The sequence below is a fragment of the Sarcophilus harrisii genome, chromosome 1 (assembly GCF_902635505.1).
Source record: "Sarcophilus harrisii chromosome 1, mSarHar1.11, whole genome shotgun sequence".
Taxonomy (NCBI): Eukaryota; Metazoa; Chordata; class Mammalia; order Dasyuromorphia; family Dasyuridae; genus Sarcophilus; species Sarcophilus harrisii.
Genome location: NC_045426.1, coordinates 55,960,608 through 56,069,220, shown reverse-complemented (window position 1 = coordinate 56,069,220; position 108,613 = coordinate 55,960,608). Strand labels below are relative to the sequence as shown.

At 40.7% G+C, this 108,613-nt stretch overlaps 2 protein-coding genes across 5 annotated transcripts; one reads left to right on the top strand and one right to left on the bottom strand.

Moving 5' to 3' along the window:
- Window positions 1-36,130: 36,130 nt before the first annotated feature.
- Window positions 36,131-77,292, top strand: CFAP100 (cilia and flagella associated protein 100). Of its 4 annotated transcripts, none has more exons than XM_031955903.1 (16): window positions 36,131-36,691; window positions 39,499-39,642; window positions 40,240-40,329; window positions 40,429-40,511; window positions 41,584-41,776; window positions 50,664-50,731; window positions 53,282-53,445; window positions 55,494-55,574; window positions 58,729-58,907; window positions 59,359-59,524; window positions 63,321-63,372; window positions 64,637-64,785; window positions 69,476-69,611; window positions 73,719-73,921; window positions 75,960-76,053; window positions 76,723-77,292. In XM_031955903.1, the coding sequence occupies exons 2-16, from the start codon at window positions 39,597-39,599 to the stop codon at window positions 76,834-76,836; spliced, it is 1,818 nt and encodes a 605-aa protein (XP_031811763.1). In that variant the 5' UTR covers window positions 36,131-36,691; window positions 39,499-39,596; the 3' UTR covers window positions 76,837-77,292. The 4 variants fall into 4 exon arrangements, with proteins under 4 accessions (XP_031811763.1, XP_031811744.1, XP_031811752.1 ...); XM_031955884.1 differs by having other exon boundaries at window positions 36,131-36,695; XM_031955892.1 differs by having other exon boundaries at window positions 36,131-36,721.
- A 438-nt stretch (window positions 77,293-77,730) lies between these two features.
- ZXDC (ZXD family zinc finger C) lies at window positions 77,731-107,923 on the bottom strand. The gene is given in 15 exon segments (XM_031955876.1): window positions 77,731-79,329; window positions 80,269-80,370; window positions 88,287-88,456; window positions 93,514-93,598; window positions 95,886-96,577; window positions 98,927-99,097; window positions 100,528-100,658; window positions 101,182-101,260; window positions 101,370-101,522; window positions 106,009-106,433; window positions 106,435-106,621; window positions 106,624-106,883; window positions 106,885-107,060; window positions 107,063-107,123; window positions 107,125-107,923. Coding segments are annotated over 15 exon segments (3,231 nt in total). The 5' UTR covers window positions 107,577-107,923; the 3' UTR covers window positions 77,731-79,242.
- Window positions 107,924-108,613: the final 690 nt, after the last annotated feature.

The following is a 108,613-nucleotide window of genomic DNA, read 5'->3' as shown; positions in this document are numbered from 1 at the left end:
GTAGATCATGGAATGTCAGAGTTAGCAAGAACCTTACGCATAAAACATTGCATGTTAGAAAGGACCTTAGAATGGAAAATTCGTGGTAAAGGGAACCTTAGAACAAAAAAGATTAGAAGTGGGAAAGAATTAAGAATATGAAATGTTAGCATTGTACCTTAAATTTTTAAAAAATTGTATTCAAATATTAAATCAAATTATATTATTCAATTATGTTAAATTAACATAAAAATGTCAATATGTCAAAGTTTAAAGAAGTCTGTAAAAACTGAAAGGGACCCAGGAATATTGAATGCTAGAACTAAAAGAAACCTTAGAATAAAGAATGTTAGAAAACAGAAAGTTAACAAGTTAACACTATCTTATATGATCATCTAAGTCATACTCCTATGCTATACAGACACTTTCCCTAAAACATTATTAGCAAGGCAGCAATCCATTTTCATTTTGAACACTTCCAGTATAAAAGTGCCCTTCAGGAGGCAGCCAGTCTCATAGATGGCCACCTCTGATTGCTTACAAGTATTTCTTTAAAAATCACAGAGTGCCAAATGAGACTAATTCCCTCGTGTCCATGGAGCTTTTAAAAATTAATGGCTAGGTAAAATGAGATGAGTAGGTCTCAATAGATAATTGAGTTTCATCTTGAATCTTGTTTGATTAATTGGAGGGAGATGTTGTTTCCTCTGAAGCCAAGAGAAAACCTGATCCAGCCCAGCTTTTCTGAAGGACAGAATCAAAGATATAAGGAACTCCTCTCCTGGAAGTGTGTAGGTTCATAGAATCAAAAAACCTGAACTGGAAAAGATGTAATAGGCCATCTAATCCAAATTGTTTTAAACTGTGGGTTGCAATCCCATGGGGGAGTGTCATGTAACTGAATGTAGGGTCATGAAATTTCGATTTATTATCAGCAAGTTTGATTTTGTGTATCTGTTTTGTATACCTATAAACCCAGAGTTGTGTAAAAATTTCATGGGTTGTGAGGAGAAAAAATTTAAGAAGCCCTGGTCTAATCCAATCCTTTTATTTTTATAGATGAGGAAATTGAGGAGAGAAGGGACTTCTTTCACAATTCTCTTATTAATATGTTACCTAGATCTTCTGGATCGTCATTTCACCAACAGTTCCATGAGATTAATGAGGTTTTTCTGTTAGGTATTTATAAAGCCCTTTTAAGTTTTATTGAATCATCTCACAATTCCATCATTTCTCAATTATTCACAAAACTGAAAGAAATCTGAAGGATGGATCATTGGAATTCAGATATATCCAACTTTCAAATGCATTGTCATAAAATCCAGTTAATTAAAAGTCTTTTGAAAGTCAGTAGAAATCAATGTCAATGCTAACACCAGGATTCAAAAAAATCAATTTCACAAGATGAGATAGGTTGAAATAATAGTCCATCTGAAGAAGGAAAAAAATCTTGGTGGTTTTGTAGAATTAAAGTTCAATAGGTCATGATATATCAACATAAAAAAACGTAATGAGAGGTGTGGAGGGAAGAGGAGGCAAATATTGACATAGAAAACCATAAATTAACATGATCTATATTGTACTATATTTTTATTCATTTTGTTAAACATTTTCCCATTATATTTTAATCTGACTTTGGTACATGTTTAATATCTGTGACTACTCATCAGTGAAATCTGGGGGGGGGGGTGCTGATAATAAACACTCCTAGAAAGAATATACAGTCACACCCATGCACACTAAAAAAAATGGGTGCTCTATTGATACATTAACTTTTTTCACTTGAATCTTGTTCTTTTTTTGTCCTTTTAAAAAATCTATCAATCCCCTTGGAAAGGAGAGTTCATGGAATGCATCATATCTTGTGAGGAAGAGTTTATGCAATCATGTTCATGGAATTCTATGCTTATAGGACCTTTGAACAAAAAGAAATCTTAGAGATCAGTTATCCTAATATCTCCAAATGTTCGGGGCCCTCTTCGCTTCTATCTCTGTGGTCTCCATCTCCCTTGGTGAGCTCATCAACCAGGTCCCTCGTATCTGTAGTACCTATAATTGGGACCTTGGTGGTCATTCCAAAACCTAGATAATGACAGCTGCCTGCCTTTCCCCTCCCATATCAGTCCCTGGCTATTGTGACTTTCTCCTGATTGCCCCACTCCAAGGGCACCTGTCTACCTACAGTGTTCATTCTCTATCTGATCAGTCACATTGCACTCTTGTATGAGTCTCAAAAATAAATAAAATACAACCCCTTCCCTCAAGGAGTCTATACTCTAGTTAGAGAAATTGGAGAAATACATAAAGAGAAGTAATATCTATTTATTCACATATATATATATATATGTGCATACATATATACACTTATACACTTACATATATACATATACATGAATATGTGAATTTGTATTTCATTGAATTTCAGAATTAGAAGCAACCTGAAAGGTCATTTAGCTCAATGTCCCACCACATTCCAGCTTTGACACTCCCGAGCTCTGTGTATATGGGATAACCTTGTTTTTTTGATCTATAAAATGGGACAAATAAGACTGGTCTCCCTTGAGTCCAGGTCGTTGTGAGGGAAACACTTTGTAAATCTTATAGCACTATGGCAATATGAGTTATTATTCGCTATTGTATCAAATTGAAAGAGAAGGTATTTTGAAGGGAAGGGATGAGAAAAAGTAAAGGGAAGGGGAGAAGAGAAAGGAAAAAGTGAATAAAGAAAAAGGAATGGGAGAGAAATGTGGAAGAGAAAGAAGGAAAGGAAAGGGAACAGGGAAAAAGAAAAGAGAAAGGAGAGTCAAGAAAATAGAGGGGGGAAAGGAATGGGAAAGAAAAAGAAGGAAAAGGAAGGAGAAAAAAGGAAAGGACAGAGCTAAGAGGTAAAATGATTAGGAAAAAGTAAAGGGGAAAAATGAAAGAAAGGAGAAAGAAAGAAAGAGGGGGACCCCAAAGAGAAGTTTCAGATCCTACTAGATTTTGTTATTGGCAGAACTCTTTCAGTAAGTTAGGAGATGGATCAAATTCTGCCTGCTTGTGGCAGGGAGGGCCATAGACCCCGGTGAGCAGAATCAGATGGACAGTTGGCAGGGTGTACCTCTGCAGTTGCTATAAACAAAACTACACAACATCAGCCTCTTTTTACAAGAAAGGGAACACTGCCTGGACAGACATACAGTGAGATTGCTTGTGGGAGTGGAGTTTGCTTTCCAAATGGGAAGGATCTAATTTCCTCAAGCCAGTGAGACCCCTAAGCTCTCTCCTTAGTTACTGAATCCTTGGGGCCTTAGAGAGCCAAGCATGGCAGCTGTGGGACTTGGGAAAACTGTTCTCCCTCTCATGCAAGACAGAATGATAATAACTGGCTAGCCCATTTACATGGAAGGATTGAAAGCCTACTATGTACCAGTCCTGGGCAGTGCTCTAGTGTTTCCAAAGATCTGTAGTTTCTTCCAAAAAGACTCTCCTTTCACCAGAGCAGATCTTCTCTCTGGTTGCTGTAACAGAAAGACCCTGCAAGGTGGGGCGTAGAACTTGGCTCTAGTCTTCGTTGGACATTAACATTTACTTGCTATGTGACTTTGGGGCAAATTCCTTCAACTTTCTGGGATTCAGTTGAGCCATTAGTGACTGGGATCTAGTCCACCTCTACCCATTAGATGCAGTTCTGGGGATTTTGCATTTTCAGGATGATCTTTACAATGTTTATATTGATATACTATGATAAGGAATCCCAGATTTAGAGCTGACAGGGACCTTAAAAGTCATCTAGTGCCTTCTCCTCATTTTACAGATGGGGAAACAGGTCTAGAAAGTAAGTTATCCTTGGTCACCAATGTCTCCTGATTCCCAGCCTAGCCTTCTCTCCAGTACACTATGAATAAATGGACTTGAGTCTGTATCTAGACTGACATTTATATGGTACTTTGAGGTTTGCAAAGTCCTTAGAGTACCCAGCTGAGTCTCAACATGGACTTAATGTCCAAAGGGATCTCCCAGATCATGTAATCTAGCCACTTGATCTTACATTTGAGGAAATTGGAATCCAGAGAAGTTAGGGGGTGGGGATCAGGAGTGTCTGACTCCAGAGCCAGTGATCCATATAAATATTTAACAGTTTTTTGAATGCATTGACAGGGTAGCTAGGTGGTATAGTAGTTAGAGCATTGACCCTGGAATCAGGAAGACCTGAATTCAAAGCTTGACACTCACTAGCTGTGTGTCCCTAGACAAGTCACTTAACCCTGATTGCCTCATTCTCTCCCCCCAAAAAATATATGTGTGAGTGTGTGTGTGTATTTATATATACACACCATACTTAAATTTAAATTAAGTCATTGGCATTTTCTCCATCACTTTCTTAAGTCTAAACAATCAACAAAGCAATAAATCAAGCTTTGACTTGTAGCCTTTGCTTATTTTTAAGTTGCAAATGCTCACATTGAGAATCTAACAGTAGGTTCTCCCAAGGTTCAAATTGGCTCCAACACATCCTTGAACCTAAGGCTCAGGATGGTGGTTCGCAGTCTGTCCTGTGATCACACGAGTGTGTTTCGGGGAAGATATGAATCCAATTCTTCCTCACTCCAGGCCCAGGGCTCTATCTGTTAGGCCCTGCTCGTGGGAGACTAACAAGGCCACAGATGACAGTTCTCTTGCCCTAATGAAATGCAGCTTTCCCGTTCAAAGGCCCATTCTTCATCTCAGGCTGTCCAGGAGGATGACACTTCGGAAGGAATTCCATCTGCTTACATTTAGGATGTTGAAAAATTTCCAGGTTGAGAATATTCTCAGTGGCAATGAATGGGAGGAGGAGTCCTCCACTTTGAGCTCTTGCAGGACCATATGGGGCTTCTGCTCATGCTCCCCCCTCCTTTCCTCCTTTGCTGTGTTGCCAGTAAGTTCTCTCTCATCCGAGAATCATCCATGAACTTACCTGTCCACATACATGTGGTGTCTCTCCAGTAATAGCAACAATAATTAGCATTTATAGAGTACTTTGCAGAGATAATCTCATTTGACAACTACCTTGAAAAGTAGATGCTATTTTTATCCTCATTTTACTGATGAGAAAACGAAGGCAAAGAAATTAAGTTATCTTGCTTGGGCAAAAGTTTTTCCATAGAGTTTCTCCATCACCAAGAAGCTGTAACCTCGGTAAGTCTTCATTTTCGGGTCCTCAGTTTTTTTATCTGTGAAAGGAGAAGCTTGGACAAGTTGACTTCTAAGGCGTGACCCTTCCAGGTGAAATTATGTGATCTGACTTTACCTGTATGGACATTTATGTTCTACAGGCTTATGACTTTGGGAGTGTTCAGTACCACTCCTGCCTCCAGAGAAAATCTGTTTGACTTTCCAAGTCCAGCCCCAACAAGCAACATCTGCCTTCCCCCAAGGTCAGGTGCTGAGCTCAAATAGAAATGTATATCTTAGGGCACTAGGGCTGTTCCTTTGAAAACCCTTGTATGCCTTTTAATGTCTACAAAGTGTTCTTTGGTTAGCTTCTTTCCAAGAGCCAGTGGTACCCCGAACCCTCTGGAGGTCTCCCAAGTCTTTGACATGGCCCCTAGTCAACATGGAGTCTTTCAAACCAGGCAGGGACTTCCTGTGATCTGGTACAAGGAGAGGGCCTACCTAAAGCATCTTGCCATTGCAGCCTGAGAGTTTCCTATCTGAGGCAAACTGAATCCAAGCCCCTTATCCTGGCTTTCATGGCATTCAAGGTTTCCAAGACTTTGAGGGCACAAACTCCCAGATTATTAGATTCTAATCAGAAGAGATTGTAGGAACATAGATTAAAAGCAGGTTATATTTTTTACCATAATACGAACCGTCATAGAAAGTCAGATGAGCCGGGTTTGAATCTCAACCCATTACTTCCTACCTGTGAGATATGTTCAAGTCAACTCACCCTCTTTCTACCTAGTTTTTCCATATATAAAATCAAGAAGTTAGTCTATACTACCTACAAGTTTGGACAAGGTACTTCTCTATCTCTACCAGTTTCAGCTTCACATATCTTTTAATACCCGTGATATCCTTTAATACTAGTATCTTTTCTCCTTTGACAATCTCACATTTATCTTGTCTCTATCTTGTGTGTTCATAGAAATTTATGTTTTCTCCCTTTGTGAACTGAGCTCTTTGAAAGCATGAACTCTCTTTTCAACTTTTTTGTATCCAGGTTGCTTAATCAAATGCTCAGTGTAGAGTAGGTGCTTAATAAATGTTTGATGTCTCTATGTCTTTCAAGATCCTGGAGATTCCTATTTGAATCACAGAAACCCTTTGGAGGGCAATGGACCTAAACCTGCAGTCGGCCTAGGTCTGGTGGTTTGGTACTGGGTGACTGCTGTTCATTGAGGCTATTCATTGAGTTGGCCCAGGATTTCAGGATGAATGCATTACCCGCTTTCACCATATCTCCTAGAAATTATAGCACAGCAAATTCCTAAGCATCTGATTCTGGAGACAAGGGGACCTTTTATCAGGCTTTTAGAATATAAATATGATAGAAATATACTATATAAATATAATATAAATGTAACATATAATTTCTATTTCTAATATTTATTTTATACTATGTATCATATGTATATATAATATAAAATAATAAATACAATAAAAAATGTCAGAAAACTTATCTATTTGGCTTTGGGCAAATCGTTCAGGGGATCAAGAAGTTTAGAGCTGGAAGGAACCTCAGAGACAATCTGCCCCAACACTTTCCTTTTTACAAAAGAGGAGACAGTTAACTGGCTCAAAGTTATGTAGCTTCTAAGAATATAGCTAGAATCTAAATCCAAACTATTTGACTTCTATTCAAGGGTTCTTTCCATTGTCCCAAATTTCCTCTCTTAGCAGCCTACTATAAAATAAGGAGGTTGATTGAAATGATTCCTAAGTTCCTTCCAGTTCTAAAAGTGTAGGTTCTGTGGTTCTTCCTTAGCTTTAAGCATTCTAGATAGCATGTGGAGATCAGAGGAAGATAATTACTTGAGATATAGGGACTCTGAAAGAAGGTAATATAAAGTAAAAGTGGAAAGAGAGAGATTGGAGCCAGATTATGGAGAGTCTTAAATTCTGGGATGAAGGAAACTGTATTCCATTTTGAAGGAAATCAAAAGGGTTTTGAGAAGTCTCTTCCAATCCTCACATTCTGAGTTTTAAAAACCCATTCAGCTCTGTCAGCTTGTGATTCTGTGATTTAAGGAAAAAATAGAGAACTGTATAAAACAAGAGGAATTTAGGGCAACTGGCCTAAAAATTTAGGGCAACTGGCCAGTATTAGACTGGCCTAGACAGGTAACTCCCACCACTATTTCAAAATATTTTACTTCCACTCCCCATAACTATCTGAATTATTCACTTTACTTTTTAATATAACCTGAAATTCTACTATGAGAAATTAATTTGTGTTAACAAGTATCCTCTTGAACTGGAAATTGAGTGGGTGCCCATCAGTTGGGGAATGGCTGAATGAGTTATGGTATATAAATGAAATGGAATATTATTGTTCTATAACAAATAATGAGCAGGCTGATTTTAGAAAAGCCTCAAAGGACTTACATGAACTGATGTTGAGTGAAGTGAGCAGAACCAAGAGAACATTATATACAGCAACCACATTATGTGATAATCAACTGAGATGGAAAGTGCCATCCACATCCAGAGAGAGGGCTATGTGGACTAAAAGTGGATCAAAATATTGTATTTGAGCATTAAGCCCCCATCTCCATGTTTTTGCACTTTCTCTTCCCATGTCTAGAATGCTCTGCCTCCTCATTTTTATCTCTTAGTTTCTCTGACTTGCTTCAAAACCCAGCTCAAATCCTTTTGCAGAAGACCTTTTCCAGTGCCTTCTACTCTTCCCGCAGCTTCTAGGGCCTTTTGCTGTGAGATTATGATTCCTTTATATCACTTATATGTATTTAGTTATTTACTCTTCCCCACTAGACTGTGAACTCATTGAAGGCAAACACTGTTTTTGCGTTTCTTTGCATCCTTAGCACTTTGCACAGTTTCTGGCCCATGTTCAGTCATTTTTCAGCTACATCTGACTCTTTGTGACCCCATTTGGGACAGAGACACTGAATTGGTTTGCCATTTCCTTCTCTAGCTCATTTTACACATGAGGAAACTGAGGCACATAGGGTCAAATGACTTGCCTATAGCCACACAGCTGGTAAGTGCCTGAGGAAGAGTTTGAACTCAAGTCTTTCTGACTCTCAGTCTAGTTCTCTCTTCACTATACTACCAGGCTATCTCAACTACATAAGTTTCTTTCATCAGGTTATGTACAGGTGACCAGTACTGTTTGAGAACAAGCCAAATTTGGGGTTGTATAAATTGAGAAACAAATAATTCACTATTTATTACAAAAGTCTGACCAGCCAAAATTGCAGTGTTGTTCTTGACCCTCTGAAGTAAGCAGTAGGTAGTATTACCACTGTCATTTTACAGTGAGGAAACTGAGGTTCAAAGAGGATTCAGTGAGTTTTTAAAATTCAAGACCTCATCTTCCAACTCCAGGAAACTTTGCTGAGGATTTTTAACAGGACAGTCACTTATAGGGAATTCTTGTTGGGATTGGACTAGGTGACCTCTGAGGTTCCTTTCAATTGTGAAATTCTGTGATTTTGAAAAAAAACTTTCACTGATTGTTTTTTGTTGTTGTTTTGCTCTTTTAAATTGGTACTTCCCATTCTCATTCCCTTTCTCTTCATTCCCCAGAGCTTCCAGCCTAACCCAGTCCTTGTTACTTGTCATCTAGATCATGACAATTCAATAAGATGAAGTCTTTTCCTATAGGCCTTCCCTCCCTAAGGATAGTACCACCAGACAGAGGAAGGGAAGGCATAATCCCTCCCCTTCAGGAGATAAAAGCCCAGTTAGAGAGAAGATCCAGATGCATCTAGGGGGAAAAGCCTACAGGCTTAGTCTCTCTAGTGGAGGACATTAGGGATCCATCCTTGGCCCTGTCTTAGAGTTCAGCTATTTGTTTTCTATAATCGGTGAAAACTTGGTGAAAACCTCCTTCTTCAATACTTTTTTAGAACTGGTCAAAGAGATCATAAATTGAGAGTTGGAAGAGACCCAGCTGATCCCAACTCCTTATTTTACAGATGGGGAAAATGAGGCACAAGAAAATAAATGGCTTACCAGTGATCACAGAGAGAAGTAGGAGGAGAAATTTAAGCTCATGCCCTCTGACTCCAATTAGTCCTCTCCATTCAGCATGATTACTCCTTCACTCACTATATATCCCAATCCCAAGTTCTAGAACTTGGTGCCTTGGCCAAAAAACTCATCTGCCAGGCATCCATCCACACTGGGAATAAGTCTTTCTGAGATTAACTAGGCTACTCCTTCCACAAAAAAACTAACACCAATAATAATAATGACAAAAAATAACAGTAGTCATAATAAGGACAGAAAGGTCATATGACAGCAGATAACTGTTGCCAGAATCAAGAATTCCTGAATTCAAGTCTGTTTTTGACACATATTGGCTGTGTGATTCTGGACAAGTCTTTTAACTCTTTAAGACTACAAACTGTAGATGATATATACCGGTAGAAAGAGTTTTTCACTGAAAATTTCCTTAACTAATGAAATCATCAATCCAAGCAATAATTTCCCTATTGCTCAGTCATTCTTCAGTCATATCTGACTCTTCATAACCCCCATTTGGAATTTTCTTAGCATTTCCAATCAATAATAATAATCATATTTCACATTTATATGAAACTTTGAGGCTTAGAGCATTTTAAATATTTTCCTAGAATGAAAGTAAATAAGCATATGCATATGTATACACACACATATTATAAAATATATATATATAATATGGCTGTGTGTGTATGTTTACACATGTCCAGGTACTGTGCTATTGTTTTGTTCGGTCTTTTTTTTTTTAATTTTCCTGGAAGGGAAGTGAATAAGCATATGCATATGCACACACACATATATATTTAATATGTGTATATAATATATATGTATGTATATATGAATATATATAAATAACATAGGTGTGTGTGTATATATATATATATATATATACATATACATATATACAAATTACTATGTGCCATGCATTGTGCTGTTTTGTCCCAGTCTTTGTGACCTCATTTGGGGTTTTCTTGACAGAGATACTGGAGGGTTTGAAATTTCTTTCTCCAGCTCATTTTACAGAGGAGGAAACTGAGGCAAACAGGATTAAGTGACTTGCCCAGGATCACTCAGCTAATCAGTGTCTGAGACCAGAAGGGGAAAATGAGTCTTCCTGACTTCAGGCTTAACACTCAGTTGTACTTAGTTGCCCAAAGTGCTAATCACTTTGCAAACAGCCTCATTTGATCCTCCCAACAACCCTTTGGGGGAAGGGCTGCGACTATACTCCTATAGTTGGGCAAACTATAACTGACATTGACTTGCTCACAGTCACACACACAGTAAGTATCCAAGGTCAAATCTGAACTTGGGTCTCAAATCCTGGGCTCTATGCACAGCATCACTAGCTGCGTTTGATCCATTTAAAAAAATCTCTCTTTTGGAACACAAGGTTTTGCAAGGATGAATGATGTGGACTATTTTTGTATGTATTTTGAAAATAAAAAATTATTATTGACAAAAATAGCCTTTCTTATAATTGCTCCTCAGAAGTATTCCATCTGGATAGAGGCTGGTAAAGTTCATGTTCTGCTGATTTAGCCTCTGGAAACTAGGGCTGCCTCACACCACGCTCAGGCAGCAGAGCAAGGCTTTAGTGAGCATGGACAATACTCAGACGTCGGAATCACGGGGAGCACAGACCCAGAAGAGGTAACTGATATAATCCTAGATGGCTTGTGTCTTGGCTCTGGGCATTCTCTCTGGTTATTCCCTGCCTGGAGCATTCTCCTTCTTCTCTCCAAATCCTGACTACTCTGGCTTCCATCAAATTCTAACCGAAAGCTTAGCATCCTCAGGAAGCCCTCCCCAGTCCCTCCTAATTGGGTCTTCCCTCTGCTAATTATTCCCTATTTATCCTGTATGTAGATTGCTTTGTATATACCTATTTGAATGTTGTATCCCCTGTTAGATTGTAAGTCCTTTGAGGGCCGGGATGGTCTTTTACCTCTTCTGTATTCCTAGCACTTAACATGTTGCCTAACATATAGTAGATGTTTCATAAATAATTCAGATACTATAAGATCTTAACCGACCAATTTGTGGACCTGAAACCAGATGAATTACATAGGTGCAAATGAAAGACCTTACAGTTAGATACTTTTTAAAATGTATTAAGTGTAAGATGGGGGAGGAATAGCTGGATAGCAGCTAAATGTGAAAAAAAGACCAAGGGAGAATTTTTAGAGTCAATATAAGTATGAGTGACAGCCAAAAAAAAAAAACAAAACAAAAAACAGCTAATGTCTCTGGCTCAGTTAAGCTAAAACTAACTATTCCAAACAAGGAAAATGAGAATTATTTTAATAATAATATAATAATTATTATAATAATCCTAATAATATAGGATAATAAGATAATTATAGACCATACCTGAAGCAGTGTCTTGGGCCTAGAACTAGAACCTAAAACCTTCATTTTAAGAGGGATCCTAACAAACAGGAGTACCCCACATAAGGTCCATGGAGATGAAGGAATGTGCAACTGAATGAGGGATTTTTAATCTGGAAAAATAAAAGGTCTATGGGACCCACATTGTCTGTCCTGTAAAATCTAATGGATTGCCCCATGAGAAGGAGATTTAACTTATTTCATGTCATATTAGAGACTAGAATAAGTATGAATATGAGTTGAATTAATAAGATAGGGAGGAATCTGAGATAAGGAAGAATATCAAGGAGGAAAGGGGATTTCAGTTGGGCTTTGAAGGCTACATTGGATTTGGATACCTGGAACATTCCTTTAATGGGAGGGAGGAAAAAAATCATAGATAAAATGTTTAGAGAAAGAAATTGGTTCAGGTGACCTGGGTGTGTGCACCTGCTGGAATGTAGGGGAAAGGGAGGAAGTAAGGAAACATACCGACCTGGAGGATAGAGTATACCCTGGTGTATACCCATGTCTCCTAGGGGGCAGGGAGGGCTAGAGGGAATCTCAGAATCTTAGAGCTGGAGGATGTCACAGGCCATATAGTCCAACTGAACCCGAACAAGAATTATTACACACACACACACACACACACACACAAATACAAACACAAAATCCCACTCACATGTTGTCTTGGTCAGAATATAAGCAATTCCATGGCAATAGGTCCTGATATTGTAGAGCTGGGAAAAGCCTTAGACCAACCTCTTCCTGGAGAGGAGGGTCTCATCTCAAGGGCCAACTTGGTCTTAGTGGCAGGGAGAGCAGAAGGAGACAAACCAGGGCTCAGTCTGGCAACAGGCACAGGATGAGAAGCTGATGTCAGACATACCTGGAGGGGTCTCAGGGTCAGGTGCAGGACCTCTCGGTTCACTGACTCTCACTTCCTCCTTGAGATAAGGGTAGTTTTTACTTCAGCATTTTTACCTGGGAATACTTAACTCTTTAGCCACAGTCCCTGCAAAGGGCAGATCAGTCCAATGGAAAGATAATCAATCAATCAGCATTTATTAAGTGCCAACTATGTGCCAGGCAATGTATTAAGCACTAAGCTAAGATGGAGCAAGTCCCAGTGAGATGAATAAGAACCACCCCGAGACTCTCTCTTCCTTCTTAGAGAAAGGCTTATTTCTTTTTAAAGAAGACTTATGACCTCTCCTTTTACCAATACAAATCAGCCTCTGCTCTGACTGAGAAACTTAGACCCTGAATCTCAGAGTTTCAGTGCAGAGTCTTTGAGACTTACTTAGAGTCACACAGCTAGTGGGTGCCAGAGGCATTCCCAATAGGAGTCAGAAGTGGGATTCGAACTCAGGTTTTCCTGTTCAAGAGGCCGGCTCTCTACTCCCTACGGCCTGCTGCTCAGAATTTCAGTTCAGAATCATTGAGACTTATCCGGGGTCACACAGCCAGTAGACGCCAGAAGCCACTTTCCCAAAGTGTCCAAAGTGGATCTTTATTTTCTCTGGCAGTAATGATAATAATATTCACTCATTATTAATCAGGCAGTGAATAGTCAATAAGGGGGAAGGGCCCCCAATCAGATAATTGGTCAGTAAAAGGTAGGGTGGCGTGGTGCTGTCTGGTAATTTTTGGCCCAAAGAACCACTGGTCAAACAGATTTTCATCTTCTCAACTTTCAGGTGAGCTTATGGTCCAGCAGACAGTTCATGAATATAGGCAATCTGTAATGGTCAATGCGGGGGAAGGGGTGGCCAGTCAGCAAGTGGTTAATCAGATGATAGGGTACTCAGCCCTATCATTTGATCCTTACAACAACTCTGAAGGGTAGATATTATTCTTATAATTCCCCACTTAACAGATGAGAAAACAGGTTAAAATGAAGGATGAGTAATTTGCCAAGGTCATGCAGCTAGTATGTTTGAGTCTGGGTCGGAACTCAGATTTCCCTGACTCCAGATCAGTGCTCTATCCACTGTGCCACCTAGCTCTCCCAAAGAAGAAATCACTGTCTGCATGGTGCCATCCATCATGTTCTGGCCAGGAACTGCTTAGTTTTTGTCAGAAAAATTAAGAAATCAATGCATTTCCTTTCATCAGGATCCTAGGTTGAATGTAGAGCTGGAGGAAGAAGGAGATAATGATACAGAATCACTGAAGAATCAGGCTGGACCAGGTTGCCCTAGCAACGGCATTCAGAGCAATGACTAGGATAATTCCAGCCTAGGATCCCATGGCCTCTGGCAAGCTCACTTTGGGAGTGACCAGGGTGAGAAGTGGCTTCTGAATCCTGTTGACTCTCCTCACTAACTCATTAGGGAGGCATCTTGTAAGAAATTATTAAAAATTATCCTGAACCTTGCTGATAACTCTCCCTTGGGCCATCTCTCATGGGGATGGGGGAGAGAGTGGAGGGAGGAGAAGGGGCTGGAGAGAGGGTCCAGCTCAAGACCCCATGAGTCTCCACCCCACCAACCCCAGGTCCAGATGACTTCATGGTGGCAGTTAGAGCATTGCACAAATGCTCATTCAAGTGGAAAGACCACTAAAATAGAAATCAGTCTCACTGAGTTCTAGACCCAGCCCTATCACAAGTTGTAACTACAGACCAATTACTTTATTAATCTGTAAAATGCAAGTATTGTATTAGGTGACTTTTTCAGATCCTTCTCTTCTAGAGGATCCTGATGATCCTCTAGATCCAAAGTGCTTTCCACCTCTGTCTTCCATGTTCCCATATTCTTACATCCTCCATGTTCTAAGGTTCTAACATCCCCTGTGCTCTAAGATACCCTCCCTCCTGAAGGAGATTAAAAGTGAAATACTTGAAGTGTGGGTAGGGTTACTAATGGTGAAAATCATGAAGTCTGGGGATGGGACTGGGACTGATAGTTAAATCAGTGAGTTTATTTTTAATTATAGAAATAATCAATGAAATGGAGGATGAGGTAAAAGATACCCAGAGGAATTTCTTAAGGAGGGAGAGGGTGAAGAATACTGGAAGCTATTATCCAAATTCTGTGAGATCAGGCTTTGAGATTGACTAATTAACTAGTCTAAGCCAGATGTTAGAAAAGAGGCAGGAAGAAGGGTTTTCATAAAAAATGGAAGGGCAATCTAGGTGAACTCCATTAACTCCACAATTCCATAATGAGGCAAAGGAGAATTTGAGTGGTGAATTCCCACCTGGGATTTTCCAGTGGATCATTAGCACTGCTTTTTTGTTGTTGCTATTCAGGTGTATTTGATTCTTGGTGAACCTATTTGTTGTTTCCTTGTCAAAGATGCTGGAATTGTTTGCCATTTCCTTCTCCCGCTCATTTTTAAGGAAATTGAGGCAAGCAAGGTTAAGTGACTTATTAAAGGTCACCATCTAAGTAGCGTCTGAGGTCTGAACTCAGGTTTCCCTGACTTTAGGCCTGGCGCTCTATCCACTGTGTCATTTAGCTGTTCAGAAAAACCTAATACAGCCTCCAGAGTACTAGTCCTTCTAAGGATCCAGTGAGAAAGGGAACAAAGCAGGCTATATGGAGGGAGGGGAAGGAAGAACAGCTAAATGATGATGTCTCTCTTTAATGATGATGTCTCTCTTTCATCAAGTGCTTTATTTATTCAGCCGCCTCTTATTCTATATTCCTTTCCACTCAATCAGGTAAGGGATGTAAATTTTTATAGGAGGCCTCTGGAGATAATGGCTCACTTCTGTGATGACATCTAAAAGTTTCTCATAATGGGACTTTTAATACAAGGGAAAGAGAAGGTGTTGTTATGTGGGTCCTTAGGGGACGTCTTGTGGGTGTAAGAAATCTTGATGTGCCCCAACTAGAACTGAAATCCAGGTCACTCCTGACTTCATGATCCAGCAATCTTTCCACCACACTAAATAGGAAATTTGGTTTTAGAGATAAGACTAGCTGGATTTCCACTTGTGAAGATCAGAGTTAAGAATCTGGATTCATGTTGAGGTTGAGTTTGGCATTCTAGACTTGGAAGTTAGTTTTAAGATGAGGGGATTGGTGGGACACTAATGCATTATTAGTGGTGTTGTTAATTGATCCAACCATTTTTAAGAGCAATCTGTAATTATGGCCAAAGGGTTCTAAAACTGCATACTCTTTGATCCAGCAGTGCCATTAGTGGATTTTTATCCCAAGGAAATCATGAAGGAGGAACAAGGACTCACATGTGCAAAAATGTTTGTAGCAACTCTTTTTGTGGTGGTAAAGAATTGGAAAAGGAGTGGATGAACATCAGTTGGGGAATGGCTGAACAAGTTGTGGTACATACAGGTAATAGAATATTGTTGTTCTATAAAAAATGATGAACAAGAAAGGTCTGGAAAGATTTACATGAACTGATGCTGAGCAAAACAAGCAGAACTAGGAATACCTTGTTTACAATAATTGCAAGAAGGTGTGATGATCAACTATGAAAGACTTCGTTCTTCTCAGCGGTTCAGTGATCCGAAGCAATTCCAATAAACTTTGGACAGAAAATGCCATCTGCATCTAGAAAAAGAATTAAGGAGGCTGAATGTAAATGAATGCATTGATTTTCACTTCTTTTGTCTTTTTTTTTAATCTTTCCCATTATTTCTCCCTTTTGATCTCATTTTTCTTTCCCAACATGATTCATAAAGCAATGTGTATAAAAAAATAAATAAACTTAATACAATAAAAAAAGATTAGGGGATTGATACTTGATGGAAGTTAACTAATCAAGTTACATTATGGATGGAATTCAGTGTTCTGGAAAGTTAAAATTAGGACTGGGACTGGAATTGGGAGATAAAGTTAGGGTTCCAGTTTAGAGTTAGCTTTGGGACTAGGGTTAGGCAGAGCATACCTAACTAAGGGAGAAAATCCTTGAGACAAGGATGTTGCTGCAGCCAGCTCAAACTGGTTCCTAAGGACAATTATGATCTCAGTGTGAATACTCACCCCTCGGAGTACTACAAATCAGGGCTTGATTTGTTTTGTTGATTTCTAGGTTTAAGAAAGCATGGAGAAAATGTTAATAATGTTGTTTAAATTTAAAGGTATGCGAGACATTTTGAAGAACCAGTTATTAAATACTTACCCGAACATTTCTAGCTAAGAGTCACAGAAAGATATATAAAAGAAATGCCACCTATACCAAGGAAATCATAAGGAAGGGAAAGGGTAGAGATGCAATTTTATATCCTTAGGTGGGGAGCAAAATAAGCTACTACAATTGCTGAAGGGGATTTAGTATGGGAATTAGTAACACAGATTTAGAGCCTGAAGGGAAATTTAGTGGTACATTTGTCCTGCACCCTTCATTTCAAACTTGGCAAAGTGAATTGCCAAGGTCATTCAGAAGGTGCAGGAAGGAGCTGAATTTGGTAAATATGGAACTTGGGTTCAAATCCTGACTTGGTGTATGTGACTTTGATCAAATATTCTAACCCACAGGGCCTCAGTTTCCTCTTTTGTGTAACGAGTCTGTAAAGTCCAGTTTTAACCATCAGAGATGGGTTTCAAAGCCTGGCCCTATAATTTCTTTTTTTATTTTTTTATTTTATTTTATTCAATAGCCTTTTATTTACAGGTTATATGTATGGGTAACTTTACAGCATTAACAATTGCCAAACCTCTTGTTCCAATTTTTCCCCTCTTTCCCCCCACACTCTCCCCCAGATGGCAGGATGACCAGTAGATGTTAAATACATTAAAATATAAATTAGATACACAATAAGTATACATGACCAAACCGTTATTTTGCTGCACAAAAAGAATCAGACTCTGAAATATTGTACAATTAGCTTGTGAAGGAAATCAAAAATGCAGGTGGGCATAAATAGAGGGATTGCTGGCCCTATAATTTCAAAGCCATTCCCTCACACTTAGTTTACACCGAGTTGCTAGGAAATGACTTGTGCACAAGGTCACAGAGGTAGAAGAGAGAGATTGGCGGCCCTCTCTTGAGAAGCCCACCCAGTGAGTGCCTCCGAACCGGCTTTGTTCTCCGGGGCCTCCTGGCCCCGTCCAGTCCTCCCCACGTCTGCTTGTCTGACCCTGCCCGCTTTGGAAGTGGTCTCTGTCGGTGATTCGTCGGGTCCGAGCTGGTGCTCTGAAAAACAACCACGAACCACCTTGACGCCGAGGGCAGCGCGGCCAGGGCCAAGGTCGGCGAGATTAGCGGCGTGTTTGCGCCTCCAGACCTTGACCTTGACGCGCGTCTCCTCTGCAGCATCCTTTCCACATGTTTGCGCGTCTGCGTCAGCGGCAGCTTTCCCCTCCCCTTTCTCTCTCTCCGAGTCTCCCCCACCTCCAGCGCAAGGGACAAAAGGTTTCCGAGACGCTGCGCCCAATTTCGGAACCAGAGGACGCTCTCCGGGCGCGCACGGGCTGCGCACAGGCAGCAAGCGAAAGTAAGTGCCCCAGGACTGTGGGCCTGGCCAGCTGCTGCCCAGCCTCTTGATGCGGGGCGACACCCGGTGGTGCGTCTCGGTAGCGCTGCTCCCGGGTGTCTGACCACCTCTGGGCGCGACGTGGCCGTTCCTGGGCGCCTGGGCGCCCAGGTCCTCCTGCACAAAATGTTCTATTCCGTGCACGAGGAGGGATGGGGACGACGTGTGGCCCAACCTTTCCCCCTCTGCTACTAATAAACAACAATCCGTCACAGCTGCCCAGGGCAAAGCCAGGAATCGTTTTCACCACCATCATTCTTCTTGGAGCCCTCATTTCATCGGTCTAAGTAGCCCTTCTGCCGGTACACAGGGCTCAAGCGCTCTCAATGACTGATGCGTTTCCAAGTTCGGCTGCCTCCCGCACCTTTGGGGTAACCTTGCACAAGTCACTTAGCTTGGCGTGAAGGGGGCTGGACTGGATGACCTCTAAATTCTCTTTCAGACTCTCTCCGTGTTACCGATTCCCCCATCAAAATTCCCTCTAGCAAGGCGTTAGATAATTTCGCTCCCCAGCTAGGAAATCACATCCCTACCCCTGTAGTTATTGGGGCAGAAAAAGGATTGATCACCCTCTGATGTAATGAACTTCTCCCATCTAAGCTGGCCTAGTGGACCAAGACAGGCCAGACTTTTGCTGACTTAGCCATATGGGAACTGGGACCACAAGCTTTCCTCTAAGGTTCAGTCAAACTGCCTTTCGGATTATTTCTCACCCAGGATGCTCCTATCTCCCATCTCCATGCTTCTCCCCTGCCCTGGATTCATGTAAGTGCCCTCCCACCTCAACCCTGCCTAGGAATCCCTAGCTTCCTCCAAATCTCTGCTCAGGGGCTACCTTGTGTAGGAAAATTATCCTGATCTCTCAGCTGCTCAGGTGTTTTCTAACACAGAGACAAAAAATACCACCGTGTGCCTATTTGGTATAGGGAGCTCTGAGTGAGAAATTTCTTCTATCAAATTTAGGTGTCCATCTTTAGTTGAGTCATCTCAGAGGCGGTTTGGTATAATGGGAGTTGGAAAGACCAGGATTCCCATCCCATTAATGGGCACAGCAGTTGTCTGACCCTGAATCCAACCTTCTTGTGCCTCTGTTTTCTAATTTATAAAAATGAGGGAACTGCATTGCCTTTAAGGACCTTTCCAGTTTTAAGTCAGTGATCCTGTAAAGTCCCACAGACAGTATAAATAAAGCAGTCTTGACCCTCAAATTTAGGTCCACCAAACTGCCTCCTTATTTTTTAGCTAAGGAAACAGCCCAGTTTTTGGTCCACAGTCACCCAACAAGTTAATGGCAAGGCTAGCAGTAGAACTCAGACTTAGTGAGAGAATCATAATTTCCCACAAATGTTCTACTCTGATTCATGTTGGGCAATGGAGGAATTGTGGTAAATCAAGGTTCCAAAAGCTGACAAATTGCTATCCCTTGACCAATCAAGCCCATTACCCAAAATCTGAACACTACTTGATGAATTCTTTGGCCATAGTCATTATGAAATAAACTCCTCAGTTATCATAATGTATGAATATAGTATAAAAGTAATGGGAGAGAGAGAGAATATTATATAAAATTTAACCATAGAATTGTGGCTCATTCACTTCATTCGAATCAATTACTTAAAATTATATTTTAAAATTGTGAAAAAAAATTTCACAATCAGACCATACCATTTCCTGAGTTCAGTGACAAATTTGAATTTGAAAACATTTCAGAAAAAAAAATGCAAAGTAATTGTTTTCAAGTAGGTGTAGTCATTTGAACTTTTGGCTGATAAGGCGTAGGAAGACTAAAAGTCCTACTTTAATGAATCCCTAGCTCTTGTTTGCATTTAACATTCATTTGTATGACAACAAACGCGCTGGGCTCGTAGGTCAAACATGCCCTAAACAATCTTGTTTGTATTATTAATTTGTTCAATCAACTCTTTCCTCATAGAGAGTTCAAATGGAGAACTTAGCTCAGGCCAGCCCAGGTCAAATCACAATTTCCGTTTTGGAGAAAAGTTATTCAGCGACATAAATGGGGAGAAAACTTTAGGCCTTTGGAGGGTAGTTCAGACTTACAGGGGAGCTTGTAGGAAAGTCTGAAAGGATGAGCTCAGTGGTCAAAACCAAAATAAGAGACATAGGTCTAAGTTGAAAGAAGTAAGATATTATATCATATATTATAGTGAGGTGTGTAGATCCCACAGTGGATAGTTCTGTAGATCCCTCTAGTGGATAGCACTCGAGGACTTTGGGGTCCTTTCTGAGACTGCCTGGTATAGTGCTAGTTCTGGAGTTTGGAAAACCTGATTTCATATCTGGCCTTAGATACTTACCAGCTGTATGAACTTGGCCATATCACTTAACCTGTTTGCCTCAGTTTCCTCATCTGTATTATGGGAATAATAACAGAGACTACCTCCCAGGTTGTTATGATGTCCAGATGAGATAGTGATTGATTGTATGGCATTTAGCACAGTACCTGAAACAAAGTAGCTACTATATCCATATTAGTTATTTTGTTGTTAATGGGAAAAGCATTGCAAAAGATCAAGAAACCTAGAATACTTCACAGCCTTAAATAAGTCACTTTCTTCCCTTCCTCAGTCTTAGTTTTTTGTTTTTTTTTTTAATTTGTCAAATGGGAGGAACAGGGATTAAACTAGATCAGATGCCTGTGAAATTGGGGTCTGAGAACTTTTTTCATTGTTTGATAACTTTTCCAATATACAAATCTCCTTTGTAATCCTGTGTTTGGGGTTTTATGCAATTGCAAATGTAATTCTGAGAAGTGGTCCATAGGCTACCTAAAGGATCCCATAACACAAAGGGTAAGCACTCGAGGACTTTGGGGTCCTTTCTGGGACTGCCTGGTATAGGATAAAGAGAGCCAGTCCCATTGCCAAAAATCAATCAGTGAACAAACATTATTAAGCACCTACAGTGTGTCAGACATTGTGCTAAGTGCTGGACATACAAAGCAATTGGCTTCTGGGGACCCTCATTTCCTAAACTGTCTTGGGTGCTTACTAGCTGGGTGAACTTGGACAAGTCAAGAGGTAGAGAAAGATCAGGCAAGCTGGATTACCTAACCACCTCAGACATCGAGGTCATTTCGGGATGCATTTGTCTCTATCACTCCATTTGTAACTTCTCTTTTCCCAGCTTATCTACTTCCTACTTTCTGACTAGCTTTTCAAATCTGGCTGTTCTGGAACTCCTGGTTCTTCCGTCTAGCTGCCCCAAAGGGATTACATTCTAAAGATCTATTTGAAGCTTTGTTTTAAGTCTGGACACTTGACTCATTTTCCCTATCGGAGCTCTAGCTAGCTCTCAGCCCATGAATTGCAGAGAAGTTGCTAACCTCTATTAATACAGGGAGTTTCCTCAGTGAGTGAAGGAAGTCACAGCTTCAGGTCCTATTCTATTTGCCAGGAGCGCAGTCAGGATGAGCCATCGGTCTAATTCTAGATGAATGAACCAGGGGTCAGAAAGGCAACCAGATTTGAAAGGATAGTCAGAAGCTAGGAAATAGATAAGATGTGAGTAGAGAAGGTACAAATGGAGTGGTGGAGACAATGCATCCCGAAATGACCTTAATGACTGAGGCAGTTAGCTAATCCAGTTCTCCTGACCTTTTGCTACCTCTTGACTTGTCCAAGGTCACTCAGCTAGTAAACATCCGAGGCACGTTAGGAACCTAGGGTCCTCTGAAGCCAACTGCAGCTCTCTTCACTACACTATGGTGCCTTTCAATCAATTGACTGATCAAATGATTCCCTTTGAAACACATAGATGATTATTATTGAACAATTAATAATTATTCAGACTGGTTCATTGTATTATTAGAATCCCAGAATGTCAGAGGTGGAAGGCACTCTATATGCTGCACCTCCTCACTCCCCAGAAAGGTGTCTTAAAAATCATGAAGTCCAGTTGCCTCAATTGATCAAGGAGGAAACCAAGAAACATCCAAGAAACATCTTGGCCATATATCCTGCCAAGAGAGACCTTCAAACACAGGAAAATGAAAGGCATTAAATCATGGAATTCTATGGTCTCTTATCTAACATAGAATATTAGAACATAAAAACTGTCACAGATCTGTAAAACACCCTAATTTTATAGGTGGAGAAACTGAGTCACACAGCGAGGAAGTTATCAGTCGTAGAGGGTAGAAGAGAAGTCAGACTCCAGGTTTTCAGTTCTGTGCTCTCTTTCTGGACTTATAGAGATGAATGGAATCTTAGGGAGTGTCTCATGTACTCTCTAAGACCCCAGTAAAATCAATAACTTTGTAGATTAAGAAATTGAATTCAACCAAACATTCAAGTGACTGTTATTAAGTGTCAGCTATGTACCCAGTACTGTGCTAGGTGTTGGAAAGACTTAAAAAAAAAAAAGGAAAAAATAGTTTCTGTCCTCGGGATGCTTACATTCTATCTGGCAGAGACAACATATATATTAAAAAGAAAATAAATACATGGTCATTTTGTAGAGAATTAGCAAGTATGGTCAAAAAAGTCTAACACTTTGCTGCACATACTCAAAGTGGACAACTTTTTTTTTTTCAAGAGCTATGTTTATATATCAGAGACATTATATGACTTGCTTCTGGTTAACATTTGTCAGAGGCAGAATGTACAAAATGCAAATAAGATAGATAAGGGAGAGGAAATGAAATGTCTTAGCAGTGTCACACAGTTAACTGGTAATTACTTGCTTGTGCTATTATGTTCTACCCCCACCTCTTGGCCTTTGTCCACTGCTATTCCCACTGTCTGAAATGCTCTCTCCTCTCTTCTCCACTTAGCTAAATCCTACCCAGGATGACCTACCCAGGTCATATCCCAATTCCATCTTCTCCATGAAGCCTTCCATGACCATCCTGACTTTGGTTCCTTGCCTGCTTAGAAAAGCAATCCTCTGACAGCAAATATATTAAACTTACTGTGGACAGGTGGAAAGTGGAAAAGTCTTGAGTATAGCCTGGACCAAATTAAAGTGTAAGTGGGAAATTTTTAGCAAAACAAACAAAAAAAATACAAAATAATGTTCATTTGTGATTTTTGAAAGTCAACATGTAGCCTTCAGGGATCCATTTCTCTTTGAGTGTGACATCTCTATAATTTAATTGCAGCATATAATGTATACTTTTGTGTATCTGTCCTTTCTCACATCTTTAATGTTGGTCATTTTCTACCCTTAATTTAATCATTAGAATTACATAGGGCCATCTATATATCTTTGAGCTCCCCCTACATATCTGCACAGAGAATCAAAAATTCTCAGGATTGGAAGGGGGCTCCATCCACTCTCTGCCTGAGTAAGGAGTAACATATCTTCGAAGTAGTCACCCAACTCTCTATTTAAAGACATCCAGGAAGGGAGAAAGCCACTCTTTCCCGTGGCTGAATATGTCTAATTGTCTGGAAATTCTTTACATCACGCCTCAATTTCCCTCAGCAACTTCTACTCTGGCTCCTAGTTTTGTTGTTGAGTTTAATTAAAACGCAATCCCTCTTCCACATGACAAAGCTTTTGGATATCTGATGACAGTTCTCATGTTCTGAGACTCCCCTTGTTCAAGATTAACATTCCCTCTTTCTGAGCAGGAAGAGGAGAATATTGTAGACAGTAACAGCAAGATTATGTGATGATCAACTGTGACAGACTTGGCTCTTCTCAGCAACATGGTGATTCAAGGCAATTCCAATAGACATGGGATGGAAAATACATCCAGAGAGAGAACTATGGAGATTGAATCTGAAGTGAAACAGTATTTTCATCCTTTTTATTTGTTTGTTAACTTTTTCTTTCTCCTGGTTTTCCCCCTTTTAGTCTGATTTTTGTTATGCAACATAACAAATATAGAAATATGTTTTAAAAGGTCGCATATGTTTACTTATATCAGATTGCTTGCTGTCTTGGGGAGGAGGGAGATTAAGGGAGAAAGACAGAAAAAAATTGGGAACACAAATTCTTTTTTTAATAATAGTTTTTAATTTTCAAAATTTATGCAAAGATAGTTCCAGATTTTTCTGCCTCCCTTCCTTCCACTCCCTCGCTTCAACATCAAGTAATCCAATATATGTGTAATACAATAAAAATATGTGATTTTTCTATACATATTTCCACATTTATCATACAGCACAAGGAAAAATCAGATCAAAAAGAAAAAAATGAGAAAGAAAACAAAAGGCAAGCAAACAACAACAAAGAGGTGAAAATATGTGGTGATCCACATTCAGTTCCCACAGTCCTCTCTGTGAGTGCAGATGGCTCTTTCCATCACAAGTCCATTGGAATTGGCCTAGATCACCTCATGATTGAAAAAAGCCACAGCCATCAGAATTGATCATCACATAATCCTGTTGTTTTTGTGTACTATGTCCTTTTGGTTCTATTCATTTCACTCAGCATCAGTTCATGTAAGTCTCCCCAGGCCTTTCTGAAACCATCCTGTTGATTGTTTCTTAGAGAACAATAATATTCCATAGCATTCATATACCATATTTCCCCAATCATTCCACTCTGTTGGAACACAAATTCTTATAAAAATGACTGTTGAAAATAATCTTTACGTGTTTTTGGAAAAATACACTTCTGAGAAAATTTTTTTTAAATTTCCACTTTCTTGTACCCTCATAGGGCATATTTTCAATGTTTGCAAGCTTCTCTAGGTCCTTTCTGAAATATGGTTCCCAGATTCAAACCTAGCAGTACAGATGCTCTGATCAGGACAGGATGTAATGGAACTGTCATCTTCAATATTCTAGACTCTATGTTTCTGACTATGACTTAGAATCACACTGCCTTTTAAAATAAAGTGCTTTGCACAGTGCCTGGCACATAATAGGGGTTATAGCTTATTCCCTTGCCCCAATGGATAATTTTAATTACTAGCATTTATGTAGAGCTTTAATGTTTGCAAAATGCTTTCCAAATATTATTTCAATTGATCCTCAAAAAAATTCTAGGAGGTAGGTGCTATGATTATCCCCATTTTACAAATGAGGAAACTGAGGCAGGCAGCAGTTAAGTGACTTGTGCAGAGTCACATAGTTAGGAAATATCTGAAGTTGAATTTGAATTCAGGTATTCCTAACTCTAGGTCTAGCATTCCATCCAATGTTACACCTACCTGACAAGCTTTTTTTTTTTTTTTACTTTGGGGGGAAGGGGAGGGGGGGGGGGGTTCAAGTCACACTGTTAATTCATATTGATCTTGCAATCCACAAGCAATTATTAACCACATGTCATGTGCTGTATACTATTTTAGGTCTTAGGGATACAAAGAAAAATATTTCCTGCCTTCAAGAAGCTTACATTCAATAGGGAGTGGGAACAACATATTCATTTGTAAATAGATGAAAAATATAGAGGATGACTCAAAAATTTTAGTGCAGTTGTAAGTTGTTGTAAAGCTTTGAAGCAGCCTGCATCAAAAATAAATAGAAGGTAACTGAGGAAGAGAGATATGTCACTGGAAGGGTAGGGAGGATGGTCTCATGTAGAATGTGGCACTTGAGCTAAGTTTTAAACATATAATGCTTCCTTCCCTCTCTTCCTCCTAGTCTCCTCCAAAGGCATGTGACTTTGTCCATAAATATGATTTCTCTAATGTCTCAAGAAGGAAATACTCTCTACTTATTCAAGTTAGCTATTGCTCTAAATTTGGGAGATTTTCCTGGAACACACAGAGACTGAGACTTAGCCATTATGTATCAAAGGCAGCACCTGACCAGCTCTTTTCCATCTTTAGGCCATCTCTCTAACCACTGCTCCACATTGCCAATAACTGTCCAATAACTTTCTAGTGTCTCCTAAAAGGCTTTCTTTGGGGAAGAGTTTCAAGGAAATGTAAAATTATCAGGGCTGTAATTAATATTTTATATGCTAATAGCAGAAAACATCCTTAAAAGCTGCTGGAAGACAAGAGAGGGACTCCCTTGGAAAAGCACCTAATTGGTCTTAATCACTAGATGCTAAACTCAGCAAAGGATTTCAAACACTTTCAATAGACCTCTATATTTTTGGCTCCCTAAAGCAAAGTCCTAATTACCCCAGCCTAGTTATATCTCTGCCAGTAGGGAACAAAAGTAGGTGATCAACAGTCCCTTCTGAGGTGGTCAAAGAGTCTGAGAATCTTTGGCTTAACACCTACCTTTCAACACCAGCCTGAAATCAGGAAGACCCGAATTCAAGTCTGATGTCAGACACTTAACACTTCCTAGCTATGTGACCCTGGGCAAGTCACTTAACCCCAATTGCTTAAGCAAAAAAACAAAAACAAAGCAAAAAAACCAAAAAATCTACCTTTCTTCTCAAGGACATGGAGAAATAGTCATGTTATCACAGAGTGGTAAAACTAGACTCTGCTGCAGTTTTCCTTCCACTCCAAAGATTCTGCCTTTGATTAGACAAATGGAAAGTGTCAGGAAGATCTGAGTAGTTTGGTGACAGACGTCAAGATCCGCAGATAAAGGATGACCTTCAAATGTCACCAGCTTCCAGGCCCAGTCTTATGGAATAGGCAATTGCTTACAAGCCTTGATTCCAGATGAAAATCCTTCCTCAAATTCCATATCCACCCACTCAGCGATGACTAACCTTCTTTTCACTGAGTACAAAATTCTTCAACCCATCCTTAGAATTCCATAGAGGGAAAAGGCTACTTGATTCTAAGTGGTCAGAGTTCTTCAAACATGGTAGGTGCTTAATAAATGCTTGTTCCCTACTTTTTCCCACCCTCCTCCCCACCTCAGCTGCTGTCCTTTCCAGTTCATGAATGCCTTTCCTAAAACATGGCAGCCAGCCCCTTCTTAATGCAGGTTAAGAACCATTAGCTTTTTGTGTCTATCACACTATTGGCTCATATTGAGCTTGCAGACCTATAAAACCCCAAGGTCAAACCTTTCCCATCATATACATGTGAGGATAGTTTTTGAACCGAAGTGAAAGACATATTTATTCGATTTAAATTTCATTTTAATCAATCAGATCCAGTATTCTAGTTTGTCAAGATCTTTTTAAATCTTGACTATAATTACATTCATTATGGATAACATTTACATATGGTACTTTAAAAGTTTGCAAAGCTTTTTACTTGTGTTTTTTCATTGAGTCCTCACAACAATCTTGGAAGTAGATGTTATAGTTTTCATTTTACAAATGAAAAAACTCAGACCGGGGCCATTTAAGTGACTGGCACAGGGTCACAACATGAACAAGATACCCAAGGCAGGATCTGAACTCAGATCTCCAGAAGCCTCTATCCCATGGTGTTTTAGTGTCTCTCCTAGGTCTGTGTTCACTGCAGTTTGGGTGAGTATTCCATTTGTGGCCAAATACAGATCCCTGATCCCCTCTACTAGAGATCTCCCACCGAGATGATATCAAACCATCAACGATTGTTCAACCCATTAGCCTTATCCAGTTGTACTATTACCCACCCCTGAATGGGTTAATAAAACATGCCCTTTTCTCAGCCTTGGCCCCCCCTCCCATTCCCAGAGGAGAGAAGAGGTCCAAGAATAGCAGAATGGAGGAGTCAGCACTGGGGACAACAAATGAAATTAGGAAGCAAAACATTTTCCCTGATGGCAGAGTCAACAGAATTCTAAGAACATGTAACCAAATGTGTGACTCAAGAGCCAGCCAGGAAATCACAACCTTCAATCTGTTCTCTTTGTTATTGACAAAGGCAAGCCAGCCTTGGAAACCGGATTAATGGGAATATGGGAGAGGGGACCATGGGACAAAAGATGGAGGACTGACAGGAAAAAATGAAGTATGAGATCCTGAGACCAGCTCTTTTCTCTGTCCTCTAGGAAAGAGTGGGGTCCAAGGCAATAGCAAAAGACTCCTCCCCTGCTGTTTGGCTTGGGAGTCAGGGTGCCCTTTGCAACAGGTAGGGGATCAATCAGAGAATCTGTTTCTGTCCTTTTCCCTAGAACATTGTGTTATGCTCTGGGAATTTCCACAGAAGCGAAGGCCTGGGGAGGCTGAATATTAGAATCTGGGCCCAAGTCCAGCTGGTGAAAGAGACTTATGTCAGACTCCCCTATCCTGTGACTGTCCAATGTGAAAGCTGGCTCTGCTTTTCCAAGGAAATCATGGTCCTTTAAGGTGAGTAGCCAAGAGAAGTCTTCCCAATGTTTTATCCATGGATCTTCAGGTAGATTTTGAAAGCCAGTCCTTTCTTTTAATGAACCAGATAATGCCTTCCTGTCCCCAAAGCAATCATCCTAATAGTTATAATCCCTCCCATCTCCACTTCAACTACCAGAGTCAATAGGACAAATATTTATTATTGTGGACTCACAGAGGAGGAACAGGTCTCAGAGACCATCTAAGTCAAAGGCTAACCTTTGGTGTCAGAGACACCATTTGCTGTCTAGTGAAACCTATGGACCTCTTCTCCAAATAGTTTCTAAATGCATCAAGTAAAAATTTACAAAATTTACAAAATTAAAAAACAAAACAAACAAAACAAGTTCATGCACCCCAGGTTAAGTACACCCAAGATAATGCATGCTCCACTGTGCCCAGCCAACAAGAGTTTATTAAGCTCCTACTATGTGTGTAGGCACAGAGAAGGCAAAGACAAAAATTAAAAAGTTCATGCCCACAAGGAGTTAATTTTCTATTTGGGGAAACGTGTTCACATAAGTAAATACAAAACATTCAGGAGGCATGCAGAGTAATTAAGACTGGGAAAAGACTACTAGAAACTAAGGAAATCAAGATGGGCTTCCTGTAAGAGGTTATATTTGTGCTGAATTTTGAAGAAAGTTAGAGGTTCTATGGGGCAGAGGAGAGAAGGAACATAATCTGGATGAGGGGATAGCCTGGGAAAAACCAAAAGATAGAATGTCATATAAGATGACCATAGTTTAGATGAATCATAAAGCAAATGGAGTTTAACATGCTGTAAGTCCGCAAAGGTAGTTTTGAGATAAATTTAGAAGGACTTTAGAAGTCAAGCAATAGTTTTTATTTTATCCTAGAGATCAGAAAGGGCCATTGGAGCTTTCTGAACAGGGGATTGGATAGTCACACCCATGCTTTGGGAATCTCAGTTGTGTGGAGGAAAACTTGGAAAGGAGAGAGATTGTAGAAAGGAGGGCAAATTAGAGGTTATTGAAATAGTTCAGGCAAGAAGTGGTGAGAGCCTTAACTTTTGTGCAATCATTTTCCTAAAAATTTCGGAAAGGTGAGCTATAGACAGGTAGCTATTGATGTCTTTTCATTCACCTTTGGAAGAAATAGTGATACTAAATACTAATTATTCTAATCATTCAAATTAGTGATACTAATACTGTCTGCAATTTTTTCCCTTAATCATTCAAATATCTTAGAAATCAGTTCTTCAATAGTCTTAAAACTGGATGTCTTCCAGGATAGATTCCTTTTGTAAACACTTGACCCAGGCCAGTTGCTCTTTCCATCTTTGTCTTCATAAGATCATTAGGGTTGGGAACCAAGAGGGTAGAGTATGGGCCTTCCCAACATTCCAAACAACTTTAAAATAACACCTCAAATCAAATTTTGGAATAATAGAAGCAACAAAAGGTCAGAGAGAGAGAGAGAGAGAGAGAGAGAGAGAGAGAGAGAGATTTATCCAATCTAAAATAATTTAGGAGGTCCACCAAAGAGGTCTGTAAAACCAGGATGGCGAAAGGCTTGGAGCAGAGCAGGAACACCAGCAGTGAGCCTTGGAAGTAGTCATGACAGCAGCAGCAGCTTCAGAAGCTCTCAGCCCAAAGACTGTAAGAGAGTTGGACAAGTGGACAGAAAGGGATTATAGGGAACCCTTTGCTGACATTGAGTGATGGATAATTCTATTGTTCATAGACAGTTCTGGATTAGAGTTCCAGGGTGGAGAGGAGCTTCTGAGTGCTACAATTTCAGGGCCAAGGGGAGTGTTAGCACTTGTGGCTACAGGGGAGCCAGAGCCCTTTGTGTGTGAAGACCAAAGAACAAATCAAGAGAGCAATGACCATACTTTTCCTAAGCTAACACTGCCTTAGAAGCACTGAAAATTTCAGACCACCTCCCCACCCCCAGGTGAACAAAGCTGAACTTTAGCATAATGTTCAAAGTGAAGAAATAGGCTGGAAAAATAAGCAAACAACAAAAGAAGAACTTGCAGAAAGACCAGGACATAAGTTTAGAAGACAGCAATATAAAAACAACTACAAGCAAAGCCTCAAAAAAAAATGCAAGCTGGATACAAGCTCAGCAAGAATCCCTTGAAGAGTTAAAGAGATGAGTGGTAGAAGAAAAAAATGGAAAAACAAATGAAAGTTATGTAAGAAAATTATGAAAAGAGAACAACTTGATTAAAGAGGCACAAAAAATACAAATTAAAAATAATACCTTAAAAAACATAATTGACCTAATAGTAAAAGAGACACAAAAATTCACTGAACAATAAAACCTCCTTTAAAAACAGACTAGACCACATAGAAAAAGATATACAAAATTCTGAAGAAAATAACTTTCTAAAAAGCAGCTTTGGCCAAATTAAAGGAGAAAAAATGGTGCAAAAGTTCACCAAAGAAAAAATTCTTTAAAAATTAGAATTGATAAGAAAGAACTAGCAGGATGATTTCAGAGAGGCCTGGAGAGAGTTACATGAACTGATGCTGAGTGAAATGAGCAGAACCAGGAGATCATTATACACGGCAGCAACAAGACTATATACAATGATCAATTCTGATGGAAGTGGCTCTCTTCAACAATGAGATGATTCAGACCAGTTTCAGACCAGAGAGAAGGCAGTGATGAAGAGAGCCATCTGCACTGAGAAAGAGGCCTGTGGGAACAGAGCGTGGAACACAGCATAACATTCTCACTCTTTCTGTTGTTTGTTTGCATTTTGTTTTCTTTCTCAGTTTTTTCCTTCCTTCTTGATCTGATTTTTTTGTGTGCAGCAAAATAACTGCATAAATATGTATACATGTATTGGAATTAACATATATTTTAACATATGTAACATGTATTAGACTACCTGTTATCTAGGGGAGGGAGTGGGAGGAAGAAGGGGATAATTTGGAACAAAGCTTTGCAAGGGTCAATGTTAAAAAAATTACCCATGCATATGTTTTGTAAATAAAAAGCTTTAATAAAATTAAAAAATGAAAAAAACTGAAAATGTCCAATTTTTAAAAAATCAAAATCTGCCTCTCTGCAAAACAAAAAATAAAAATTAGAATTGGGTAACTATAAGCTAGAGAATTCAAGAAACAGAAACAATAAGCAGAGTCAAAAGAATGAAAAAAATAGAAAGAAATGTGAAACATCTCAATGGAACTACAAGTAATCTGGATAATAGATCAAGGGGAGAGAATTTAAAATTATTAGGCTACCTGAAAGTCATGATCAATAGAACTACCTAGACATCTTTTTTTTTTTTTTTTTTTTATTTAATAGCCTTTTATTTACAGGATATATACATGGGTAACTTTACAGCATTAACAATTGCCAAACCTCTTGTTCCAATTTTTCACCTCTTACCCCCCACCCCCTCCCCTAGATGGCAGGATGACCAGTAGATGTTAAATACATTAAAATATAAATTAGATACACAATAAGTATACATGACCAAAACGTTATTTTGCTGTAGAAAAAGAATCAGACTCTGAAATATTACAATTAGCTTGTGAAGGAAATCAAAAATGCAGGTGTGCATAAATATAGGGATTAGGAATTCAATGTAATGGTTTTTAGTCATCTCCCAGAGTTCTTTTTCTGGGCATAGACATCTTTTTTCAAGAAATTGTAAAGAAAAAATGTATTAATAATTTAGATCCAGATCCAAGGGCAGAATAGAAATTGAATGAATCCATCGGTAACCTCTTGAAAGAGATCTCCATATGAAAACTCCCAGAAATATTATACCCACATTCCAGAGCTCCCAAGTCAAGGAAAAATCTTGCAATCAACCAGAAAAAAACTATTCAAATATCATGGAGCCACAGTCAGGATTCACACAAGATTTAGCAGTTCCTTCATTAAAAGAATGAATATTCTTGGAATATGATATTTCAGAAAGGAGCTAAGATTACAACCAAGAATAATCTACTCAGAAAAACTGAGTATAATACTTTAGGGAGGAAATTGTTATTTCATGAAATAGATATGTACAAACATTCCTGATGAAAAGACCGGAACTATATAGAAAATTTGACATTCAAACAAGCACAAGACGAAAGAGAATCCTAAAAAAGAACACATGAAAGAGTAACCACAAGGGTCTCAAAAAAGTTAAATTTTTTTTACATTTTTACATGGGAAGATGCTATGTAATTTCTAAGAATTTTTATCACTGTTAGGGTTATTAGGAGTCCACATAGAAATAAAGCATGGATGTGAGCCAATTAATATTGAGATGATCTCCAAAAATATTTTAAGGATAGAAAGAGGGGTGCACCAGGAGAAGGGAAAGAAAAGAGAATGGGGAAAATTTTCATATAAAAGTTACCCAAGGAAGCGTTTTTATATAGGATCTTATAATGGCTTGGAAAAAGGAGTGGTAGCAGACAATGCTTGAACCTCATTCTCACTGGAATTGGTTTAAAGAGAGAAAGATATAAATACAAACTCAGTTGGGTATGGAAATCTATCTTACTTAGTATGGAAATAGGGAAAGAAGATATTACTATATGGGACAACGGGGAGTGATAAAAGGGAAGATAGATAAGGAAGGCAGTGGTCAGAAGCAAAACAGATTTTTGAGGAAGGACAGGAGAGAGAGGAAGGGGGAGAGAAGAGGAAGAGAGAGAGAGAGAGAGAGAGAGAGAGAGAGAGAGAGAGAGAGAGAAGATTAAACAAAATAAAATAGTAGGGAGGGAAATAAGCAATAATTGTAATTATGCATATGAATGGAGTGAGCTCACCTATGAAATAGAAGCAGATAGAATGGATTCAATTGAAACAGAAAGATATACACAAAGAGTTAAAATAAGCAACTACTGCAGAATCCATTATGTTTCAGCTGAATTAAAAAGCAGAAGTAGCAATTGTGATTTCAGGCAAAGCAAAACCAAAAATAGATCTAATTAAAAGAGACAATCAGGGAAATTACATTTTGCCAAAAGGTATCAGACAATAAAGTGATATCAAAAATTTTACAGCAAGTTTCTCTCATAAAAACTTTATTTCTCAAATATGAAGAAAACTAAGTCAAGTGTATTTTTTTTAAAAGAGCCATTTCCCAATTGATAAATTGGTTAACAATTTTCAACAAGCTGTTTTCAGAAGAAAAAAAATCAAAGTATCTATGGTCATATGAAAAAATGCTCTAAATCACTATTGATTAGAGAAAGACAAATTAGAATAATTCTTAGGTGCCCCACCTCATACTTACCAAAAAGCTAAAGGAAATGAAAGTAGGTACATAATAAACTATTGGTCCAATTTGGAACTGTGTCCAAAAGGATCAAAAACTATGTATATTCTTTGATCCATTAATACCTCTAAGAAGTCTGTACTCTAAAGACAGCAAAGGAAAAGTAAACTATATGTACAAAAAAATATGTCTTCTCATAGTGGCAAAGAATTGAAATTGAGGGGATGCCTATCAACTGGGGAATGGCTGAAAAAGTTTTGGTATATGATTGTGGCAGAATACTACTGTGCTGTAAGAAAAGAAGAGAGATGATTTCAGAAAACCATGGCAAGACAATATCTGAATTGATGCAAAGTGAAGTATGAAGAACTGGGAGATCATTGTGCATGCTAATAAAAATGTTGTAATGATAATGATCATGATAATTGTGAAAAACTTGATTACTCTAGTAATCAAGAGTGTACAATAATCCAAGACTATTCCAAAGGATACCTGATGAAAAATGCCATACACCTTTAGATAGAGAACTGAGGAACTCAGTGCAAACCGAAGTATAATTTTCCTGCTTTATTTTTTTCTTTGTTTTGTGATGTAACTAATATGGAAACATACTTTCAACGATTTCACATATATAATTGATACGTTGTAATAGAGGAGGAGTGGAAGGGAAGGAGAGAATTTTTAAAAAAGAATAAAACAAAGAAATATTTTTTTAAAAAAGGAGCACTAGAGTTCAAGGAAACCTTGGGGATCATTTGATGCAAAATCCTTGTTTTATGGTTGAGGAAGCTGAGGCAAAAAGAAGTGAGGTGATTTGCCCATTGATATGCATCAGAGCTGGGATTTGAATCCAAATCTTCTGACATCAATCACAATGCTCCTTCCACTGCATCAAGATTCTTTTCATGTTTCTGTAAACTATATGAGGAAGTAGACTGTGTAAATATAGTAATGGCTAGGCTTGTGTATGGAATAAATAAATATCATGATCATGGATATGGCCCACTCATCTCCAAAAGAGATTGACCTCTACCCTTTGTGGGGAGCAAGAGGAAGATCATGGCTAAGGGACTTCATCCTGATCTATTTTCCTTCATCCTGATCTATAGCCTGTCATGGGATCCAGATGGCTCTGGAGGAGAAAGTGAGGTAGGTGACTTTGCACAGCCCTCCCTCCCTGAAATCCAGCTCATTTGCATGTCACAGCACCATCTCTCTGATTGTCACCGTCCTCTTCGAGAACAAAGGACAAAAAACAACAGTTTTCTGATTTACACACAGGTAAAAATGGCTGCCTCTGTGTGATCCTCCAAAGTTTCCTCCTGGGTTTGAACACCAGGGAGTTCCCACTTTAGACCTGGGACCTACTTTCCTTTCATCTGGTTTTTCCTCTAGATAATTAATTCTATTTAAGCTGATACCAGTATGTGCCCTAATCCCAGGGGAATCTTCAAGAGGATTCTCTTGTAGAAACAAAGGCTTAATTATACATATAAAAGAGCAGTCTTTTAGCGAGATTTTAAGTTTTAATAACCTCAGAAGGGTCAATGCTACAAATTTAGCAAAAACGACAGTGAAAAGATTATCTAAAACTTTAAATATTCATAGATTTCTCATTAAAATTCAGCATGGCCATTGCCTTGTGCTAGGCATTGCATTAGGTGATTTCTGATTACTGAGTTCAGTAATCAGAGCTCAGAAAAAAACTTACATCAACTGCTGCTCAGTGACTCAAAGAATTACATTTGTAATCCTAGCCTTAAGGTCATTTTAAAAATGATGAATACATGACCATTTTGATGTGAGCCCACAGGAAAAAGTCTAATGGAGATAGGTCAGATGATCAAGGTGGACCATCTTTTCTTCCAATCCACCCATCTGAGAAAATGTTATGTAAATAGCAATTCTTTCTGTTCTGGCTATTATACATACTATGTATAATGACAGAGGTCCCTTCTGTCAAAATTAAAATGAAAAATACATTATTAAAAATTGACAAAAATATAGAAATTGATATAAATGGAACTTTTGAATGATGCTTTTTGTAGGTTCTGAAGTTAAATGTTTAAAATGGCATTAACATTTTGGGACATCTTGTATAAGGAATGAAATTCTAAGGGTGGAATTTTGAACATAATAACAGGAAGTAGGCGAGATATCTGAGGTGAGGTGCTATCTATTGTGAAGACCAAATGAAATGATGAATATGACAGATATGAAGCGAAGTATCACATAAACCATAAAAAACATCTTTAGAGTTCTTCTCCCCGGAAAGTTGTCCACGAGATAATTAATTTTTCAAGACAAAAAAAGCAGCAAGACTGTGGGAAAAGGAGGAGAATAAGCATTTATTAAGTGTCTATTATAGGCTGAGTTCTGTGCTAAATATTTGACAAATACCTCATTTGATACGAGGTACATCCAACTCTGGGAGATAGGTGCTATTTTTATCCTTATATACAGTTGAGGAAACTGAGGCAGGCAGAGGTTAAGTGACTGTCCAGGAACATACACACCTCGTGTATGAGGCTGGATTTGACTGAGAGAAAGAGAAGGAAAAAGAGGAGAAATAAAATTTACATAATGTCTAATATGTGCCCGACACTGTGCTAAGCAATTCACAATTATTACCTTATTTGATCCCCACGATGCTGAGAGGTAGGTGCTATTATTGTCCCCATACAGGGACCGCCAGGTGGTGCAGTAGATGAGAACACCAGCCTTCAAGTGAGGAGGACCTGAGTTCAAGTTTGACCTCAGACACTTCCTAGCTTGTGTGACTCTAGGTAAATCACTTAACCCCAATTGCCTCAGCAGAAAAATAAAAAATATGTATTTGTATTCATTGTCCCCATTTTCCAAGCAAACAGACGTTAAGGAGGAAGCCGAAATTTGACTTCGGGTCTTCCTGCCTCCAGCTTGAGAAGGTTGTGATCTGTACAGTTGGAGAGACACCTAAAGGGATGAAATTTGGGATCCTCCGGGATCGCTGTAAACTGCCTCGAGACCCAAAGGGCCTGGATTCTCACGCTGGTCCTGAACAAGGAAAACGAACCTTTATCCACTTTCTTCTCGGCTTCCCTGGCCCCAGGGGCAACCCGGACGCTGCTTAAGAAAGAACCAGGAAAATCGAGGCGGCCTCTAACCCGAGCCCAAGAGTTTCCCAGAGCTTTGTGACCGCCTGTCTCCGGGGAGAGACGCCTGAATGGTCGCCCTAGCAACGCAAACAGAGTCAAAGAATACTGCCTCCGATTAAGTTCAACTCGTTTTAAAGGGTTCAGAGCGCGCGCTCTCTTTGCCTTTCTTGTAGCAGCTGTTTGTGCAACCCCCAAAGGGCTGAAGCTGTGTTTTTGAGGAGTCACTGTATCCCGGAGCTGGTGGGTGAGTCGGGCATGGGAAACAGCCAGGTATCCTCTATTTCCTTCAGCACTAATAATTTGGGATAATAATAATCATCCCAAAGCCAAGAGAGAAACAGTGCTATATTTGGAAAGAGCGCTGGGCGGAATTTTGAGATTAAAAAAGGGAACGGGACTTCTAGATCGGTTTTGGCTCAGTCTAGGGCTGTGTGACTTCTGATAGACGATGTGTGTCTTTCTTAAATATTGCCTTCCTAGGGCAGCTGGATGGTGCAGTGGATAGGGCACTAGCCCTGAAGTCAGGTGGACCTGAATTCAAATGTGGACTCAGACACTTCATATTTCCTAGCTGTGTGATCCTGAGCAAGTGGCTTAACCCCAATTGTCTCAGGAAACAACAACAAATACTGGCTTCTTACTCTATTACACTTTCCATCTCCAAAACCACCTAGGTTTTCTGTTGAAAAGACAACTAAAGGTCCTTTTCACTTCCAGAAATATAGATATTCCCTATAGGTATTTCTGGAAGAAGAACGAAAATGATTTCACACTCAAAAGCTGGGGGGCTTAGATGCAATGCAAGCCTTTGGGGACTGAGGTCTCGGTTTGGATTTTGCAGGAGAGGCCCAAAGAGGGCACGGAGACTGGATAATTAAACTACACACTTTCCAACCGCAGGACGATGGCAAATTTTGAGAAATAAATATTATTAAATATTATAATCATTATTATAACATTTGTTAAATACTTATTAATTAAATGTCAGGCACTGTATACCTACTTCATAGAATTGTTTTAAGGATCAAATGAGATAATCTATCAAGGACTTTGCAAACTTTAAAATGCTCCATGAATGTCAGGAATTATTATTATGGGTTCACAGAAGTTAGATGTAGAAAGGACTCATTAGAAGTTATCTCCTCTATCCTCCCATTTTACAAATGGAGAAACAGAGGTGACAGTTTCACCCTTTTCTTTCCTGGGCAACTCACAGGACTGTAGCCCTTCTCCATCTCCCATGGTACTGCTCCCCAATCTTTTGGCACATAGCAGAGAGTGTCCTGTATGATCCCTACAGATTTCAAGTATCTCCAAGCCAGATTCTCATTCAATTCAGCCTATCTTGACCTATTCTGACTTAAAGAAAAAGTTGGGAAGGACTTCAGATAATAACAACCTAGTCCAAGCTTTTTATTTTACAGATGAAGAAACTGAGACCAGGTAAAGTTAAGTAAATGGCCAGAGACAGAATAGATTGTGGCAGAGACTGGAACCTTATTCTTTGTCTCCAGCTCAAGCACAATTACCATGGAAGTATTCTACTTCTTCCTTCTACTAAGTGCTAGTTATGCTCCAAATGGAAGCATGGGGTCTTCCAAAGGATCATAGATTTAGAGCTGAAAGAGACCTTGAGGAGCCACAGAATCCAACTCTGACATTTGACAGAGAAAAGGGGTGAGAGATTAAGTGACTTGACTAGGATCATCCAGCTTAGTAAGTACCTGAAGCAGGATTTAAACACATTTCTTCCTGACTCCAAGTTTAGAAATCCATGTTCTATATCACAGTCGCCTATATTCCACTACTGCTCCCAATTCAGTTATAAAAATAGTGTGATAAGGATTGACTTTGGTCATAAAAGGAACACTAAACTGGAGAAGGGTTCCAGCCAGTCACACCCCTTGAGACTTTTCAATTTCCCTTCCTGCAAGGAAGACTAGATTAGATCATCTTTTAGTGTCTTCTAGATCTGCCAACCATGAGGTTTTCCTTGATCTCCTAACTGGAAATGATCCTTTTAGCTTCTAATCTTGAAAAGTATTATGCTATCATGTACTTACATTCTATTTTGTATCATGATTCTTAACATCCATGTCTCGTTTCCCCAATAGACTGTAAATTCCCTGATGGTAAGGACCACATCATTTCCCCCTTGTAAATCTGAAAGTGATCGTAGAAATGTGATTTGTTTTAATTATTCCAGTTCTTCTGTGAAGTACTCAAAAGATCTTAAGCATATCTCTTGTGTTTTATGGACCTCTGTTTCCCCACTTGTAAAATGGGAGGATAGAGGAGATACTTCTAATGAGTCCTTTCACATCTAATTCTATGAACCGATAATAATAATTCCTGACATTCATGGAGCATTTTAAAGTTTGCAAAGTCCTTGATAGATTATCTCATTTGATCCTTAAAACAATTCTATGAAGTAGGTATACAGTGCCTGACATTTAATTAATAAGTATTTAACAAATGTTATAATAATGATTATAATATTTAATAATAATATAATGGATGGTTATTAATTATAAATAAACTTATTTAATATCAATAGATATTCTATGAGTTATAACTTAATAATAATGAGTATGATAGTGTAATATAATTAATAATTAAATAAATTATGAGTAAATACAATTATTTCATATAAGTATTTAGTAAATGCTGATTGATGAAAGAATGCATTCTTTCCTTATAAGCATCATGCCATCTAACATGGCTACACTTCTAAGCTCTCTTAATGTTTTGCCAAATTTTGATGCGATGTGAGGATTTTAAACTAGAAACTATCTTAGACACCACTTGGTCCAACTCTGTGATTTTATAGAGGAGAATGTAGCATCCTCCTCTATAGGAACAGGAACAGGAAGATAGGAAGTGACTTTCTTGAGGTCACAAAGAAAATAAATGGCTCATCTGGGATGTGAGCCCAGAGCTTCTGAGTCCTAGTTCAATGCTTTTCTATTTCATCATGACACTTGGAGGTAAGGAATATATTCACTTCCACCAAGGGCTTCTTTCTGGGTTATCTTTTCTTTCTCCAGGTTCTTCGGCAGCTGGAATCTATATTGGATAATACAGAAGAACCTATACATCTTTAGGTGATCTCTTGAGGAGAAGCATTGTTAGCAATTACTTCAAAATGTCCGGGTTACAATCTACATCCCAGAAGACACTGGATAAAGTTGGTAGGACTTCAAGCACTTCTTTAAACATTCAATTTCCTACCAATACCTTTAATAATATTTTTTACTTAGAATTTATAGTAGCATCATATGGTGGGCTGATCATTCTAGAGATGGATGTGAGACGGGCTGGCAAAGAAATTGTTCTAAAAGCTAGAAACATAGTGCTCCAGACCGTGATCAAAAAGTTAACTAGATAAGAAAAGAAAAGATACTCAAGGACCATAGAAGTCAGTCTTTGAACTTCAGTTTTCCCATAGATAAAGGAAACTTAATAATTCTCATTCTACTTGAGTCTATGGGATTGCTATGAGGAAAGGGACTGGCCAGTTACCTCAGAGACCAGTTGCTAAAGATTGAGGAAAAGAATGGGTTTAAATAAATTTAAAACACTTCAGAAATAGTGATGCTATGTATAAACAATATCAAATTGCTTATTGTCTCAGGGAACAGGCAGGAAAAAGGAAGGAAAGAATTTGGAACTCAAAACTTTTTTTAAATATTAATAAATTGCTTTAATATGTATTTGAGGAAAACTAAAAGACTACATAAAAATAGTGATGCTAGATGCATCATGATGTTACATCTTTGTCTCTGCAGAAAAACCCCAAAATGAACTTCTCGACACCAATTCGTTCCTCATGGCTATCGAATTTCCAGTTAAGTCCGTAGTCCGAAAGGATAGCTCAGGTAATAATACTTGCTTAATGGTGGTCTTTGAGGTAAGAGCTCTAAAATTTGCAGGCAGCACAGGATTGTTCTTCCTCCTGCTTTTCTTTTTTAACACAGATGAGGGGGGAAATCCTTTCCACCTTTCCTCAGACACCGACTTCTTCTTGCTTCGAGAAAAAGAGAGGCAAAAGCATCAGTTGGTAAGTGATGGGCCTGAGCTGAGGAGATTACCTGTCTTTACACAAGACAAACAAAAACACCTTGTGATTAATCTTACCTCACTCTAAACCCTCCTGTTTCCACATTCCACCAGAATATATGGATCAAGCCTCTGTTGTCCTACTTCCCTTTGTTTCCCCACTGTGTGATGATTGTAATCATGGATAGCTTTAATTATCTTGTACATATATTGCTGAATACCTGTATAACTGAAATAGCCTCCTAGCTCAATTCCCTGGCTCCAGTTAATTCTATTCCATCTTTGACATACTACCAGAGTAATCTTCCCACAGCATAGCTTTTATATGCCATCCCCCTTCTTAAGAACTTTGGATGGTAACCCAGTGCCTATGAAACCAAATCAAAAATCCCATGCTGGGTCCTCCATAACCTGCTTCTATCCAATCTATTCAATTTTCTCTCCTGTAATCCCACTCAACAAAGTATGTCTCCTGGGAGTGACTTTCCATCCCCTAAATATACCATGCTCATCCCTGTCTCCCTACATTTGCATATGCTTTGATCCATTTTTAAGATGACCTCCCCTCCCTTTGGCAAATCCCAATCCATTCTTCCAGGCCCAACTCCAAGGTCACTTGCTACAAGAAACCCACCCATATTGCCCCAATGTGGTTGTAGCCAACCCTTTCTGCCTGAACTCAAGAATTTCATTTCTCCATAGCTAAAAGTCAGGAGGGTGAAAGTCTAGTCTAGCAGCAGATACTAGAATTCCAGCCAACCTGAATTTTTTTAAAAAATAAATATGTGTTCCCAAAGTCTTGGTATAGCTTACTTACAACATTAAATATGGGATTTATTGCTTTCCCATGAGTTCCCCAATGAACTCTACATTCTCCAATGCCAACGCCCAGTAGTCACAAACTCACCAACAATTAAGAATACCCAGATCTGACCAGATGGTCTAGGTTGAGGGCGGGTACCCTGTAGCCTATGGCATTGCCATGTTGAGTTAAATTTTGGATAACTGGAGGTGAGGGGGGAAGGGTAAGAGGGCAAATTGAGTTTCTAATCTAACCAACCTATTTACCCCAGGAAAGGGAGGCAAAGAAAACCTTGAAAGTCTTTGAGAAGATGACCTATTCCTCGAAGATATCTGCCAAGGGCACTAACCTCCGGAGACAGCTACAAAAGGAAGATAACTTGGACGAACAAGCTCTGCAGGCTGAGGCCCAGCATTTCCGAGAACTTCGAGACAGTGCCACTTGGAAAATTGCTGTCACCAAAGGTAGAGTGACCACTAAACCCAGGCACCCCAAGCCAGCACTCAGGGCTTGGGGGGAGTAGGGGTCTATAAAACACCTCATTTTTCTAATCTTCCAAATGAAGGCAACTTTTAGCATTCTTCAGAAAGTACAGAATTTAAACAGCAGAAAATCTGACTTCTGCCATATCATTTCTCTGAGCCTCCGTTTCGTCATTTATAAAATGGGACAACAATATGTGCCCTTATTTATCCATTCCCAGTCAGTTTATGGGACTTAGATTCACAAAAGAATCAGGCAGACAAGTGATATGTAAAGCAACAAACCTTAATTATGACACATTTTAGACCACATAAAGAAGCCTAAAAAACCAAAATGAAATGCCCGGGAATGGAGAAAATAATAGAAGGCTGTGGCAAGATGTGGCTGAATACAGTCAAGGGCGTATTAGTGAGGGTTTAACAATCTGTGCTCAGAAAGGAAAAAAAATTACCAATCTGTAAGCAGGATATACTTTTAAGTTAATCTCTGCATCATCAGTCCTTTCTTAAGTTGATATAATCAAAAAGCGATAAAGACGTTTTATGGTATTTGCCCATTTCCAAGATATACAAACATTAAAATTTAACCATCAGCTATGAGCCAGTTCAAGCTGCTCCAGCATACCACTAAATGCAGTGATCTTTGGGACACAATGGTAGAAAAAGGAGAGGTCAATGGTGGTCTCGTCAGAACAGAGTGCCCTTGGACTTGGAACATCCAAGCTCTCCATCAACCCTGGTAGTCAAAGGGGAGGAGCATTATAGACTTGAAAGAGACAGGAGCAGGTCCAGATACAGGCACATTCAATTAGTTTCCCATTTCTAATGTCACAGGCAGGGAGAACTTTTGGCTAGGGGACAACCTAGCTGAATCAAATAGCAAAGGAATCATGTGGATTAGAAATTTCTGGGAAAGGACAAAATAAAAGGATCTCAGGTCTGAGAAGGGGGCATGAACAGAGCAGAGACAAGTGATAAATTTGCAGGCTACAAAATAAACTCGTGAAAATCAGCATTTATCTGTAATAACAAGGAGAAGAGGAAAGGCATATAAACATGTGTTAAGTACCACCTATAGGGCCAGGCACTGTGCTAAGCGATTTATAAATTCTCATTGATCTTCAGAACAGTTCTGTTAGGGTAGTGCTATTACCACAACAGCAAATTTAAGAGAAAATAATAAAACAGAGAAATTCCATTCAAAATAACTAGGAAATTCATAAAATGCTTAAGGCTGAATCTGTAAAAACATAAGATATTAAATATATTCACTTTTTAAAAGATCCTTAAAGAAAAAAAAAAAACAGCCAGAATAGTCGGAAGAATATTCAATGCTCATGATTAGGTTGTGCCAAATTAATAAAAACAGCAATGTTACCAAAGTAATTTGCAATTTAATGATGTGCCAATAAAATTCTCACAAAGATTTATGAGGCACATATAAGCTATACTGGATTCTCAGGGAAAGGTGGAAGAAAGAAAGGACAGAAGGATAGAAAATATATTTTTAAATGTTTTAACATGTAATTGGGAGAAAAATAAAATATTATATTAAAAAAGATATGCAGAGGTGTCAAACATGTGGCCCTCAGCTATGCAGCCTACAACATTCCTGAGTTTGGACCAGATTAAAATGTAATTGAAAATATCTAACAAATTCAACTAAAAATAACAAAAAAATGCAGATAGCGTTTTAAAACTAAGTCAATATATGGCTTGCAGGAATTCTTATATATATATTAGTAGACCTATTTCTACTTGAATTTGACACCAGTGTTTTATTGAACACTATAAAATAATAATAAAATTCATTTGCAGAAGCAACAGATCTAAAATGTCATTGAAAATAATGAAAAGGAGAGGTGAAAGAATAATAGCATTTCCAAATCTCAAACTATTATCATAAAGCAGCAGTCATCAAAACCATTTAGCATTGATTTTTTTAATTGAGTAAATCAAAAAAAACTAGAGAAAATCCAAAGCAATGGAATGCAATAATCTAATGTTGGATAAACATAAAACACTTGAGAGGAAATTTTCCTATGGGATAAAAAAATTGCTGGGAAAACTGGAGAGTAATCTGGTCAAACTCCAATTTTTACCTTATGTCATATTCTACATAAATTCTAAATAGCTACATGACCTTAAAATGAAAGATCATATCATTAAAAATTATAAGACAAAATATATTATACATACTTTAATTATGGATAGAAATTGTATTATATACAAGACAAGAGATAGCCAATTATAAAAGATAATATAATGGATTACATGAAAAACTACCTCACAGGCAAAATCAATTAGCCTAGGAAACAAGAAGCCATCTTTGCATTAATTTTCTCAGATAAAAATTTGGTTGGTTTCCTAGACAGACAGATAGATATTCATTGACATATATACAAATGCTACACATATAAATATATATAAATGTATATATAAACATACATTCACATATATGTGTGTATGTGCATGTGTATATAAAATACCCCAAAACATTCCTCTAATAAGAAATCAAGGGAAATGAACAAACAGCTCTCAAAAGAACAGCAATCTATTAGCCATATGAAAGAATGCTCCAAATCATTAATAAGAAAAATGCAGATCAAAACAATTCGAGCCTTCATCTCATAGTAAATTGGCAAAGATGACAAAAATTGAGAATAGTCACTATTAGAATGATTCTGTGAAGATAGACACATTAGTGCATTATTGGAGGAGTTTTAAATTAATCTAGTCATTGTGGAAAAAACATCTGCAGGATGTTCCAAAAGTCAGTAAACTATTCACTTTGATACAGAAATGCAACTATTAGGTCTATAATCCAAAGAGATCAAAGGAAGTATAAAAGACCTACATGTTAAAAAATATTTATAACAGCTCTTTTTGGTGGTAATTAAGGAGGTACCAGTCAATTGGCGAGTGACTGGAGATTATGGTATATGAATGTAATGCAATATGATTGAGCCATAAGAAATGACAATATGGACAGCTACAGAAGAAACTAGAAAGACATATATATATATATATATATATATATATATATATATATATAAAGTCAAGTGAGAACTAGAAACACAATTTATGCAATTATAACAGTATTATAAAGAAAAACAACTTTGAAAGACTAAAGAACTTTGATCAACATTACAAATCAAAATTCTAGAGGACTGAAAATGAAGCATGATACTCACCTCTTGAAGAGAAGAGTGATTTTTGTCAAAGGATGAAGAATGGAACATGCATTTTTGGACATAGCCAAGGAGAGATTTTCTTCTCTTGACTATGCGGATTTATCATGAAGATTTTCTCTGTCTTCTTTTTTTTTTTTTTTTGTTCAAATGGAGGGAGTAGTGGAATTGAAAGAAAATAAAGACTTGCTAATTGCAAAAATTAATAAAATTAAAAAGAAAAGTAATGCATCAACTATTTCTGACTTTTTCTATATATGGAAGTGTTAACATTTATTTTTTAAACAAATTAAACAGATGTGGATAAGACATAGAAGTAGATATAGATGTAAAGAGAGAGAGGGGTGGAGTTGGAGATGGAAATAATCTCATTTGATATTTATTATCCCTGTGCAAAAAATGCTGAAAGTTGGTAAATGACTTATCCAGGACTACACAGTAAGTGTCTGAGGCAGGCTTTGAGTGTGGGTTTCCCTGGCTCTAAGTCTGGCACTTTAATAAGTCAAGCTACCTCTCCTAAACTTATTGTTCTTGATATGTGCTTTCTAGTGTGAGGCAATTAACATTTGCCAGAAGTTCCTTTATTAAGGTTATAGACACACTCCTATAGTCCCTCTGGATAATTGGGATTCTTAGATATGACTGGATACATTAAGTAATATGTGTTTTAAATAATCCATATCCCAGACACACTATTGAGTGGTAGAGTTTGTTTGCTTTGCCATTATTAAGTTCCATTTCTGTGTTGAATTGTGTGTTTAGTTTACATTCTGACTTCATCAAAGCAGACGTTATAAATATAACATTAAGAAGAAACAGTTCAAACAATCCCCAGAGGGCTACTTTCTAAATAAATCATGATAGAATGTAAAGTCTCTGAGGACAAGGACCAGTTAGTGGTTTAACCCCTAGCCTTAACCTATAGATGCTTAATAAATGCTAGTCTATTTTTTAAATGATTTAAGAATGGAGTTCACAGGAAATCTCAGTTAAGCAAAGTATTCTATTCAAAAGATATTAAGACCTACAAATATCCAGGGAACCACACTAGAGTTTCTATTGTCAAATACCCCATGCCTTTAATAAGCCCCAACTCTTAGGTCCTCCAGTCTCATTTCCTGGAGAGTGCTAAAATGTTGTACAAGATACAAGTAACACTCTTTGGAGAGCAGAAAGCAAACTTGAATCCTTGAGGAAGGAAAAGTATTCCCCAAGTGGGAATATTAAGGATTGCAGCTTTAGAGAGGTAGTGACAGACAGATCATCAATGGAATTCCTCAAGTGGGCACCATATATCAGCTAGCCTTCCCCTAGACTTCTCTCTCCCTACGAGAGAAGGGTGGGAGATGGAGCCAACATGTCAGAGTGGAATAAGCATTTTTGCTGAGCTATCCCCACATGTCCCAATACCACAATTTGAAAAGTGTGTCAAGGTGAATTTTGAGCTGAGAAAACCAACAAAAAATCACAGTCCTCCTGGGATGGGAGCTGGCCAGGAGCATGATATGGTGGTAGTGGTCAAAGTGACATCAGCTATGGTCTGTTGGGTGGCAGCAGGGGAGCAACAAAAGCCAGAAACAGGAGACAGAATACTTCATCAGAAAGAGACCTCAGATGGCCCCTACACTAGGAATATAGGTGCAGAATCAGGTAATACTGGGCAGCTCTATTGACATGAACGATGTCTAAGTCACAGTTCCGGAGTGGAGAAGAGTAGTCACAGTCACAAGAGAACAGGGGCCATACTTAAGTAGAGAGCAGAGCACAAAACAGAAGGGTCTCTCAAACATCTCTCCAGTTAACATCACTTTGGAAGCACCAAAAAACTTGTAGATAATCACTGAATTATAATAGCAGAAGCACATAAGAAAGTTCAGGTTAGACATCCCCCCATCTACCAGAGAGCAAATATAAAGTCTAAAGTCAAGAAATATGCTGGGAAAATGAGTGTACAAGAGCAACAACAAAAGAACCCAACCATAAAAAGATAATATAGTGACAGAAAAGCTCAAGACACAAACTCAAAAGAAGATAATAACTTGAAAATATTTACAAAGAAAGCTTCATAACAAAATACAGACTGGACATAAGCCTAGCAAGAATTTCTAGAAGATCTTTTCTTTAATTAAAAAAAAAAGTATTTTGGAAAATAAGAAAAATTTGAAAAAGAAATGAGAATAATGCAAGATCATAAAAAGGAAATTAACTGGTAAAAGAGATAGAAAAAATACTGAATATAACTCCTTAAAAACTCCTTGAAGTGACTGAATAGAAATCAGTGACCAGAGACATCAAGAAACAATAAAAAACACTCAAAAGACTGAAAAATAGATAATATGAAATATCTCATTGGAAGATTAAAGTGGGAATTTCTTGGCCAATATCAAGTATCTGGTCAATGTCAAAGTCTGGATAGAAGAAAAGGGACTTATCCTGGTCCCCTTCTGGAGAGATTCCTTTTCTGGAGACAAGAGAAACCAAGAGGAGACCCAGGAACTGGATGATCAGCAAGGGACTAAGCTACAGTGTAAAATATCCAACCTGGACTTTGCTCAAGTGCTAGCATGAGTCATGTGGACTCTGCTGGCCAATGAGAAGAGGGATGGGGGTTTGCTTTCAGTCCCAAGTATAAAATTCTCTTTCAGAAAACTCCCAAACTCTATGGTAATGCTCTAAGTCCAGTATATCACTTGGGTCCCTATTGGAACCTGGAATTCAATAGAGAAAGGAGGGTGGGAATATCTCTCTAATGACATGAATGTGATTCCCTTCTGGGGAAATCTCAATGACATAATGGTACTATGAGTCTGAAGAACTGTATTTATACCCAAGGAACAAAGTGAAATGGGCACTGTCTAGACTTCATTGCATTTTTGTGAATTTTGGGGTCTTTTCCCCATTATTTCTATGTTTGAAATAAAGGCTCTTCTGTATTTTCTATGTATGTAGCTAACTTGAGTGATTGTACATGAATTGAGAGGGGTCTTTTAACCGATACTATGATATAATTATAACTAGATACATTATTTTTTGAATACATTTTATTAATTTTTGGGGGTTTTTTTGTTTAATTTTCCCCACTTTCTACCCGATCCCACTCCAGCTATTCCATATAACAAATATTTTAAAAGAAAAATAAAAAAAAGCAGAAAAACTGTTCAATACATTAAAAAACATAAAACTATATATAAAGATTCCCATCTGTTAAATTTCCACTTTGAAGGCAAATTTCCTTTTTATATCTTTTCTTAGGGCCTGTGCTTGACACCTGCCATACTGTTATGTTACCTTAAGACATCCTAACTTTGGGCATCAGTCAAAGAATGGTTTATGAGAAGTTCCAGGACTGACTCTGGTTCCTGGAAACTTGGACTGCAAAATTCAAGGACACAGCACTTGTATACATTTTACAGATAAGAAAAAAACAAATTTAGCATCTTTGAAAGAACAATCCAATTCAGAGGCATCCACAATATCCAATAAACACTAAAATATTAATAGAACATAAAATATCAAAGAACTTGAAACCAAATAGAGATGTCCATTGATTGGGGAATGGCTAAAGTTGTAGTAGACGAATGTAACAATGAAAACACTTCACTGTAGGGAAAGGGCCCTGTATGTGCCAAAATGTTTGTGGCAGCCCTCTTTGTAGTGGCCAGAAACCGGAAACTGAATGGATGCCCATCAACTGGAGAATGGCTGAATAAATTGTGGTATATGAATATTATGGAATATTATTGTTCAGTAAGAAATGACCAGCAGGATGATTTCAGAGAGGCCTGGAGAGACTTACAGGAACTGATGCTGAGTGAAATGAGCAGGACCAGGAGATTATTATACACTTCAACAACGATACTGTATGAGGATGTATTCTGATGGAAGTCGATTTCTTCAACAAAGAGAAGATCTAACTCAGTTCCAATTGATCAATTGATGGGCAGAATCAGCTATACCCAGAGAAGGAACAGTGGGAAACGAATGTGAACTACTTGCATTTTTGTTTTTCTTCCCAGGTTATTTTTACTTTCTGAATCCAATTTTTCTTGTGCAACAAGAGAACTTCAGTTCTGCACACATATATTGTATCTAGGATATACTATAACATATTTAACATGTATGAGACTGCCTGACATCTAAGGGAGGGGGTGGAGGGAGGGAAAGGAAAAGTTAGAACAGAAGTGAGTGCAAGGGACAATGTTGAAAAATGACCCATGCGTATGTTCTGTCAATAAAAAGCTATAATTAAAAAAAGAAAATACTTCATTGTAAAAAATGAAGATGAAAAACATGAGAAGATTTACATGGACTAGGATCTAGAGACATAATCTATGCAATGAAGAACCACAAAACATAACTATATGCTATGAAATTACAATGACCAACATTGGCCCTAGAGGCAAAAGAATGCTCATCTCCCTCCTTTCAGAAGTGACTACCAGTGTGGAATATTACTTATAACACTAAACTCATTAAATATGTTGGTTAGAGTAGCTCAATTGTTTTTTTCTTCTCAATTATTTGTTATAATGAATGACTCTCTGAGAAGGGAAGAGAGATATATCAGAAAAGGCAAGATTATGTAAAAGTCAAAGAGTAGATAGAGATTATAGTACATAATATAACCAATGGCTACATTATTATACTCAACCTTTACTATTAATAAAAGATTTGAAAATACCTAGAGGATGGTCATTACACTGGATGAGAGATCATCAGTCCCACTCTACACCTGTACTTGGGAACGCCTCCAAAGATAAGAGATTACATTCACACACACACACACACACACACACACACACACACACAGAAGTAAAAATAAGACTCACATTTTACTAGATTTTTAAAGTTTAAAAATATAAAATAGCATTTACATAATGTTTTTTATATTCTCAGCACCATATTGAGCAATTTACAAATATTTTCTCATTTGATCCTCATAACAATAAGAAGATAAGATATCTTTACAACAGTGCATGTAAATAAGTGCTATTGTCATCCTCATTTTAGTTTGAGAAAACTGAGGTAAGTTTATGATTTGCCTTGGGTAACTGGTAGGTAACTGGTCCGAAGTCACATTTAATTAAAGTCAAGTCTTCCCAAATCCAGGTGAACCACTCTCTGCACTATAGCACCACTTAGCTGCTTCTATTTTATAAAATATTTTTACAATAAACCTGGAAGGTAGATATTTTAAAGATTATTGCCCCCATTTTCCAGATGGGGAAAATGAAGTTCGGAAAGATAAAATATTCTTGTCTTTGGTTCCATAGCTAGTGTTAAAATCAGAATTAAACCCAGATTTCTTGATTTCAAGTTTAATACTCCCTCCCACTTTTTTTTTTTCCTGCTGTACTTTTCAATGCCAAAAAAAGGACAGCACCAGAATGGGGGTGTCTTTGAACATAATGTTAAGGAGTTTGAATGTTACTTCACCAGTACTAGGGAGCTACTGAAGATCTCTGAGTAAAGAGTCACAGCCAAATGTATGCATGAGAAAAGCTCATCTCGCTGGGGTATGAAAAATGGACTAGAGGTTCAAGAAAGTAGGAACCAAAAGATCTGTAATGAGGTTTGGGGGATAATCTCAGGAGGGCCTATGAATGTGAAGGTTGCTGGACCAGATGACCTCTTAAGTCCTTTGGGGTTCTAAACCTAAGATCCTTCTGTCATTGCAGATAAAAGAATTGAGAGAGAGAGCTTGGCCACTTACATCGAAAAGAATCGAAAAATGTTTCTGATCCAGGTACCTGCCCTATGGACAGAGTTCTCAGAATGGACAGTCCAGCCATTTTCCATTTTCCAATCTGGCCTTGCTAAATATTCTACTGTAAAAGTGTCCCAAATGCTCTCAAAGGGACTGGTGGAATGGGTCAAAGCAGTCTGGGCCCCAGGAATATTATCAAAGCTTAGGGCTGGCTTGCTTTATCCTCGCCTCCAGAATATTGAGACTCACTTGCCTCCATGTACTGGAATCTGAGGTGGGAGGTATCTAGCATAGTGAAGGGGGCTGTCTGGATGGGACAGGAGAGTCCTAGGGAATGACTTTTTCCTTGAATAGAACAAATTTGTTATTGAGTTTTGGTGGTTTGGTAGTATCTTCAATGGGTAACAGGGCTTATGGGGAAGGACGATTCAAATGCAAAGAGGACAAATGAGGGAAATGGGAAGGGAAGGGAGTGAACTTGACCTGGCTCCTTCAAAGTCTTTTGACAGCTTTAATTCTTACCCTCAATTTAGGCAAAACTCGTTCTTTCCTCTTTTCCTCATTTTATTTTCTTGAACTTCATCTTCTTTCCTTGTCTCCTCCCTCCTTTTCCCATTTCTCCTTGCTTTCTCCTTCCCTCTCTCCTTATTTAGTTGTGTCAGGATCCCAAAACTCGTTCTTTCCTCTTTTCCTCATTTTGTTTTCCTGAACTTCATCTCTTCCCCTTCTTTCTTTGCCTCCTCCCTCCTTTTCCCTCTTCTCCTCTTCCTTGCTTTCTCCTTCACTCTCCCCTTTAGTTGTGTTGGGATCCCAAATCCTCCAAAATGCCTGTGCTCTAGGTCCCTGAATACATTGTAGAGAAACAGCTCCCTCTGGTACCTCCTGACAGTTAGAGCTTCTCAATCCTTTGGTGTTCTAGAGTCTTGGGACTTAGGTCACTCAGGGCCACAGACCAACACTCAAACCTCCCAGGAAGCACCAAGAGCTGAGGGATTAGCAGAGCCCAACGGTCAAGAGTTTGAGCTATCTTTTCTTGTGTGTGATCTGAACGATTCCCACTTTGACTCCTACAAGTATTAAGCCAAGTATCGATCCCCTCTATATTGCCGTGAGTTGCCAGGATGAAGAACAGAGAGGAACATTATCCTTTGCATAATGCTGACACTCCACTCTGAGTCCTGCCACCTCTGACACAGACACGCCTCAGAGAACCGGGAAGGGTTCTGAAGGCATGACAAGGCAAGTTCATTTAATCTCTCTCAGACTCAGTTACATCTGTAAAATGGGAATAATAGTAGCACCTACCTCCCATGTTGTTATGAGGTATCAAAACATAAAATAAGGTACTCTATGTAAAAATGCTTTGCAAACCATAACGTGAGACATAAATGCCAGCTATTAGCTGGCATATTAGTTCTCCCTTTCTCTAGAACAAGGGGGTGCACAAATGCCATCTTACAGACTGACCTCAAAGCACCCACAGGGAATCCTTTCTTTCCCCTGCTTTTATTTTCTAGCTTCTGGCAGGCCTTGAGTGTGAGAGAGCTGGGAGAGTCACAGGAATGGGATTTCAGAGATCTTCTAGAGGCCTCAGGGCTAGTCAATCAGTCAATAAGCATCTGTCAGGCACTGTTAGACATCAAGAATACAAACTCATAAATCCACGTGTTTGCCCTCAAGGAACTTACTTTCCCCAGAAAAGAATATATAAGATCAATACAGGGTAATGGGGGTGGAGCAGACAGAGGCCCTAGAAGCTGGAAGAATCAGTAAATGGGCTCCTGTAGAAAGTGAGGCTATAGTGGAGCTCTGAAGACAAGTGGAGGATTCCAAGAAATGAGAATAAGGAGAGAGTGCATTCCAGGCAGAGGTGTCAGCCTTTGCAATAGCATAGAAATGGCAAGGAGAATTTGGTGGGTGAAGAAAGGCATGTTTCTCATTGACCCTTCCCTTCTTCCTTCCTTCCCTCCTTCTCTCATTCCTTCCTTCCTTTGTTCTTTCCTTCCTTCTTCCCTTTCTCTTTTTTCTTCCTATCTTCCTTCTTTTCTTCCTCCCCTTCTCCTTTTCCCCTTCTTTTCCTTCCTTCCTTCCTTCCATCTTTCTTTCCTCCCTTCCATATTTTCTTTCTTCTTTCCTCTTTCTTTTCCTCCCTCCTTTCCTTCCTTCCTCCCTTCCTCCTCCTTTCCCTCCCTTATTCTTTCCTTTTTTTTTTCTTCTTTCCTCCTTCTTAGCTCCCTTCCTTCTCCCTTCCCACCTCCCTCCTTTCCTTCCTTCGTCCTTTCCTACTTTCTTTTTCCCTCCCTCCTTCCCTTCCTTTCTTTACTTCTTTCTTCCTTCCTCCCTTCCTTCATCCTTCCTTTCTTCTCCCTCCCCACTTTCTTCCTCCCTCCCTTCCTTCTTTCCTAAACTCAATTTCCCCCCATCTCCTTTTCTTTCTACTTTTATACCCTCTCACTCATCTTCCATCACACTGCCTTTCCCATAGTATCTAGGGTGGACCATGGGTATGTTGCTGAGGTCAAGTCTGGGGAGAAGGGATGGAGATCCCTTCGAACTCTTTCCCCAAGGTGTGGGTTCTTTGGCCCTCAGTATGCCCTGGAAATGAAGAAAGAGGAGATCCTGAGACTGGAAATGTTGGCCACCAAGGAAGAGATGAAGCTGAAGAAGGCAGAAAAATTCCTAGAGAAAGACGCGACTCTGTTTGATGAGTTCCTGAAGGAGAACGATAAGAACTCCGTGCAGGCCATGAGAACGTAAACCAAGGGGGGAAGGTGCAGCCATGGGGGCAAGGCCCATAAGGACAGTGGAGGGGAGGGGGGCAAGATGTCAACCTTCTCTTTAGACCTAGTGTTAATGCCCAGTAACTGAGGATCAGAACTACACTCTGGCCTAGAGGCCCAGTTCTCCATCTCTCACTGTGGAGAGGGGAACATGGGGAGAATCTGGCCTTCCATTTCACCCTAATGGTAACAGTCCAAGAAAAATATTATATTCACAGGGCAGATTTGCTATGCACCTCTACAGTGGTATCCTTAAACCCAGATATAATGCCCCAATGAAATGGGGCCAGATTTTTGGGTCTTGGATCTTTCCATAAGCACCTAACTGAGCCTTAAACTGGGGTCTGTATCTAAATCTAACTCTAATTTAGCCCTAAACTCAAATACTAGCAAGTACCGTATTAAAAACTGTCTACGATCCTAAAGCCACAATTCCCTCTGTTCCCATTGCTAACAATCCTAATCCCATCTTTAAACCTTAATACTAACTTGAGTTTTAGTCTCATGCTGCACAACAAATATATGCTAAGGGTCATTATTTATCATGAGTACTCATAGCCATTATCCTAAAGGAAGTTTCCTCAGAACCTAGTCACATGGATTGGAGCTCTGACTTATAAGGCAAAGGAAACTTGAAAGGTCATTTAGTCCATCCTCCTACCCTCAAGCACTAAGTCTTCAAACTGGCTCTAGAAAGAACAGCCTCTCTTTGGTCCTTTTATATCAAACCCTACTCAGCCAAATGTGAAGAGACAACATTAACTAAAGATAATTCTCCATTCCCTGCCTCTGATGTATCATGTCTGATCTTAGGCTACCATTTTACAGAGGTTAAGCCTATGTTCTTTTCATTCTCCAAACTATGGTCTCATCCTATTCCCACCAAGGTTTGATCTGTTCAGAATTTGTTTCTTGCCTGTGTTCTCTTAAGGAACATCATGGTCCTTTTAGACCTACTATGGACCGCCTAGCTAAAATTCCTGCCCTTCCTATCAACAGGCAGATTTTTCTAGTATTTGGTGGATCAGTCAACCTTGGGTTGATCATAAGTTTAGAATATTTTCCATATCCAGCTTTGTGTCATATCCTATTATGGGATTTAGGACCTGGCTAATGGAGGATCTGGATAGCTGATATGGGTTCAAGACCTTGCCTTTTCTTGTCATTTCTAGTTCTAGTCTTGCCTTTTCCAGGAACCTTTCCTTAAGAGTCCTAATTGGGTTGGGTAAGAGTCCTAATTGAAGCTAGATCCCAGAGATCTTTAAAAACCAGGAAGAAAACTTTTGGTTTAGTGTGGCAGCCAATTTCCACTGTTTTTACATTTTGATGGTATAAATGGAGAACACAGACTGAGCATCAATTATCTCTTCAATCATACCATGTGACCAGTCCATCTCCTTTTCTGAACATGTTTCCTCCCCGATATCCATACGCGTAAGATGACTTCAAATACCTTATCACTGGAAATAATGTCATTCCCTTGCATCCATCATGCATTTTTCCATTGAAAATTGGTTATTTAAAACTTTTAATTCCTCTGATCTCACATCCTTTAAAGGTGTATATTTGAGTACTCTCGAAATGTAAACAGACCTAGAGAAAGGAAGACTAATGCTTCACGGATAGATCTTGTTTATAGCATCCATGGAAGAAGATGGATGAGAAAGTGATAAAGGGAATATTCACATAGGATCCATTGATAAAGCATGGAAAGGGTAGCAGGGGTCATGGGTTCATATAACTAAAGCTAGAAGGGACCTTAGATGCTTTATTTAACAGATAAGGAAACTGAGGGAGGACCAGAGAATGTATGTGACTTCCAATCACAGGATCATTATTCATGGAATGATGTGTCATGTAGTCCAACTCACTCATTTTACTGATGCCCAAAGAGAATGAGGGGCCTGCCCAGGTCTGGTGATTAACTTATGTCTTTCTTCTAGCTCGTGAACTGAGCTGTTGCTCAAACTGACTAGCTGGAGGTCTGACTACATCTCTAACAAGTCTTCCTTCTGTTGTAGGGCGGAAAGGGAAGCCAAAGCAAAGATAGAGAAGCTCGCTGAAATCCGAGAGATCACAGGACAAATCTTAATGATTAAAAGGTGACATTTACCCCGCCCCTCTCCAGGAAGAGTTGGAAAAGGCAAATATTTTAGGGGAAAAGCTTCTTTGTTAATCTTAGGAACATAGACTTAAGATGTAGAGTCGAAGTATATCATGGAGATCATCTTTGAGATACAGTGGAAAGAGACCTGGATTGAGAATTTTCCATTCATCCCGATATACTCTCTCTTTTCTATGTCATAATTATTGTCTACTCCATTCTGCTTTTTACCCTTTGCATTATTTAATGAAGGTCTTTCCAGATTTCTTTGTATTCCTCATACTTTTCATTCTTAATGACAGTACAGTATTCATTAGCACTAATGTACCCCATGTATGTGTAACTATGTATTTTTGAGCAAGTTACTTAAGCTCTCATTATCCTTTTCTTCCTTTATAAAATGAGGGAGTTGGTTTAGATGATCTCTACAATCCCTTAGACTTATGCTGCATTTTATAAAGGAGGAAAGGATGATCTCTACAGTACTTTTTAGCAATAGATTTATGCGCCATTTTTCAAAGGAAGAAAGTAAGACACTCTTCCCACTTCAAGCCAACTTTCTCCTGTTTTAGTGCCTTTAAGCAATCACAACTCAAGACATTTATCCCCATTTGACAGATGAAAAAATCGAGGCCTGTATGTTGGAATGATTTATCACAGTAACACATTGAGGTAGTAGGTGAAGCTAAGACTAGACCATCTATCAATGGATGAAAAGCTCTTTGCAAACCTCAAAGTATTTTATAAATGCTAGCTACAATTGTTACTGTTGTTATTAATCATCCTGGGACTTGTCAATTCAGTCAAAAAAGGACTTTTTCCCCCCCTCCCCAGGAGGTAATTAATTTACACGTGAGGAAACTGAAGCAAACACAGCGAAGTGACTTGTCTAAGGCCACACAAGTAGTGTCTGGGGCCAGATTCGAACTCAGGTTTTTGTGACTCCAAGGCTGGCACTAGATACGCTGTACCATCCAGCTGACCCTTCCCCTATCTCTTTAGAAGACATTTCCCAAAATATAATCCTGTTTAAATTAAGTAGAAAATAGTGATCCAGCTGACCCTGTAAGGAACCCTCAATTTCCATTTTAGGCAGATGGATGGTAAGGTAGATAGAGCACCGGACCTGGAGTCAGGAAGATCTGAGTTTGAATGTAGCCTCAGAAACTTACAAGCTGTGTGATCTGGGCAAGTCACTTAACTTTGTTTGCCTCAGTTTTCTCATCTGTAAAATGGGAATAATAGTGGCACCAACCTTCCCTGTTTGTTAAGACAATCCAAAGAGATGGTAATTATAAAACACTTAACAGTGCTTAGCATACATCAATATTGCCATTTTTATTATTATAACTAGTCCAGTATTCTTTCTACTACCTCTCTAATTTTCTTTTGAAGAAAGGGAATGGAAAAGTGGGGGGAAAGCATGGAATGAGAGGAAGGAAAAGAGAATTTGTGAGAAGTATATACTTAATTCACAGAACCCCACCCACAACATCAGGTCACTAACATTTCTGACATAGCCTTCTCACAGGTGACCATCCACGCATCTATCTGTTTATGCATATCTATCCATCTATCTGTCTGTCTGTCCATCTAAATATCTATTTATCTGTCTAGATATCTATCTACCTGTCTGTCTAGATATCTATCTTATGTTTATCTTTGTATGTCTAGATATGTGTCTGTCTATATCTATCTGCTTATTTATCTGTCTGTATGTCTATCTAAATGTCTGTCTGTCTGTCTAGATATCTGTTTATCTGTTTAGATATCTGTCTGTATGTTTATCTCTCTATATGTCTATCTAAATAGCTATCTGTCTATCTGTCTCTCTAGATATCTATCTACCTGTCTGTCTGTTTAGATCTTTATCTGTATTTATCTATCTATATCTGTCTAAATATCTGTCTCTATCTTTGTCTGTTCATATAGTTACTTATCTGACTATCTGTCTAGATATCTATCCTGTCTGTCTGTCTAGATATCTATCTGTCTCTGTCTGTCTGTCTATATGATATGACATAAGCATATCTAGAAAGACTATCTTATTTTCAAATGTCCTTTTAACATTTCAATGCCTGAAAACTCACCATTAGAATTATAGAATTAAAATGATTTGGGATCCCATCATAAAATAGAATATTGAATAGTTCAATCAATTAATCAAATTTCTGTTAAATAGCCTACTGTGTACTAAGCTCTGTAATAAGCACAGAGATGCAAGACAAAGATGAAACATTCCCTACTTTCAAAGAGCTTATACTCTATTTACCTTGTCTTACTGGAACATGGGTCTTGGAGTTAAAACATTTGTGTTTTGATCCCAGATATATGACTTTTGAACCATGGGGCCTTGTCCCTCAAATTGCTGTGAAAATGAGGCTATTATTACTTGGGTTATCTAATTCACTGGATTGTTCTAAGGAAAATGTAACATTAACGTAACATGGAAATATGTATTGACAATCTTCTCAAGAGTTTTCGCACAGTCCCCTTTAAATATATAGTTGTCCCTGGGAGGATCCCATTGGGATAAGAAAGAGAGAGAAAAAGGAGATTCCAGAGAGGGCAAAACTCTCCATGTCTACAAACCAGACCTGGATGAGGGTCCCACAGTTTGAGTGTCCCTGAAAGTGGGCAGGAGGGTTGAGTGTCAACTTTAATAGTCATTGAAAGAAAAAAGCTAAGCTGGCCCAGAACTTATGAGACTCACCTAGGATCACCAGTTCATTGAACAAGAATATAAAGTCCTTTAGTTATGGTCTCTTCCAACTCCACCATTTTATAAATGAAAAGGCTGAATAGATATTCAGAGCAATTTGCCAGAGGTCACACAAATAAAAAGCAGAAAAAATAGGATTCGAACTCAGATTCTATGATTCTGGAAATTGGCATTTTTTTCCATTACAGTAACTTCTGGCTCTGCCCGATTATATTATTGTTTGACCTTGGGGGAGAGTCTTCTCCACTCCTTGGTCAATTGAGGGGATCTGGGCTAGTTGGTCTCTGAGATCTTTAACACTGATATTCTGGAAGGACTGGAAATAGGAATATGAGGAATACAAGGGTTCTATTCTGATGGGCTGGGGAACCTGTTGTCATGTACCATTGACTTAACCTTTACAATATCTCTACCTTGATTTCCAACCCAGTGAAATCTCCAAGTTTGAAGACAACGTCCAGATTTACAAACTCTATAAGGAGTTCCTCTATAAGCTGTCCCCCAGGGAGTGGCTGATGACCCATGCCAAGAAGTTTTTGGCCCATGCTGCTGCCGCGATGATCTCAAGCCCACACAAAGATAGTATTCCATTTTTGTCCTTGGATAGAGGTAACAGGAAGAAGGAATGAGAGACGAAGGGGTCCATCCTTATGACTTGCAAACACATTCTCTAAGCAAAGATGAGGACAGCCAAAAGCTCAGCAATCCAAGACAGACACATTGGAGCATCCATCCACACATAAGCAGTCTCATATTCAGATCTGTGGACTGGGGGGTTGGAAGGAACCTAAGAGAGCATCTGGTCTAATCCCCTTAGGAGGCCTGGGGTCACACAGTTTGTTAGTGGGAGACATGTCACCTTACTCCCATAATGCTTTCTGCAATACCAGTCTGCCTGATATTGAGAAGGCTCTGGAACAGGCAGGAAATTCTAAATACTGCCTCTTGTAGAATTTGAGCAGCCACAGGTCAGAGCTAGGAAGTGACTTAAGGGGCCTTCAGAGAAAGGGTCTAAAATTGAGGATAGAAATCTCCACAGGGATGTCTCAATTCCTTCCAGATTGGGCCAAGAACATCCGAAAACACAGCTCAACCATCTCCACCTCAAACTTCCCCCCATCCTCCCTGAGTGAGATGGTGATTAACAAGGAGGACAAATCCTCCTCAGCACCATCATCATCCCAGGATTTACAGCCTCTGTTCAAAATCAACCCCATGAAGAAAGGGTAAGTCAACCATGGATAGAGAGGATGGAGTGGGAGAGGGGTGGAAGGGAGAACCAGGTCGGTGTGACTTGGAAGAGATTGAGGAAAAAATGGTACAAGAGACTAGGTGGGACTGACCTGCACACCTTCTCTGTTTGCAGGAGGAAAGGGTCAGCTCTGTGCTTTTCAAAATAACACAAAACCATGGAGCTTTAGATCTGGGGATAGTCTTAGATCCTGACTAGAATGGAAAACATTTTGGTCAAAAAGCACCTCAGAACATTTAAAAATGGGAAGGGATGGAAAGAGACCTTAGGACCAAGATGTCTGAGCTGGAAAAGGGGTCCTTAGAGCAGAGAATATCAGAGCTGAAAAGGAACTTAGAACACAGAATGTCACAGCTGGAAGGGATCTTAGAACATAAAGTGTCAGAGAGGGAGGTAGCCTTAGAATATAGTGTCAGAACTGGAAGGGGTCTTAGAACATAGAATGTCAGAATTGGAAGGACCCTTAAAAAACAGAAGGTCAGAGCAGGAAAAACCCTTAGGACACAGAAGATAGAGGTGGACAGATCCTTAGAACCCCATGTCAGAGTTAGTAGGGGTGGTGGATGCTTGCATCTTGTAAAGGTAGAAAGAAATACAGCCAGAGAGATTGTGAGCAGAGGACAGGGTAGTGTCCTGTGACATCAGAGAAACCCTCGCTGTGCTCATGACTGTGCCAGTTTTCCTGCTAGCATGCAAAGAGGGAAAGAGTTGGCAGTGCTTGGACCCAGAAAGCCATCATCCACCATTCATGGAATCAGAATGTTAGAAAAGGAAAAGGAAGTTGGAGAAACCAAAGAATAGTTAGCATTTATAAAGTACTTCAAGGCTGGAAGGGTGCTTTACAAATATTATCTCATTGATCCTCACAACCACACTGGGAGGTAAAATCTGGTATTATCCTCAATTTACAACCAGGCAACTGAAACAGAGAGAAGTCAAGGAATTTGTCTGGGGTCACACAGTTAGGAAGTGTCATGAAACGTCAGACCTGGAAATGGCCTTTGAAATTATCTAATCCAATCCCATCATTTTATAGATCATAAATTTATAGATTGAAAGGTTATAAGTGACTCTATCCAAGGATGTCCATGGGGGAACTAGGATTAGAACTCTGGTCTCCTGACTCCTAGTATAGTATTCTTCCACTACATCATGCTACATAGGGAATTAAAAAAAAATTTTTAATTTAAAAAATGACCCCAGATAAGGGGTCATTTGGGGGAAATTGACAATATATGGGGCAGATCCCAGTCCTCTGAGAAGAATGATGTGGATGGCAGCTATAGTTTTCTTGATGCCCCTGAAGAGACAGAATCCTTTCTATTACTATGATCAATGAAAAACAGAAAACAAGAGAATTCAGGGAGAAGTGCCAGGCATATAACAGCTTTCCCTAGCAAGTCCAACCCACACTGATTTCTCTGGGGAGTTTCTAAATCAGCACACAAAGAGTGTTCATCAACAGATTACCTGAGCACCCTGAATCCACTGCCGATATATTCCCACTTGCCTCTAGACTACAGAAATAAATTAGAAATAAATTTAAAAGGAGAACGATTTTTGAAGTTTTGAAAGAGGGTGGAGGAGTTAAGTCTTTAAAATCAATTTAGGTTAAATACTACTTGCATGCTTTTCAGTCTCCTTACAATTATATAAAATGTATAGATACAATTATAGAATATGAAAGTTAGAAGGGATTTTCAAAATCATCAATCCATACCTGAGAAAGAAGGACTCTATAGCATTCTGAATACTGTAATGAAATTCTAAACTTCTTAGCTCAATTAATCAAACTTTAATGAAGCATGTAGTATGTGCACATGCAATGAAGTCACCATCCATGGGAATAATGAATGCTACTTTAAAAGTGGTTGATTGCATTTGAATCCTACTTTTCAAAATTACAATTATGTAAAATATTGCAAATAGTGGCAAATAGTTTGGTCAAAAAGCACTTCACTACATAGAACATTAAAGGCATGGACCTTAGGACAAAGATGTCTGAGCAGGAAGAGGTCCTTAGATCAGAGAGTATCAGAGCTGAAAAGGAACTTAGGACACGAATGTCACAGCTGGAAGGGAACCTTAGAACACAAAGTGTCAAAGCTGGAGATAGCCTTAGAATATAGTGTCAGAACTACTGGCACAAATATAAATATAGCAACCATGTTAGTAATTAGATCCTAGCTGTGGAGTCATCATGGCAGAATGAAGAATTGACCTGCAAAACACGGTTTAGTCCTGCTCATACTGCTTGTGATGAGGAGTAAGTCATATAATTCCTCAGAGTTCTAAGAAATACTCAAAGAGTGCAAGTGAAAGCAAAGTTCAGACTCTAGACAAGCATTTATGAAGTACTTCCTAGGTTCCAATGCAATGCCTTCAAGAAGCATCCATCTAATACAAGAAGCAGCATATAAATAACTAGATCCAGAGTAGGTAAAGTTCGAGAAGTCATTAGTAGTTGCAGGGACTGGAGGAAAGGGAAAATTGAGGAAAGGCTTCCTGCAGAAGACAGTATTTCAACTGAGTCTTGAAGGAAGCTATAGAACCTATAAGATGAGGGACAACATCTCAGGTATGGGAGAGACCTAATGCAAAAGCTGGGGAATGGAGTGAAGGACTTTAAGAGCTGCAAATGGACCAGGGTGACTGGATTATAGGCCTTGGAGGGGCTGAAAAGGGAGCAAAAAGTCAGGTTAGAAAGAACTGTAGGTTTATGGGGAGAGATTAGTGGATTACTTAGGAGTCCCTGTATCAATAAAATCACACGCCCTGTCACCGTTCCTAGCTACTGGGGATAAAGAGATTTAAAAAAATACAGTCTGTTCTCAAAAAGCTTCCAGTCTAATTAAAAGGTACAACATGAATGCAAATAAATATAATGTAAGATATTATAAAGGTCTAAATAAAGTACTCTAGAATAATCTAAAACAAAGAATTATTTTAGTAAGGCCAGAAGAGGAGGATTGAATGTAAGGCAGAAGAGAAGGTGGGAACTGAGCTAAACCTTGAAAGGAAAATTATGGATTCTGAGAAATAATTAGGAGGAGAGAATGCATTCTAAGCCAGGAGGAGGGGGTGTTGTAGAAATTTACAGGGGCTAGAAATGACATGTCAAGCTCAAGGAATAACTAGAAATATAGGCTGGCTGAAATACAGAATAGATGGAGTAATATGAAATAAATCTAGAAAGGTGGATTGGAACCTCAAGAGCAGGGGGGAAGAATATATGGTTTTATCCTAGAGGCAATAGAGAAATCACTTGAGATTTGTGAGGAAGGAACTGCCAGGGAGTTAGAAAGATTTAATTGGCAATGTGGGTAAGTGCCAGGAGAGGCTGGAGGCCGGCCAGTCAATGAGGAAGCCATTACAGTAGTCTTGACCAGAGGTCATGATGTAAATCTGAGGTTGGGGTAGTTTGAGTGAAAAGAAAAGAATATATGCAATAAATGTGTTGGAGTCCCTGAGATGACTGGGAATTATATGAAGCACAGGGAAGAGAGTAAAGTCACGAATCATGATGACTCCAAGGTTTGGAGCCTGAGGCACAGAAATCATGGGGTGCCCTCAATAAAGGTAGATGGGCTGGGAGGAGGGACCAGCTTGGGACAGAAGAGGATAAATTTCACGTTGGATATTGAGTTTGAGTAACTCAGATTAAGAGAGAAGTCTGGGAAAGATCCTTTGAGGACAACATCTACTCCTATGTGAATGTGAGACCCAGCGATCCCTTTGCTAAGCCACTGACCGGAGTGATTCCTTGGCAGGTCCAATCTGCAGTCCTCTGCCAGAACGGATGAAGCTGAAAGTGATGATGAGGTCAGTGACCTACAGCTTCCTTCCGTAACTCACCTTGAAGCAGTGCTTTGAGTCAGAGGTCCTGAAACCATTCCAGAGGGGCACAGAACTACCAGTTAGCTCGATGAGTACAGTAGGAGGTTCATGAAGCCAGAGTCATGGCAAGGGTTTGAATCATACCCTGTGGGACACTTATCTTTTTTTCTAATCCACTAAAATCTGACCTCAGACATAAATCAGTCCCTCCCCTTTCTCTCTTTCCCATTTCAGTAAATGGGAAGAGTGCTGGATTTGGATTCAGAGGGTCTGTGTTCAAATCTTGACTGCCAGTTACTACATATGAAATCTTCGACAAATCACAACTTCTCTGAGTCTTAATTGGTTTTTTATTTGTGAATGAGGGGTCCCCTTCACTTCTAAATCCATGATCCTATAAGCCCCATCACCTCTTACTCTGATCAAAGACTGACCCTTAACTAGCCCCTCGATCCTCATCACACACATCTCTCCTCTTACTCTACCCATAGACCAAATCCAAACTCTAATAATAGCTATCTTTTATACCGCCTTTTATGGTTTACAAAGAACTTTAGCTTTTACCTCATTTTACCCTCACAACAATCCTGGGAGATGGGTGCTATTGTCATTCCCATTGTACAGATGAAGAAAATTACTTTGCCCAGGGCCACTCAGCTAGTAAGGGTCTGAGGTCACATTTGAACTTCCTAACTCCAAGCCCAGCATTCTATTCACTGTGCCACCCAGATATCTCAACTCTAGACCCAGATTGGGGAGGGAATCTGACGCCTATTCTTAATCACACAATGACCTTCAACCCGGGCAATGAATTAACCCTGGATGACTTCAGACAAACTTTCTCTCCTACCCCCTCCCTACCAAATGAGCACTAAAACCCTGGTCATGATGGCTAGGTCCCTCTGCCTAGCCAGGAGCCTCTACCAAATGGCACGGTCATGACCCAAAGGGGACCAAAGGTGGCTGAGGAGATTCCAAACCCCTCTCCTTCTCTCCTGCTGGGAAGGGGCTTTAAAAAACCCTCAAAGTGCCCAGAATGTGGGTCTGGAGCTTTTGGACTCGGAGGATGCCATGATCCCTGCTGTAAACCCCATGCCTCCTTCCTTTTGTTGCTCCTCTGCCTCCACTCCTGCCCCCAAGCCCCCCTACCCCCACCATAACAAGAAGGATACAACCACCACTCTGGGGGCTTAGCACCAGGAGGAGGCTCAGAGCCCAGATAAACTCTGGACTTTGTTTCCCCGAGAAGCTGGACCTGTACTTCACAGACCCCCAACAGCTGCTGGATATTTTCACTCAGCTGGAGGAACAGAACCTCTCTCTGATTCAGAACTCCCAGGAGATAGAGGAAACCCTGGATGAGATCGACATTTCCCTGAGAAGCACTCGGAACAAAATGTAGGTCAAGCGGTAATAACCTAACTGAGGAACTGAGGCAAATCGGCCTTCCCCAGAAGCATCCCCAAAGAGAGGATAAGGAGAAGGAGAAGAGAATCCTAAGGGTCGGCAGGGAAGGGACAGGGAGTCTGTATTTGTATGGGGATCGGGAGAAAGTTCATGAATATAATTTTTGAATGGTTAAAAGCAATCATGGAGAAAAGAGAATAGATTTGTTCTATGTGGTTTCCAAGACAAAACTAGGACACTTTAGGGGAGGAGAGGGAGAGGGGAGGAGAGGGAAGTAAATGCCATTCTATTAGGAAGGAGGAACTTTCTTGGTCTTCTAACTTACTTTCTTTGGGCAACAGTTTTCCTCCTCCTATAAAATTAAGGATGTTTTACTAGATCATCCCTATGGACACTTGTAGCTATAACATTTCCACAATCTTCCACATAGCAACTTTCCCCACAGCCATTTTGATATTTTGTGTTGGCATAAGAAATTAAGTAGCAACTTGAGGGGAATTTTGCAGAAGTTGCAAATGATACAGAAAAAGTTTAGAAACTCAATGTATAAAATGTGTAATATTGTATAATATCATCATATTTATCATGTAACATAATAATTCAGACTTCTTCAGGATGAAGAGGGGGTCAAAAAATTTTTGTGCAGATTTTCCAGATCCTGGGAGCTAACCCTAGCTACCATGATGTGGAAAGGGATAACTATATATTCTAAGGTTCCTTCCAGCTCTAACTTTCAGTGTTCTAAGTTTCCTCCCAGTACTAGCATCTAAACTCTAAAATGCCTTCGAAATCTGACATTCTATGTCCTATCTAGCTCCAACATCTGTTGGAAAGACATGTCCATTTCAACTCTTGATGTCCAGTTTCTTGGTTCTTGTCCTATCTGTCTGATTAGTCCTTCTCAATCTCCTTTGCCAGATCTACCTTCAGGTCATGATGGAAAACCCTGAGTGTTCCCTGAAACTTTATCTTGGACCCTTTTCTCTTTTCCCTCTAATACAATCTTGCTTAGTGATATCAATTCCCATAGGTTCAATGATCATCTCTTCATAGATTATTACAAGATCCCATGTATACACACATCTCTCTCCTAATCTCCAGATTCACATCACCAACTGCCTTTTGGACGTCTCAAAATGGGTGTCTTGGAAGTATCCCAAACCCAACAGATCCAAAACATAACTGGTTATCTTGCCTTCAGACCCTCCCTTCTTGCTGACTGTCAGTAGAGACATCTCTATCCCCACAGGTCTCTCTGTCTCAACTTTCTTCCCATTAGAATTTGTCTTCCACCCAGGTGTCAAAAGTGATTTTTCCTAAAATATAGATCTGCAACTGTTACTACTCCCCTCCTACACTTGTACCCCACCTCAATAAACTCTAGTAGCTCTTTTTTCCTAAGATCAAATATAAAATTCTTGTGTATGTAAAATTCTCTTCAGTCTATCATTGTTGTGTTCTTGTCTTCATCTTTTCTACACATTCCATAATCCAACTACACTGTCCTACTCAATGCTTTCACATATGATCATCTCCACATGGCTCCTTAACATTTTCCCCAATCCTTGGAATACTCTGTCTCTGCCTCTCTGTTTCTGTCTCTGTCTCTCTTTCTCTCTTCTTTCTCTCTCTTCTTCTCTCTCCTATCTCTCTCTTCTCTCTTAAAAGGATTCGGTTTATACAAATACACATTTCCTCATTAGATGGGAAAACAGAGACTCAAGCAAGCGAGGGGAATGATTGATGTGAACAAATGAGAGTTATAATTGATTGAACCAGCTTGGTCAAATGATCTGGGGTCTCTCATGTGCCTTTTGCCTCTGTTTCCTCCTTTATGCTATTCTATAGCATCCTTTGAGTAGAGTAAACTCCTGAGAAGTGGTCTCATATCTCCATTAGTAAGGCTAGGGAATCAAACAGAACAACAGTGGAGATTTGGCCAGTGGTAGATGAGAATAATCCTACTGAAAATTTAACTATTAGCTCTTGAGAAGCCAGTTTGAGTTGAATTCATACTCTTCCTTACAGACCCACTCATTTTCCTCACAGTCATTCATAGAATATAAAATGATGGTGCTAGTTCAAAAATCAGTTTGATATCATTCCTGCTTACCTATAATGAGCTGGTAAACCTTAACTCCATGATGAAGAAATACAGATGTACACTACTGAGAAGAATAGACATATTTCCTGTCTCTCTTCCCTCTTTTGGACTGATTATACTGATGCCAAAAACAGAAATTTTAACGTCTATGATGGCTTGATTAGTTATATTTCAGGTACTATGTATCTCATTTAGAAGTCCTTTTAGGCTCCTGGGGGCCTTAGGAGCACAGGCTGGAGGGTACATTAGAGGCCATCCAAATCCTCTCGTTTTATAATTTACTGAGAAAACAAAAGCCATTCTTCATAAGTTGCTGCTTTCTCCCTACTTTATATCTCAAAACAACTACTATGCTGTTCTTAATCTCTCCTCTGCTCCAGTCTTAAAGAAAGAGAAGGTCTTTAACCTTGCCAAGATCAACCCCCTCATACTCTTAATTCCATTTCCTCCTGTTTCTTTGGGGAACTTGATTTGCTTCCTCCTGCTCTTTCATTTTCAAATTCTTATTATCCATTGACTCCTGCCCTACAACCTGCAAACATATTCTGGTCTCCTCCCATCCTTCAAAAAGCCGGCTATCTCAAGTCACTTTCTTTTAAAGCTATTCCTTTTCAGGGTCAAACTTCTAGAAGAGTTATTTAGATTCATTGTCTCTAATTCCTCATCTCTTATTTATTTATTGATCTCTTGCAATATAGTTTCTCACCCTAATTTTCACTGAAACTATTTTCAAAATTACAAAGATCTCTTACTAAGTCTAATAGTTCTTTTTTTTTTCATGAGCTACTTGACTTCATTGCAGTTTTTGACATTATTGAACATTCTCTACTCCTGGACACAATTTTCCTTTGGCTTAAGGGACATTGATTTCTCTTGAATATTTTCATTTCTGTCTAATCATTCATCCACCAGTGGACATCCAATCTAGGTTCTTTTGTCTTCTCTCTATATACACACTCTACCACAATAATCCCATAAATTCCAATGGGTTCAGTCTTCCCCTCCATGTAGATCACTTCCAAATCTGTGTCAGCAAACCTTATCTCTCTCGTGAACTCAGGTCCTAAATTGTCTGCTGGACTCCTCTACTCAGATATCCTCTGGGCAGCCCAAGTTTAATACTCCCCAAGCTGAATCTAATCTATTTTCTCCCCTATTGATTCCTCTTCCAAATGTCCTTTATGTTTGGTGGTATCATCCTTCTAATTACCCAGGTTTACAAACCTGGTATCATCCCAAAATCTTCCCTCTCCTAACCTCCCATAACTAATCAGCTTCTAAATCTTGTCCATTCTCTCTCTGAAGCATCTCTTATATCTTTCCCCTCACTCATACAGCATCTATTCTACTTAATTTCACTATCTCTCCACTTGGACTACCATAATCACTTCCTGTCCAGTCTCTTTCTGCTTCCCTCTCTAATCTATCCTCCACACGCTGCCAAATTCATTATTTCTAACACACATATCACTCCCCCATTCAAAATCCTTCAGTGACTTCCTCTTGGTTCTAAAATAAACATAAATTATATAGCTTGTCATTTAAAGCCCTCCAAAATTTGGCTTCTCACTACCTTTGCTTATTTCACATTATTTCCCCCCACCCTTTGAAGCTTTCTAAATTCTAGCCAAATTGGCCTATTGGCTAGTTTTCCAAACTTGACCTGCCTTCTCCTACCTTGGTACCTTTGCCCAGACTATTTTCCATAAGTTGGAAGCACTTCCTTCTTCTGTCTCTTAGAATCCTAAGCACTACCCCAATTATTTGTGCTTTCTCCCTCTTCAAATTATCTGTGCATATCATATTCTCCCAGCAAAATGTAAGGAAATTAAAGACAGGGATGTTTTATTGTGTTTGAATTCCTGGAACCTAGCACAATGTTTTATACATAGTAAGCATTTAGTAAACATTCTTTGTTGTTAAATTGCATTGAGGAAACTAAGATTAAGTTCTATTTTTAAAAATCAGAGAAGTAACTTTCCTAAAGTCACTTTGGTAGTATAAAGAACGGAGGATTTGAACCCAAACTCTCTAATTCCAAATTCATTACTCTTTCTATGACACACACCCTCTCCTTCTAGAGAGGTACAAGCTTGACTTGAGCTTCTGTTTCTCTCTGTCTCTGTCTCTTTCTCTGTATCTCTCTTTGTATCTCTGTCTTTGTCTCTATCTCTCTGTCTCTGTGTCTCTGTCTGTCTCTGTATATCTCTATCTGTGTGTGTATCTTTCTGTCTGTCTCTTTGTATTTTATTTCTATGTTTCTCTTTCTTCTGTGTTTTTCTATCTCTGTGTCTGTCTCTCACTTTCTATATCTCTATCTGTATGTGTATCTGTCTTTGTCTCTGTGTCTCTTTCTGTTTGTTTGTCTCTGTCTCTCTGTCTCTGCGTCTTTCTGTCTGTCTCTCGCTTTCTATATCTATTTCTGAGTCTGTCTCTTTGTCTCTGTGTCTGTCTGTTTCTGTCTCTGTCTCTGTCTCTTTCTGTCTGTCTCTCTTCCTCTGTATCTCTCTGTCTGTCTCTCTCTGTTGTTTTTCTGTCTTTTTGTCTCTGTCTCTGTCTCTCTTCCTCCCCTCCCAGGGATCGGGAAATAAACCAGCTCAAGCTACTGTCAAGTGCCCTGATGAGCTCCATAGCTAAGGAAGAGGAGATTGCTGCAGATCTGCAACTCAAATCTCGTGTCTTCTCTTTTGGCGAGTATAAGGTTGATTATCAGGTAAGTTGTTTTATAATGGCCCAGGGAGTCCAGGAAAGGTATGGGATAAGCAAAAATCCCAGAATTTAAAAAAAAACTTCTTCTTGTCTTTCTCCTCCTTCTCCCCCTCTCCTTCTCCTTCTCCTTCTCCTTTCCTTCTCCCCCACCTCCTCCTTCTTCTTTTTTTGTAATACTGTTCAAGTTTTATTAAGTATCTGTGGTAGGCATTTGTAAAATTTAATGTGAGAGAATAGATAACATAGTTTTAAAACTTAACCTGTATTTGAGAAAAAAAATGAAACAGGCAAATTATATGTACAGTGATGTGCTGGGATCCTGCTCTAACCTTAAGTCAATTGTTAAATTTTTTAAAACTTCTTTACCCTCCAAGGGCCTGTGAAGAGACAAAATGTTACTGGCTACTGAGGGACATGGAAGAATAGAAGAAAGAAGAGAGGAATGGAGAAACAGGGAGAGAAAGGAAAGGGGGGGGGCAAGAGAGACAGAGACAGAGAGAGATAGAGAGGAGAATAGATATGCAGAGATGGAAAAAAGGCAATAACACATTTGTGGAAAACAAAGAGCCTCAATATTGAGTTTTATATTCTTAAGGTAACCAAAGCTTGAGGTGACCTCAGTAATCTTGCTGACAGCTCTGATGAGAGAGGGTAATAATCCCTGTCTCCAGCCTTGAGTGTGGCTCTCCATCGTGTTCTCTAACCCTTCAGCTTCCTCAAATGTTTTCTCCATGATATTCTTGAGCCTGGCTTTTGATTCCATCTCACTCTTCTTTGTATCAGTGATTTATCTGATTTATGATTCCATCCCCCATTAAGCTGTCAAGGTTCTTTGAAGCAAGACTTTGTCTATCTCTGTGTTCCCTTCATGAATTTACTAATTGCTTCTTGAATGTTGAATATTTGCCTCATTATAGCCACTACATGCCCTAATAATTCCTTAGTGAATGAATGACTGAGGATCTCATCCTTCCCAAGACTGTAAGTTCCAAAACTCATATCTTATCCGTGTTATGAACACATGGTCCCTTGTGCCTGAAATGGATTTGGACATACAGCAAACTGCCTTCTCATGAATGCTTATTGAATTTCATTTCTCAAAATTGTTTGCTGAAGTTTTGCCTTTTGGATCCAAGTACCAAATGCAATTCCTCTTCTCCATGATAGTCTTCCAAAAATGCTTGAAGACAATTAAGTCTTAACGAGGTCTTCCCTGAGTTAAACATCTCCAGTATTAATACAGCATGAGCTTGGAGTCCATCATCATTCTCTGGACAATCTCCAGCTTGTCAATGTCCTTCCTAGACTGTGGTACCTCAAACTTAACCCATATCCAAAGGATGGCATCTCTCTCATACTGTACATGTTGTTTCTCTTAATAACTAAGATTGAATTAACTTTTTGAGGGGGCTGCCATATCATAGTACTATTGACTCATATTGAGGTCATACTACAGATACATGAGACACAATCCCCTGCCTCAGAAAACTTAAAATCTAGTAAGAGAGATAAGACAAGAACACAAATGATTATAATACAAAGGCATGGGGTGAGCTGATAGTGATAGGCTAAGGAAAGTAATGGGGACCCAAATTTTAGTAACTGCTGAAGAAGTCAGCCCAGAATATTGAGGCTAGGGGAATGGCAGCAGGAGGGTGCTAGGGAATTGTGAGATTAAATCAATCCCAGGAGGGACTGAGTCTAGATTTAGGTGAAATGAGGGAGTCAGTGGTGAATATAGGACAGGAAACCAAAAAGACTTGGAATTCAATTCAACACAATCCACATGTAGTAAGCAACTAGTCCCTGTAGGGCACCGTATTTGGCACTGGGGATACAAAACAGAAATTAATCCCAGCACTCAACTAACCTTCTCTAGAAGAAATAGAACATTTACACAGATAAGTATATGCAAAATGAAAGAAGGTACTAACAACCTTGTGGTGTAGGAGGATACTCATTTTGAAGGGAGTTAGGCATTCTATTTTTTTTTTTACATGACCAAACCGTTATTTTGCTGTACAAAAAGAATCAGACTCTGAAATATTGTACAATTAGTCTGTGAAGGAAATCCAAAATGCAGGTGGGCATAAATATAGGGATTGGGAATTCAATGTAATGGTTCTTAGTCATCTCCCAGTGTTCTTTCTCTGGGCGTAGCTGGTTCAGTTCATTACTGCTCCATTGGAAATGATTTGGTTGATCACATTGCTGAGGATGGCCAAGTCCATCAGAACTGGTCATCATATAGTATTGTTGTTGAAGTATATAATGATCTCCTGGTCCTGCTCATTTCACTCAGCATCAGTTCATGTAAGTCTCTCCAGGCCTTTCTGAAATTATCCTGTTGGTCATTTCTTATAGAACAATAATATTCCATAATATTCATATACCACAATTTATTCAGCCATTCTCCAATTGATGGGCATCTACTCAGTTTCCAGTTTCTAGCCACTACAAAGAGGGCTGCCACAAACATTCGTGCACATATTGGTCCCTTTCCCTTCTTTAGTATCTCTTTGGGATATAATCCCAGTAGTAACTCTGCTGGATCAAAGGGTATGCACAGTTTGATAACTTTTTGCGCATAGTTCCAAACTGCTCTTCAGAATGGTTGGATTCGTTCACAGGAGTTAGGCATTCTAAAATGATAATGTGAGAAGGGAGTACATTTCAGGGATGAAGGACTGCCTTGAAAAAGCACTGAAATGAGGAGAAGCATGTTGTTTAGGAAACAGCTAGTATGTCCATTTGACTCGAATTAGGCATGTAATCATAAAAAAAAAAAAAAAAAGACTGGAGAGGTAGGAGGCAGCTAGAACCTGAAGGACTGCAAATGCCAGATTTGAGAAATTTGCATTTTACCTTAGAAGCAGTGGGAAGCAAGGGACAATTTTAGAACAGGGGATTGACATAATCAAAGCTGTTTTAGGAAAAATAATTGTGTAGATATTGTCAACATAGACTCTTGAGTTCCTCCAGTAGATTCTTAGGTTTTTGAGGACAGACTTTTTGCCTATTTTTGTATCCCTTAGATAATAAATGTTTATTGATGGATAAAGGATAAGACTTAGAAATTGACTGGATATGGATGGGAGGTGGAGAAGGATGAATCTGGGGAACTGGAAGAATGGTTGGAGCAATCTGAACAAGATGGGATAGTATGGATCATCTTCAAAATATACATGACATGTAAGGAAAGCGAGTGCCATTTTGTCAAATAATTTGTGAGTAAATGCTCTAAGAGATCATAAGAAGAGATATAACTTGATTTGAGCCATGAAGAATATTAGAGTGATGTAGATCAGGTGACTTGAGAGTGGGGAGTCACTAATTGGTCTGGGTCCTTTGGTATTGGTAGGTACTATGACTACACTACACCATAGGCTGCCAGTCTCAGTATGTTGTAAGAGGAGTTTCTTTTGAGATATAGTTTGGTCTGGATAGCTGCCGACATCTTCTCCAACTTCAAAATTATATGATTCTGTGAACACCCTGAAATTAGATGCACCAAGACTCACAAACTAAAAAGAAACTTGGGGATTATCTAATTCAGTTCTTTCATTTGACAGATTCAGAAAATGAGTTGCAGAGAGAGGTGACTTTTCCTAAGGGTATGCAACTAGTAAGGAGCATAACAGGAATTCAGTAAACATTTATAAATATCTACTAAATTCAAAGCACTGGGCTGGGTACTTAGGGATATAAAAGTTGAAAATGATCACAAGGAACTAAAAGTTTAGGAGACTCAAAGTAAAATTAAAAGGGTAGGGGAGAAAGGTGATAGGAAACAGAGAAATAAATCTGATACAAAACAAGATTGTAGTTGGAAAAAATGAGACTTAGGAGAAAGAGAACCAGGCAAATGGCAGTGAGAAATGAGGCAAGCACATGTTCCAACAACCATTTTCCTCCATTGCCCAAGTCATTTTGAAAACTATGCAATACTAATAAGCTAAACCTCATATTAATGTGTGGAAGCAGAGAAGCGAAGCTAAAAGATTTAAAAACTGATACCAGGGAGGAAATCTGACGAAGAATTTAGGTTCCTTAACCTTTCATTCTATCCGGCCGATTTTCCCTCGTCTTCTTGTTCCTCACCCACTTCTAGAACAATATGTTGGCCAGCCTGCACAAAAAGGTGGTAGAAGTTTACCGCCACTGCATTGGGGACTGTGAGTCCAGCCTGGGCACCTTGCAGATGCTCACCATTATTGAGGAACAGCTAGATGAACTCTTAGAGAATCTGGAGAAGGTCCCATCATGGAAGATTGAGCAGATCGAGAAGATCAAAGAAAAGGAGAGGAGGTCAAGGTGAGGCTGAATTCATTAACAAACATAATGCCTTGGTTTTTTTTAAATGCCAGACTAACCCTCACACGCCCTCATCCGGACATGTCTCCCTGAATGGCACACAATAGTCCAGATATAACAAAAGTAGAGGGCAAGGGGAAAATAATTTCCCTCATTCAGTATACTGTTCTTGTTAATTCCAGGACCTTTCCCTATCTACTTTGCTCTAGATGAAATGCACCCCATGGGGTGGGGTAGTCTCCAGCTCCAGGGTCTCTCCTTTCTGCTTGGTGACAGTAGATGAGAGGGACTTATCCCAAGTGGTTCAGATCTTTATTTAGACACTCACCAATACATTAGTGCATTTCAGCAACTGTGAAGAAAAACCAGATTTCTCAAGGAGACAGCATCCACTCTATCTAGAGGGATCCTTTTAACTCCTAAGAAGAGCCCATTTAACAAGAGGCCTTTTCTGATCCTTTTACTAGATCTCAATCCCCTTAAAATGCCTTTGCATTATCTGTATACATGGTGTTTTCTCCCATTAGAATATAAACTCCATATGGGTAAGTTTAAGATGCACTAAACAATGGCTTTCATACAGCCAGCACCGTAAGTGGATGGACATTTGGTGACTTTTGAGTGAGTTTAGGATGTTTTTGTGTCCTCAGAAGCACCAAATAAAGGCTTACCTATAGCAAGCACCTTAAATGATCATTTAGTGACTTGAATCTCCCTCACATAGCCCTAAGAACTTAGGGAGCCTGTCTCCAGTTCTACCTGGTTCTGTCCAGATTTGTTCAGTTTACCTAGTCTTGAAAGGTCAAAAATCTGTTTCCCGGTTTCATTTTTAAAATAAGGATTCATTTAGTGAGTCCTTATTTCACTAAATGATTAAGGATGACGTGATGGATAGCACCGTGTATTAGACTCAACCTGGGATCCACAAACTGACTTCTTTAAATCTTTTGATAACTATATTTCAGCACTTCTTTTGCGATTTTAAATTGGCTATGCATCTGAAAAGGGCCCAGGACACAAAACAGGGTCAAGAACCCCTGATGTAGTGAACAGAGGCCGGGCCTTCAAGTCAAAAAAGAGTGGAGTTTTAAGTCTTGCACTTATGCTTCCTTTGGGTCTGGAAAGGGGAGCAGGGGCGATGTCACTTGAGTTCTCAAAAGCCTCATAGAGCCTACAGTTAAGATTCAGAGGCCCACCTGCCTCACTGGAAGCTTCCTAAGAGACCATCGCATGACTGCCCTTTTCCCCAAAGGGGAAAATGATAGCACCTTGGTACACAGCTCGCACAAAGATCAGAGAGGTTTTAACAAGGCACCATCCTTTTCCCCCTAATTCAACCTCCCTCCCCATTTTAAAGATTCCTCCTCCCCCCCCCCCCAATCAGGAGGGTCCTGCATTGTTGTCCCTTTCAGTGCAACATTGGGGGAGTTCTAGCTTTCTAATGATGACTTGATGGGTCAAAGACTGAACATGGCAAACTCCAGATTCTGGGGGAATAAGGAAATTCACCAATTCTTTTATTTTTGGGTGGGAAGGATGCAGACCTGTGATCTAGGTTTTACAGTAAACAGCAGGTGAGGAGGTCGCACTCCCCAGTGGGGTTGACAATGTAAGACTTTCAGGACTTGTGCTGGTCTCAAGGAGGACTCAGCTGATTGCAAAGCAGTGCCTCCCTCTGCTTGTTGCCTCCATGGCTACCTCTCCATACTTGTACCCTGGGAATGGGACTTCAATAAAATGATGGGCTCTCTGGCCCGGCTGATGGGGGATGTCTGGCCAGGCCCCTTCCAGTCACAGTAGGCAGGAAGGGATGGATCCGTCTGCACTTAAGCCACAAAGCTGGCATTGAACAGTGAGTGGCTCACGGTTAGCGCAATCAGAACTGGCGAAGACAAAATAGGATGGCGGCTCCCAGTCTGAAGTTGTATCTGGGAGCAGGCTGGATTCGGGGGGATGGCCGCACCCCGGCGGGCTGACACTTGTGGGGTGGGGATTTGCCCAGGCTGGCTGTCTCATTAGTGTCCTTTTTGTTGGGCAGATTGAGAGAAGAGAAAATAAGAGCGCTGAAAAGTCTTCACGAGGAGCGGGTCCAGAGGGCCCTGGCCAGAGCCCAGGCATCAATCAAGAAAAAGGTAAGGAGGTGTGGGCTGTGCTGGGCCAGTCCAGCTCCTGGGACCCAAGTTCATGGTTGGGGGGCAGGGGAGGACAGACCAAACAGCATGGAGGCAGGCTATCTCCACTGAGAGTGATGGCCTGCTGCTCCGGCATGTCCAGGCTATTGAGGACCCTGCTCCAGAAGGCAGGTTCTGTGCAGCCTGCATGCCCCAAGTGCCATAAGAAGGGACCCGATGACGTCCTGGCTTAAGCTGAGTCCCACCATGAGATGCCCTCTAACAGGTGACCTGGGCTTGGAATCCCTGAAGGCTGGGAGGTCCCTATTACAGGCTCATTAACGTCACGAGCTCCAAATGTCTAAACTTTTTGCACTGAGCTGTTGCCAGCCACTATTCATCCACTGGCTTGTTTCCCTTCTCCCAATCAGCCCGCAGCCTTGTGAAGGGCCCTCTCCCCCCACAAACCACTGGCCCAGTGGGCCCGTGAGGATGACCATGAGATGGCCCCTGGTGCTCCCAGCACCCCTGCTCCTCCCAGAATGCCCCCCACCCGATTACGAACATCTTCTCCTCAGAGCAGAGTGCCCAGGATGGCTGCATCCCTCACGAGACTCTCCTTTCCATCTGGCTGTCAGGGCAGCTGCCTCTGGGGCTCCCACTAAGGCGTACTTCCTCTTTTCTCTGCAGACGGGCAGGAGGCTCATGTACCGCTCGGAGCCTGTGGACAACAAAGTCCGGGACGAGGACACCGACCGCATGGACAACAAGGAGAAGGAAGAGATGCTCTTCTTCTTCACTTAGCTCACACGCACATGCACACGCACACGCTCCCGTGGAGTTGGCTGAACACTTGTAAGAGATGTAAACAATCGAAGCAAACAGACCGCACTGGTTTACTTGTATGTTTTAGAGTCGCTCCAACCCCCTTTCCCAGTGTCCCTGGACACACGTTCTTTCTGTGCTTGTATTTAAACTAAAATAAAAGTCCGTGCTCCTTTTGGTTGTGCAAGGAGGCCCCTTTAAAGAAGCTGAGATTCTGTTATAAAATCTGGGGTCCTTTCTTCCTCCTCTGTAATAAAGCCACCATTTCCAAGCGTTCTGTAAAAGCAGCGAGGAAAGAACAGAAATGATGCCTTAAGCTACAGCTATTCAAGGAGGAAAGGCATCAGAGGAAGAGTCAATGAATAGGAAAGATTCCCGATTCTGGGCAGATATATTTTTCAAGCCCCAAGAGTCATAGTTCCTTGTACTGAGTCATGTAAAACTGCAAGTGCAAGACCATTTTTTAAAAAGGCTTTATTAATTCATCTGCACTAGGGGCTACGTCCATTGCCAGCAATGAACCTCAAAGCCAAGAAAAATCTGACCACTAGCAATACGTGTCTCATGTTAGCAACATACACCCATCCTGTAAGCCACAGCCACAAGCCTACCAAGGGGAGCATCCTGACAGGGCACGAAGGAACCCGGGCTCGTAGAGGAGAGGGAGCAGAATGTTCTCTGGCCACACCGGCAGCGGCCAGCGGCCAGGGAGGCAACACGGAGTGCCTGTAAGGAAGAGGTGCACGAGGGCGACAGCCCCACCTGGAACTGGCTCAGAGAGGGTTTCGGGAAGTGCTGACAGCAGAGCAGATGAGGACTTGCAGTGGATTGCTGGAATTGCTCCAAAGAGCACAATTCTAAAAATTCAAGAAATGCAGAGTAGGAGGAATCTGTATTCCTTTCAGTTCCGAGAAACAAAACAGCATCTTTACACAAGCATAGACTTCCAAAGGCACAAGAAAAAAAAAAGCATTTCTGAACGACCCTGTGTGAATTCCGTAACAGTAAATAACAAATAAATATGTGCAAGGTTATAAATTCATGTCCTTTTGTATGACAAGGCTTCCTTTGTAAAAAATACTATTTATACATAATATACAAAGCACATCTTTTAGACCTCACAACAGGAAAGGTATACAAGCCATACCATTATTAAATCCTATACATAATTTTATAGGCATTCAGGACACACTTTAAAAACTATTGTCAAGTGACCAACAAATGTAAATACCCAAATGTAAAATTTAATTTTTTAAAAGGTAAACTCTATGGCCCAAATTTTATATGGGGTGTGAATACCAAGATGGCCAGAAACCCACTCCAATACGCACTCCATCATCCTGCTTTTTCCTCTTGTTCCAAACAGGCTGATGCATACCGAAGGGAAGTCCTGCCTGCTCACACACCAGGGCTGGAGGTAATGTGGAGCGGCCAGTGTGGAAGCATCGCAATCTCGCCCAAACGGCTCTGAGATGAGAAACAGAGACGGGGCCTGGGCTGGTGAAGAGCCCCTCCAGACAGAAATCCTTGACATCACGACATCGAGGCTCCCACCTTCACCTCCTTGGGAGGCTAACCAAGACTGTCTTACGCAACAGCCAGACTGATGCCGTGTTGGACGAGGGCAGTGCAGCAGAGTGGACACAGAGCTGGACTTGGAATCAGGAAGACATATAGGTTCAAATGCTGCTGTGACCCCCTCGGAGCCCCAATTTCCTCTATAAATAAGGGCCTTGTTAAGACGGCTTCTCAGATCTCTCCCAGTTCTAATCCTCCCTAGTCCAAGTGCTGGGATTGTGCCAGCCCAAGGGCATCCAAAGAGAGGATGCTCATCCAGAGTCTGGGATTCTGTCTCGGCACTCTCAGAGGACAATCCATTCCCTCAGCTCAACAAGTGCCAGGTCCCCATCAGGGCACCTTCCTCCCTTCTAGTCTAAGTGCCCAGAGAATGGTCAGATGACTGATCTCACATTTACTGACCAGCCTCAATCTTTGTCCCCCTCCCAAGAATCCTTATTTAAGGAGTCATTTGTGACAAGTTCGACAATGGAAAGGCAGGTTCACAAACCAAATGGTATAAATTACTGGATCAAAGTGCTTATTTTTATCATAGCCCTTCTATTCTGCAAGGCAGCTTCATACAACCCAACCCAACCCAAGGACTCTTTCCTAACAGTCCAAACAGAAGGCAAACAACATCTATTGATACATCAAAGAGTCTTCCGAAGGAACTCTTTGTGTGGAACCATAAAATAAGATGCGTTAGCTCCATTTTTTTTTCACATTTTCTTTAAAAATTAAGCTCTGGAAACATCCTTTTCCATTTTCCATAGCATGATTGCACTCTTTGCATCCCTCCCCGCCCCCAAAGTAATATTAATAGTCTCATTCTAGGTCCTGTAAATTTATTGTGCTTCCTGTGAACTGTGAGTTATCAGAACCAGCATCGTCCTCGGTTGAAGTATGTGGCTCCTATAAAATCAAAACAGAGAGTGAGTGCCAGAATTAGAAGTGTTGGGAGCTTCTAAACAATGTTCAACTCTAATGGAGATAGGAAGCTTCAGGGAAGCCTGGCCATCCTCACCTAGGCAGCTATATTATACTTTTCCACTCTCAGACTCTTTCAGGCCTCAAAGAACTGACTTAGTAGGGCATTTCTTTTGTTTTTACTGCCAATAAAATGCAACAGATAACTAATCCAAAGGTAGTAAGAAATAAGAATTCTGGAATTAAAAAACTACTAAGATTTTTTTCAATATGAAAAACATTTATTAGAAACTAAGTTAAATTATGCTTAAGGTAATGTATCTTAGATCTTGATCATTTATTTTCATATGCATAACTCATTTTGAATTTTCTGTCCCCAGTCCAACCAACTTGAGCAAATTTATCTCTGTATATTTTCTATTAAAAATGATCATTATAAGAACCTGAGTTCAAATTTGACCTCAGACACTTAACTAGCCATGTGACCCTGGACAAGTCACTTAATCCCAATTGACTCACCACCACCCCATCCTCCCCCCAAAAAGGAGAGAAAAATAAAGTGGTTATTATGGATTAATTCAACTTTCTACATTTAGAATAAGATTGTGAAAACGGCAGTAAAGAATAACTATTGTTATTTTTTTTAATAAAATGAAAAGAATACTTATAAATTTTAAGACTCTTTTTAATACTACAAAAAAGAGAATTCTTTTTTTTTCTACTAGAAATGTATCAGTGATTCCCAAAAGATACAAAAGACCTATGAAAATAGGCAAGATACTTTTATGTTTTAAAAAATTATCAAAGCCTTCTCATTATGAGACATTTTAAGTTTAGTTAAAAGTTAATGTTGGGTATTAGTAGTAAATCAGTTATGTTTTAATCTAACTTGGCAATTAGAAAAAAGTTTTTAAAAGACCATACCTGAAGTATATGTACTGGTAAATCCACAGTAAGCTGAGAATGTGTTGTGGAAGACTGAGAGCTAAGCTGAAATGGTGAATCTCCATCGCCCGGGGGATCATCCTGAGGAAGCAACAAATTAAGAGTTCTTCAAAACTTCACATTTCTTCCATTTTAATTTCTTTTCCATTCTTTCGCATGCAGCCATTTTTATCACTATGCAGTGTTAAGTCAGAAAATGTCGTTCACTTAATAGCTGGCTCCCAACAGTCCCCTCTTCTTAACGCCTATACCTATCTCACAGTAGCCAGCCCAAACACCATCTAATGATCAGCCCTGCCAAAGCTTTGGTTTGTACATCCTGAGAAGACTCAAGGACAGATTTCAGGAAGCAGGAGGGCAGAGGATAGGACAAGACACACAGCTCTTAACAGAGGGGAGGGGTAGCGTGGGGCTTCAATCACACCAGTTACCATGAGAAAAGGAGGAAGTAGTTTCTTGTTCCTTGAACACCAGCATCCAAGCCCAGAATGTTCTCAGTCCTCATCTCTACTTGCCAGAATATTTGTTTCCTTCAAGGCTCAACTTAGGGGCCACTCCTTCCAGGAAGTCTTCCCTGACTCCCCTCGCCCAGCGGTTCATACATTTCCTTCATACATACATACATAACGACTTATGTCCATACATGCTGGATTCCCCAAACAGAACGCAAGCTCTTTAAAGGCAGTGGCTATTTCTCTGGCTTTGCATTCCTGGCACCCAGCAAAGTGACCTGGATCTCTGCGAGTGCTTCAAAGTCTGGTTAAATAAACCATGAGAGAAAAATGAAAAGAGATTCCTCTGTGGGCTGCTGGCTCTACATTATTCTCAGTCTGGAACAATTTAAACTCTTATCAACAATATAAAAATGAGCATTTGGAAAGGTTAAAGATCTCTGCTCATCTCAGTAATCAAGATTCCAGAAGCCTCATGATGAAGTAAATATGCAACAGAAACACATTTTTGGATGAGGAAATCAAAGTTTGTTTCGTTTGACAATACTTCTAACAAGGTTGTCAGGTTTTTGGGTTTTTTTTAAATTTACCTTTAATTGGAAGGTCAGAGGAAAAATAAAACAAATACTTAACAATTAGAAAAAATAAAATTTAGTTAAAACTTTTACTCTTATACTAACTTCTTCCTGATTTTTTTCTACTTATCCACTTGAAAATCCTTTGAATGAGCACTTGATTCCCACGACTGCCACTTCTCCCCACCTTTACCTCATCATGGTTCCCCCATATCTTTATTTTGATGTTCTGGAAGATGTTTCTCAATTAAAGGCCCTGCCCTTTTGTCTTTAGCACTTGCATAAATGTTGCAGGCAAAGTGATAAGAGTAATTCAATGAGCTGTTTCAAGGAGTGGTTATATTACAACCATATTATTCCAATTATTCATATTATATTGTAACCAATATTATTTGGTTATATTCTAATCAATCTTCTTTTGCTATGAACTCAGTTTTTTTTTTACTGTCATAATTCAGTTAGCAAGTGTGAGAGCAGCATTTGGAGAATGTTGCTATCAGTGACAAATCCTTGCTTCACTAAAAGCAGTCTCCCACATCTGTTGCCTTTCTTTGCTTTCTACCTTGCCTACTTTGCACACTCTGAATCATTCTCCACGGGAAGGTCTAGGGGACTGCCAGGACCTAGTGCAATTTCTACTGGGGAAGTGGAATAGTGGCATAGCACTATAAGCTAACAAAGCATTCTGCAGAAATCTTTTAAGTTATGGACAATCACGGACAGTAGATGATCCAGTATTATTAACTTGATATGACGAAGGAAGACGCTGACTCAGGAGGGGTAAGGTCATTGCCTCTCCACAGAGCTAGCAGACACTGGCCATGAGACGCCAGCAATCTGGGCTCAGCAGCAGCAACAAGAGCTGGCATTTCTATAGTGCTAAAGTCTCCGGGCTCCCATCTCTCAGGATGTGAGGAACAGACTGGGTGCTGGGCTGAGAGTATGAAACGTGGCTTCTGGCCCAAAGCTCTATTGCTCTGCTGCTTAGTGGTAGGCTACCCCCAGATCAGCATGAGGGGGTGGGGAAGAGCATCTTAGAAGCATCAGAAATGATAGACTAAAGAAGTGATTTTTCAATCTTACATCTTCTTTTTATGTATGAATTAATTGGTTATATCTTCTTTCATTTTTCCTCTTCCTATCACTATGGAGTTTTTCCCCCATTTGTGGACTATTTATTTGTATTACTTGGGTTGAAGGAGGGGAGATTGGAGAGCAATCTGGAATTAAATCCTTTGATCAAGTAATACCACTATTAGGTCTGTTTCCCAAGGCAATCAGTGAAAAAAGAAAAAAAAAACCTATATATTATTACTTATAGCCACTCTCTTTGAAGTGGCAGAGAAGTGGACATCAGGAGAATACTCATCAACTAGGGAATGGCTCAACAAGTTGTGGTATAGGTTTGTGATGACATACTACTGCACTGTTAAGAAATGATGAGCAAGGTGATGTTAGAAAAACATGGAAAGACTTATATGAAAAGTGAAATGAACAGAACTGAGAGAATATCGTATACAGTAACAGTAATGTTCGAAGAATAATTGTGAACAATGAAGCTATTCTGATATTATAAATGGTCAAATAAACTTCAAAGGAAAATGCTATCCCCCTCCACAGAAAAAAAACAGAAGTATGCATATAGAATGGTTTTATATATATATGTATATATAGTCACATATATATATATACACATTTATATATATATATATGCATACTATATATGTATACATATACATATATACACACACACACATATATATATGGCTGTGTCAAATGGTGATGTTCTCTAGTACAAGGTGGGAAGGGAGAGAAAAAGTTCAAAACAAAAACAAAACCGAAACATACTTTTTTTAAAAAGAAAAAAAAGTAGAAAGCTACCTCCAGTTGATCAAATCCCACTAATAATAATTTCACTATTAAAAAGATAGTAATAATAAGAAATGCTTTTCTGATTCTAACCATCAAGAAAGAAATGGTCACAAAATGGAAATTATAAGAATTGAAAGAGAGTGATGATTACAAATGGCTACCTCAACAGGGAGAGTCTGTACATGATGCAATATCAAAGGGTTGCTTTCAAGATCCAATTAAAACAAGTTTATAAACTTTAAGCACAGAGCTGGGCACATAGAAAGCATTATAGAAATGTTAGTTATTAGTTATCAAGCATCAATAGATAACGAACTAAAAGGCAAATATTCTGACATACTTCTTAGATGATTTTGTGAGAATAGATTTCAAAGGTTTACACAAAGGATGTATAGGATCCAATGGCTTAGGAAGCTCTCTATAAATATCAATTTATTTGTTGAGGGAACTAACCTATCAAGTCAAGGAAGGGGAAACTACAGAGGATCATACCATGATGCCTTAGGTCATCTAAGAATGACAGGAAAATGATCACTCCTAGCCTGTCTCCACAGAGGAGAACAATAAGGGGTGACTGGATGGTGGGATGGGGCATTAACTATGCTAAAGGAAAGACCCAGGTTAAAGAGAAGAATGGATAAACCCAAAGACCCCAGAGCTTCTGGGATAAGAACTCACTATTTGATAAAAATAGCTGGGAAAACTGGAAAATAGTATGGAAAAGACTAGCTATTGACCAACATCTGGCACCTACATCAAGAAAAGGTTGAAATGAGTTCAAGACTTAGAAATAAAACAAATTAGAAGAACAAGGGATAGTCTACCTCTCAGATCTGTGGGTAAGAGAGGAATTTATGACCAAAGAAGAACAAGAGAACATTACAAAATGCAAAATGAATGATTTTGATTACATTAAATTAAAAAGGTTTTACTCAAACAAAACCAATTCAGCCAAGATTAGAAGGGAAGCAGAAAGTTGGGAAAAACATTTTATAGTCAGTGTTTCTGATAAAAGTCTCATTTCTAAAATACATAGAAAATTGATTCAAATTTATAAGAATACAAGCCATTCCCCAATTGATAAATGGTCAAAAGCTATGAACAGACAATTTTCAGATAAAAAAATTAAAGCCATTTCTAGTCATATGAAAAAACGTTCTTAAAAAATCATTACTGATTTAGAGAAATGCAGATTAAGACAATACCTCAGAATTGTGATGACATATTACTGCACTGTTAAGAAATGATGAGCAAGGTAATGTTAGAAAAACATGTAAAGACTTACATTAATTCTGAGGTATCACTTCATACCTTTCATATTGGCTAAGATAAAAGGAAAAGATAACGATAAATTTTTGGAGGGGACATGGTAAAACCGGGACACTAGTGCATTGTTGGTGGAGCTGTGAAATGATCCAACCATTCTGGAGAGCAATTTGGAATTATGCCCAAAAGGTTATCAAACTGCAGACACCCTTTCATCCAGCAGTGTCTCCACTGGGCTTGTATCCCAAAGAGATCATAAAAAAGGGAAAAGGACCCATATGTGCAAAAATGTTTATAGCAGCTTTTTTTTGTAGTCGGAAGGACTTGGAAACTGAGTGGATACTCAGTTGAGGTACGGTTGAATAAGTTACGATATATAAATGTATTAGAATATCATTTTTTCTATAAAAAATGACTGGCTGATTTCAGAAAAGCCTGGAAAGTACTAAGTGAAGTGAGCAGAACCAAGAGAAGTTATACACAGTAACAATAATATTATGTGATGATCAACTATGATAATTTGGCTCTTCTTAACATGGTAATTCAAGGCAATTCCGATATATCTGTGATATAAAGAGTCATCTGCATCCAGAGAGAATTATGGAGAGTGAATGTGAATCAAAGCATAATATTTTCACCTTTCTGTTGTTTATTTGCTTGTTTTTTTTTCTTTCTTGTGTCTTTTCCCCCTTTGGATTTGACTTTTTTTTTTTTTTTTTTTTTTTGCATAGCATAACAAATATGGAAATATGTTTAGAAGAATTGCACATGTTTAATCTATATTGCATTGCTTGCTGTCTTGGGAGAGAGGGAAAGGAGGAAGAAAAATATGAAACACAAGGTTCTGCTCTGCTCAAAAAGTTATCAAACTGTGCATACTCTTTGATCCATCAGTGTTACTACTGGGCTTATATCCCAAAGAGATCATAAAGAAGGGAAAGGGACCTGTATGTGCATGAATGTTTGTGGCAGCCCTCTTTGTAGTGGCCAGAAACTGGAAACTGAAATGGATGTCCATCAGTTGGAGAATGGCTGAATAAATTGTGGTATATGAATATTATGGAATATTATTGCTCAGTAAGAAATGACCAACAGGATGATTTCAGAAAGGCCTGGAGAGACTTACACGAACTGATGCTGAGTGAAATGAGCAGGACCAGGAGATCATTATATACTTCAACAACAATACTAGATGATGACCAGTTCTGATGGATCAGGCCATCCTCAGCAACGAGATCAACCAAATCATTTCTAATGGAGCAGTAATGAACTGAACTAGCTATGCCCAGAAAAAGAACTCTGGGAGATGACTAAAAACCATTACATTGAATTCCCAATCCCTATATTTATGCACACATGCATTTTTGATTTCCTTCACAAGCATTGTACAATATTTCAGAGTCCGATTCTTTTTGTACAGCAAAATAACGGTTTGGTCATGTATACTTATTGTGTATCTAATTTATATTTTAATATATTTAACATCTACTGCTCATCCTGCCATTTGGGGGAGGGGCTGGGGGGAAGAAGGAGAAAAATTGGAACAAGAGGTTTGGCAATTGTCAATGCTGTAAAGTTACCCATACATATAACCTGTAAATAAAAGGCTATTAAAAAAAAAAAAAAGAAACACAAGGTTCTGAAAAGGTGAATGTTGAAAACTATCTGTACATAGTTGGAAAAATAAAGTATTATCAAAATAAAAAAATGTTCAACAAAAAAAAAAAAAAAAAAAAAGAAGGGATGAATGGATCATAAGACATGACAGAGTAAGAAAGCTCAATTACTCAACTTATTTTGCCATCATTTTCTCCTGAAGGTGAATGGACAAAACAAAAATAATTAACAGGAAGCTGAAACTGAAGATAAATGAGAAGACATTATCTCAACATCTTCCTGCTCTAAATGGGAAAATCATTAGGCCTAGTCAATCTTGGTACCCAAAGAATCACTGAAGTGAAAAGAATTTCAGAATTCAATCAGTAACTCTCCATTTATTCAGAGCTTACCATTGCTAAGTACTATGCCAGGCATTGGGAATTCCAAGACAAAAAAGAATCTTTACTTTTAACGCACTTACATTTTATCAAGGAGCTTACATCCCACAACAACTTAAGAGAAGAATTTCCTCTACAAGGTACCTGGTAATTGATAGTTAAGCCTTTGCCTGAAGACTTCACTACCTTTCAGACTTTCCATTAGACCAAAGTGTAATCATTACTAGCTCAATGTCAACTTGGGAGAAAATCTAGTGGAGTGTCCTAGGGAAATGTGCTTGACCTTGTTCAACATTTTTATTAATAACCTGAATAAAACCAGGGCTAGCTAACATATTAGATAGCAGCTAGGATCTGGATTGATTTGGACATGCTGAAATCTTGTATGAAATGATTAAGATGATGTATAATAAAGAAAGGAAGAGTTCAGATCATTTAACAGAAATGGGAGAGTTACTGTTAGCAATACTCCCTGTAAAAAAAGATCTAGGTGGAGCATATTGGTCAAGATGACAAAGTATGGAAAGTCAATGCCAGAAAAGTTGGAGAAAATCAAGAGTGAATTACTACAAAGTTAGTGAAATCTGGACAAGTTTGGCTATTCTAGAAAGCAAACTGGAATTATGTTAAATCAATGGCTAAAATGTTTGGTTCTTTGACTAAGAGATCTCCCTGCTGGCCATGTACTCCATACTCCATGTACACACACACACACACACACACACACACACACACACACTCTCTCTCTCTCCCTTTCTCTCTCTGGCAACACTTTTTTGTGGAAAGCAAAGGACTAGAAAACAAATTATCCATCAATCAGGGAAAGACCAAAACCTTTTGGTTTATTATTACTGAGTAGTTAAGCTATAACTATAAAGAATTCAGAGAAGTATGAGAGTACTGAAATGAACTGCCGCAGAGAGAAATTTGGCAAAATCTGAAAAATTACCATGAACTCTGAGATTATATTCTGTATCCCTTCCAGTGCCCAGGACGAGGGGATAACAAATGTGAGCTGAGCTGCCTTTGGAGCAGCAGATGATAATTAAAGACAGATTTTTCAATCTCTATTTTCAAGTTCTTTGGACTAACCGATGCTAGTTTATTTTTCTACTCAAAATGTTCAGAAAGATAATGGAGAATTAAGATCTTTGAGGAGGCAATGGAAAGATGCAACATACTGTCCCTAACAGAGACTTCTGCTCTGGAGATGGTGCAAAGCAAAACCAGGAAACCTGAAGAGAGAACGACTCATGCAGCAACAAAGAAGGGCATCAGTGCAGTGCTCGCATGTCCATGCTCATCCACAGAATGTTAGAGGCTTTGAAAGGAGTCTTTCACTTTGGACAGAGCCTCTTGGAGAATTTCTAGGACATGGGCAACCATAGAATAGAATGAAGAGGCATGGACCAATTGCAATCTTACTCTGATGGAGCAAGTACCCAGAGAAAGATCTAGAAGCAGAAAATAGGGTATTTTATATGACAATGGTGCTCATTTATTATTTCTAGACACAACTTAAGTTTGACCTAAACTTCAGATCACTCACAAATGTCCAGGGCTCATTTTTCTCTTAATCATTAATCATAATACTTTTTTTTTTTTTTTTTTTTGCATATGATCCTAACCTTTAATTTACTTTTTTTAAAAATTAAAAATAAAAGTATAAACAAAACAATGAAATTCACATGGACTTTGACAAAATTTGGATCAAGATAGCAATCAAAGACAAAAGAGAAAAATATTGGTGAGTCCTTAAAATGTCAATCCAGTTGGTAGGATGGGCAATTTTCCATTATATTTCCATATTCCACATGTTAATCATACACTCTTACCTGTAACAACTGAATCTGAACAAAGTGAGCTCCAGTTGTTGGATCTCGTACTGTTAAGCCTCCATTCGGCACTACAATATTCCCACATAATCGACTGCTATGACTTGTGGAGAAATTAGTGGGACTCACTTTGCCACCTTTTAATTTCCTTTGAGTAGATCCTGATGACCCTGAAACAAAATAGATAAACTGATAAACTTGGTGTGTTAAATTTATTTATCATGTTTATCTATCATTTTCTTATATCAGTTTACTTCTTTCATATATTCAGAAGAGAAATTCTGCAAGAGACCTTTTCCTAGATTTCAAATTTCCCCAAGGAGGTTCCTAAAAAGAAACCTCTAAATGCCATGAAATATTTCAGCTAGCTTTACCTTTTACTAATTAATGGAAGCAAAACTGAATGTTTCCTACCATCTCTAATTCCTGAATAATGCCAGTGATTTCATCACTGTAGCTGCTCATTCTACAAAGGATACAACGCACAAAATCCTCATAAAGGTGAAGTTTTGTGAACTGCTGTGGCCTCCTGCCTCTCCTGGTGGCCAAGCTTCTAGTGATGATGTTCTCTGAATCTCACCAGCTTCGCTAGATTTGTGCTCAAAGCCTTTCTAGTCTTGTCTATGCCAGAAGTTCTGCTATCAACCTTTATTAACCCATTGCTGTAACTTCCTCCCATGCCTTCAGGTGGTACTAGAATAAGAATTTATGCTGTCTATATTATGTGCATAAAGTTCGGGAGGCTAAAGATGGCCAAAATATAGATTATTAGGCCAATTGAAAATTTGTTTTTTCATTCAGTTTCAAAAATTTTATCAGAAGAGAAAATGATTTACAAGTCATACATTCACTCTGTTGACAACAAATTATCTTAGTATTAAGCTCAACATTGCCAGTTTAATTAAAAAGTCATCATATGAGGAAAACTCAATCTTTTGATTCTTATTTTTGGAGAAGGTGGTCCAAATTTCCAAGATTTTACTTTGTACGGCTATCTTCCAATAAGGAAATCCTTCCACTAATTGAGTCTGATCACCTCTTTGCCACTTTATGGTTTTACAGGGTTGCTTGAGGCACAAAGGTATGAAATTACTTGGCTAGGGTCCTACTTAGCTAGTATCTTCCTGATTCTGAGGCTAGCCTTTTATACTACAGCATGATGCCTCTCCCATTTACTTTCACTTAAGCAACACAAAAAAAGTAGAAAGAAATGAACTTAAAAGCATGATTCTTATGAAGTAAACTAGATTTTCAGTGAGTTATTAGTAAGGAAAGGAAACAAAACTTTCTGTGTTTCCTGGGGAATATCACCTAGTCTGTAAGCGCCTCAGTTCCCTCACCAGATTTTATGACCCGGAAAGACCTTTCCAGATCTAAATTCTATGACTACCTTCAGGACTTTATCAAGCCATGCTGCCCACCTCCTGCCAGATAGATGGTAGAGACCTAGGGTGTAGAATGAGACTTAATCAATGTGGAATAGACTATGCATATCTGTCACAAAGGCTCTGCTTTTCTATTTTTCGCCCAATTTCAAGGGAGAAGATAGGAAAAAAAGAAAATGGTTTTAGCAGGGGAAAAAACTAATTTAAAAAAAAGTTTTTTATTAAATATATAATGCTGAGTGAATGTTGTTTCTTAAAACAACCAGTAGATGGCATTCTTACAACATTTCAATGGAAAATGCTTTGGTTTTCCATTTGGTCAGGGGACAAAAACTGAAGATTGTCTCAAACCTTCCAAGATGGGCTAGAGTCAAACTGGCCAAGAGCAGACCAAGAGGCTCCTGAAGCCTTATGGCAAGAAGTCAGAATGGCCCTAACCTCTCCAAGGCATTAAAGACTAAATAGGGATGAAGCATGTGCAAAAGGAGCTAGAAGCCTTCTTCCTTGGGATGTCCGCAGGGCTGAGTTATTCTCTATGGTTAGGGATAAACCCAACCATCTTTCACCTCCCTATACTGTACTAGCCCATTCTATGCAAATTTACTTTTGACCATTTGACCATTACAACTCCACACAGTGTCCTAGAGTAGATGTCCCCTGACCCCCTCCAGCACCCACAGCCATGCCAGGGGCAGGGCTTTTGGTGCCCTTGGGTCTCTAATTCCTCTGAAAACAAAACAAAACAAGAACTTCTCACCTCGCCCTAATGTTTAGGTGTGCTTGGATCCCTGGCCACAACTCTGGAGAGAGGATCTGCAATCTGCCCTGTAGATAAGAACACTGGGGGCAACCTCTTGCTGGCCAAGCCTCATCGGGAAATGCTCAATCCCGAGGTTGGAAAAGTCTTAGAAATCTTTGCTTAGCTCTTCATCATTCCCACTTGGCCACTGGGTTTGGAGAGTTATGTACCATCCAAATAAGTTATTAACTCAAAAAATGGTGACGGCATCAGTGAAGACCGAAAAAGCATTAAACAAATCACCGAAAGGCAAGAACTATAAAGATGTGCCAGTCAATAACATGTTTCCAGGAAGGAGCCCTCAGCCTCAGTGTCCTGCTGCAGCCTCCCATAGAAGAGGCACAGCCTTCTACTGAGAAGGAATTCAAATTCAGTCGGTCAAATGGAAGGGGTTTGTAAAAGGGGAGCTGACCACATACGGCTTCTGCCTTGCTCAATGACTTCAGAACCTAACCCTGTAAAACAGGACTCCACTGCCTTCTCTTCCCTGCCTCCTACAGGAGGAGAAGTGTTCACACAACAGCGAGCCGGCTTTGGCCAGAAGGCAGAGAAAGCAGGCTCCCGCGGGGCAGCGGTGGCAGCGGTGGGGGCAGTGGCACTAGCTGGAGTAGTAACGGCAGCAGCAGCATGCCCCGGGCCCAGGCGTGAGGAGGCCGTTGCAGAGTCCTGAGTCTGAGTCCAATGACACCTAAGCAAGGTGAGTCTAACTGTGGCTAAAGTGGACTGTCAGGTGAGAGACCATGAAGACTGTCTGCCATAGCCCAGGCAGTTAATAATCAAGTCCTCAGAGCCCTGGGGGGGAGACGGAGGGAGAAGAGGAGAGACATGGGAGGAAGGGAGGAAGGTGAGTGCTCTCCAAGGCAGAACAGAGCGGGGAGCTAGGGGTTACTCAAGAAGATCATGTGCCTTCCTTTGACTGTTAAATTGATGTCCTTCAGGGCAAGGGACTTCTTCTCTCTGAACCTCAGTTTCCTCATCTGTAAAACAGGGATATGAATTTAATTTGCACAAATGTCCATTAAGTGCCTAGGTGTGCAAAGCACAGTGCATACAGAAATGAAAAAAGGTGTTCCCTCTCACAGGGCTCACCAAGCATGAATCACAGCCCCATCTGCTGCAGGGACTGTTGAGAGGAGAACAAGGAGAGCCTGAGGTGGGTCTTTTAGGCCCCACTGGAGCCTCCATACTCGGTTCCACAACTGGGTATGCCCCAGAGATGTCAGCCTGCCACTAGCATGGTGGAACTGAATTAGAGGAACACGAGCCATGGGGGGTCAACCTAGCAACTGGGCACCATATGCAGGCGTGTATCTCACGCATGAAACTGGGTGAAGACGAGCTGGCTGGCTGCAGGCGGGGGCTGCCCCTCCGTCTCCGCTCAGCTGCTGCCTGGCAGCCCTGCAGGAATCACTGCCCCGGCAGAGGAGGAGCACCCTCAACAGTGGCTCTGGGCATACATAGGAAGCACTTCCTGCCTCGGGCTGCCCTGGCGGCCCCTCCCACAGAACCACGGACTCTGAGTCTTAACAAGCAGCCCACCAGGCCCCAAAGAGGACTCATTCTCCCGGCTGCTGCCCAGAACCCAGGGAACATGCTCATCCAGGGCTGTAGCCAGACTGACTCAACTTGCTGGGTGAATTTCTTTTATCAAGAACTCTGGAACTGATCCACCAGCACGCGAATCTCAATGAACGCATGGGGACAGTTCCATGCCTAGGCTAAAATACAACTCTACGTACCTTTCTAGAATGGAATGGATGCCCAAGAGCACCCATTTCAACCTCTCTTTTGACTCACTAGCACTGAACTGAATCTGCTGGTCACTGACAGGATGCTCCCTCAACTCAAAAAGGAAGGGCTGGAAAACACGTTTTGGCTCTTGTATATCTTGGGGCTGGGCAGAGGAGGGGACGCTCCCCAAATCCCACAACCAGCAGTAGCAGCTCTGGTAACAACAGGACCCAGCTATAAGACTAGCAAAATCCCAAGGCTACTGTCACTCCTCAGATGCCCTGCCTCCTTTCTAGCTCCTAACTGCAGGATTTTTTAATTCAACCGAACTAATATTTACCAGGTACTTACTTTATGCAATGACTGCACAAAGCAATCTCTGACTCAAAAGGTCTGCAAGATTTGTATCAAATGAAACAAACAAACAAAAAAAAAAAAATGGTAAACTACATTCCAAACTGAAACCCATTTTTTAAAACTGAGAAAACTTTAGTATCCCCATTCTAACAAAAATAAAACATAGCAATCTAGCCCATCAAAAAGTTCTCTGCATGGCAGTTATTTGTACAGAGCTAGTCTCACTTTCCACTCTGTATCTCCGATGCCTCCCAGTATTTTATACACACTAAGTGCTTCAAAAACATCTTGTCCAGTTATTTCCTTGAGCCAAAATCCTAATTCTATTTGGTTCTCAAAAATGCCTCCATCCCTAATCTTTCTTTACCCAACAACAGGTGCTGGGTATCCACTTCCTGTGCACACCATGAATGTTGCTGTAGCCCCTGATGTATTCAGGTATAAGGAGGCTCCTTTCCCCACAAAAATTCTTTTTATAGTGTTTTAGTCACATGCAACACTGTGGAGTTGCAGGAAAGGAAGAACTCCATTAAAAGGATACTCTACTTTAAAAAACGAATTTCTAAATTACTGAACAGAATCATTAGAGATTTATTTCTACTTCAGGAAGTTGTTTCCTCTTCCCAAAGTTTTCAAGCAAAGCCCCTTTAAATACTGAGCTCCACTAGTGAAGTAGGGTGATATGATTTACACTCAACTTTTCAGGAAAGTGAAATAATACATACTGAACTCTGAAGATTGCAAGCATCTTCTAGATTTTGAAGATATTCCCCCATAATATATGATTTAGGACAGACCTCAAAAGCAGACCTATTTTAAAAACCATTTTACTTCAAAGAGATTAATGCGAAATGACCCACCAGCCACTGAGAGAAGATTTTGATCAGCTAAATTCCTTTGGACTCCACCCCTTTACCAAGAGAAAGGAGAGCCCAGGGGCCAATGCCCTTCTCACCTGTGCTGCTTCCTGGCCCTTTCTCTTTTTTTTTCTTGACTAGCTGAATGGCTCGATAATCAGTTCTTGCTGAGCCCCCACTTTCCTGAGACCAAAGAAAAGTTTGTGAGTCACTCGATCTAAACAACAAAGGAATGAAAAAAAAGCAAGGGTAGCAAAGCATAAGTTATGGAATTTGTTCCTCAAATAAAATTAAGCATTCTAATCTTTTTACAAAAAATAATTCCAGGACACCAAAGGAAAGCCCCAGATTTCCCATTAGCACACAAGGAACCCAAATTCCACATCCAACCATATCTGCCTACAAATGAGGTCACAGAACACCTCAATTACCCAATTTGATCAGGGAAAGAGGGGTCTACATAAAGATGGATTTGATCCCCTTTAAATGGGAAGATCCTTTCATTTCACTGGGAGTGAAATAGGGACAAGACATTTGATTTTGCTGGTAAAAAGGGAACTCCCAAGTGGGAAAACTCCCTCTTACCAAAGCACAAACCTTAACTTAAGAGGCGAAGACCTGTCCAGAGTCCTGACAAGGGACGTAATTCTCGGGGTCCCATGGCCAAGTTGTGTCGAAGAGGAGAGTTGACCCCAGGCCTTCCTGTCCTCGAGGTGGGCAGAATGGAAATCTTTAAACTACAACTCACACCTACATGTCCGCAGACATTTAAAAAGTCTTTCTGGTGACTGAGCTATCCCTAGGAACCTCCATGACCAGACAAGAATCTTGGGCCATGAAGCCAGGTCAGAATATCTACTCCATCCCCCAATGGCTTGTACAGTCTATGGCTGGCTTCTTGTGGTTTTTCAATCTCTTCTTTTGTTGTGGATGTTACTACTCTCCAGTTACCCAAGATTCACCAGCCCTTCTTCATGGCTGATCCTAATTCATCTGCTGTTAGTGAGGAACCCAGATGACAAAGTTTGCCAGAAATGTGTTTAAAACACAAGTCAATAAGAGAGCACTCAGCACAGAATATGGCACAGAACAAATAAATGCCATATAAATGTTGGTTATTATTAGTCATGATGTCCTAGGCCTCAGCCTCATTCTCAACAGGTGGAGCTGCCAGACCTCAGGATCAGAGTGGTCTCTTAATTAAATGATGAGGCAAACAACTGAAAATTTCTTGTTCCATTTCTCCATTCTCTCCATTAGACAAGACAGTTTAAAGCCAGAAGAGATCTTAGACACCAGTCAGCCTAAGCCAATTCTCACTCTGAATCCTACTGCCAGTCTAAATCCCTGAGGGGAAGTCAGAAGGCAAAGGGACAGGGGACCCATTAGCTGTAGAAAAGCTCCAGGTACAGAAGAGGAACCCTGGCACAATGATGATCCAACATGAAGCAGCAGCACTTTCTGTCAAGTCCAGTACCTTCCTCAACCCAGAGGAAACCCTCCCTGCTCCTGTGACCTGCTCAGGCCCTCAGTGTCCCTCCCTAGTCATTTGGAGAACTGAACACAGTATTCAGGGAAAAGAGATCCCTCTCCTGTCCTAGAGGAACCCTTTGCAAGAATCTATCTGGTACAAACCAAGTCTTAAGGTTAAATATTCCTAAAACTTTTCATGAAGACTCAAAAGCACACAAACAACATTACATGTTCCCTTTTCTTCTCATTACGTTACTTCATATACAATTAGTATTAAATTAGCAATTTGACTTTTTAAAATTATTCACACAAGGTGGTTCCCTCCCTGCCTCTGATTCTTAAAGCCTTTAAGGAAGGGCTTCTTAACCGAGCATCAGAGAGTTTTGTTTTGTTTTGTCTTGAATCTATAATTAGATAAATGAAAAGATTTGGTTTCTTTGGTCAACTTATGCATCATATTTTAGACACTTTAATGAGAAAGAGTCCCTAGCCTCTTTCAGACTGTTGCTGCCCAAGGGATCCATGACACAAACAAGGTGAAGCTCTCTGCCTCAAGGACTTTTCATAAAGACACCATGTTTTAAGTACAACATAAGTATTTCTGGAGGCAAAATTGATAAAAACACATTAATTATCTTCATTCATTACTGAAAATTTGCAGTTTCTTTAGCAAGTAAAGAAAAAAATTCCAAAGTCAAAGGCATGAAAGGACTTTGAAAGGGTCATCCAATCCAACTCTCATTTTACAAGAGAATCAGACTCAGGCTAAAAGAACTTGTCTGAGGTCACACAGCTGCTTAGAGTCAAGCATTTTATAAAACTTGAAGTACTATATAAATGGTCACTAGTTGGTTACTTATCATTATTATAACAACTTAGAGCTCCTAACTCCCAGATTTATGTTCTTTCTAATATATTATGTACTTAGGTAAAGCAAACATCAACTTTAAGCCAAAAAGTATCCTAAAAATTAGATATTCCATCAATTACTACCTACCAAAAATGAGCTCCCAGGCACTGTGTTAAGATCCATTTCTTTCTGAGCACTGTAGCTTGCTGTTGGGTTGGAGAATACAAACTGAGTCACAACTTTGCTCCCTTCCTGTTGTCCAACAACGTCTGAGCTAGGAAGCAAGTCCTGTTCGGTTTTGGGTGGCGTCAGGAGTCCAGGAACATTGCTCCCAGTGAGGCGGCTGGACGGAGTTAGTGTGGCTGGCTCTATTGTTAAGTTATTGCTAGATGTCAGAGTAGGAAGATCTTGACCAGAGTTCTTCACCGACAGAGATGCCAGAGACCCCAGTGCTTCTGCATTTACAGTCTGGACATCATCCAAATTTAAAGTGCTTTGTTGTAAAACTGTGGTGGTTGTACCCAGCAACAGAGAGCTATCGAGACTGTGAGGCATATCACTGCTGGCCACCAATATCAAAGGGTCCACAGCCTGCCCCAAGGAATTGTTATTATTATTAACAGAAAGGTTCCCCCCAAGAGTTGAGCTCACTGAAGCAACATCTATTGTCAAAATTCCAGAGTTCACTAATGCCATGTCTGTTGTAATTGCAGAATTGTTACTAGACACATTAGAGAAGAGAGACACAAGGTCTATATTGCTAAGATCGTTCTGCGCCGGGCTGGTAAGTTCACTGCTGGGTGTAAGAAAACTTGTAGCTTCAAGCTGGCTTAAGAGATCTAAAAAGCAATGAAATAGTCATATGATTATTCTCTATAAGACACTCAGCTGAATGAAATTAACATATAATTTTCATTTTTTTCCAGCTATTATTTCCATAGAAACCTTCTGAAATTCATACTTGAGTTTGCTTTTACTTTTGTACTCATATGGTGATATATAACCTACATATAGCAAGTAGCAGCTAATATTTATATGCTTTAAAGGTATAAAAAACACTTTTCCATAAAATTTATGTCCAAGCGGAATGCCTAAGTGACTCATAAGGAGCCACTTTCCGTACCACTTCCTATACACCCTTGCCTAATCTGGTTTGGTAAAGGGCATCATGCTTTCTTACACTAGTTACTGGCACCAGGCTAGAAAAGCTCTCATTCCCTGAATTGCTTTTATCTTCCACCTCACTGGTCTCTGAGCCTCCCTCACACACTTCCTCGATCTAATTTATGAAGCTCCCAGATTCTAATCTGTGCTCAAAGTCTCACATGGCTAACCCATGCACACCCAGTCTGGCCCTAGCCTTCCCAATGCCTCTCTTTCACCTCTCTTGTGCTTCAAACTAACCTGCCGACCCAGGCCACCTGACTCTCCCCCCCTCCATTTCTATACTAGGTTTAATGAGGAAAGTCTGACACTACCCTATCTGACCACTCCCTCTTCTGGTTCACCTCTTTCCGGTGTTTCACTTCTCCTCCCCCTATTTGCCCCCACATTAAGACCTCTAATGCCCTCCTCCCCTCAGTGTTCCCTCAGACCCTACTCTTGAGCCACTAAAATGAAGCCCTACAACTGGATGGCCTGGTCCCATCCCAAGGTCATCTTCTCTAGCCTCAAAGCAGTCCTTTGGCTTCTTCCCCTTCCCCGCTGCAGATTTCTCAGCTCACTCCTCAGCTAAGTTATTCCAAACCTTTGCTTCCCTCAGGTCCTTCACATTCCCCTCCCCAATCCTGTCTCTCCCCCTCAGCTGAAAGAGCAGAAACCATTGATTAAGCTTCCCTTCTTCCCCTTCTCTTCATTTCTCACTCTCTCAAGTCCGTTCTTTTCATCCTATTTCCCCAACTCTTCAGTTTCTCATTATGCACTGGTTTCTTCCCTACACTTTCATGCTACTCCTCTGCTAAGGGCCATGAATAACTGGAGACTTGTCCTGTTAACTCCTTTTTTAAACAGTTAAAGGCCATCACAACTCTATTCTCACACACAAGGCCAGGCCTCTAGGGCTGCTCTTGGGTGCTTTGGCAGGATGCCCATGGAGTAAAAAGCACACCAAGTCCACTGCCTTAATCAAGATGAATCATGTTCTTGAGAGAAGGGGTTTGGAGTCATAGGATAGAAGCAATGGTCCGTCTCTAACTTTGATTCAAAGACAGGGCAGGCCCCCTCTCAAGGGTTCAGAATCAAGTGTTTTTTTTGTCTGTTTGTTTGTTTTTGTTATGTTTCCCATAACCAGAAGCACTGGAAACAAGATTCTTTGTTGTCTGAGTGACAGACTTTTTCTCCTGTTTTATCAAAGGGGATATCATTTGTAAAGTACTTAGCACAGTGCTTGGCACATAGTAAGAGCTTAATAAATGTTTATTCCCTTCCCTTATTAATTAATTTAGCCTAGCTAAATTTCTCCCTCAGCCAATCTCTCCCCATTTTCCCATTGGGAGAATCTCTCTAATCCTTCTAACTTTCTCAGTAAAATCACTGGAAGAAGAGCAGTAAGTGATAAAGAGAACATTTTACGTCATGACTTGTACATAAATTAAATCCCTGGTTTATAGCCAGTGTTTAGAATTGAGCACAGTATAACTAAGTTGGACAATTATGTCTTCCCAACAATATATACTGATTGCTGATAGGGACTTTCTCAGTTTCCAGCTTCTGCATTTCACAGTGAGCAAGAATTGTTTTTGCTGACTAGTTATACTTAATACAAATAATTCCTAAAATTAAGGTCAGACCTTTCATAGTCTACAGACAGTAATTATTCTCATCACCTCCACTCTGAAAAACAAATCACTTGATTATCTGTAAATGAACCATAAAGGTATTAGCTGGCAAAGAGCCTGGATGTTCCTCCTTTCAAGATTCCTAAAGATGGACTGGGGAAGCAAAAAGATAGAAGAGTAGCTATGGACTTTCACAACCTAGCTTTCTTCCTGTCTCTCCCCAAGTATTTCCTTATTTCTATTCTATCCAGCCCTAATCCTGCCTGGACAGTACAGGGGGGAATTTAATTATTTCTGAAATGGTTTTTCAATGGCACAGAAATCTTGACCCAAAGGACCCACGACTCCAGTCTGAAGATCTTCACATCACTGAACATGACTGTCTTCTAGGAAGTGAGAGAATGACAATACCCGAACTAAAGTTATGCTGTTTGGCCATGTGAGACTTCATACTGTGCTTGGATGTGAACAACTTATTGCAACTTGATACAGGGCAGCGGCTCCTCAGAGCATCCACATCCTGAAGGTGTTTCTTTGAGTGGATGTACAGACTACTCCGTGCAGAGAACCGAGCACAGCAACCTGGAACAAAAGTATAAGGAGCTTCAAATCAAATCAGCAAATACTTCTCTAAAGTGTCTAAGATGGAGAATGAATTGTATTAGACTCCAGGAAGAACTAAATGACTTCTGCCCTCAAAAAGCTTACCCCTCCCTCCCCCCAAGGGGACAAAACTCATCCATCCATATACATACACACACACACCCTTGGCTCCAGCTATGCTCAATCTCTGCCATCTAGACATCAATCTAGACCTTCCTCTGCCCTCTTACCCTTTCCCAAGCTGGATTCATAATCATATCACTGCTGTCAAAGCTGGAAAGGTATGCTAATCTATTCCTCTCAAGCTTCAACCCCACCCACCCAGCAACCTTAGGAACAAAAATGCTCTTCCCAAACCATCACTCCTTTATATGCATTATCTCCTTCTTTAGAGAGCAAGCCCCTGGAGGTCAGGACTCCTAGTGTTTAGAATAATACTTGATATATAAGTACCAATAAATAAATGTTTGCTCATTCATTCACCCAAGTAAATAAAAAAAATGATCTAATAGAATACTAACAAGTAACTGGAGGAGGGGGAAGGTTCCAGGGAGGATTTCTTGGGAGAACTAAGGAAGTAGTAAAAAGATGGTTTATACAAGTTCAAACAGTAGCTCTTGTCCAGCCTAGCTGGATCTTGGTTTGTGAAAGGCTGACCAGCAAGCTGACACTGGACTGTGGAGGCCTTTACATGCTGAGCTGAGGAATTTGTAATTTGTCATGGAAATAAGGAGAAAATAAGTAGGTATTATTTCCCCTGCTCAAGATCCTTAAAGCCCTTCAAAATCTGGGTCTAAGCTCATGTTCCCTATTTTTTCAAATTGGCCTCCAGTGCCTAAGTACACATGGGTCATCTCTGCTGGCCATAGTGCTTTCCTTCCTCCCCTCAATGTCTTGGAATCCTAGGGACCACTCTAAAAGTCAGCTCAAGTATCACCACCTACAACCAACATGAGCCTATGTCCCCCTGTTGTTGTGCCCCCTTGTTCTCTCTTCACCTGCCACAATAACTTTGGATTTATTTTGTATATAAATTCCTAAACATAGATTCCTGTCCTCACCACCACCAATTCTTTGAAGATAAGAAGTGTTTCTTTTTTTGTTTTTGTAGTCCCAGAGCCTGATGCAAAGCACTGAATGAAGAAGAAGCAGGTGCTTTTAACAATTTGTGATGAACGGAATATGTTAAGTAGTGATTACTGCTAATAAAAACTATTTAATGCAAATTCTTGCTAGATTTTAATGGAAAGATAAAAATAAGGAAAATATAGTACTCATTAAGCTTTTCCAAATTCACATAATTAAAGTGATCTTTTAAAGCAAATGACTGTATAAGAACTAAAAATATTATTAACTGTATAAGTCTCATAAAGCGCTCAGATTAGAAAAAAATAAAAAGTAAATTCTACCTTCTACTGGACATTCAAATGGCTTTGTGCCCAGATGGGTTACACTATGGCCTTTCAAATGTTCTGCTCTTGTAAATGATTTACCACAACCTTCTACTGGACATGTAAACCTCCTGTCGTCTTCATGTTTCCTGCCCAAAAGAAGTATTAGAGAGAGGATTGATTTTACTAATTGAATCCCAAAGTTTCTCCTAAGCAATTCAATCTGCTACTGACATTTTTAAACAAATTATTTATCTTCAAAATTACAACAATCACATTATATTTTGGTTACTGTTATCATGGAGAGGGAAGGGAAAGAAAAGAAATAGCTTGTTAATTGAAAAAATAATCTATATCTTTATAGATTTTAGTCTACCTAAATAGGTCTGAGATTCAGTCACACTGTCACTAGAAACTTTGGTCTAATTAATCAAGCCAGTTATGTAATGTCTTTTTGCTTAGATCCAAGAATAGATAGGTAGCTATTTTCCAAACTGGTTCACTACACTCTTCTTATACTTTTAAAAAGATAAATATTAGACAAGGAAACTGCTCTCTTAAGTGGCCAGCTATAAGAGATCCAAATCTTGCAGAGTGATGTGAAATCTTTGGTCATTACACACATCAGTACTTCTCAAGAGTTCTAGACATATTCTGAAGCATCAGAATTACCTTTTGTGCCTCAGAAGTTTAGACATACTGGTAAAGGACCAGCCACAACCATCCGAATCACAGATGAAAGGCCTTTCACCTGAAAAAAAAAAGTTTCAAGCTAGAATTACACATAGCTACTCTCCCAAGTGTCTCCATTTTACCATTCCCAAAATACTGCAGAGAGAGAGTCCCTGAACACAACAAACCTGTATGACTCCTTAGATGGATTTTTAGGCGACAGGCTTTATCATACTGCTTGTTGCATCCAGGAAAGGAGCAGGAAAACAGCTCTTGTTCTCTGAAATGGGCTCGGTTATGGGAAAATAAAGCACTTACTGTGATGAAGGTTTTTTCACAACCTTAACAGAAAAAGAAGACCAATTAACAGCAAAATCCCTCAACTCAGTCTCCCACCACAGAGGTCAAAAATGTCACACATGTTTGTGGAAGGGGGAAAAAAACCCTCCCAATACCTTCTTTATATCCAAACCATCTTTAGTATGAACATTGACCTGGGAACCAAGAGCCCTGAACTCTAGCTTAAGATCTGCCTTTAGTTAATTGTGTGGTTCTGGGAAAGTCACTTCCCTTTCTATCCTTCTATTCATTGATCTGTAAAAAGGAACTGAACAAACCCATGACAGCAGGAAGCAGAACTGCTTTACATTGCACCTGTGAGGTATATGCACACAATGCAGATTTCACATCCATTTTGCAAATGAGCTAAGTGAAGTAGAAAGGTCAGCTAGGAATCATCAGAGCATCTCAATCCCCAGAGAATCACAGCCATTAATGGTTGTTTGATATGCTCTGGCTAACCTGTGACCCTTCTCAGATAAGGGAGAACACTTCTTTGGGATCTTAAGGAATTGGTCATTGTCCTGGAAAGTCAAAGTCAATAGAGCAGAGGGGGAAGAAGGGATAAAACTGTCAAGCCTAGAAGTAGCTACAATAATTTTTTTTTTTTTTTAATGCAGGATACCCAAATAAATGTAAAGCACACGATTATTTGTAATCCTTAAGAATGTGGATAACTGGGGTCAGCTACCACCTGAAATTACTAGCAGAACAACTGGATTCTCTTCATCTGTTTGTATTACCTTCTTCATCTGTAAAATGTCAATACTACTATCTGCTTTGTAAAAGAATGGACTAAAAATAACTGCACAAAGAAGCACTATCACATCGATGGCTGAAACTCTTTGGGGTTCCATTAATGTGGATGCTTCAAATTATGTTTTTCTAGTATGAAGAATTCACAAATTCTGAGTGATCAGAGCTAAAGTTAATATAATCTAAATACTTATGCTTGTATCTGTCTAAAATTACAAATAATTTCTTTCTCAAAAAAGAAGCTCTTATCTGCTTATTGTACTACCAGATTTGATGATGGGGTGGGGATGGGAGAGGTGTCAAATAATCCAAGTGCTAAAGGTGACTTTTCATCCCATTCTTAGTTTTGATGAGAGGTAGTGTGGCATACTGGACAGTATGGACTGGCCTGGCAAGAAGGAGTAAACCCAATCTTACAAGGTGTGGAGTAAATCCAATCTTACAAGGTGTATGACCATGGAAAACACATTTAACATCAATATAACCTCGGAGCTTCAGCATGCTCATTCATAATATGAGATTAGAACTTGTCCTTCCCAAGGGAATCATCTGAAACAAACCAAATCTTTGAGAGGGTTGGTTATTGGTTTGATTTGGGTTTGGGAGACAACTCTATGTTAACTCTATGTTAAAAACTATGAGTCCCAAGAACTCTGTTGGAGAATATGGATGAACCAAAATACACATATTCCTTAAGTGAGTAATATCACCATATGTAAAAGACATTAGAACAGGAAAGAACCCTACCTGCCTCATGGTGATCTGCCCTCATTTTACAAATGAGGGAACAGAGGTGCAGGGAGCCTAAGGGACTTAAGAGCCAGGATTAGAATACAGGTCTGACTCTAAATATAGGCTCTTTCCACTACACTTTTTTCTTTGTCTTTCTGTCTCTCTCTCTCTCTCATAGGATATGAGAGATAGACCAGACCTGTAATTTCAGACACTGAATAAATTCTGACAATGTAGGGCAGCACCTTCTCTCTCTAGAACACTAAGCATAGCCCTGAGTCACACAAATGGTATGGGCCAGGAAGTCAGGCCTTCCCTGATCCTGGATCAGCTCCATGGTCATCTCCTGCACCCTGATGCCTCTCCAAAGAGTTTATATGGATATTGTAGCTCAGCAAGTACAAAGCCCATCCCTATTGCTCAGAAGGTGTTATCTCAATTTTAAAAATGAAGAAACACGAAGTGAACTATCCAAGGCTGGTGAGGGGCTGAGAAGGCTAGTCCCTATCTTCTGGCTCCAAGCCCAATAGCCAAGACTGTAAAACAAGGCCCCTTCATCAAGCTCTTAGATGCCAACACTCATTGGTAAACCCAAATGGGAAAGCTGAGGTCATGGTCTCACATATACCGGATTATGGTGAAAGTTTAGTTTTCAGTTTTTGTTGTTTAGGAACAGGGTGGAGGAGTCGGGGAGTGGAAAGGACAAATTATTAATTCATGTAAAAATAATTTTCAAGGAAAAAAAATTTTAAATGGCCTTCAACACTTTCCCAGAGCTGATGTAAATAAAATCTAATATAGGAGGCTCCCCTAAAACTTCTGCAATCAATAGCAGCTTCATTCCCTAATCAGTTTGTGGGGAAAGTCTACCTGCTAATTGCCTCTCCATTACCTCCAGGCCCAAACTTGCCAGCCTCCATAAAGGAAAAATGTCTGGGGAAGGGGAGACGGAGAGCGCAAGAAGCCCCAGGCGGGAGGACACTGGGCCTGACCAAACCTTCCCCACCAGTGAATAACCCTGGCTCAGAACCGACCCGAATTAATCCCACCCGGGCCCCCCAGGGAACCGCTTTAACAAACAGAGTACACACCCAATGGAACAATAAGGCGAAGCTGGGTCTTTCCTGAGCCGGGGGACCCGAGGTGACCTGGTCAGGGGGGGTGCACGGTGCTGGAGGTCCCCCCGGGGGTAGGGGCTGGAGAACAATCCGGCGGGGCTGGGGACAGGGGGAGCTGGAGGCGACCCCTTGGGGGCTGAGGACGAGGTGAACAGCTGGAGGGGACTCCGCTGAGGTGGAGGTGGGAGGCTGTTGTGGACCCCCACGGGGTTGGGGGCAAGGTAAAAGACAGGTTATCCCCATGGTAGAGGGACAGCCACAAGGGGAGGTCCCCATTGAGGCGGGGAGGCAGCTGCAGGGATTAGTCCCCCTTGAGGTGGAGAGACAGCTGCAAGGGAGGGTCCCCCTTGAGGCGGAAAGACAGCAGCAAGGGGTGGTACCCCTTGAGGCTTGGGGGCAGCTGCAGGGAGAGGTTCCCCTTGAGGCTGAGAGACAGCAGCAAGGGGAGGTCCCTCTCGAGGCGGGGCAACTGCAGGGAATGGTGCCCCTCGAGGCGGGGCAACTGCAAGGAGTGGTTCCCCTCGAGGCGGGGCAACTGCAGGGAGTGGTTCCCCTTGAGCCAGGGAGACAACTGCAGGGAGTGGTTCCCCTCGAGGCCGGGAGACAACTGCAGGGAGAGGTGGGCCTGGAGGGGGGGCGGCCACCACAGGGAGAGGGAGGCCTGGAGGCGGGGCGACCAACCAGGGAGCTGGGCCTGGAGGCGGCGACCACCACAGGGAGAGGTGGGCCCCGAGGCGGGCACCGCAGGGAGAGGTGGGCCTGGAGGCGGGGCGGCCACCACAGGGAGAGGTGGGCCTGGAGGCGGGGCGACCACCACAGGGAGAGGTGGGCCTCGAGGCGGGGCGACCACCGCAGGGAGAGGTGGGCCTCGAGGCGGGGCGACCACCGCAGGGAGAGGTGGGCCTCGAGGCGGGGCGACCACCGCAGGGAGAGGTGGGCCTCGAGGCGGGGCGACAGCCACAGGGTGAGGTGGCCTTCAAGGCCGGGCGGCTAGTGCAGGGAGAGATAGGTCTCGAGGCAGGGCAGTAGCCACAGGGGGCGGTCCCCTTCGAAGAGGGAGGGCAGCAACTGGGGGAGGGTCCCCTCGAGGCGGGGCGGCTACTGCAGGGAGAGGTAGGCCTCGAGGAGGGGCAACAGCCGCTGGGGGAGGTACCCCTTGAGGTGGGAGAGGTGCCCCTTGAGGTGGGGGGACAGCGGCTGCTAGAGGCCCCCACAGGAATGAGAGTACCCTGCGAGGGTGCAGGCCCGGGCTGAAGGGGACCGCCGGGGGTGGGGCTGGAAGTGACCCTGCGGGGGGTAGGGGGCGTTAACTGAGGTGCCCCCGTGAAGAGGTTATATGTGACCCAGCGGGGGTGGGGATGGGTGAGAAGCAGCTGGATGTGACCTCGCAGGGATGGGGGGTGTAGCTGGAGGTCCCCCCGAGGAAGGGGCTGAAGGTGACCCCATAGGGGGAGGGGACGGGGAGAGGGAATGCAGCTGACCCCTCGGGGGTGGGGGCGAGGTGAGGGACTGCCGGGTACTCTGCGGGGCTGGGGACGGGGTGAGGAGCAGGAAGGGACCCCGCGGGGGTTGGGGGCAGGGAAAGGGTCTGGAGAGGAACCCCGCGAGGTTGAGGAAGAGGTAGAGGTGAAGGAGTGGAGGGGTCCCCCGAGAGATGGAGTGCGCCGCTGTTGAAGGTCCGCCCGGCGGGAAGGGCCTGGAGAGCACCCGCCGGCGGCGGGGGTGAGGGGCATGCCTAGGTGAGACCCCGTGGGGGGAAAGGGGTGGGGGGGAGGACCCGCGGGGGGGAGGGGGAGGGGGAAGGGGGGGGATGGGGTGAGGGACGGAGGGGACTCCGCGGGGGGGCGGGGACGGGCGGGGCGGGGTGGGGACGGGACGTTACCGGGGAACTCGCACTTGTAGGGCCGCTCGGGCTCGAAGTGGCTGCGCTGGTGCGCCGCGAGCTTGGCGTGCGTCGGGAAGCGCTCGGCGCACACCTCGCACTTGAACGTATTCTCCTGCTCGTGGCCCTTCATGTGCGCCTTGAGGTTGTAGACCGTGGTGAACCGCTTACCGCAGCCACCCGCGGGGCAACTGAAGGGCCGCAGCTTGTCGTGCGACTGCAGGTGCCGCTTGAGCTTGTAGGACGTGGTGAAGGACCAGCCGCAGCCGTCCAGGGGGCACTTGAAGGGCCGCTGGCCCTGCGTGCTGCTGTGCGACAGCAGGTGCAGCTTCAGCTGGTGCTTTTTGGGGAAGGTCTGCGGGCAGCCGGGCTCGGGGCAGTGGTAAAGCAGCACGACGCCGCGCCCTCGGCGGGCTCGCCTGGGCGCTCGCGCCCGGCTGGCGGGGCGCGGCGGCGGCCTTGGCCGCGGGCTCGGCCAGCAGGAAGCTGGCCACGGGGTCGGGCAGGGCCAGCTCGGGCGGATCGGCGTGGCCCAGGGCGGCTGCCGGCGGCGCGGGCTGCGGCCCGCCCTTGGCTCCGGGCCTGCGCCCGGGCGCCGCCGGCGCAGGGCTGCCTCGATGCGCACGATGAGGTTCTGGTTGTTGATGGTAATGGTGCCCGAGAAGGCGGCGGCGGCGGCGGCAGGAACGGCACCAGGGCGCCGGGTGGCGGGCGCTCGCGGGGCTGGGGGCGCGGGGGGCCGGCCGCCCGGCCCGTCGCCGTCTCCGCCCTCGTCCTTGAGCGTGGCCGCCGCCGCCGCCTCCCCCGGCCGGGGCTTGGCCGCCCCGGCGCCGGCCTCCGCCTCGGCTCCGCGCCCTAGGTTGAGCACCACCAGGGGACCGGCCGCCGCCGCCGCCGCCGGGCCGGGCGCAAGGAGCGGCAGCTGCGCGGAGGAAAGGAGGGGCCGGAATCGGTGAGCGGGCCGGGGGCGGCGGCGGCGGCTTCTCCTCCAAAAGCAGCAGCGGCAGGCTCAGGTCGGCGGCCGAGGTCAGCTCGGCCTCCCGGGCGGCGGCGGCGGCGGCGGCGGCGGCGGCTTCTCCCGTCGCAGCAGCGACCCGCCATCTTCCGGGCCCCGGCACCAGGCGGCGCCGCGCGGGGGCCGAGGCGGCCGGCGGGCCGGGCCCTCCGCAGGCTCGGGCGGCCGCGGGCAGCGGCGGCGGCCGGGGACAAGCGGCGCCGCCGCGGCCGCCGCCGCCATGTTGGTTCTCGCGCGGGGTCTGGGCCGCGAGCAGCCCCTGGATTTCCATCTTGGGTGCCCCTGTAGCAGCGGCTGAAACAGGAGACGCGGGAGGAGGCGCGACCCCGCCCTGCGCGCCCCCGCCACGGCTCCGGCGCCGAGCGCGCCCCCGACGGGCCGCTGGGCCAAGCGAGCGGCAAAACCCGGAGCGGAGTAAGCGATGCGGAGGGGGCGGGCGGGCGTGCCCGAGCAAAACTGGGCTCCCGGGCGGAGCCGCGGGAAGCTCGGCGGGACGGACATCGGGAAGCGCGCGTCCCAGGCTGCGACGGGAGCGCCCCCAAAATGAGATCATTAGTGCATCCGTGCGACAGGCGGGGAAACCGAGGCTCAGAGCCCCCCGGTCCCAGGGCAGGCCAAGCGCGGCGGTGGAAGACGGAGTCCTGCCGACTTCGCAGACGAGGCAGGCAGTCTCAAGTCTGCAGCTCGGGAAAGGGAAGTCGTTTAGCTAGTTCGGTGTTCGGAGCTGTGCTTGGATCCCGGTTTCCTCTGGCCAGACTGGTTCCCAGGACAGCCCGCTGCTGCCTCATTATTAGCCCCACTTACACAGGGGGAAGGTTTTAAAACGGGAAGACACCGTGGATGTAATCCACTCGTACCGTCTTCACTTCCCATGAGTGAAATAAAAATGGTTGCGGGGACTCATAGGGAACTTTAATGTCTGTGAACCACAGCAAGTGAATCCCATTGTGCTGATATATTATCCCTGCTTGAAAGAACAAAGATCAACGAAGCAAAGGGGAAATAATTGATTGATTTTAAACACACACACGGTTATTTACAGAAAAATTTACAGCTGCACTCATTTTTCTCTGTTTTATTTTTGTGTTTTGGTTTTTCACAATTACAAATATTTGCAGATTTTTCCCATTTTTTGAGAGGTCTTGGAACAAAAATGTTGAAGTAATAATGATACGGTGACCTTGACTGAAAGTTTATGTAGCATTTCACAGCTGTATTAAGCACACACATATACTTCTCTATTTTAAAAAATTTAATAGAAATCTTTTTTTTCTCTTCCACCCTCCTCATTGAGGCAGAAAAAATAAATCTTAAAACAAATTTGCATATTTAGGCAAACCAAATTCTCCCTATAGCTATATCCCCCAAAATTATGTCTCCTGCAACCTAAACCTATCACCTCTTTAATGGATAGCAAGTTTGAGCATCCTCTGTCTTTTAGAATCCTATGTGGTCATTACATTGATCAATTTTTGAAATGTATGAATCGACTTGCTTATTTCATTCTTCAGTTTATAAAATTCTTTGAAATTGTTCATATTTGCACTCTTTTGTTGTAGTGTAAATGGTTTTGCTTCTGCTCATTTCATT

Coding starts and splice junctions, on each gene's coding strand:
- CFAP100 (XM_031955903.1), top strand. CDS start 39,597: ATGTCCGGGTTACAATCTACATCCCAGAAGACACTGGATAAAGTTG. Junction 53,446..55,493: donor TCCGTGCAGGCCATGAGAAC/GTAAACCAAGGG, acceptor CTTCTGTTGTAG/GGCGGAAAGGGAAGCCAAAG. Junction 69,612..73,718: donor AGTATAAGGTTGATTATCAG/GTAAGTTGTTTT, acceptor ACCCACTTCTAG/AACAATATGTTGGCCAGCCT.